At 34.5% G+C, this 144,179-nt stretch overlaps 1 protein-coding gene across 2 annotated transcripts; it reads right to left on the bottom strand.

The window, feature by feature from the left end:
* Positions 1-30,199: 30,199 nt before the first annotated feature.
* On the bottom strand, positions 30,200-141,917 carry NDUFS4 (NADH:ubiquinone oxidoreductase subunit S4). 2 transcript variants are annotated; one of them, XM_069492430.1, is made up of 5 exons: positions 141,796-141,917; positions 92,443-92,521; positions 59,012-59,184; positions 49,505-49,578; positions 30,200-30,421 (listed from the first exon to the last, which is right to left on the bottom strand). In XM_069492430.1, exons 1-5 carry the CDS (start codon positions 141,891-141,893, stop codon positions 30,318-30,320), a joined length of 528 nt encoding a protein of 175 aa, XP_069348531.1. In that variant the 5' UTR covers positions 141,894-141,917; the 3' UTR covers positions 30,200-30,317. The 2 variants fall into 2 exon arrangements, with proteins under 2 accessions (XP_069348531.1, XP_069348532.1); XM_069492431.1 differs by lacking the exon at positions 49,505-49,578.
* Between the last annotated feature and the right edge of the window lie 2,262 nt (positions 141,918-144,179).

Genomic DNA, 144,179 nt, shown 5'->3' with positions numbered 1-144,179 from the left:
AACCAAATAACCTGAAGGATTTTATTTGTGCATCTCCAACTTCCTTGCTTCTGGAAAATGATCTCTGAATTACTTTGGTTCATTGTGTTCACCTGAAATTTTGCTTTTGCAGTAGCTTTTATTATGGTTTAGCTACATTACCTGTTAGTGACTGGAAGTGATGTTCTTATTGGGACAGATATAGTTATGGCATCCAGCTTGTCTTCATACACTTCTCCCTAGAGAAGAGGAAGGAGTGGGAACCCTACATGGTATTCACAGACTTGGGGATACTGGAATTTCCTCACAGAAGGAGAAGCACCACAAGCAACTAATAACTGTAGCCCATTTTATTTTGCTTCCTCGATGATTCTTTAGCACTTAGCAAGGCCAATCAATGGATTTGGGATTGGAAATACATTTCTTATCTAATCTTCGGGTTTTCTTTTAGTAAGAACATAACTTTTATCTGATAGTTTCCCCCATTTTGCTCCTTGCAAATGTAATGTTCAGGTCAATCCTTGAAAGTAAACCTAGTTGATTGAGTTTTCATGGCTCCTAATAGAAGTAAACCTTCAGAATGTATCGGGAATTTCCTTTTTTCACAGATAAAAACAAGACCATTAATTGTATATAAAATTTCTGTATGATTTTTAAAATGTTTAATTTTGGAATAATTTTAGAGTTATACAAACGTTGCAAAGTGGGTACAGAGAGCTTCTGTATACCCTTCACCCAGTTTCTCCTAATGTTAACATCTTACATGATCGTGGTACCCTTTCCAAAACTGAAAAATTAACATTGGTGTATTTCTATTAACCAGACAACAGACTTTATTCAGATACAAACAGTTTTTCATTAATGCTCATTTTTAGTTTCAGGAGGCAAAATACCACAGTGCATTTAGCTCAGATAATTTTAAAAACCTATTTTATCTGCCTGTCTCCCTTTTCATTTCTGATAATCTTTATTTATACTTTTTTGATCAACATTGCCTGAGGTTTGCCTGTTTAATCTTAAGGAAAAGAATTTCTGATTTTGTTGACTTCTGTTATTTTTACTTTTCATTTCATTAACTTCTCCTATCTTTATTTCATTCCTTCTGCTACCTTTGATTTTCTCCTATGATTCTTTATGTATTTTCTCAAGTGCAACACTTAGCAATTTTTACTTTTTTTCTAAAATAGATATTTAAGGCTATACATTTTTTCTCTAAGTACTGCTTTGGCTGCATGTCAAAGGTTTTGGTAGCTTTTACTGCTATTCAGTTTGGAGATTCCATCATGATTTCTTCTTTGTTGCTTCAATTATTTAGAGATATACTTAAAAGTTTCCAAATATTATTTTGGAAAAGCTTTTATTTTTTTGCAACTGATTTCTAAATGTATTGCATTATGGGCAGAAGATATTAAAAATATATATGTATATGTGTATATATGTGGATGTATATACTCTTTGGTATTTATTGGTATAAGTTGAATATCCTTTATCCAAAATGCTTGGGACCAGAAGAGTTTTAGATTTTGGATATTTTTTGGATTTCAGAACATTTGCATTATATTTATTGGTTTAGCATTCCTAATCCAAAAATCTGAAATTCAAAATTCTCCAGTGAGCATTTCCTTTGAACATCATGTTGTTACTCAAAAAGTTCCAGATTTTGTAGTATTTCTGATTTTGGATTTTCAGATCAGGGATGCTCAACTTGTATTAACTTTGTGACCTAGTATGTACTCAAGTTTCGTAAAAAATCTCATGTGTTGCCTAGTTCTATATGTATCCATTTGGGTTCGGTTCAGGTTCTCTTTCTCTCTCCCTCCATTTCCCTCTCCCTCTCCATATATATATGTATACACACACACACATACACACACACACACAAATATATACATACATATATATTCATATATAATCATATATATGATTAAACTCCTTATTGTGTAATTCAAATATTTTGGAGCTTTATTAATTTTCGATCACTTGATTTATATACATACATACATATATAAATAGATACCTATATTCATATATAATCATATGTGATTAAGCTCCTTATTGTATAATCCAAATATTTCAGAACTTTATTAATTTTCTGATAACTTGATTTATATATACATATACATATTCATATATAATCATATATATGATTAAACTCCTTATTGTATAATTCAAATATTTCAGAGCAATTTATTAATGTTTTGATCACTTGATTTATCTGTTTCTGAGAAAGGGGTTAAATTTTTCACCATGATTGCATATTTGTTAGCTCCTCCTTAAATTTTATTTATTTTGCTTTATATTTTTTGAAGGGGACATATGAGTTCAATTTCTGGTGCATTGTCTTTTACATTATATAATGGCTGTTTTCATCTTGTATTGGTTAAGAGAATAGACACTTGAGCCAGATTATCTGAGTTTAAATTTCAGTTTTACCATTAGTAGCTTTCCCAAAACTTTGGTTCCTCATCTGAGAAATTGGGATAATAATGTACCTAAGTAATAAAGTTGTTGCATGCATTCAATAAGTAAAGCACTTAGAACAAAATGTGTCATATAGTAAATACTAGCTATTAACACTATTAATAAGCATTTTGTCCCTGATCATCACCTAAATACAAATCTGGAAACGACACCAATTGGACATCAGACTGAGGTGGGGGGTGGGGGAGGGGATGGGGGTATGCCTACACAATGAGTGCATTGCGCACCGTTTGGGGAATGGTAACACTTGAAGGTGCTGACTCGGGAAAGGGGGGGTGGGGAAAAAACAAATGAAACTATTGTTTTTAACTTGCACTGTTCACTTAATAATTTATCATGAATATTTCCCATATTATTTCATATCATTGTACAAGAAATAATGTATACATTATGAGGATATACTGTATCTAACAAGATATACTGTTAGACTCTTTGATTCTGTAAAATTAAATTGAAAAAAAAAAAAGCATTTTGCCTTAAATATAGATCATCTGATATTAAAACTGCTGCTGAGTTTTCGTCCCAAACTGTACATTTGATTAACACATCTTTTTCCATCTATTTCTATCTGCCAATATCACTAACTTTTAGATGTACCTCTTGGCTATAGCATGCAGGTGGACTTTACTTTTTTTATTCAGTGTGACAATCTCTGGCTTTAAGATGGAAAACTTATTCTGTATAGTTATTTTCAAATTAATTTTAATTGACAAATAAAAATTATGTTTATGGTGTACAACATGATGTTTTACAATATGTATACATTGTGGAATGGCTAAATCAAGCTATTTAACACAAGCATTACCTCATATACTTATCAATTTTTGTGATGAGAATATGTAAGATCTCCCTTAGTGGATTTTTAAGAATACATTGTTATTAATTTTTATTAATAAGACCATAATCACCATGTTGTATAGATCTTTTGAACTTATTTCTCCTAACTGAAATTTCGTCTCCTTTGACCAAACACCCCCAACACCCTCCCACCCCACCACTTCACCTTTGGTCCCTCTTCCCTCTACCTCTATGAGTTCAACTTTCATAGATTCCACACATAAATGAGATCATGTGCTATTTGTCTTTTTGTACCTGGCTTATTTCACTTAATATCCAAGTTTATCCACGTTGCCACAAATGATAGGATTTGCTTCTTTTTTAAAGGATCAATAGTGTTTCATTTTCTTTATTCATTCATCTGTTGATGGAGAATTCAGTTAATTCCATATCTTAGCTGTGGTGAATAATGCTGCAATAAACATGGAAGTGCAAATATCTCTTTGACATACTGATTTCATGTTCTTTGGATGTATTCCCAATAGTGGGATTGCTGGATCATATAATGGTTTTATTTTTAATTTACTGAGGACTCACTATACTGTTTTCCATAATGGCTGTACTAATTTACATTCCCACCAACAGAGTATAAGGGTTCCCTTTTCTCCATAGCCTCATCAACGTTGTTATCTTTTGTCTTTTTGATCATAGCAATTCTAAAAGGTACAAGGTGATATTTCTTTGTTATTTTGCTTTCTATTTTCCTGATGATTAGTAATGTGGAGCATCTTTTTACATACCTATTGGCCATTACTGTTTTCTTTTGAGAAATCTCTATTCAGGTGTCTTGCCAATTTTTTTAATCAGGTTTTTCTTGCTATTGAATTGAGTTCCTTACATATTTTGAATATTAACCTCTTATCAGATATATGGTTTGAAAATATTCTCTCCTCTTCTGTAGGTTGTATATTCATTTTTTTGATTGTTTCCTTGGCTGTGCAAAAGCTTTTGGGTTGATGTAGTCCATTTGCCTGTTTTCACTTTTGTTTCCTGTGCTATTGAGGTCATATCTACAAAATCATTGCCCAAACCAATGTCATGGAGTTTTTTCCTGTGTTTTTTTTTTTTCCTAGTAGTTTTACAGTTTCAGGTCTTACACTTAAGTATTTAATCCATTTTAAGTTGATTTTTGTATATGGTATGAGATGAGGGTTTACTTTCATTCTTCCGCATGTACATACCAGTTTCCATAGCACCATTTTTTGAAAAACCTGTCCTTTCCCCAGTGTATGTTCCTGTCACCTTTGTTGAAAATCAATTGACCACAAGTGCATTGATTTATTTCTGGGCTATCTATTCTGTTACATTTGTCTATGTGTCTGTTTTTATGCTAGTACCATGCTGTTTTGATTACTATAGCTTTGCAATGTATTTTGAATACAGGTAGTGTTATGCCTCTGGCTTTGTTCTTTTTGGTCAAGATTGCTTTGGCTGTCTGAGGCCTTTTGTGGTTCCATGTGAATTTTAGGATTTTTTTTTTCATTTCTGTGAAAAATGTCATTGGAATTTAAATAGGGATTGCATTGAATCTGTAAATCACTTTGGGTTTTATTGACATTTTAATAATATCAATTCTCTCAATCTATGAACACAGGATATCTTTCCATTTATTTGTGTCATCTTCAATTTCTTGTATCAATGTTTTATAGTTTTCAGTGTTTAGGTCTTTCACCTCTTTGGTTAAATTTATTCCTTGGTGTTTTATACAATAATATTTTGTGGGATTGTTTTCTTGATTTCTTTTTTGGATATGTTGTTAGTGTATAGAAATGCTACTGATTTTTGTGTATTGACTCATATCCTGTAACTTTCCTGAATTCATATATTAGTTCTACCAGTTTTATGGTGGAGTCTTTAGGATTTTCTGTATATAGGATCATATCATCTGCAAGCAAGAATAATTTAACTTCTTCCTTTCTGATGTGGGTGCTTTTAAAATCTTTCCTTTACATAATTGCTTTGGCTAGGACTTCCAGTGCTATGTTGAAAAGAACCAGCAAGAGCAGAGACCTCTAGTCTTAGATGAAATGCTTTCACCTTTTCACTATTGAGTATGATGTTAGCTGTGGGTTTGTCATAATGGCATTTATTGTGTTGAGGTACATTTTTCCTATACCTAATCTGTTGAGTTTTTTAATCATGAAGGGATACTGAATTTTGTTAAATTATTTTTCTGCATCTATTGAGATGATCATATGGTTTTTGTCCTTCATTCTTTTAATGTGGTGTATCACATTTATAGATTTGCATATGTTGAACTTGCATTCCAGGGATAAATCTCACTTGCTCATGGTTTATGATCTTTTAATGTGCTTTGAATTCAGTTTGGTAGTATTTTTTTGAGGATTTTTGCATCTGTGTTCATCAGGGATATTGGCCTGTAATTTTCTTTTCTTATAGTGTCTTTGTCTGGATTTGATATCAGGGTTTTGGAAGAGTTTGAGAAGGATTGGTATTAGTTCTTCCTTAAATGTTTTGTACAAATCAGCAGTGAAGACATCTGGTTCTGGGCTTTTCTTTGATGGGAGATTTTTTTATTACTGATTCAATCATCTTGTTATTTATCATATTTTTTATTTCTTTGAGATCAGTATATGTCTAGGAATTTATCCATTTCTTCTAGGTTATCCAATTTGTTGGTGTATAATTATTTATAGTAATCTCTTATGAGCCTTTGTATCTCTATGATATCAGTTGCAGTATCTTCTGTTTCATTTATGATTTTGTCTTCTCTTGTTTTTTCTTAGTCTAAGAGTTTGTCAGTGTCCTCTTTTCAGAAAAACAACTCTTACTTTCATTGATTTTTTTTGGGTTTTTTAGTCTCTATTTCATTTCTGTTCTGATCTTTGTTATTTCCTTTCTTCTACTTTGAGCTTAATTTGTTCTTTGTCTAGTTCCTTGAGGGTGTAACATTAGGTTGTTTATTTGGCATTGTTCTTTTTTGAGGTAGATATTTATTGCTGTAACCTTCCCTCTTGGAAGCAATTTTGGTGAATCCTGTAAGTTTTATGTTGTATGTATATTTTCATTTATCTAAAGATATTTTTTATTTCCCTTTTAATTTCTTCTTTGACTCATTTGTTTAGGAGCATGTTGCTCAATTTCTACATATTTGTGAATTTTCCAAAATTCCTGCCGTCATTGATTTCTAGTTTCATACCATTATGATTGAAAAAGATACTTGGTATAACTTCAATCTTTGTAAATTTGTTAAGACTTGTTCTAAAGTGTAACATATGATCTGTCCTAGAGAATGTTTCATGTGTGCTTGAGAAGAATATGTATTCTGCTTTGGTTGAATGGAATGTTCCAGATGTCTATTAGGTCCATTTGGTCTAATGTATAATTTATGTCTGTTTCCTTATTGATTTTTCTGCCTGAATGATCAGTCTGTTGCTGAAAATGGGGTGTTGATGTCCCCTACAATTATTGTAATACAGTCTATCTCTGCCTTCAGATCTATTAATATTTGCTTTATATAATTAGGTGCTCTGATGTTGGGTGTATTCATATTTGCAGTTGTATATCCTCTTATGAATTGACCTCTTTACCATTATATAATGACCTTCCTTATATCATTTTACAGTTTTTTGCTTAAAGTCTATTTTATCTGATATAAGTATAGCTAACCCTGGTTTCTTTTTGTTTCTGTTTGCGTGGAATATCTTTTTTGATTTCTTCACTTTTAGTCTATGTGTGGCAATAAAGGTGAAGTTAAGTGTTTTGTAGGCAGCACGTAGTTGGGACTTTTTAAAAAAATTCATTTAGCTACTCTGTCTTTTGGAGAATTTAATTCATTTATATTCAAGGTAATTATTGGCATATAAAGACATACTACTGCCGTTTTGGTGTTTCCTGGTTGTTTTTGCAGATCCTTTGTTCCTTTCTTCCTCTCTTGCTGTCTTCCTTTGTGATTAGGTGATTTTACTCCAATGGTACGGTTTGATTCCTTTTTATTTATTTATTTATTTTTGAGACAGAGTCCTGCTCTGTCACCTTGGCTAGAGTGCAGTGGTGTTGTCATAGCTCACTGCAACCTCAAACTCCTGGGCTGAAGTGTGATCCTCCAGCCTCAGCCTCCTGAGTAGCTGTGACTACAGGTGCACACCACTGCACCTAGCTAATTTTTCTATTTTGTGTAGAGACAGGGAATCACTCTTGCTCAGTCTGGCCTATGTTTTATCTTTTGTGTATCTACCAAAGGTTTTTGCTTTGTAGTTATCATGAGATTTTTAACTAAGCTTTCAGCCCTTTGTCTTTCTCAAACTCCTATAATTTGAAACTTTGCTCTTTTGATGCTGTCCCATAAATTCTACGATCTTTCTTTATTTTTCTTTCTTTTTGTTTCTCTGATTGGGTAATTTCAGATGTCCTGTCTTTGAGCTCACTGATTCTTTCTTTCTTCTGCTTGATTGAATCTGTTGCTGGAACACGCTATGGAATTTTTCAGGTCAGTTATTGTGTTTTTTAACTCCAGAATTTCTGTTTGATCTTTTATGGCTTCTATCTCTTTGTTTAACTTGAAATTTTGTTCATATGTGGTTTTCTTGATTTTTGTTAGTTGTTTATCTGTATTCTCTTGTAGCTCACTGAACTTCTTAAAGATGATTATTTTGAATTCTTTATCAAGCAGTTCATAAATCTCTATTTCTTTAGAGTCAATTTCTTGATGCTTTATTTTGTTCCTTTGGTATTGTTATGTTTCCCTGATCTTGATTCTTCTGATTATACATTGGTGTCTGCACATTTGAAAAAGTAGGGACTTATTTCTAGTCTTTGCAGAATGAGTTTGTCTGGGAAAACCCTTCATCAGTTGGTCCATCCAGAGATTCTAGACAGGCCTTCTAACATGGTTTGCAAGTGGATTTGCTGCTAGAGTCCTCAGGCAACTTGGCCTAGGTGCCTGGATCACCAAGTAGGTAGGTCTGGTGCCTTGGTTTGTGGGGTGGGCCTAGAGTCTAGTCCACTGGGGTGGATATGTTGAGTCCACAGAGGTAGGCCTGGAGCCTGTGTGTGTGAGAATGGTCATGGAACCTGTATCCATGGGGGCCAGCCTGAAGCCTGGTTCTGCAGGTGCCAACCTGAAGCCTGGGACTGTGGGGGCCTGCTCAGTGCTGAGGGTGGTTTGTAGCCTAGGGCTACTAGAGCTGGCCTGGCCCTGCGGTGGTTGGAGCCTGAGTTTGTAGGGGCTAGCCTGATGCTAGAGTGGGCCTGGGGTGGGGCTGCTGATGTGGGCCCAGGAATGTTGGGGCTGGCCGATTGCTGGGGCCAGTCTGGAGCCTGGGGGCCACTGGGGTTGGCCTAGCAGTGGGGCAGGCCTAGAGGTTCAGTCTTTGGGTACTAGCCTAGGGGTCTGGGGCTTTAAGGGCCTGTTTGGTGTTGGATTTTACTGAGGTAGGCTCAGTGTTGGGGCCTGAGGCAAAGTCCAGTGCTTGCTTCCCTTTCCTTCCCCTAAGCAGAGGGTATCTCTCTTCATACTGTGCTACCTGGGGTTAGAGGAGGGATTATGTAGGTAATGTATAACTGTCTTACCCTTTTCAATGCATCTTTTCTTATTTCTGTGCTAGACCCAGGTGTTATAATCTGCTTTTCTTAGCTCTTGTGCATTTGTAAAGGTATTTTTATGCATTGATATGCATTCAAATTGATGGTTCTGTGAGAGGGGGGATGAGTGCTGGAAAGTCCTATTTTGCCACCTTGCTCTGATGTAGTACATCAGAGAAGAATGAACTTTTCTCATTTTTGCTGGCCCTCCCTGGCTGATGCCCTAACCCCAGACTGGGTAGGCTTAGTGGGCATTCATGAAGGGAGGTGTGTCTGCTGATGTACGGGGCGTGGTGTAGACTACACACGGGCAGTGCGCTGCACGGCTCCGGGGGGTCCCAGTCACAAACAGGCTATGATAGGAATGGCTGCCCTGGGAGGCCTGCAACTTGGAGGCCCTGGGATTCAGGCTCTGACTAAGAATGACGATGCTGAACCAAGTGTGGTCAGAGGACTCTGCCCTGGAGTCAGTAGAGTGCTTGTTACAATGCAGACTCCTACAGCATTAGACTGGGTGGGAGGATAGGAGGGCTGGAATTTCAGTTTTAAAATACAGTTCCTGAGCACACTGGCAACACACGCTAACTACCTTGTTAGGTGGAGTTGCTACCTACTGCTCACCTTTGCCCCTAATTTCCGAAAACTACAAATCAGGGAGGCCTGAACTTTTGCTGTGGGGGCCAGTTGTGGCATGGCCTGCCCTAGCATCTGCTCAGCCCACTGTAGCCCTTCCAAATTCTGCCCTAAGTCAAGGATGCATAGATCCCATGCCAAACAGCTATATCAGGAGCTCTGGATGCCAGGGTTTCAAGATCTGGGCCTCAATTCCAGTTTTGCCACTAACTAGCTATGTGGTACTAATTAAATTTGTAGAATTTCTCTGGATGTTTTCTCGTGTGTGTGACTAGAGTATAAATCAGAATCCATCTTCCAGATCTTCATCTAAACCATCTCTTTTTAAGTTATGAGGGTGAAAAAAGTACCTCCAATGGATCCACAATTCAGAAACTCCTGGGGCCAAATGTGTTTTGAAACTCAGAATTTGGTTTTTTGAAATGTAACATAATGCACATATCATATATTACATAGTACCTTTAGGGTCTGACCAGAATCTGTGACTAAATAAATGTGATAATTATTTTCATAGCAAAAGTGTGAATATTTGCACTATTGTGATAAATAAAACTATTAATAGTCTTAAGTCAGGTTTGCTGCCAAATGAGATGTCTCTAAAACTCTAAAAATATTACAGATTTCAGAACTTTTTGAATTTTGGCATTTTAGGATAAAGGATTGTAGACTGGTACTAATGCCAATTCTTGTATCTTTGCCTAAACCTCATACTTTGGTACAGCACACAATTGTGAGGTTAGAGGAGAGAGCATTGAAGAGGAATACAGGTGCCAAGCAGGCCACAGGTACTGCAGCTTAAGTTCGCAAGCCCCGCCCTGCTGCTAATGCACTCTGATCTTGAGCAAATTAATCAACCTCTTTGTGTCTCACTTTTCTCATCTGTAAGTCATAGAATTGTTGGGAGGATGAAATAATTTATTACATTTTAGGCACTTAGAATACTGCCTGGCACATAGTACTCAACCGGTGTCAATTTTCATTATCCTAGGAATCGTGCTAACTAACTTGTTTTATTTGCTTGTTTGTATGTGGGGGTGGGGCTGGTGCGATGAGGCATAGAAATGGACAGGTGGTTATTTGGCAGAGGGCACTGTTGTCATTCCAGCCACGCGTCCTCCAGTCCTGCTGCAGGTGTAGCATTTGGTAACTCCCCTTCCCACCCGTCTCTGTGCTTGACTGACTTCCCATCTGTAAAAGTGGAATGTCATCCTACTTACTGATAAGATCATGTTACCAAAAAAAAAAAAAAAAAAAAAAAAAGCAGACTGAATTTTTCAGAAAGGGAATTACTATTTTCCTGAAAGATAAACTGTATTTCTGCCACTAATTTTAGCCTATACGGGTCACTAGGAAAAGTTAAGCGTAGCAGGGGCTTGGAGGACTTGTCTTGTTTTTAAACCATGTCTACCAAGTGAATCCAGATTAAACAATACCAAAATGAAATGGAGTCACCTTCCCCACAGCCCAGGAAACTCTGTGCATGATTTTTAAAGATTGCAGGCCAGAGGTTTGCCCTCCTCCTGATCCTAGGAGTTGTATCTGGACATGACTCATGTAGCCACTGAAGCAAATCACTGATTCTAGAATCGAAACTCAGCAAGAGCAAAATAGTTCAGCTGCCAACCAGAGCTCTGGGAAGCTACAAGCTAAACTGAGTGGCATGTAAGCGTTGGACATAGTTTCAGTCTCATGGAGAAGGTGTTTCTTCTCAATCTGATATTTGTGTAATGAAAGTCTTTTTCCTTCCAAAAATGCAGTTCTTGAGTTGAGTAATTGGTAAACACCATAGTAGCAGATGTTTCAATTTACACATGCACCACAATCTAAAGATATACTTTTGCCACCTAGATCCCAGTCATTTGCTGGAGTCTTTCAAATTTATCAAAAAAAAAAAAAAAAAAAAAGCCCTGAAAAGTGCTATCACCACTGAATAGTTATTCTGGTTATTCTACCTGGGGAATAAGGGTGGTATAGGAAGAGACTGAAAGGAGGATTTTCTTTTCTTTTTAGTACATTCCAAAGAATTTACTCACCTTCTCACCACTGCCAGACATGACACGACTTTTGAAATGGAAAAAATTCTTTCTGTGGTTTCAGATCAGCCATTTTTAACCCCCTTCACTGACTAGCTTAATTAGATTTTTCTTAAAAAGTGTTGCTCTGGGCTAAACATTTGTGTGCCAGGTATCATCCTTGAGCATTATTATCTGCACTGTGAACTTATTAACCTCTGAGAAACCTAATAGAATCTTAACTATACTAATGCCACTGGGAACTGCTAGAGTAGTCTTTGGTCCCCTTTTCTGTTTGTCACTTCCTTAGTTTTGATTTACATTTATTTTAACCAAGGTCATTAATTCAGAAACTTATGAACACCCACCTGCAAGAAATCATAGTTACAAGATAGGTGGAGAATCTATCATTTGATGATTCTAAAATGCTCTATAAATAAATAAATTCTTAATTGCCTACGGGATTTCCTCAGTTTATCCATCACTGAAAGATATTTCCTAATGAAGTAGAAAAAAAAATCACCATTTTTTAGGGGTACTTGGGAAGGCTAATGATGGAAGAAAACAGTAACTCTGATTTTGAAAAACATTTGCTTTTTTAAAGGACTACAGCTAAGTAAATCTGCTAACGAAATTCCTCTGAACAATTGCATGTCGCTGGGTAAACCAATCAGCTTGGATCTCTGTCATGAAGGTCTCTTCCAGTTCTGTGAGGCAACCACGTAGCTAAGGTGTTCTTTTATATATTTCCAACTCTAGGATTGTGTTGTACAGATTTTGAAGAAGAAAAAGCAAAGATGTATAAACCTACTTATAATTAGAACTGCCACTAAAGCCTTCAAGAAAGATGGGCCTTTACCTTGTTTTATAAAAGTTTTTATGGCAGTACCATCTTGATGTATTCTTGCCAGAAATGTTGAATCTGAGTCTTACCAAACCTTAAGATTGAACTTTCAGTTGATATAAAATATGGGGAACCAAGAAAGGAGATAAATAACACCATTTGGAAGCAATTAGACACATCTAGAATGTGGGACAGTCTATTTGAAAACTGACCTGGTCTCTTTAATAATTCATAATAGATAAATCAATGTACAAACCTTGATTTTTGGATTCAAATCCAAAAAAAAAAATTCAAATTAACTGTCAAAAGACATTTGGTAGTGGTGGCAGGGAACCATTGGGGAAATCTGAATATGGACTAGATTTAGAGTATAATACCAGTAAAATGCTATGATGTCTGGAATTTCCTTTAAACTATTTGAGTGATATACTAGCAAATATGGCAAAATATTAATACCAGTTTAATCTAAATAGGGCATATGGTGAGTCACAATATTAGTCTTATGTTTGAAAATTTTCATAATAAAAACAAAAAACACAAGAAAGATACAAAAGAAGAAAATTCTACAACTTTCAGAGACATGCTTTAATTCCTTTCTACTACTAATAGACAGGATGTGCTTGTATAGATAACATAATTTTTGTGCTCATTTCCTTTTATTCTGCTCTTCATGAAGATACAGAACAAGTAGGATTATAGCTTGTGTTTTTGAAACAAGTGGTCCATGGACCCCTGAGTTTCCCTGAGATCCTTTCAGGAAATGTATGAGGCCAAAACTCTTTTGATAATTAGAGCAAATGTTATTTGCGTTTTTACTGTGTTGACATTTGCACTGATGGTACAAAAACGACCGGTAGGGAGACAGTCTAAGATCATGCAAATATCCTACTCATCAAAACTTCCTCCTAGATCTAATATCCATTGATGATGAATCTTGCCTGATCCAATGGCTCACACAAGATTATAATGGCTTTCTTGAGGTATAATCTACATGCCATAGAATTTGCTTTTTTTACATGCTGAATTCAGTTAATTTTATACACTTAGAGTTGTGCAACCATCATCATAATCTAATTCTAGAACATTTTCATCACCCCAAAAAGAAATCTTGAGCCCATTTGCACACTAATATTTTTCACATTTTTCTGATTTTTTAAAAAGGTAAAAAGTTAGGATATTGATTTGCAATGTTTCTTCTTTGTAATACTTACAGCTATAAATTTCCCTCTAAACACTATGTTAGCTATATCCCACAAATTTGGGATGTTGTGTTTGTTTTAATTCAGATCAAAATATTTTCCAACTTCCCTGTTATTTCTTTTTGATCCGTGGTTTATTTAGACATGTGCTTTTAAATTTCTACATATTTTTGGATTCCCCACATTTCCTTGTGTTGTTTATTTGTAATTTAATCCCATTGTGGTCAGCGAACATTCTTTCTAAGGTTTTAGTCCTTTTAAACTGAGGCTTGTTTTTATGGCTTAGCATATGGTCTATTCTGAAAAATGTTCCATGTACACTTGAGAAGTTATGGGTAGAACGTTCTACAAAGTCATTTAGGTCTAGTTGGTTGATAGTGTTGTTTAAGTCTTTTATATACTTGCTGATTTTATGTCTAGTTGTTCTACCCATTATCAAGAATGTGATATTGAAATTTGCAGCTATTACTGTTGAATTGTCTATTTCTCCATTCAACTCTGTCAGTTTTTACTTCATGTACTTTGGAGCTCTGTTGTCAGGAAAACATATGTTTACTGTAATATCTTCCTGATGAATTGGCTCTTTTATAGGGTGCCCCTATTTGTCTCTAGTAACAGTTTTGTCTTAATGCCTATTTAGTCTGATATTAACATGGCCATTCCCATTCACTTCTGCCTGCTGTTTGCTTGGTATATCTTTTTACAGTCCTTTGCTTTCAGCCTACATGTTTATTTTTTTATCTGAAGTGTGCTGCTTTTTTAAAATTTTAGTTTTATATTTTTTAACTGACATTTGATTTGGATTTCCCTGATGGCTAGTGATGTTGAGAACCTTTTCATATAGCTCGTGGTGTGTCTTTTAAGAAAATGTCTATTCAGGTCCTTTGCCCATTTTAAAATCAGGTTACTTAGGGGTTTTTGTTTGGTTGGTTTTCTTTGCTATTGAGTTGTAGAAGTTTCTTATATATTTTGGATAAGAACCCTTTATCAGATATATGGTTTTCAAATATTTTCTCCTATTCCATAGGTTGCCTTTTTATTTTGTTGATTTTTTTTTTTTGCTATGTATAAGCTTTTTAAAGTATCAAACTAGTTTATTTTTGCTTTTACTGGCTGTGCTTTTAGTGTGTTTTATATATATATATCTATATCTCATATGTATCCATATTTATCTCTCTCTATATCTCATAGGTATCTATCTATATAGATACATATATGAAATATGGATATATATATGAGATGTGTCGAAACTGTGTGTGTGTATATAAGTTCTTCGTTTCTTTTCTCTTCAATGTGGATATGGTATTGATTTAAAATACATGTAGGATCATTTGTTTCAGTTTGCTTTATGTTTTAGGACTTCTTTTTCTTTTCATCCTTATTTTTTAAACACATAGAACATTAGCATGCTTCCAAGAATCAAAACTATATTAAAAGGTATACTTAGGTATCACTCACTTCCATATTCCTTCTGCCTGGTTCTCTTCCATCCTTCGTAAGTAAAGAATTTCATTATTTTCTGGTTTTGTCTTCTTTGTTATACAAAAGGTAGCATATTTATATATTTGTATATATGTGTGTATGTGTATAATTATGTCTATATATATGTATATACTATTTTCCACTTATTTTTTCAGTGAATAACATCTCCTAGAAATTACTCCATATCAGTTCAAATGAAAGTTTTCCTTACGCTTTTAAAAAAAATATCTATAGAATACCCAGTTGTATGGATGTTCCATAGTTTATTCATCCAACTTCTTATCATTTTGCTTAGATGTTCAGGTAGTTTCTAATATTTTTCAAATACTTTTAATATCATAATCAGTGTGTGTGTATGTATGTATTTTTATATTTGTCGGGAGTTGTACCTTCAAGATGAATTCCTGATTATTGGGTCTAAGAGTAAATACATATGTAGTTTCTTAAATATTGTTAGGGGTTGTATCATTTAACATTCCCACCAGCAATGTACAAGAATGCCTGTTTCTTTGTAGCCTTAACAACAAAGTATTGTCAAGCTTTTTAATTTTTGCCTATCAAATGGGTGAAAAATGGAATCTCAGAAAACTTTTAAATAGCATTTTCATTTATTATGATTGAAATTACATCTTTACATATGTTTAAGGGCCATTTTTATGTCTCTTCTTGTGAATTATCTGTTCATGACTTTTACCCATTTTTCTATAGGATCTTTTGTTCTTTCTCCCATCAATTCTTACAAACATTAGAAATTAGTTGTTTAACTGTGATATATGTTGCAAATATCTTCCAGTTTATTTGCTTTTTAACTTTGTTTATGGTTTGTTATCATCCCCAGTATTTGTATTTTATGTAGTCAAATTTATCATTTCTATTATTACGTTTGAATTTTGAGTCATAGTTAAAAGTTTCAAATTATAGCTAAAAACCCTATCCTTAGTGAGGCTATAGAGAAAGTCGCCCATGTTTTCTTCTAGAATTTATATAATTCTTCCCTCCCTCCCTCTCTCTTTCCTCCCTTTCTCTATCCCCCCATCCTCCCCCCTCCCTTCCCCCCTTCCTTCCTGTTTAGATCTCTGACTGAATTGGAGTTTATTCTTGTGTAATCAATGGATCAAATTTTATATTTTTCAATTGTCACACACCATTTATTAAAAAGATCATCTTTGCTGCAAGTACTATGAGATGTTACCTTTATCATGTATTAATTTCTATATGCAGTTGGTCCATTTCTGAATTTTCTATTCTTTCTTATTGGCCCATCTATTCATGTTTTAGTACCAAACTGTTATAAAGGCTTTGTAGTATATTTAAATATCCTTTCTCAGAGTTTTGAGTTTTTTCAGTGTTATTTAAAGCTATTCTTATGTGTGTGTATTTACATATACACTTTAGGATCAAATTATCTAGATTCATTAAAAAGCTTATTGGAATTTTTGCTGGAATCACATTAAATTTATAAATAAATTAGGGGAAAAGTGGCATCTTTATGATGTCAAGACAGCCTATCAAAAAACAAAGAGCTCATTTATTCAAATCTATTTCTATGACTTTCAAAAATGTTTTATAATTTTCTTCATAGAGGTTTTGGATATTTCTTATTAAATTTATTCCTAAGTATTTTATCTTTCATCTTATTTATTGCTATTGTAAATGGGGTTTCCTTATCTATTGTGTCTTCTAACTGGTTATCATTGGTGTATATAGATGCTATCAATATTTCATTGTGGGAAGCACATGACACAAATTTACCATTCCATTAATTTTTAAGTACGTTGTTAAATAGCTCTCAAGAACTTTTTAATGTTGCAAACATCATTCCTGGTCTTTATCCTGAGAGCCTTATCAGGTTCTTGGAGGTAAATGCAAGGAAGAATCATGGCCCCACTGAAACTGTGGCCTTGAGGTTCTCATTCTCGAGCTAGTCCACACTCAATCTCCAGTGATCTGTCAAAATTACCATTGAAGTATTCCCACCAGTTTGGCTCCAGCAGCTTTTTTAGGTAAGCTGGTCTTGGCATGACTCTCTGGGTTTGCATATCTCTTCAGATTTCAGGGTGTTGGTTTGTGTTGTGATCTCAGTTCTCTGACAGATCCAAAAAAGTTGTTGATTTTTAATTTGTCTAGTTTTCCCTTGTAAGGATGGAGTGATAACTTTAAGCTCTTTACATGTTGGAGCTAAAACAAGAAACCCCTCATAATTTTTAAAGCGTGAAGTGATCCTGATACCAAATGTTTGAGATCCAATGCTTTATGTTATTATTAAATTCTCCTTTTATAGACTCTTAATTTTTCAAATATATGATCTACCTTTTAGCATTTGGCTTAGCATTTGCTGTTTTTCTTCTGGAATTCCATCATTCTCACCATATATCTCCTTGAGAGCTCTAACCTAAAGCGAAGTGCAATATGGACTCAATCCTTCAGAAACTTAAGCAATTTTTGACTTGCTCCAAGTTATACTTTGTTTAACATGTGGTGACTCTGCATTATGTACTTGTCAGGGTCTTTCCATACTATTACATATTTACTTAATTCATGCTTGTCTTATGGTCCTCCATGACCCTTCATCTCCTTGTTTTAGAAACTTTCTTTCTTCTTGTGTAAAGTTCAGTCATTCCCTGTCTTACGTTTGTATAGTTTATATTTCCAAAGTGCTCTGCCCTGTGTGCCCTTAGGTGAGATGCCATTTGTAAGCAAGACTAAAGCAAGCCGTTAATTATGTCATATATATTATTTGTGACTCGCATGGAAATCCCCAAGAATCATTTGATAGTTTTGCTTTTTCAAAATATCTTCCTCTATTTAAGGATTGTAAACTGGTATCAAGAATGATTTTTTTGAGTTTTCATATTTGTAGGCTTTACTTGAAATGGTATTAACACTTTTGGATTGGTTGGCTCATGTTTTTTTAATTGCTGTCATAATTACAAGAAAATAATCTATTTAGGAAGGTATGATACAAACCCATGACTTTTCAATTAATGAGGGACTAAAATGCAACCATTCATGAATTCTTTCACTGTTAAGAAGACTAAAAAATGATGTTCATCCTGCAGAGGAATCTGTTTTAATTATAAAGATAAACCAAACTTTACTTTGTGATTATCTTCTTTGATTTTAAACAAAGTATAATTTCCTTCATTCATACATTATCATTCATACATTATCATTTATAAAAATCTTCAAATTCAAACTCTTAAACTTTCAGGGCTGATAGTTATATATTGATACTGAAAAATGTCTGTAGATATTACATTGTAACCTCCTATTGGTGATTTTCTCTAGATATAAAGATTTCACTTAAGAATAAATTTGAGCTAGATACTATTAACACAATTAACTATACCATATCACTCCATATCCCTACATTATTTCCAAGTTATTTCTTACCTGTAAAATAATAATTAATTCAAGAATTTACAACAGGTCAGTTAAGTCTTCTTTATTCTCAATTATAAACACAACTTTAAATGTTAAACTGTACTTCATTTTACCTAAATTCTAATATCTGTAGGTATCCTGCTTTATCTTTCTCATATTATGATTAAGGTTAAAAAAATTACTAAAATAGAAATCCTAGCAGGTACACATGAATTTAGCCTAATGCCTAGCCATGTGATAGATAATCAAATAATATTTAATGAATGATGTGAATTTTCATGAAATAGAAAGTGCCCAACGTTGATTAAACACCTACTAATATTTACTCAGTATCATTTAATAGGGACACTAAGTCTCAGAGTAGTCAAGTACAAGTGGAACACCTGAGATTTGATCTAATGGTTGCCGTGCTTTAGAATGCCATGCTTTTGGCTCTCGCCAAAGGGGAAATAAAAGCTGATAAATTTATTTATTTACTTATTTCTTTTATACTTTTCTTGGTTCAAGCCGGCCTCACTTTGTCCTGATGTCAAAATGGACACATGAACAGTCTAGAGAACTATTGAAAAGGACAGAGAATATGAAGCCTCATTTTGATGCAAAGATTTGTTTTGTGAAGTTGCAAAAGTTACTCTGTTTTATAACTTTAAATTAGATCTATTAAGTTACCTTTCAAAGTCCTTCTCAAAAGTAATGATTCATATAAATGCGGACAGGTATGATACTACCAAACAAACTTGACAGATTGGCAGCTTAAAGAATGATGTGGTTCTGGAACATCTTTCATGGTTTTATTTCCCCACATTTTTGATTATCTGAATGGGTCCTAAATATATCATAAGTCTCCTTATAAGAGAGAGGCAGTGTGAAATTTGACCTGAGGAGAGAAAGGTAATGGGGAGACTGAATCAAGATGCTACTGGCTTTGGAAATGAAGGCAGGGGCCACAAGCCAAGGAATGCAGCTCTAGGAGACAAGGAAATGGATTCTCTCCTAGGGCCTCTGGAAGGAGCGAAGCTCTGTTGACACCTTGATTTTGGCCAGTGAATGATTTTGGACTTCAAACCTCTAAAACCTAGAATTAATGTTGTTTTAAGCCATTAAGTTTGTAGTAATTTGTTATAGCAGCCAAAAGAAACTAATACAAAAACTAAAACCTTATACTTACTAGCAGAACTATGTTGCACTTTTATGAAGTTGCATCTCATTTTACTCAGTTTCCATTTCTGATAGTCTAGTAATCTGTAATCCTAAGCACTGGAGGGACAAAAAGATAATGTCTTTTCCTAACCCATTACAGGGGTCAAGGCTGATGCCCCACCACAAAAAACATACTAACAGGAGAAATACATAACAGCCTTATTTTAAAAAGTTTTACAGAACACAGGGGACTTCTGAAGACCCAAATACCCACGGAAAACTGTATTTTTATGTTAAGTCCGATGAAGGAAGTGGATAGTTGTGAAGAAATGTGATTGAACAAAAAGGGTATGAAGTAGTGGTACCAGTTCTAGATCTAATGGTTCTGGAGGGAACTTAGTAAGGCCTGTTTGTTCAGATTCTTCTTGGCCTCTCTGTGCAGCATTCCTTTCCTGTATGTATGAGGCAGGACACCTAGCACAAAAAGGGTCTTACGACTGACTTTCCGGGCAGGTAGATCATAGAGTGACCTTTCTAGGTTTCATGGTTTCATGGTTTCATGGCTTGCTTTGGGGGAAAGGAATTCTAGTTTCTATGACCCACCTCAGGGAAAAGGAATTCTGGTTTCTGTGACTTGCTTTGGGGGAGAAAAGATGATGGGAGAAGGTCAAAGACACCTTGTTTCTGAGGTCCTTCCAATTTCCTTTGGTTCAAAGCACTCAGCATGCCAACGTACCGTAATTTGGGGTAGCATTCTCTAAGTCCTGGCAACACCTAGCAATCGTAAAGGGGTGTGTAGCCTTTGAGCTTAAACATGCTCTTTTCACTTAAAAAATCCTTTATTGGCTGTCTCTATTCCTTATTTATCACTTCTTTTTCTTCATTTGCCAGAAGTATTTTCCCCCAGGGACTGCCCTTGGCCTCCCTTCTCTCTTCCTCATAATCTTGCCCTTATTATCATATTCACTGCCATAGCTTTAATTATTACCATACAGCCAATGCTCTTGGCCAGTTTGTTAAGCTCCAGACTCACATTTCCTATTGCCTGCTATGCATCTTCAGTCGGATGGCTCACTAGTATCTTGCATTCAGTATAACTAGAAATGAATTCATCTTCCCATGCATTGATTTATAAATGGAAAACCAAATCACACCAGTAAACAAATACTTCATCAAATAAGGTATGTTAGGAATTTGTTTTGTTTTACACAATAATGGAAAACTAAAAAGTATCTTATTCTTTGGTTTTTGCAGATGTCAATTTGAGTAATATTTCTTCCAATATTTCTTCACTTTGCCTTGCTCCACATGGGTCATCCTAGTCATGATGCAAATGACTGCAAGAATGGAAAATCTGACTTTTAGACTACTCTGTATATGAATTCTAACAATATGATCTTCTCAATTGAGTAACCAATTAATTCAAGTAACTTGGGATACAGTACTGACTGACTTTATCTCCTCTATAAATTTTTTTTCTGAAGACAAAAAGAACTATGAAAAAATCCTTAACTGTACCTGTAATTTGTTGCTGGTGGTATATCATAGCAGTAATTTTAAAACTATTTTGTGTATATTGTGGGATAGAACAAATGAATAAATACACTGATGGTAGAAAATAGGATTCTCATTGTGGGAGAAGGGTGATAAAATATGAGATAGAGGAGGCGCGTGGGGGAGAGGAAGAACGCCGAGCCACTGGGGTAGAATTAATTTGAGGTTATCATGATACAAAACGTATGTGTGGACATGGGTCTATAAGTATAGCAATGAGAACACATATAGAACCCTAATCTTGATTTCTAAATATTACTTCCCACTAGAAGGGAATACAGCCTTGAGAAATGACTGAGTCGAGATCTGAGGAGGGGAATGTATAAGGTAAAGCTAAAAGATACTATTTCAGAAATCAAAGAAGTATTCAAAAATGGATGAAGAAATGTCAAAGGACTTAAGAGCCAGTTTGAAGGAGCTCCCAATGGTCAAATCTGGTACATTAAACATAATGATAATAATGAATATTGAACAAAAAAGAATTCATGAGTCAATAGTAATGAACAAGAATAATGATAACAAAAAAACATTTACCAGCTAGTAAATGTAGAAGAAATGATATAACTAGAAAATCACCATTTTACACCCTTCAGTTTATACCTAATTCAGGCAAGAATAATCAAAGGATGTTAAAACAATTTGGTGCAATTTTGTGGGAAACAGGATTCATGCAATCTCAAAGCATCAACTCTTAGATTTACATACTTTATGATAAAGAAATCTGGCATATACCACCTTACCTGAGTGATCAAACTTAACATTAGCAATAATTGCACAGTGATTTTGTGTGTCCACAGAAGTGACTCTCTGAGGACATAATATTCCATATATAGCATTTTTACCAAAATGTTAACCTGAATCTAATCATAATCATGAGGAAACAACCAGAGAAATCTAAATTGGAAAACATTCTATAAAATGACTAACCTTGGATTCTTAAAAAATGTCATTAAAGGAAACAAAAAAAGCAGGTGAACTGTTCAAGATTAAAGGAGACTAAGGTTCAATGTATGGTTACTGATTGGATCCTGGAAAAATCAGTATAAAAAACAATATTGTGGCAAACTGGGGAAATCTGTCCTTTTTGTATCGTAACAATGCTATTGGTAGTGCCTAAAGAATGTTTTTTTTTTCCTGAAAATATAAATCGCAGAGTATTTAGAGATGAAATCATGAGGTCTGTATCTTACTGGTAAATGAGAAAAGGAGAACATGAACACGTGTGTGAGAGAGTGAGCTCGAGGGCACACAGGGAGAAGGAACGAGTGGACGGAAAAGTAGGTAAATGTGACAAAATAACTATTAAATTTAAGTGAAGTTTATTTCACTTAAATGAGTATTCATTTTCAATCTTTCTAGTATTTTTATGGTAAAAATTTGGGGAAAATTCCAGTGGGGGAAGAAACCTTAAAATGTAATCAGTAACTTTTAGATAAGGAGAAAATCTATTGTTATAACACATTATTATTACCAAGTGCCATTGTTGGCACACTTCATTGACAAAAATCAGCATTACATGCTTCCTACAACAACGAAATCCCCTGGATTCATTTTGTTAAATGCCTTGACAATTGGAGACATCAAAGTTTCTCATCAGCTTCCCAGAGTTGCCATATATCCCTGCGTTCAGTTTCCTCAGCCTAGATCCACCTCCAAGTGGAGTTGAAAGAACAGATGTAATCATTTCTATATTTATGGATGATCAATTAAATCACAGAATCTAATTTTTTTTTCAATTTTGCGATTAAATCTTTTTGTGATTTAAACCCATTTAGGTTTGAGATTCATCTTCAAAGAAACTTACTCTATAATAATGGGACAATTAACTTTTTTTCAGTTTGAGAATTTGAAAGATTATTTTTAAATTTAAGATGAAGCACATGATTATTTTTAATGAGTCCTAAATTTTTAAAAAACTAAAAATAGCTTGAGTGCTTAATTTTTAGGTGAGTCTAAACAGCATTAACTCAAGGAGTTATTGAGTAGAGTTCCAGTAAACATACACAAATAGTTTCAAAGACATATCAGCAGAAAACTAGAAGAGAATGGGACGTAAGAGCATTGGTTTTTATTAGAGTCATCTAAGTATTCAAGCTAAACATTGTTTATTGAGCTTTCCTGTGAGTGAACCTTTGTGGAAGACACTGAGAAAGAAAATGCAATCCTCACTCTTCATTTACAGTCTGGCTGAAGAGGTAACAGCTATATTTACTAAAATAGAAAAGCAAAAAACTGGAAATAATCTAAATATTGAAAATGGGACGATTAAACTGACCATTAAATACCATGTTGTAGAACAATGTCATGGGAAAATTTAAAAACATAATTAACAGTACAAAGCAGTATACACTAAGTATCACACAAATTGTCCTGTTAGTTTCATAAGACTAACTTCATGGGGCTGGAGAATGTCTTCCTGAGGAGATCATTATCTTCACCTACACCATTTCAGAGATGAGGAAACTGAGACTCAGAGAAATTTAATTAACTTTATAAGGATCCCCAAGCTGGCAAATGGTTGGACCGGAATTCAAACACAAGTATTCTAACTCAATTTTTGCTCAGACTAAATAACTAGCAATTTCTGGCAGAATATAAGGTCCCCCTACAGTTTTATAAGTTACACAAAAGCAGGGTCCTTATCAGATCTTATTCCACTGTGCCCTAGGGTGTAACATAGTACATAGCATACAGTAATCACCAAATAAAAATGTATTCCATTAATAAATATATCACTTTTTTGTCACTGTGGTTTATAACCAAAAATCAGATTACTTAAATCTGGGGCTCAGATTCAGTCAATAAAGACAATAGCTGATCAAAGTATTGGTACTAAAATTTTTTTAATTAAAAAATATTTTTTGGTAGAAATGGGATCTTGCTATGTTGCCCAGGCTAGTCTTGAACTCCCAGCCTCAAACAATCCTCATACCTCAGCTTCACAAAAGCTGTGTATGTTATTCTATTTCTTTTTGGATCTGTCATACTTATTTATCCCCAAATATCCAGAAGGCAAAAATCTATTAAATAACAAATGTTGTCTATTAAATAACAATTATGTTCATCTTACAGAAATAAATTATAAATTATACCAAAGTTGAACATAAAAGTCACTGCATCGGCAGCACCTGTAGTAGTGATAATAGCACTCTATAGTAGTAAGAGAGAGAAACAACCCGGAAACAGTTGGGGATTGATTTATTATATAAAAAAGGACCAGATGTGCAAAAGAAAAGAACAATTCTGAATTTTTCAGCCAATGACTGAGGTTGCCTTGAAAGTTACTTCTACTAGAGTAACAACAGAAATAAGTGAGTGCTACATTTTACGTTAAAAACTAAAGTGAAGATAGAATGCTAAATTATTTTGTGAAGACAATTTACTTGTATTACTTGCCTTATTGTATGCTGATGTAAGTAGGTTGCTTTACCAAAATTTAAACTCATTCTCTTTGAAATATCTGTCAACTACTTTTTTTTCCTTTTCTCACTTAACACAAATTTATTTCTCACAGACCTAACAGCTGCAAAGTCCAAGATCATGGCGCTGGCTGATTCAGGTGCTAATGAGGCTTTCCTCCTGGATGATCATTTTAATTGATGCAGAAAAGCATTGGACAAAGTCCAGCATTCTTTCTTGATAAAAACTCTTCAATGGTTTAGATATAGAAGGAAGGTTCCTCAACTAATAAAGGGGTGACTCCCTTCTCTTTCTCCTTTGTGTTTTAGTTCCACCAGTGAGTTTTATAGTTTCATGTGTTTTCATGATGGTGGTTATTGTCTTTTCATTTCCAAATGTAAGACTCCATTGAGTGTTTCTTGTAAGGTTTGTCTAATGGTGATAAATTCCCTTAGTTTTTGCTTGTCTGTGAGAGATTTTATTATTTCTGAAGGACAGATTTTTAGGTATAATATTCTTGGCTAGCACTTTTTTTCTTTTAGTACTTGGAAATATGTCATTCCATTCTCTCCTGGCCTGTGAGGTTTCTGCTTGGGAAATCTGTTGAATAAGTATGTCCTTATATGTCACTTGACACTTTTTTTTTTTTTTTTTTTTGCTGCTCTTAAAATTTTCTCTTTGACTTTTGGCATTTTCATTATAATGTGCTTTGTAGAGAACTTCTTTGTGTTGAATCTATTTGGAGACTTTTGAACTTCCTGGAACTGGATATCCAGTCCTCCTTCTTCTCTCTGAAGACTTGGGAACTTTTCAGCAATTATTTCATTAAACTTTCTTTCCTTTTGTCTCATCATCTCCTGGAACTTCCATAATACAAGTATTTATTTGCCTAATAATAATATGGTATACATCTTGTAGGCTGTCTCCACTCGTTTTCATTCTTCTGACTGAGTTATTTCAAAAGAGCTGTCTTTTCCCTGGTGGGTCTAGTGGTTAAGATTTGGTGCTCTCAAAAGACCTGTCTTCAAGTTCACAGATTCTTTCTTTTGCTTGACCTAATCTGTTGCTGAAGTCCTCAATTGCTGTTTTTAATTTCATTGATTGAATTCTTCAGCTCCAAGATTTCTATTTGGTTCTCTTTTACAATATTTATCTCTTTCTTGAATTTCTCATTCAGATCATGAATTATTTTGCAGATTTCTTTTAACTGTTTAGATGTACTCCCTTGTATCTTGCCGAGTTTCCTTAAGATTGATCATTATTTTCAATTCCTTTTCAGGCAATTGTAAAATTCTTCTGATCCATGAGCATAGCATATCTTTCCATTTATTTATTATCTTCAGTTTCTTGAACTCCTGACCTTGAGCGATCCTCCCGTCTCGGCCTCCCAGAGTGCTAGGATTACAGGCGTGAGCCACCGCGCCTGGCCTCTTCAGTTTCTTTTATCAGTATTTTCTAGTTTTCATTGTACAGATCTTTCATCTCCTTGGTTAAATTTATTCCTTAGTATTTCAGGCAATGATGGACCACATATACAACAGTGGTCCTATAAGATTATAATTTTGCTGATAAATTCCTATTGCTTAGCCACAGAACTGTCATACAATACATTATTCACATATTTGTGGTGATGCTGGTGTTAATGAACCTACTATGCTGCTAGTTGTATAAAAGTAGAGCACATACAATTATGTATAGTACCTAAGACTTGATAATATGCTAGTATTATACTGGTTTATATATTTACTTGTTAAGAGTATACTCCTTCTACATATTATTTATATATATGTGTATGTGCATATTTAAAAATATGTGTGTATATAGATATACACACACAAATATATATATATTTATATATTTTAAAGTTAACTGTAAAACAGCCTTAGGCAGGTCCTTCAGGAGGTATTTCAGAAAAAGGCACCATTATCATATGACAGTTCCATGTGTGTCATTGCCCCTGAAGACCTTCCAGTGGGGTAAGATGTGGAGGTGAAAGACAGTAATATTGATGATCCTGTATAAACCTAGGCTAACACAAACCTGTGTTTGTGTCTTCAATTTTAACAAAAAACTTTAAAAAGAAAAAATTTTACAAATAAAAAAGCTTATGAAATAATGATACAAAGAAAATATTTTTGTACACTTGTACAATCTGTGTTTTAAGCTAAGTGTTATTGTAAAAGAGTCAAAAGTTTTAAAAAAAAGTTTATAAAGTAAAAAAGTTAGGGTTCATTATTGAAGAAAGAAAAATCTTTTTATAAGTTTAGTGTAGTGTAGTCTAAGTGTACAGTGTTTTATAAAGTCTATAAAGTGTAAGTAGTCTAAGTATACAGTGTTTATAAAGCCTACAAAGTACAAGTAATGTCCTAGGCCTTCCCATTCACTCACCACTCACTCACTGACTTACCCAGAAAAACTTCCAGTTGTGCAAGCTCCATTCATGGTCAAGTACTCTATACAGGTATGCCATTTTTTATCTTTTACACAATTTTTTACTCTACCTTTTCTACATGTAGATATGTTTAAATATATAAATACTTACCATTGTTGCAATTGCCGACAGTATTCAGTACAGCAACATGCTGTATAGGGTTGTAGCCTAGAAGAAACAGGCTATAACTTAAGGGCTATCCCAGTGATTTGCTAGTATTTTGTGCCACATGTGTGTGTGTGTGCGCGCGCGCATATATATATATATATATAGTGCATATATAATTTATATATACACACACATATATATTATTCTGCAAATGGATAATTTAACATCCTTTCCAATTTGGATGCCTTTTAATTCTTTCTCTTGTCTAACTGGTCTGGTTAGACCTTCCAATACTATGTGAACAGAAGTAGTGAGAATTGGCACCCTTGTCTTGTTCCTGATCAGAGTAAAGATTTCATCTTTTCCCCACTGAGTATGATGTTAGCTGTGGGCTTGTCATATAGAGCCTTTATTATGTTGAGGTACATTTCTTCTACATCTAATTTGTTGAGAGTTTTTATCTTGAACAGATGTTAAATTTTGTCAAATCTTTTTTCTGCATCTATGGAGTTGATCACATGGTTTTGGTACTTCGTTTTCCAGTGTGTAAGCTATATATAAATGTGATGTATCACATTTATAGATTTGCATATGTTGAACTACCCTTGCACCACAGGGATAAATCTTACTTGATCATAGTTGATAATTTTTTTTAAGGTGCTTTTGAATTCAGTTTGCTAGGATTTTGTTGAGGATTTTCATCTATGTTCATTAGGGGTATTGGCCTATTAATTTTCTTAAATAGTCTTTGGTCTGGCTTTGGTATCAGGGTAATGCTGGCTTTGTCGTGAGTTGGGAAGTATTCCCTCTTTCAAATTTTTGGAAGAGTATGAGAAGAATTTGTATTAGTTCTTTAAATGTTTGGTAGAACTCAGCAGTGAAGCCATCAGGTACTAGGATTTTCTTTGATAGGAGACTTTTTTACTGATTTAATTTCCTTATTCTATTGTAATTTGTTCAGATTTACTGTTTCTTCATGATTCAATCTTGGTGAGTTATATGTGTCTAGGAATTTATTTCTTTTACGTTATCCAATTTGTTGTGTAATTATTCATAGTCTCTCATGATCCTTTGTATTTATGTGATATCAATTACAATGTCTTCCCTTTCAGTTATATTTATTAGAGTCATCTTTTTTTCTTAGTCTAGCTAAGGGTTTGTCAATTCTATCTTTTCAAAATCCAACTCTTAGTTTCACTAATCTTTTCTATTGTTTTTATGATCTCTATTTCATTTATTCCTTTTCTGGTCTTTATTATTTCCTTTTTTCTACTGACTTTGGGCTTAGTTATTTTTGTAGTCTCTGAAATGTCTTACATTTCTTTGAGATTTTTCTTCTTTTTTGATGTAGGCATTTATTGCGATAACATTCCCTCTTAGAACTGCTTTTGCTACAGCCCATAAGTTTGGTATGTTATATGTCCATTTTCATTTGTTTAAAGATATTTTTTGATTTTCCTTTTAATTTCTTTTTTGAGCGATTGGTTGTTCAGGAGCATGTTGCTTAACTTCCATGAATTTGTGAATTTTCCAAAACTGGGGATTCTTAACATGTATATTTTATCATTCCTCAAAGTTTACCTTTCATCTCAAATTCTAAAATACTAGTTGCTAAAATGTATATTTTTTTCAAGTAAAGCTAAAATGGCCAACATATAAAATGTAGTGGGCCTTCTGCGTGCGTGTGTGTGTGTGTATATATAAATTATAAAAATAATACATCTGTATAATATATTCAGTGTGTTAGAAGTTAAAATAAATGTGAAAAACCTCCCCCTTTCTCACAACCAATCCAATGGTATCTATTAAAAATCACCATTAAGAATTTCTTACATATCTTTTCTAAAATATTCTAGGTACATATATGTAAGTATCAGCCACCTCATCTCACCTCCACATGTAGTATCTACTATTCTTGTTTTTTTTCACTTAGTAATACATTTTGAACATCATTCCAAAAAGCTAATACAGATATTTCTTGTTGTTTTTAACAACTGTTCCCCTTTTAGTAGACATTTAGATTGTTTCAACTTTATTAGCTATTAGAAACAATTCTACAATAAATATCTTTGTACACTTACCTTTATATATATCCATGGGTTATTTGCCTAGAAATGGATTTTTCAAATTAAATGTAATATGCAATAATATGTTGAAAAAACATTGCCAATATGCTCTCCAAAATGAGAGTGTACAAATTTATACTATGATGTGTTTTGTTGTTGTGCTAGGTCAATGTGCTATTAGTGGTTTTATGAAATGCAGTTCTAAGAAAATGTATTTAGTAAATCAAACAACATATTAACAATCCTAAGAAATCACCTGTCATTAATCAATTCTATTTCTTTATAACTAAAAGTAATTAAGAGTATGGGCTTTGAAGATAGACATTAGTTCAAGTCCCAGCTCTGGCATTTAGGACCTGTGTGATCTTGAGCAAATTATTTAATCCTTTTAAGCCTTGATTTATGTCTTTTCTTTGCAAAATGGGGAAAACTATAGTGCCTACTAATAGTTATTGTGAGGGTTAGTATACAAAGTGTTTATTGAATCGTCTAATAAGACAGCATGTGTTTGTTAATCATTTAGGTCTTACAGTACAAGTTATCAAACAACAAAAGCTTATATCTACTTATATTTCCAAAAACCGACAGTGAACACTAAAAATCCCCATCAATGAACTTTATTTTATTTTCTCTGACTCTTTCAATTCCTAAGAATATAAAATCTTTACCTGAACCCCTTAAAATTGTAAAGTATTGATTTCCGGGCAGAGATTAGTATGAAATACAATTCATTCAGGCTCAAAGAAGCTTTGTGAATATAAAGTTCTAGTTAAAGAGAACTTCAATAATGAGATTTGGGTTTAGGTTTATAAGATTTCAATGTGATCATGTACTTTACCTATGATAAAACATAAAAATTTCTAAGACAGTGTTTTTATAATGATGGCTGGTAGTTTATAACCACTATTAACTTGGGAAATGGCTATAAAAAGTGAACATAAAACACCACTGTTGCAGACAATTTCAAGAATTCCTTTTAATAGATTCTAAGTATTAAGATTTCCTAGAGGTATGACCACCTCAAATCTCCTCTCTATATAGAAAATTTTAACATGTTCAATTTGAGACATCAAAAAACATTTAAAATAGACACCACAAAATGTATTTGTAATTTAAAGGTCAAATTTATTAGGAGATTAAGAAATGTATTATACATAGACTATAAATACTGCACAGCTGACTTTATTCACAGTCAAGAACAGAGATACAGTCGTCAGTGCCAACCTATTTTGTGGATACTCTTGTTCTTTTGTTCCAAGAAAAGTTTGCACCGTAAGACTTGGACTTGGGTTTTGGAACCTTCCTCTCTTCAATGTCATAGCTCCACCCTAGGGGAAGAAGAACAAAAACAAACCCATAGGAACAGAATTAAAGAGGATACCTGAAGAAGACAACAAGCCAGAGGTTAAATTTTATAATTTAATGTTTATCATCAAGAGTATGTGTCAACGCATCTGAAATATACTTAGTAATTTGTTCCCTTATAATCCTGTGTGAGAAGAGAGCCCAAAAGATTGCCTGAAGATGATTTGCTATATGTCAAATACAGGCATAACCCATAATTCAATTTCTCCTTGCTCATTATTCCTTGCTCACCAATTTCTATATATTACATAAAAATTTCCATTCCTGTATGTGGTTAAACATGTGACTTTTTTAGAAACTCTACAATGAGGAGCACTGAACAATATGACCCATATCACTGTTCTTCTAAAAGATGGTGGCGTTACAACCGTTTGGAAGTCATCTGAAGGGATACAGAAAATCGTGTATATATAAATATTACATAGTTGGAGTGGATCATTAGAGATAATCTGAGTTTAATCAGTAGGCCTGTCAAAATCCAGGGGGCTAAATCAAACAGTTTGTCAACTTTGTTTCAAGGGCTATCTGCATTAGTTAGAATAACACAGAAGTACTTGATAACGATGCAAATTCTTAAGCCTGATCAAAGGCCCAATGGATCAGACTCTCTGGTGCAAGTAGGGGAAGCTGCACATTAACTGTCAATTCCAGGAGATTTTTATGCATAGAAAATTGAGGACTGGTCGAAACTTTCTTCTGAGTGTTTGTATCTTCTCTCCAAAGCTTTTTCAGTGTTTTATAATTTTTAAAACTGGGTTTACTTATGCCTACATCTTCTACTTTAAGTTCTCTGTTCTTTAGTTCCCCTAAGATATGGGAAACAAGCAAGTCAACACCCTTCTATTCCTTTTTAACCCCCATAACTCTCACTTTTCTTCATTAAGATCAATTTTCCCATCAGGTATGGTTTGGATATTTGTCCCCTCCAAATCTCATGTTGAAATTTGATCTCCAGTGTTGGAGGTGGGGCCAAGTGGGAGGTGTTTGGGACACGGCAGACAGATCCCTCATGAAATGGCTTCATGCCCTTCCTGCAGTAATGAGTGAGTTCTCCTCATTTTATTAGTTTATGCAAGACCTGGTTGTTGAAAGAGAGGGGGTAGCCCCTCCTCTCCCTCTTACTCTGTCTCTCAGCATTTGACACGTCTGCTCCCCTTCTTGTACAGCCTGTAGAACCATGAGCCAGATAAACCTCTTTTCTTTATAAATTACCCAGTCTCATGTATTCCTTTATAGCAATGCAAAACTAAGACATCATCCCTATACCTTATCATTTCTCTCTCTAAAGACTTTAAGTAAACTCATCTTGAAACATCTGATTCACAGCTGCATCATGCAATTATGTATAAATGTCCATATTGAATATTATATAGTCTAATTAAGTAAACTTCTTGATATATTGGTCAGTATAATATTTGCTGCCACAAAACTTACATCTCAATAGTCTTAGAATTCAGTTTTTGCCACAAAAATGAAGCCTTTGAAACTCAAGTCATCAAAGTATACTGCTGCTCTTGTCTAAAAGGGAAAATCATAACATTTAACAGAGTACTTCAAATTAACTTAAACGACTTTATCCATAATAGAAAACTACACTCCCACTGTTAGAACTCCATTCACCTTCAAAGAAAAGTCCAATAACTATAAGGAAATGAGAAGCAGGAAAGCAAATGAAACATCAGAATCCAAGAGACAAAATGCTAATGCAATTTCTTTGCTCAACACAACCATACTTTCACAGAACAGAGAAAATGTTTTGAGTACTTTCTTACCCACTAAAAAAAGTTACAAAGCTGTATCTCACTTTAAGAGAATCTGAACTTACAAAATAAGTACATTAACAATGTACATTTCTATTTCAAAAAATTTCCTAAAGGGCATAAGAATAGTGTCTACTTCATATGGTTGTTATGAGGATTAAACAAGTTAATTCATCTAAAATGCTTAGCAAGCAGCTTATTAGTAAGCACTCAATAAATGTCAAGCTATTATTTCTTCAAATTTGATTCATAACCACCTAGCAACACATCATCTATATTAAGTGAAATATGGATATAAATAAATTTTCATCATATTGGAGCTCATTCAATTTGAATTTGTGATGTTTTGGGTTGGCTATAATTTAACTTAGTTACTAACCATAGAAAGGTTTTTGGTAAACAAATTAATACTGTGATGTGAGCATGGTAACTTTAACATAAAAATCTTAAGCACTTTTCATATTCATCAGCAAATGATGCTGATAATTATAAAAATATTCAATAAAGCAGATATAACAATAATATTTTACCAAGTATTTGCTATTCATTTAATAAATATTTTTGATTGCCTACTTTATGTTGAGGACTGCTTTTAGACACTGGAGGTAAACCAATGAATAAACCAGAAAAATTTCTCAAACTTCTTGACATTAGTAGGGGAAAAGAAATTAATAAGTAAATATATAGTATATTAGGTGCTAATACAATAATATCTAAATTAAAAGTACATATCATATGCTAATGAGTACTAAGCAGAAAACATTTTAGATGGAGTAGATGGGGGAGCCCTCCCTCCCTGAGAGGGTAATGTTTGAGTAAAGACCTTAAGGAGGTCTGGGAGTAAGTCATGTAAATGTCTCGAAAAAGAGCTTCTAGGCAAAGAACAGCAATGGCAAAGGTCTTGAGGCAAGAGCATGCTTGGTGTTCTATGTTCTAGGCTGTGCTAAGTGCTTTAAACATATTTTTATTGAGATTTTTATTGCGTTTATAGCTTGCCTGCCTTAAGAAGCAGGCATTATATATACCTTAATTTCACATTAACTTATAAGGAAAAATAAAGCATAGAGAAAATAAGCAGCCTGGAGTCACAGGGCTGAGTGGCAAAGCCAGGGCTTTAACCCAAGTTGACTTTAAAGCTACGCATCTACCTACCTCATAAATAGAACTGCATTTCTTTAAAAATATCCTGTAATTGCAATTTTTATCTTTTTCGCACATTTCCTTTCATTCTGTGTGATCTCGTAACTTTTTCCCTTTTATTTAAAAACAATATGTTGCAAAGACTTTTAAGAATCCTTGGAAAATAAGTCTGTCTCCCAAATGCTTACCGCCAATTTTAAGGAAGGAAATGGTGTCTAGTGTAGATTCTGTTTGGTTACAATGACCATTGGCAAGTTACCCAAAACCTCCATGACCTTTTGTTGCCAGATGATGGGTGAGACAACCTATGTTCCCAACACATACTCTTCAACTCAATAAAGACACTATGAATGAAACTGTAGAAAAAATGAGAAAGCACTTGGAAATATGTAGGAACTAGTGCTATACACAAACACATACCTGATTCATACCTCCTTTATTCACTCAGTTTTTCAACAGGGAGAAAAAGAATTCTTTTTACTACATCAGAACTCAGACATAGATCTATTATCCATTCTGGCTATGGAGTTTCAAAATGCTGTCAGGGTCACTGCAATGTGAGAAGACTGAAGTTTTATACACAGAAAAGAACAACTGGTTTGGGTTTTCTCCTGGTAACTAAGGAGTGAGCTAGCTCTTGGGAATTGTGAGCCAGATTATAGTTGCTGTTGATGGTGATAACAACAATAAATAGAAGTATCATGACAGGGATTGGAATGTAGATGGGCAAAGCACCCTGTTAAAAACAAACAAAAATACACATGGAAGAAACCTGCGTTTGCTAATGGGATCCATCTCTATGTAATTACTCTACCACAACCACTCAACCACTCATGACTGTTAGGTTGTAAAGGGGAAAAATTTTCTTTCCCTTCCTTTTTGTGGAAAACAACTTTGTTCCCAAAGTTGCACAAGCAACTGTGCTTCTAAAATTAAGTAAAAACAAGGGTATGAGGAAGTCTGATGATAATTTACTAAGAGACTGAAACTAAAGTCAGAATCTACATAAATTTCCCTTTGGATTTTCTATCCATCATCCAGAAAACTTTTCTACTATGTAGGGCTGTCACTATAATAAAAATTTGTTCTTTTTTGGAATACTTTTAAGAATCTGATCACATTTCCAAGTATCGTCCTCCAAAGTGTTTACCTTACGGTACCTGGAAGAACAAATTTACTGGTCCCACTATACTTGAATATAAAGGTTACTTGAGCAAGCAGTGAGCTTTAGCTAAAAAGACAAAATAACTTAAAAAATACCAACACTTGAAAGGACATTAAAAGTGTACTTAACAATTTAGATGAATTATATTCATTTTTCTACTTCTATTTGAAACTTGTTCCTGAAAAGAATGCAATGTATCTTACAAGAAACAGAATGTAGAAATTTAAGAATAGAATCTTACAAGTGAAATGTTTAAATTTCCATAAGAATTTTTTTTCAACCCTAAAAAAATTTTTTTTTTTTGGTAAAACAAAGAAGCCAAACTTGTCTTTTTGAATAGGATCATGGAAGTGAAAACATTTGCACTCTGAAGAATGCTTATATAAAATGAAGGTATAGTCTACAATGACAGTGGTCCCATATGTTGTCCTATTAGAACACTGAAAACCATCCCTTGCTCTTCCCAGCTGTGTAACAGAAGATGATCAAAGCAACTGAGTCCAAGGCAGCTGCCCTAGAGATGGGGTAAAGCTCCCAGGGCTGCCTTCACTTCCCAGAGGACAGCAGCCATATGGCATGGATTAGCCACATATCCAACTACCAGCACCTAAATGGTAAGAAGATGACTCCCTTTGCTATATCACACACTGGAATGCTTTCACAAAAATATTTTGAATTTTAAGCCCTACTATCACAGAAGTACCTTTGGCAAATGCTCTGATAAACTTAAAATGTTATCTTTAATATCCTATGCCTAATTTCTTTTTTTTGAGAATATACCAGTTTATTTTGTAGTTCTCCATAATGGTTAGGAGATTCTATTTCCTATGATATGAATATTTAGTGTAATCTTCTCAAATGCCAAAAAAAAAGGCTCTGAATAAAACCAGACCACAACAATTAACTTATGAATTCCATGTATGAGACAGAAAAAGATGAATTCCATTTTTATTTACAGAACAATTTCATTTATGGTTCAGTAATGCAAAAATACAGAGAAACACTCACAAGTTCTTTATTTGCTTGTGAAATGTTTTACCTCTAGTAACCTTCATTAATGCCTTTCTCTTCTAATACCCTAATCTCAAACCCTGACATTAATTTGGAAGTGAACAGTTTAATGATTTTTCCTAGCCTTCCTCTGTGCACAGAACGAGAACCACCACATCATTTGGCAAAAACATAACTGACCGTCACTGCTGAGGCCTGGGATCAGAATAGCAAAGCTTTGGGAGGCCAAAGTGATTCCTCAGCAGGCTATGTACCCACATTATACCTGGCTGAAAGTAAAACATAAATTTAACATAAGGGGTGGGGGTGGGAGAAAAATAGCTTTTCAGGAATTTCACTTTAAAAGTCCCTCTATTTTGAAAGTCCTGAGTACATATTTAATATGGGGGCAGGGTATGGTGGAGGTAGGTGGGAAGGTTCAGAATAATTTAAAAGTATCCTAGACCTTCTTTTAGAAAATACTATGGAGGAGAAATAGTAGGGTTTTGGATATACTGGCAAAGCAATTCTCTCCATGAAAATTATATAAAATGATTAAACAAGTAAGGTGAAAACATGAGGCACCTGAAATATTCATTAGATTAGATACCCTACACCTGCTGCAGTTGCTCCATCTCTCAAGAGAAAAAAACCCCACTTGGTGACAGTCAATGACCCCCTTAAATTTTATCTTATCAAATAATATACTTGCTATATAGTATTCCAAAGTAGTAATTGGAACCACAGTATTCAGAATTTGCCATAAAACAAACCAGGGTATTAATCAATTACTCCAGCTTTTGTGTTCCAAAAGTACATTTGAAAATCAGTCATTAGAAATTTAGAACACATTTTTCTGGAGAAAGAGACTATACACAAATAGGCAAAAATCACTCCCAGAGATTTTGATGTAACTGTTCTGGGATGTAGGCTACTCATAGGAATTCCTAGAATCCTATTTAACCTGCAATGTTCTAGGAACCTCACTAAGCCATAATGTATAACACTACCGCTATGAGAAAAATTATAATTATCCTGCCCTAGGAGCCTTAGCAGTCAAGTTGAACATTTTCCTAGCCACAAGACAGCGCTAGGACCTGGGATTGGAAATTGGGAGGAAAGAACTATGTAAGAAAAAAAAAAAAAAAAAACAACTTTGTAAGTTGTAGGTACAAATAATTGTCATTATTTGCAGATTCTGTATTTGTGAATGTGCCTACTCACTAAAATTTATTTATAACCACAAAATCAATACTTACGGTGCTTCTGTGGTCATTTGTGGCATGTGCAGAATGGCAAAAAATTTGAGTCACCAAACACTCATGTTCTCAACCAAGGTCAAGCAAAGCAATGCTTTGCCTTCTTGTTTCAGTTTTCGTACTGTACGCAAGTATACTTTTTGTGGTCTATTTAGTGCCACATTTTTTGCATTTTTGTGCTTCTTGGTGATTTCATTTTTTAAAATGGCCCCCAAGAGTAGCAAAGTGCTATCCAATGTCCCTAAGCGCAAGAAGGCTGTGATGTGACAGTGTGTGTGTTAGATAGGCTTTGTTCAGGCATGAGATACAGTGCTGTTGGCCTGAGTTCAGTGTTGATGAATCAACAGTATATATTAAATAAAATGTCTTTAAACAGAAATACACATAAAACAAAGTTATGTATTAGCTAACACAATGATGCCACCAGAGGCTTGCAGTAAACCTAACCATGTATATCCCCTCCTAGGAGCAATAGTTCAGTATTCGCTAAGTTAGCGTTCAGGTGACTTTAAAGAACATAACTACCATGAATAAAGAGAATTGACTGTAACTGACAGATATATAAATTCTGGCCTGTCTTGCAGTGTTTTAATTGACTCCCCCAACCCAGTCCCAGAAAAACCAGTTTTGTCTCCATTTGCAACTCATCTCAACATTTCTTTACCCCATACAAATCTGTGCTGTTTTGACTTGTCCTTTGAACATCTGCCTGGCTCCCATATATTATATGAGTCAAATAAATTCTTCAATACATGTTTATTGTATGTCTGTGTTAGAGTCACTGTATCTTTTTCTGGAAATTTTCTTTTAACAACTGAGACATCCAAAGCAGGCAAACTTCTTCACCAAAGAAATGGTGCACTTTATGCTTAAGCTCATATGCTGGTTTTCATGGCTCCAAGTGGTGAATCCAAAGCAGCAAGAGAACTTTGCTGACTGTTTTTCTAATTAATTTTGCTCTCTACTAATTTTGGGAATTGGTTTTGGAAGCTGACCATTTGATGATCCCCATAAACAGATTAATGGTTTATAGAGGTCTATTCTTTGTTGGGTGAGAAAAGACAGAGGTCTAGTTTGTTAATCTTTTCTATTTTGAGCTCAAATCAATTGAGAATTTAACTGAGAACAACTCTTTCATATAGAACCAAAAATTCCATAATTTTGTTCTTATTATTAACCCATGGCTAAAGTTAGAATTGAAGTTATTACCTCTCTATTTGACTGTATGTCTATCAACATATTTGTATTCAGAAAAGCTTTTCATTGTGTGTATAGGTAATGTTTTTCTACCTCCAGATGGCATTAATGAATTACAAAGTCTCTTTAAGGAACTCTGTTCTGATTAGCTTATAGAGAAAAGTAAGGGATTATATAAACTGCACAACCCTAAAATTCTCAGAAAATCAAAAAATTGAACTTCTAATACTTTCAATGAGCTAAATTTAAAAAGTATTCTCAGGGGAACAAACTGAAACATTTTCAGAAGCTTATATAATATAGGTAAATCTTTGACAAAGAAGATTAATAATTTTGGTTTTTAATAAAAACACCTGTGTTTTCTGATTTATCAGTGTTAAATATAATACAAGGATAGATTTTTATTCCATTATACTTTTTGTGTTTAACCAAATTGATTCATTATTCTGACAATTTTATTTCAATAGTAATTAGGTTTTATAGTATGTTATCTTACCCAAAAGAAAGGAATGTCACAGAGGGACACAGAAGAATCAGAACAGGCCTAAGTTCCCTCCAGTTTATTAATTAGATCATAGCCCCTTTGTCCAATCATAATTCTGCATAACTATACTTTTTCATCAAATTTAGCATAAAATACACAGGTTTTCCTGTTTCTTTGGGTCTTCATCTCTGAAGGCTCCGTGTCACATAAACTTATATTAAATAAAACTGTGTGCTTTTCTATTTTTAACTGTCTTTTATTATAGTAGTCTTAGCCATGAACCTAGCAATGGGTAAGAAATCTTTTCTCTCCTATAATTACTAAGTAAAATTTTAAGTTTCTATAGCCTTCTTATTTTTATATGCTACAGAGAAGTTATCTTTGAATTTGTTACTGAACATGTTTGTCACTTGGAGAGGCTGGAGTACAAGGAATGCATATGGTTGTAGAAAGTTGTGTTATATGTACTTATGAGCTCTGCTAGTCTACTAAAATGCTGGTGTAACAGTTTTCAATTATCCATTTCCCAGTTTCTCTGTGAAATCAAAGTAACTTTGGTTAAAAGATATAATATACATGAATGAAACTCTACTAGGAGCAATAGTGGTAGAAAGGTATAACTCTGTATGTAAGGTAATAAAATAACTTTGTATATAAGGTAACACTGTGTTTTTGTTTATTAAGGGAAAAAGGGGCCAGGCGAGGTGGCTCACGCCTGTAATCCTAGCACTCTGGGAGGCCGAGGTGGGCGGATCGTTTGAGCTCAGGAGTTCGAGACCAGCCTGAGCAAGAGCGAGACCCCATCTCTACTAAAAATAGAAAGAAATTATATGGACAGCTAAAAATATATATAGAAAAAATTAGCCGGGCATGGTGGTGCATGCCTGCAGTCCCAGCTACTCGGGAGGCTGACAGGAGGATCCCTTGAGCTCAGGAGTTTGAGGTTGCTGTGAGCTAGGCTGACGCCACGGCACTCACTCTAGCCTGGGCAACAAAGCGAGACTCTGTCTCAAAAAAAAAAAAAAAGGGAAAAAGGGTTGTATCCTAAAGTAAAATGACTGTGCCAGAATGAGAAAGAATGGTAAAAGGCAAAACATGAATGGATATAGAAAGTTTTATTAATATAATATTTGCAGAAAGGAAATTTTATTTGCTTTTTTTTTTTTTTTTTTTTTTTTTGAGACAGAGTCTCACTCTGTTGCCCAGGCTAGAGTGAGTGCCGTGGCGTCAGCCTAGCTCACAGCAACCTCAAACTCCTGAGCTCAAGCGATCCTCCTGTCTCAGCCTCCCGAGTAGCTGGGACTACAGGCATGCGCCACCATGCCCAGCTAATTTTTTCTATATATATTTTTAGCTGTCCATATAATTTCTTTCTATTTTTAGTAGAGATGGGGTCTCGCTCTTGCTCAGGCTGGACTCGAACTCCTGAGCTCAAACGATCCGCCCACCTCGGCCTCCCACAGTGCTAGGATTACAGGCGTGAGCCACCGCGCCCGGCCTGCTTTGGATTACTGTATGTGCAAAAAATAAATCTGAAAAGCTATGAAATGTGCTAAAATCTTAGTAATGTTTGCTCAATTTTGTTTACCATCTTTGCCTATAATATGAAGGATGATTCTTTTGTATGTCTCACCTGCCTTAAATGCAAAGGTTCTATGGCTAATCAGAATAATCTTAAAAGTGTTTTAAGTCCTTGATCACTTATGTAAGAACTAAGGTTCTTTATAGTCATATAACCTTCTATGTTCATTTTTGTAAGTTTTATTGTGACTTTGAAATGAGCAGCCAAAGATGATTTCTCAGGCAGTTGTGATCCAATACCTACCCTAAGTGCTCACATCTCCTGAGAGCTTTTGATTTTTGCCTTCCCAAAGTTGAATCCTAAATGTAAAATAAAACTTTCAGGACATCTTTGCACCTAGAATTATCTTTGAGATTCCCCAGAGGGCTTCTGGAAAATTACAAAGACATATTCTTTCACTTTGTAAAAAGAGAGGTGCTAGACATAATTAGGTTTGTTTGATATGCTATTATTAATGAGCTACTTGAAAAGAGTTGTCAAGTATGGGAAGAATTATCAAGTGAGAGAAAATGCTTAGCCATCCTGAGGTTAAATTTAATGGGTAAAATGCTATTATTATAAGTAATTCCAAAATCGTGTGCTATATAAGTTCCTAGAGATTTATCAATGCCCTCATTGTCCATGATATGTTCTATTTATCAGAGCCCTTGTACTGCTTTGCCTGATTATAGACTATATAACAGTATGGTTTACCAGTCATCATTTCAGTTCTTTTTAAAAATATTAACTTGGTCATATCTTTGCTTCTGTAGCTTAAATCTTGCATCTTCTAGGCCAGTAAATGTCAATTTGGAATGCATGTCACTTATCTGAGTTTTATTAACACACAGATATTTAGGACATACTCCAGACTTACTGAATCTTTTTACTTGATATTCTTACTATATGCTTGGCTTATTCATGGTATATTATATCTCAGGATTATTATGTCATCTCAAGATTTTTTCCTCTGTAAAGACTGTGTTCATCTATTTTTATAAATTAGATGAATGTTCACTGTCAAAATAAGCTTAAATGATTATATTTACAGATATTTTGTCCACAACTTTTTGAATTGACTTTCAGTTGTATTCTTGTTATAAACTCATATATTTCACTTTTGACAATTATCAGTAATGTCACCTATAGTCATTTATATCATCTACAAATAGTTTTATTTTTTTGTTTTACTCTGATGCTTCCCTTCAAGCTCTTGCAATCAACTACAGGGCAGAGTGCTTCATCTTCAACAAAGAAGGGCTATCTCAGAGTCCCGTGGAAAAGAACTATGCCAGGTACTTTGAGGTACAGGTTTTTGATGCTATCACTTAAACAATTTTAAGACCATACCAGTGGATGGAGTCAGTATTTCCGGAACTCCAGTAGAGAAACACATACATTTGTGATTCAGTGGGACAAGAATCAATTATATATAGGAATGAATGAACTGATGAGGAATGATGATAATTGTATGTTTGGAATATGGTTGATATCATTTTACTGTTCTATTTTTTGGACATATAAGGAAGCCTTTTTTCTTTTCTTGTAAGGTTTCTATAACTCATTACAATTTAGTAGTGTCTCCTTTGCAAACTGAAATGAAATATTTGTGAATGATATCTCATTTTCCCTGTGTGACACCTCCAGAATTTGGAAACTCTACTGAATATTCTTATTTTCATCACAATATAGCTATTTGCTTATGTCCATGATTCTGAGTACTAGGACATAATTGAAAACATTGGTTATACAATCTAGGCCTTACCTGGAAGGACACATTTTAGAGTGATGCTCATTTAATCTGATATGAACAGACAATTTTAAGGCACTTAAGGTTGACTTTATAGAGCCAATGTTTACAAAGTCTTTCTAGAAAAGTGGCCTGCCATCTGGCTTATAGGGTTCCCAGCCTTACAGGGGAACCTGTAGGATATTTTTGGAATTTTAAGGGAGGAATTTGCCCAAATTAGTAGGTACTGCAGAAGAAATATGGTGGCAAGTTTATGGCTTGGCATCCTAGACTCAAGAGACTTTTAAAAGTCCAATCTGAGATTCTATACAGAGATTCTGTATAAAAACTTTCAGCAATGTGAACAAGGAAGCTTATATGGCAAATTAACACTTTTGCTATACCTATGTAAATAATCAGGCCAATTTTAATTTTTGATCATGAATAATCTCTTTGAGATTATTTCCTTATCAAAAAAAGGACAGGAGTAGAAAAAAATTGTGTTTCAATGGAAAACTGTGCATTGTCTCTAGCACACCCTTCCCCTTCCAGGTTATCAGATTTTAGCTCAGTTCCTTGTCTTTCACATGTTTGGCAACTCTTTTTAAATTGTACATAACTGATGTGTGTGTGTATATATCCCATCCTGTATCCTACTTAATTGACCCCTCCCCAAACCCCCCACTTTTGTCCCCATTTGCACTTCATCACATTCCTTTATTCCACATATATATTTGTGCTGTTTTGACTTTTACTTTGAACTGGCTATAACATCTGCCTAAAGGGGTAGGGAACCTGTGGCTCTGGTTTGTAAAACCCTGCGGCTCCACATGTGGCCTTCCAGGTCCTTAAATGCAGCCTTTTGACTGAATCCAAATTTTACAGAACAAATCCTTTTATTAAAAGGGGTACAGCAGAGAAAGATGAAGCTTTTCTTGCCTCCTTTGGTGCTTAAAAAGGAATCTTGAAATCAGAAGGCCAGAGGTTCCCCACCCCATAACAGATATATGGATGGAGGTTAAGTTAGGTGGAAGTCTAGACCTTACTGATGGTGTCCACTTCTTGGATACTTCTAAGTGCTGAGCTACATCTCCAATTATCTTTTTAAAATTTTCCTGGATACAGGGCCAGACCTGTTACCTTCCTTTCCTGCTTCTACTTATTACTTCAGAGGGGGGGTCTTCCACACCAACAGACCCCCTGTGGACAGGAGCTGTAGTTTCACAGCTCCTCACTGCCTTTCTAATTCCTGGAAAAAACCCTCCTTTATTTTGCGAATTTCAAAGAGTTTTTACAGCTAACAACAATGAGAAAAACACAACGGGGGGGAGGGGGCGTGTAAAATGACATACCAGAGATAAGTCGCAAAGTTTCAAATCAGATCAAACGGGGAGCCACTTCTGTTTTTTGCTAGCATGTAAATGATAGTAGATCCTACTCTTCCACTATCTAAATTTTCTACAGCTGTGTTCCACCCTCCTTCTCCAAGAGGCAGTTTCACCATCCTCCCCATCCTTCAACCCCATCACATAACACAAGGGAAGACAAAAGCAACTTGGGTGAGAAAGGTGGGTCTTTTCAGTACAAAAAGAACTGAAGAAAGGTTCATCTACATTTCAGAGGAAACCCCAGATATTCTTTTTTCCCCTTTACAAAGAAAGGTTATCTTTAAAGAGTTCCTCTGGAATAGATGCTGAGCTTAAAGGGAGAAGTTTAAGATGAGGCCCAGGGGTTAAGGCCAAAAGACACAGGGGTGTTTATATTTTCTTTGTTTTGTGTGTGATACGTTGGGAGATTGGAATCAGGGAGAAAAGGGAATCATAGGGAGCATCCAAGTCTTTTCTTCCTTCACACTCCCTAATTTCAGAGAACCAGCCTTCCATAGGAAGTGAGGTATGGTGAGAAGAGAGAGCTATGCAAAAAAGATAAAAGTTGAGGGGATAATTGTAAAAATTATCAACAGCAGGAGGAAGAGAAATTCTTTTAGTTTCAGGGATGAGGGTGTTCTTATTTAAAAAGATAAGCCTGTACAAATGAAAACAGGTGATTAACGGGATTTATCATTAATTATTCTTGATTCATATTGGGTAGGAGTTTCTGAAGAACAGAGTTGTATTTCTTAAGAAGTATAAAATGTGACATTTTCCAAGTTGGATAAGAGTATATCCTATTTCTCATATTCACTATAGAATATATAATAAAATATATAAAATATGCATATAATATATATCCTATTATTGCTAAATACTCTAACACAGTACTGTCCAATAGAAATATGTGAACTACATATATAATTTAGAAGTTTCTAGTAGCCACATTATAGAAATAAACAAGTAAAATTAGTTTTAATCATACATTTTACTTAGACCAATATAACCAGAATATCGTCATTTCAACATGTAATAAAACTTATTAAATACAGTTACAACACATCTCAATTCCAACTAAATGCATTGTAAGAGCTAAAGTCACATAGCTAGTGGCTATAATATTGGACAGTATAGATCTAGATGATTCATTTTTAAGATCTACTAGCATAATAATATCACACACACACACACACACACACACACAAAAACCAACATTGGACTTGGAATCTAGAAACTTGGCCCCTATCAGGAGTTGTGATTGCTCTAGGACGTTTTGTCAGTACTGTTGTATAAGCTCTCAGTACCCTTGTCAAAGGGAGAGTTTAGAACAAATAACATACAGTTTGGAAATAACTCTAACATTATAAAATGATCATCTTAAGTACATTGCAATACTCTTCAGGGTGCTAATCCCCTTAAACTCAGGATAAACTCCAAATTAATTAGATATATAAAACACTTATTAGTTGAGAGTATTTTACACACTAAAATGTAAGAAACTGCTAATTAGTCTTTGGATATCTAATTACAAGGAATTAACAGTTCTTCTAAAAAGATAGAATAAGTAGCTAAATTTTAGTGATTTAAAGTTTAAAACAATCTATAGAATAATTTAGAACATTATTAAATTTATTCAAATTTGCCAATATTTATTAAGCGCATTAAAAGAAGAATGAGACTTGGTGTTCTCCATAGTAAGTTCTTATAATTCAGTATGCAGGATAAAATATAATTTGAGAATGAAGACTATGCATTATGTAACTCTTTATCCCCAGAACCTAGTCGCACAGCACGAGCATACAACAGGGTGCTCCACATATTTCTGACTGAAGGCAGTACAAAAAAGGTAAAATATAAAACCATACTACAAGAGCTGTGAAAAAGGAACAAATTATTGTGGAAGTTAAAAAAGGAGAGCTCATCCAGTTGAGGAAAGGAGGTGGGAGATGAAGGGGAATAAAAAAAGGCAAAGGAGATGGCATATAAAACAGATTTTGAAAACTAGGTTGGAGCTTCATAGGCAGTATGAGTAAGGTCGTAGATGGAGGAAAGTATATAGCAGGTTTGGGGCACAAGGGCCTAAAGGAGATTTGGGGCATATGATAAAGCTAGATTAATGCTCTGGTGATAAGTCAGTGCTTATATTGTGAAGAACTTTTATCAGTTGAGGAGTTTGTCTATTAAGCATAGACCCTTGAAGATGTTTGAATAAAAGGTATTTTTTGATTTATAAAGATGTCAGAGTATTGTGGTAGTATATAGAATGGTTTAGGGCAGAGGTCAGCTAACATATTCTGTGAAGAGTCAAGTAGTAAAAATTTTTAGGCTTTGGGGGACATATGGTCTCTATTATAACTACTTTCTACCATTGTAGCTAAAAAGCAGTCATAGACGATACATAAATGAATAAACATGACTGTGTTCAAATAAAATTTGCTCCCCCACTTATAGGTATATGTGACCTTGTTACTTAATATTACTTAATGTCCAATAAAATGGGGACAACTGTTCCCACTTCATAGAGTCACAATGAGGATTAAATAAGAATGAATGAAAAGCTACTAGTACAGTACTCTAGCTCATGATTTAGTGTTAAATGAATTTAGCTTTTGTGATACTTATTACCTGAGTCGCAAAATATAATTAGAAGACATTAAATATACTTTACAGAAAGCAATGGAATCTGAAAATATTATTCTTCATTGTATTGATTCTCTAAAATGCAATCTTTGATGTCAAGGGAAAAATGATGGTTATAACTTCTTTCTTTTTAATATTTAAAAGGGAAATGAGAAAACTAAGAAGGAGATGAAAGGCAAGTTGTTAATTTTCAGAATAGTCCTTGAGTATACAAGTTATCTTTTTTTGTTTGTGTGTGGCAGTTTTTACCCTAATCTCTTATTTATAGATACTATTGAAAGATAAGCATTTAATGCTCATAAATGCATAAACTATGCCAGATTTTACTATCAACATAGAATCACCTCTTATCATCAAAAACGATTTATCCCTCCAGAACAGCAGTCCCCAACCTTTTTGACACCAACGACAGGTTTCCTGGAAGACAATTTTTCCAAGGACATGGGGGGTAGGGCAGAAGTTGCTGCCTAGGTTCCACCTCAGAGCATCAGGCGTTGGATTCTCATTGGGAGCGCACAACCTAGATCCCCTGCATGCACAGTTTGCAATTGGGTTCGTGCTCCTATGAGGGTCTGATGCTGATCTGATGGGTGCGGCGGCTCTGGAGGTTATGCAAGCAATGGGTAGCGACTGTGCGTGCAGGTGGGGCTTTGCTTGCCTACTGTTGTGCAGCCGTTTCCAGGCGGGCCACGGATGGGTGCTGGAGGTTGAGGACCACAGCTCTAGAGTATATAATGAGTAGGGCAGTGGGCTAGCAAAGAAAGACATGTATAAACTTGTCCAGGGGCTTTAACATCCTTACATCTACAGTTTTTGAATATCACTCAATCCAACTTCTCATTCAAAAGATGAAGAAACATGTTTATCAAAGGCTAAGTATAGTGAAGCATGGCTTGTTCAAGCTCTCCTTTGAGGTAGACAACTATAGAACTAGAATGCTAATTAGCAGCCTCTTAATCCAGTAGTCTTACATAGTAGTGCTTCTGAACCATTTTTTTTTAATGCATTAACTTACCAGAACATTGGTTTATCCAACCTTCAACAACACCAGCTCACAACAAAATGATGTTAGCTGTGAAGGGAAGGGGAATCCATTTGTATGTTCCTCACCACTATTTACCTAACCCAAGAGGGACAAATCAGAATGGAGGGGATGCTGTAGAATTTGGAAAAGATCCCCCACTCCACCATTCTGTAAACACTTCAGTGGAAGTATTTATTTAGATATCACTTCCACTATAGCCGAAGAAACGGGACTTACCTATTTAATGATACATAATGCTAAATGTTAAATAAATGAGGCAGATCGTAAGTACTATAGTGAATTCAAAGGTGGAATAATGATTGAAGACTTTCCTAAGAGATGAGAGTGGCTTCATATTATTGAGTAGGGAAATATATTTTAGAAAGTCATTACTTTCACCAGATAGTGAGTGTCCATTATATATCAGGTTTTGTGCTAGGTGCTGGGGAAAAAGCTGTGACCAAGATAGACATATCCTTTAGGTTCAAATTCCTGATTCATTGTTAGCCTACAGTTTTGTAAGTCACTATGCACTAAGCTTTTTCAAGTTATACTTTCTATTGACACTGATAGTGTTCTTCAATTTTCTTTCCTGGGGAGGTAGAAATAAGATTGGAAAGGTATTTGATTTCAATAGCAGCAGTGGCTACTTCACACCTACAATTCACATGGCAACTGTAGTCATGCAGTCCTTGTGACCGCTTAGAGACTAACCAGGGATTAAACAGTTTAATTAGATTTCCTGTTATTAAACTCATGTTACAGACCTCAAATGAATAATTTTCAAGGTGTCAGACATGAAATATGGTAGGCTGAAAAGATGAAAAACATTAATAGAACTCTTTTCGATAACATTACAGTTTAATTAGAAAGAGAGCAATGTTATTTTAAGTCAAAATAATATTTTAAAAGGCGACTTTGAGAACAATTATGTAAAGAAATTAGGAACTGGCCAAGAAAGTGTTAATAAGGAATTATACGTAAAAACTTTCTAAGAAAGGTTTCCTAAAAGTCTATTACTAATAACATAATAAGATATTATTATATACTTACTATGTGTTAGACCCTATTCTAAGCACTTTGCTTTTATTAACTCATTTAATCTTCACAGCAATTCCCGTTGCACATATAAGGAAATAGAAGTACAAAGTCATATAGATAGTAAGTGACCCAACAAGGATTCAAACCCAGGTAGTTTGGCTTCAGACTTTTAACCATAAACTATATAATACTAAGCTGGGAAGAAAAGCAAATATGTCAGATAATAATAACCTTTATAGTGCTTTCACGTTTATACGTCAAATATGTTATATAACACTAACAATCTTTTACATTTATATACTGCCTTATAGTTAACAATGCACTAAAGCAGACATTATCTCATTTGAATTGAAGCTAAATTAGATCCAAATTCAATTTGACCAAGTAGAACGAGAGAGTGCATTAAGTACAAATGTACAGTGGTGAATTTAAATCTAAGGGAGACAGAAGGCCGGGCGCGGTGGCTCATGCCTGTAATCCTAGCACTCTGGGAGGCCGAGGCAGGCAGATCGTTTGAGCTCAGGAGTTTGAGACCAGCCTGAGCAAGAGGGAGACCCTGTCTATACTAAAACAATAGAAAGAAATTAGCTGGACAACTAAAAATATATAGAGAAAAAATTAGCCGGGCATGGTGGCGCATGCCTGTAGTCCCAGCTACTCGGGAAACTGAGGCAGTAGGATTGCCTGAGCCTAGGAGTTTGAGGTTTCTGTGAGCTAGGCTGACGCCACGGCACTCTAGCCCAGGCAACAGAGTGAGACTCTGTCTCAAACAAAAAGATAAAAAAAAAAAATCTAAGGGAGACAAACAGCACAAATGCCAGCTGGCAAGAGGCGAGGTTCAGAACTAATAGTTACCAATTATCTGTTATGTATCAGGTATCACCCACTTCATGAGGTTTCCTCCTTATTTCAACTATGGAGGAAACCTTAAGTCCATTATGAAATTAATCCAAAATCATATAGCTTCAAAATGGCATAATAAGGATTAGAATCCTGATTGGTCTGACTACAAAGCTTCCTTTCACTACACTGTGTTGGCTTAACAGCAAAAGCTGAGCGAAAAAAAGACATTTTGCATTTTTGTTGATAGCAAGATCAACATAAACCAGTGGTGTTAGTTGTTTGTACAGTTGAGATTGTGCTTGGTATTAGGCCCACCATATCTAGAACAGTGGCAAATATACACATTTGGCTTAAAGGAAATTTTAGAAGGAATATGATAATGATAGCTATTTTCAAGTAACTGAACAATTATTAGATGGAATAATAGGCATTATATTTTGGCTCAATGTAAGAAAGAACTTAATAAGAAACAGAAATGTCTAAACTGGAATAGGCTGCCTTATATTTAATATGTTCAACTGAAGTTTAAATAACCAAATTTTAGCGATTTTTCCAGAGAAATTCATAAACAAGGTAGGTGTTAGCCAAGTAGTTTTATTCTATGCCCCTAATTCAAATTAGAGCACAGTTTGTCTTTTTACATGTTACATGGGCATTCCCTTTTCCAGTTTTTTTTTTTTTTGGATGGAGTGTTCTGATGTAGTAAAAAGTCTAAAAACCACTTGATTATATACATTAAAGACTTATTTCAACTCAAATTCTATACTCTGAATGGTTTTAAGGTTAAGAACATAAAATCCTATCTTGACTTTATTTGTAAAAATAAAAACAGACCAAACATACCATTTTTTTCTGCAAAGGAAACTGCATCTTCTTTAGTACTGAAGGTTAGAACCATGTTGGACAAGGGATCAGCCCTGTAAGAAACAATTTTTTCCCAGGATTTAAATTAAGCTTTGGCTAGAAAAAGACAAAAATCAATATTTAAATTAAAATAAAATGTTTAGAAAACAAATAAGTTCACTATTAGTGGAATGTTAATCTCTTTAAAACCATTAATAATTTGAATATATTTCTGTGTTAAATTTGAGAGATTTAATATATCAAATAATAAAATTTATAATTGCAAAGACATTCAGCTAATCTTTAATAAAATCATTTTACTCAATTCTAAAAAAAAACTAGAGTTGAATTAAAAAACCTAAGAGGATTCTCAAACTGACCTTAAAATTCAGTATCAAGAAGATTACTGATGAGTACAATTGTCAGTACTATTTTTACCCCCCCAAAAAACATGGCAACAACATCCACTCTTCTTAATGAACCTTTCATTAATAATATTCTTGTAAAGCATAAAAAAATAAAGCTACAAGATCTGACACCCAATTGAGTTCTTCATTTTAGGATAGTGTTAATATTTAGAAATCTACATAGGCTGTTTACAAAATACCATTTCAGGAATGTCACTTTTATTTTTATGTTTATAAAAAGGTAGAACACTGTTGTAAATGTTTATTGTACATCTCTCAGAGGTAAATATAGCATTCTGTGAATCATCACTTAGAAATGTATTATAGAAGTAGAAAATATAGAAAGGAAAATTCTGGAAGTAATGTGAATAGTAGAAAGATAGGAGATATACACAGAAGAGAATATGTAGGAAGGAGCTCTCATTGACGTGAAGACTCACAAATTGCTGCTGCTGAAGTTCTGGTCATAAACCATAGTTGCTATTCTAGGATTCCTATGAGATCCCTATAATCATACGTATCATACCTGCTTCCCTGCAAGCAAGAGAGCTTCACATGGCTGGCTATATTAGAACCAATAACAAATGATTATTTTACATTGGTTCCTCCTTTTCAAAACACATGATTTCTCAATTGATAAGTTAAATAAGCTATACTGAGAACAGAAGTGTCAACATAAATATGATCTCGTAATTTGAGTGTTGACAGGCACATTGGCTTAGTTAAGAATAAAAAACAATACAGAAAAAATTATAGGAAACACTCAGGAGCCAGGAGACCAGAGCTCTATTTCTTGCAAAAGTGGTAAAGTCTTTATGAAGAAATACGTAAGTTAAATAGCAATAACTGGCATCAAAAAGCCACCATTCTTCTAGCCACTTGGTTTCTACCCTTCTCATTCTTCTTCATCTCCTATATTTTGTAGTTCCTTCCTAGGTGTGTTACAAATACCAGTTTATACCCTTTTGAATTCTCTGAACTACCATAACATCTTCCTAACTAATCTTTCTGCCTCCTTTCTTGACCAATCCACCTTTCACCATGTTGCCAGATTAATCTTTCTAATGTTCCTCTCCCAAACATATTGCCCAGCTCAAAAACTTCAAACAGTTTCCACTGTCTACCACATTAACTTCAATCTCCTGACCTGGCATTTAAGCACTTCTATAATATACTATAGACAAAACTACTTTCTATCCTTCTTCATAATTATTCCCCTGAGAAGTAACTAGCTAGTCAAATCAGATTGCCAACTGTTTTTATTATAAATGCAGCCTGTACTTTCTCATCAGTTCAATTTGTTCCTTCTACTTGGAAGACTCGCCCAACTATCTCTGTGTATAGAAGTCCATCCCAACCATCCCTCATGGTTCACCTTGAGTACCAACCTTTTTCATGAAGTCTTTCATACCCTATGCTCTTCCAACAGTATATAATTTTCTTTCAATCTCCACTAATATAATTTGTGCTTTTATTTTTAGATTTTATTTGCTCAATTACTGAAGTTCCAATTTAGATAATGGCAGAGTAGTATATCAGATTTACCTAACAACTATAAACTCTAGACAAAACAGAAGAAATTTTTTTGAAGAGATCAGAGAGTGACCAAAAGCAGGAAAGAAACTGGAGAGAATTCAGTCTTTGAAAAAGAGGAACCACACTGGATTCCACCCAAGTTTATAGCATTTCCTTTAAAGGTATTCTCCAGTCCAGATGGCTAGGATCTAGGAGAACTCAAAGAGAAAGCTATAGTCTTATTAGCACAAGGAGTCTGGAGATGGAGTTTAGGATTGCCAAGCAACTGGAAAAGTTAGGGGGAAAATAGTGAAAAGGAGGAATCCACAGAGGAGGAAGCTTTTGAATTGCACATGAATGAGCAGGCTCTAAACCAACAGTTGGGAAGGCTGAAAGAACTGAGCAGAGACTTCAGCAGTTGTCTGCTACAGAGGAGACTAAGTCTCAAGTGAGAACTTGGTAAACAAAAGGCCATGACTTTTTATTTCTTAACACTATGTTCTAGGACTAAGACTAAGGGTAAAATTGAAACAGAACCATGCTAACAATGCATAAAATTAATCCTCCACAGGTTCAAGGTGATCTATCAGCAATTTAACTGTCTGCTAGAACAAAATTCATCACATTGCTATTGTCATTAACTTGAGAAGCACAAGGAATCAGAGAATTAATATCAGAGATTGCTGATATTTCTTAAAATAAATTTTTTTGATTATTAACTGACTAAAGTTCAGGGGCTAATTAGCATATTAGAAAGTAACACATTCACTACAAGATATGTACAATATTCTTCATTTTAGTACTGTATTATACATAATATCCCTAACTGAAAACTACACAAATGCCCATCAGTAAATAATGTGGAATGGATGAATCTCACAAACATAAAATTAAGCAAACAAGCCAGTCACAGGATAACACATAAAGAATGATCTCTTTAAGTAAAAAAATAGGCAAAACTAATCTATGTTGTTAGAAGTCAGGATAGTGTTTACCACCTTTGGAAAGGAACAAAGGATGAGATGGGTAAGGTACTGGAAATGCTCTGTTTTTCAATCTGGGTGCTATCATGTGGGTATGTTCAAGTTGCAAAAATTCACAGAACTGTGTATTTTCTGAATGTATGTAAAATTTCAATAAAAAGTTTTTCTTAAAAAGCAGTATTAACTCTGGCAAAATAATGTGTTTGTTCAGAGTTCTAAGGTTGATTTTTCTTCTTCCAATGATACCATTTTAAAGTACTTTACTAGACACTAATAAACACCACTAAACCAATAAAATGAATACAGAAAATTATTTCATCACTAATTATAATATCTAACATTGATTAGCATATTGCCTTTTGTTCTATATAACATGAAACAGATTTTTATGATTTTCTGCTTATGAACAGAGCCTACTTATCAACTGACTCTTGACTTTACCTAATAAAACTATGACTGCATGAAAGATATTTATGAAACATTCTGGCACTGAGAATTTTTACTATTAATAGATGCCTTCTGAAAGAAAGAAAATGGAAAGTGAATGAGTTTCTATTTGGGAGGCTTAGCTTATTTTGTTCAGTTTCAGTAGCACTAGCTGTTGTATTAATAAATGGCCCTAAATGTTACTTTGATTAGCACCATTTAGAAATGTCAGGAGGTCATTTTTTTGCAAATAGAATTGAATAAGAGACATATAATGAAGACTATAGAAAAGAAAAGTATGTCTAAACAACATTTATTAAAATATTGATTTGTTATTTTAAAATATTTCTGAGGTAAAAAAAAATGTCAAAGATTTGGGCAATGCCAAAAAACTATGTTCTGCTTTAGGATAGTGTGTGCCTGCATGCACCACCCACCACAGACCAATTCCATTGGTTGATTAAATGCAAAAATGTTAAATACATATTAAGCAATATACTTAAAAATAGTAAATCAATGTCCAATTAAAAAATATCTAATTGGATTAGAAATATATAATTGAAATTTACTACAACTCAACAAATTAAAGGAGAAAATGCTCTTCAATAGATGTTGAAAAAGTATTTAATAAAATTCAATACCCATTCCTGACTTTTAAAAAAAATTATTGCTAAGTCAAGATTAGGAAAGAACTGTCCATTTTATTACATCAGAAACATTTCTCGGCCGGGCGCGGTGGCTCACGCCTGTAATCCTAGCACTCTGGGAGGCCGAGGCGGGTGGATCGCTCAAGGTCAGGAGTTCAAGACCAGCCTGAGCAAGAGTGAGACTCCGTCTCTACTAAAAATAAAGAAATTATCTGGCCAACTAAAAAATATATATTAAAAAAAAATTAGCCAGGCATGGTGGTGCATGCCTGTAGTCCCAGCTACTTGGGAGGCTGAGGCAGAAGGATTGCTTAAGCCCAGGAGTTTGAGGTTACTGTGAGCTAGGCTGACGCCACGGCACTCACTCTAGCCCGGGCAACAAAGCAAGACTCTGTCTCAAAAAAAAAAAAAAGAAAGAAACATTTCTGCTACAGAAGGGAAGAAGAAATAAGGATGCTGGATATCACCACTAATATTCAACATTATTTGCAAATTCTAGCCAATGCAACAAAGCAAGAAAAAGAAGTTATCCATAAATATAAGAGAAAACAAACTGCCATTATTTTTAGATTATATGACTAACTAATCAAAGTGAATCCCCTGAAAAGCTATGAGAACTAGAGACAGTACATAAGGTGGCTATATGCAAAATCAACTTTAAAAAAAACCTCATCCAAAATAGCAATAAAAAGTAAAATATCTAGGAGTAATTTTAATGAGAAATGTAAAAAACTTGTATTAAGAAAATCATCAAATCTTACCAAAGGACATAGAAAGTTACATATAAACAAAAATGCACTGAAAAAATTCTGGAAGGTGTATAGCAAATTGTTATCAGGGTTTACTTCTATGGAGGGAGTGGGTACATGGGCAGTAAAAGGGAAGGGAGAGGTGTAACTTTCATGGCTTACTCTACATGTATCTATATTGTTTAATCTACAACACAAACATACTCATTTACTTGTTCAATAAAGTCAGTAATGAGAAGAAAGGTAGACAATCTGTTTCAAAATTTTTAAAAAACCGAATCACCATCTGATTAAAGCAAATAAAAAATTGCCTTTGCAATGTGGAGAGCACTGTAAGGGGGAAAGATGGTACAGACAATACTTTCATTTGTTACTTACTTATACGCAAAAGGACTTCCTGCAAGCCTCAGTATGACGTCCACTTTGATGACTTACTAAGGCTTAAGATCAAGTATACTAAGAGTTAGGTGATGAGAGAATTTGCAACATCTAAATTAGTATACATCTCTGCTTAAATTAGTTGACCTTCTATGTCCAGGATGACATGGAACAAATCCTTATTTCCAGAAGCTGAATGACAAATTCATAACTCTCTAATGAAAAATTAAACATAGAAGTCATATTTTTAGAATATGATGAAATTAACACAAAAAAGTATTGAGTCCAATGGCCATTGAGTTTCAATGGCCAATGTACATTAATATAACTAAGAAAAAAATAAATGTCTTGTTTTTAGGTTTTATCAAAATTTAAGTCCTGCTTACAGAAATAATGACAAGAATTTACTAACCTAACAGATAAAAGACTGTTAAGAAATATATGAAATTAATAACCAATATCATCTTTGGCAACTAGCTATAATATTAAAACAAGGATGAGTCATCTTCTCCTTCCCCCAGCTGGATCACAGAGATTTAAACAGTAAAAAACCTTGGGTCAAACCCAAGGGATGACTTTGCATCTTAACATATTTTTCATGTTTATACAAAGATAAATCTTCTACCTTTGAGTTCTAACATTTAAAGATTTGGGTAATTGAAAGAGCATAAGAAAAGCTCCACTTTGGATGAGAAAAGAAATGTAAATATAGTATTTAAAAATACAAATTAAATGTGCTTGATCTTTGTTTTTAGATTTTTTATCTTAAAATCCTACATGTGAACAAAAGTGGCCTTTCAAAATAAAAAAAAAATACTGTAGGCAAACAGGTAACAATTAAATTTACTCAGTACATTTTAAAAAATAAAACCATATTCATAGTCATGAAGCCCACGATGACAACCCCCTCTCTTAACTCCCACTAAAAAACTTACGGGAAAACATTTAAGATTTCAAATTTCTGTCACAAAATTATCAGAGTAACTTTGTAAAATTATCTTCTCCATAAGCACTGCCTCTATTGCTCAATGAAATAAGTATCCCTTTCTATCTATTTAATTGCAAATCTGTGAAAAAAACCTCCAAAGATGTACAAAGATTATCTCTGTTATATTTGTCATATTTCTTACGATGCACACTTCTAACCCTCTGTAATACACTTAGATTATCATGGTTAGGTGTCTTAAATCCTCCAAGCCATTCCATCTATATGGTAATTCTAGCCAAAGGTAATCTATCAGAAGAAATGAATATAGTTAAGCCCCATATCCCCTATATTGGGAAAGTTTGTAGCTTTGGAAAAAATGTATTTTAGGTATAGGATGGACAGTCATTTCTCTTTTAGCATGTCTCAAAATCATGACCAACAGTAAAATTCACATTCTCTTTTTCTCATTAAATACATTTCTCCCAATTTAAAAAAAATACGAATCCACATATATCTAGCCAGGTTTTAAATATTTTTCCTACACTATCCATATTAATATTAGATACATAATCATAAAATGAAATATAAGCAGACTGAGAACCAGACTATGGCCAAGCCATTAATTTATCTTTGACACAGGTTTATTTCTTAGTTAAATGTTAAACTTTTCTAAGATGATCATGAGAAACCTTCAGGTTACAATTCCAACAAGTTTATAAAAGGTTTAAAATATTTCACAAAAGGAGAAAAAATAAAATATAACCCTGATTCTAGTATCAGCAAACATGGCAAATAGAGTCCCTGTCCTAATCAGATAAAATAATCAAATTTTTAAAGTTACGATATTTTTCTTATTGTATTTTTTTATGCGAGTGGATGTTTCTTAATATCAGAACAAAGAGAAATTTTTTTTTTAAGATCCAAAACCATGTCTCAAACCAACTGCAGAGAGTCTACCATTTCAAAACAACTTTTTACTTTAGAAAAACTAGATTTTCAAAAGATCTTTACTTCCCAAACATGTAGCATATCTCATTTTCAATCAGTATATAATAAAAGCATTTCCATATTCATGCACAATAGTAGGTTATAGTTTGCTTTTAAAGCAGCAGCGTATTAAATAATCACTAAGTATTTCAAAAATTGTTTATGCTATTTCTAGACTAAGCAGAGCTATGATGACTGTGTGAACCTCTGTCAAGCATAGAAAAGGAAAACTTTTTAATCTAAACAATGAGGTTTAGGACATGGTACCCCAAAATATGGCACCTGGGCATTTCAGAAAACAGCAGAAGCAGGAAGGTCTCTTTGTCCTCCTCCTGAAGCAGGACATAACAGAATTCTCTTTCTTATGAGGTAGGTCCTAACTAAACCTTCATTCCAGAGGTACCCACCCTATTCCCAGAAGAAAGGAATGTCCTTATGTCTAAAGACACTGGGACACAAACAAGAATCTGAACAAATAGGCCTAGCTAATCAAACATAAGCATAAAAATGCACAGGTTTCCCTGTTTGGGTCTTCATTCTGACAGGTAAAACTTAACAAGTGAATTTGTATATTATTCTCTTGTTAATCTATCTTTTATTATAGGTGCCTCAGCCACAAGTCTTGTGATGGATTGAGAAAAAGATATGACTTTTTCTCCTCTTATACCACTCAAATTTATATTCCTATATAAAGTGTTTTACCCAGAAACAATTTAGAATATACAAGGCACAAATAAAAAATGATTTATTACTGAATGTTCCTGGGAATGTATTATTACAGTGAGTCTGGGGTACAGATAAACATGTTAAAATTTCATGTGACTCTAAAGAATAAGAATAATATTTCAATCATAGGATATGGATAAAGTTTTTCCTTATAAATTCGTTTAGTCTCTAGAAGCATGTGATTTATAAAATATTCCATATATTACATGAAACATAAAATCTAAAGGACATCAAAATACCTAAAAAACTGTATTATTTGCCTAATAAAGTATAATTCTATTTAAATTGTAACATAGTAGATCTTTTTAACAAAAACTCTCCCAGGTAATTGCCAGGAAAGTAAAATATTATACTTTTTTTTTTTTTTTTTTTACAAACAGACAGATGATTTAAACTGATAACTACCTTAAATTGGAGACTGGACACATATAATGTCCCAGGAGTCTCAATAAGAATGACAATTTTCTACCTTATCTGGCTAATGTTTTCTCTAGTGGCAGCTTTATTTATTTATTTATACTTTTTTTGGACAGAGTCTCACTTTGTTGCCCAGGCTAGAATGCCATGGTGTCAGCCTAGCTCACAGCATGGGCTCAAGCAATCCTACTGCCTCGGCCTCCTGAGTAGCTGGGACTACAGGCATGCACCACCATGCCCGGCTAATTTTTCTATATATATTTTTAGATGTCCATATAATTTCTTTCTATTTTTAGTAGAGACAGGGTCTCGCTCTTGCTCAGGCTGGTCTTGAACTCCTGAGCTCAAATGATCCACCCGCCTCGGCCTCCCAGAGTGCTAGGATTACAGGCATGAGCCACCACGCCCGGCCCCGCTTCTTTTATTTAACTAGAGGCAGCCCTGCTATTTAACATTTGGGACTTATTCCATCATGGAGATTTAGGTCACTGACTTCCCTGGTGCTGTAAGTATTTAATACAATGCACTGTAAAAAGTAATTTATTAATCACAAGATCTCAGAAACCTGTAAGTTTCCCTCAAATCAGCTAATTTCTAAACTCACCTAGTTATCACCCTCCCTTACAATCAATATATATAAATTATAAAGTTTTATTTCAATTTAAAAACAAAGGGTAATTAAATTCTTAACACCATTTACACAGTATCTTAGACTAACAGAGTAGTTCCCCTTATCTACGGGGGTAAGTTCCAAGACCTGCAGTGGATGTCTAAAACCACAAATAGTACCCAACTCTATATATACTATTTTTTTTCCTATACATATATGCCCATGATAAAGTTTAATTTATAAATTAGGCACAGTAAGAGATTAACAATAACTAATAAATAATAAAATAGAATTATAACAACATACTATAATAAAAGTTATGTGAATGTGGTCTCTCTGTCTCTCAAAATATCTTGCACTGTACCTGGGATAATTGAAACTGCAGAAAGTGAAACCACGGATAAAGAGGGAGCCACTGTATACACAGCCTGGGTATGCTATGTATGCTAACAGTGCTAACAATGCCACTCATTTTTTATCCAATAAATAGCACTTTGAAAAAGATTGTTTCTATGGTTTACTGCTGTGAGTCACACTTATATGTACATAAAGATTTATGTAAATGTAATATGTAGAATCTATGTCTTTGAGCACAGTGATAACTAACACTCTCAAAAAGTACTGTCATAACCATATTGTACAGGAAAGAGTTTGAAAATCAATATATTTAAAAGAAAAATCTACATAGAAAAAGAGAGCTGAAAACAATATTCATGATAAACCAAAGTACTCACGTTGATGCCCAACCCATCAAAGGATTTTCCCATCTCTCCCTGGTATCAAATTCCATCTTCCATTTCTTTGTGTTGTTTACTCCAGACTGCATGTTATTGCGAGCAGGAACAAAGATCCTGACTTTTCTAGTTTTGATATGTTCTTCTGGAACACCAGTTAAAGTAGTGATATCCTACAGAAAAAGAAACAAACATGTTTCAAACAGCCTACATACTCACTAATGTACTTTTGTTGTTCCCTATATTTATGCAACCCTGTTCAGATTTGTTTATAAATTGAAATAAGTTTTCTGGCTTATTTCACTACTCCTCTGATATTTTACCACATAAACTACTATTAGATATCTGTAAATGGTATATCTGGGAACTGGTGTTAGGGGACAGTGGCACAGGAGTCATAAAAAAGTTTTAGGCCCCTCTGTCCAACAAAGCATTGGTAATTTCTGAAGGTTTTTTTTTGCTGGTAGAAGAGCATGTAGTTAATACATTTTTATTTTGTGAGCAGATGTAACTAGTCAGAGGAGAAAAAAATGTAAGGGGAATAATAAAAGGGATATAAAAAGAAACTAAATTTAAGTAGAAAAAATCTATTACCAGTGGTTTCTGTGTCAAACTGCTTACCACAAGGCATTCCCTTCAGAAGGAGGCCTGAAACTTTTAATAAACAACTAAAATCAATTAAGAACTTCAACTGGCATTTTGATTTATCTCCTTTTGGTGAAACCTACTGAAGAGAGAATGATGTAATCAAATCTATTCTGCAAAGGTAAGCCATTAAAGTTGCATAATTTTTGCAGAAATGTCAGATTAAAACAATAAACTTCCTTAACTCTCTTTTACTATGCTTTTATCCAGTAACAGATGCACAATTGGCAAATGCATAGAATTCTGATGTCCCAGATTAGATATATTTACCAAAACATAGTGGCAGTCAGGACACAAAATAAGTAATTTAGAGTTTAAGTCTGCATTTAGTAATGGCAAAATACTTTATCCCATCAAAGTAAAATATTAGGGTCAGCCATATCATTCTTATTAAGGAAGCATTTTAAAATCATAGTTCACTAAAGAAAAAGTTGAATAACTGGTTAAAAACAACAAAGAATTAACACAAAAATGATTATAGCAAACTTGTGAAAACTAGAAAATTTAACCCATTTTTTGCATTTTCACTTAATTATAACATATCCCCCTAGTGAAGGCTAATGTTTATTTGTAGTCTATCAATGCTACAAACCAAAAAATTAGTATAACTACTTAGTACTGCAATATGTACTGGGAAAAACACTATTTTTGATTCAACTTGTCCCTCTACCCACAAGATAAAAAAAACAATTCTTTAAAGTTATTTTAGTTGGCAACCAATCCTCTTTTTAACACAATGCCTTTCCACCTGCACCAATAATTAGGTGTGGCTACTCTGTTACAGTCTGCTTAAAGAAACTATCAAAATCGTCCATATAAATATTTACACAAATATGCACTTCTAATATGTGCCTACATTTATTTTTTTTTAAGTTTTTTTACCTCTAGGTTAAAGTAAAAACAAAGTGAGTGCAATTGGCACATAATTTTAAAGGTGTGAATTTAAGTTTTAATGACTTTCTAAAGCATATGCCTCTACTTAAGAACTTGAAGTGACTCGGCTCAGAATGAATTTTAGGATGGAAACTTCCTTAAAATAAGTAGCTACAAAATGTTGCTAAGCTCGTTATATTTTGAACTAGTAACTACCAATCTTCCATGACTTTTCAAATTATGGCAATTATGTTTTGCTATCTTCCCTCAACTTAAAGTTCTGAATTTGGAATACTAAGTTGTCTTGACACAGAATCACTGTTTTTGCCTGCAGAAGACACATAAGGTACTGTGCCCAGTTGAGCTGCTGTCTAAGACAGAATAGAGAGGCTTGGCACCTCTCACATACTTGACACCTAAAGGGCACAGAAGCTCTAAAATTCCTAGTCCCCGTAGGCACACTCTCACAGTCTAGACAACCTGATTTCTCACACTTTTAAAATGCATCACGACACTCTATTGTTATCATTTCATCCACACAGCTTCAGCTAGTGACAGAAGAACCTGTTCTTTAAGCCACATTTCAATGGGCTAAAGCTCCCACTCTAAGATTCCATTAAAACAAGTAACACTTGAAAAGAGCTATGAGGCACTATGTTGAACTCTACTTGTATCTTCAATGCTTTGCTTTTCCTCTAAGTTCTCACCGAGCTACCTAACTCAACTTTCACAAAAAAATAAAAACATTTGCAAACCATTTATACTGAACTAATGATATTCTCCATAAATTTCCACTTCTGTATTGCAATATGCATCACCTATGACTTTTTAAACCTACTTATAAAAGATAGAAATGCTTTGAGGATGTCAATATTACTTTTTACAGATTTCTCATTTTATTGGTAAAAGAGATAAATAATTTATAAGTAATGATTCATAAATTTTTTATGACTACAAAAAAGTAAAATCATGTAAGTTATGAAAAGCCTTCCAGTTGGCACCTGAAGAACCTCAACACTCACCAATTAATAACTATCTATAAATTCTAATAAAATAAGTTACCCTATAAGTAAATACACACAGATTTACTGAATTTTAAAACTTTTAATTTTTAAACAGCTGGGTAAAGCATGAAACCTATATTCTTATTAGGAATAATGTCACTATCCCAATAGTTTCAAAAAGACAACTTCACGTACAAATGCTATTTTAAGAAATGGTAATTTAAAAATCATAATTCACAGATTAAGGCCATTCAAATCAAAATTTGTACTGAAAAGATACATGTCATAACTCTTAAGTTCACTCTTTCAACACCATCTCTTTCACAATTTTATATTTTGGAGGAGATGATAGCAGACCCTCCATTTCACAAGTCTAGTTAAATGAAGAATTTTAAAAATCATTATGAAGGTATATGCCTATATATGTATATGCACTTTATTCTTTCAAATTTCAATTTCCATTATAAAATATTAGTTTTCCATATAAAAACTGTATGATTCGGTTATCAACTGTCCCCATTTATCTTTTGTGAATTCAACTTTTTTTTTTTAAACAAAGGAAGCAGGGAACAAGCAATGGGAAGTTAGTGTCAAAATGCAGAAAAACCTCCCAGCAAGCTTCTTGCAACCACCCAGGATTTAGAGTCTTGCTGGCCGCTCTCTTTTCAATACCAGAATTTCACACATTTCAATGACTATTATGACTTCAAAGAATCAAATTTTCATCATTGTCCGTCATCTGCCGGTTGATTTGTATAAAGGAGTTCTTCTGCATGCACTCCAAACAAAAGCCTCCTTACTTTTGTGGCTATATATCAAGTTTAAAAGTTTTGTTTGTGACAGTTGTGTCTTTGGTAAATTAGGGTAACAGTGAAGGAGTGCAGCTGCTCTGCAGGAACCTCCTTTTTGGCACCATTTCACTTAAATAAAAACTGAATAATTAGCTTCTGCCTTTATTAAACCACAAAAATGCCACTGGCCTTAGTAATTACTTCCGGTTGCCCCACCCACTTAACCGTAACAGTTTACACTTGTCATAAAGAGAATTAAATGAAAAGTTTTTCCACTTTTGGATGAATTTTTGCTAGACCTCTCAGTGTATGCAGAAAAGCCAAAAATTTTTACAGGTTTTCTGGTAGTAACTTCACTAAATTGCTTGTTTTTTATGGATCAATGTTGAAAAGCTTTAATAGAGCACATATTAGAACATTAAGTAAAAATACTGCTTATAGAAACTTGTTCTATTTTAGGCTGTTACCAGTCAATCATGTGTTTAAATATATTTTAGAGCTAAAACTGATCTAAATTTGATGATTGTGTTTATAGTCTACTTCAACCATGAAAGATATTAAAAGTCTTAAATCTGTTAATAAAAACTTCCTTTCAGGTAACCCACAGATTCTTAAAACAAGAAACTCATTAAAGGTCTCATAAATAATTAAGGATATTTTACGAAATAAATTTTACAGGTTTAAAAAATACACAATTGGCAAATAGCACAATCATATCCCTTCACTATCCATGGAAGAACTTTAAAGACTTCTAAAAAGTTAGTGGCCATAGGGATTTGGATATAACAAAAAATGTAAAAATATGAGTTTTGCCAGTAGAGACAATTTTTGTTTGTTAACAAACAGTAAAGCAATGAATTGATGTAGGAGTACAACCAAGTAATGAATCAAGTGTTGGAATGTAACATATGTTATTATACATTTTGCATACTGGGCAAAAGTATCATGGAACCAAAGTATAGTTTAATTTTTTTATTTTTATTTTTTTTTGAGACAGGGTCTCACATTGTCACCTGGGCTAGAGTGCAGCGGCATGATCATACCTCACTGCAACTGCAAACCCCTGGGTTCAACCCTTCAGGCTCAGCCTCCCTAGTAGCTGGAACTACAGGTGTGCACCACCATGCCGGGCTACAAAGTACAGTTTTAAATGAAATGCCCTGGGCAACATGATAGGAATAGATCATGCAAATGATGCTGCTAATCATATAAAAAGTAAAAAACTAAGAACTAGAGACATATTTTTCAATCTCAAACTATTTTTATTACTCCTAGATCCTGGATTGAGTAGAGCAGTGACTGAAAGCACAGGGGTGAGTCAAAACTGGGTTGGAATCCCAACTCTCAATTTTGGGCAAATTAATAGACTTCTGTTTTATCATCTATAAAATCAGTTTACTATGGTAAAATGAGGACTAAATAATGTATGTAAAATTCTGACCTTGGGCAACAAAAAGAATGTTTCTCATTTATTCAACATATTTTTTTAGCACCTACTATGTATTAGACACTGCATACAATGTTCAACAATGCAGACATGATCCCTTTTCTCATGAAAATTACTATTGAACATTTTTTAAAAGGATTGAGTGAAAAACTAATGGGAAGTTAGTGTCAGGATGCAGAAAAATATCCTATTAATATCTTCTTTGAAAAATATGTGTTAATAATTAAAATATTCTACAAGGAAAGAGTTTTATAACTAGAGTCAATAAGTTGCTTTAAGTATGGAGGAGAGAAAAACGTAACTTTTCTTTTAATAAGGGCTGAATACTCCATTTCTTGTATATGTCAAAAACACTTGAGTACAATATATGTTAAATAACTTTATGTAGCCACATACCAAAACACCTATGACATTCGTGAAAGTAAAGAAATACGATATCATTTACTTTTGTTTTAATTCAAGTAGAAAGATTCTACTATGCCAAATTAACTATCCTAGGGCTGGCAAAGGATATAAGGATAAGATTTTATTCCTTAATTTAAGAAATCTATAATCTGTGTATCCATGGGGTAGGAAGGGGTGGATATAACGAAATAATTATACTGTCAAATACAACATTGGTTAAGTTATCAGAAAATACCTGACCAAGGAGGCAGAAAATGATTCCTTCAGGATACTTAAAATTTTAAAATGACACTGTTAAAACATTACGGTAATATTAAAAGGAAATTTAAAAACATATATCCATATGCTTAACACCATAGCAACCATTTTTTAATTTGCATTACCTACCAAAAACTATTCATAAACATATCCATTTTACACAAGTTATTTTGTATTATTTTTATGTAACATAATATCCCTTTTTTCTATGTAGTTACCAAGTCTTCATATTTGTTTTAATGAGCCTCATTAATAATCTATTAAGTTAATGTGCCATAATTTCTTAGCTTGCTCCTTTATGTTGAAAAATTAAATTGTTTTATTATTTTTGCTTTTTAAGTATAGATTACTATAATGACATTCTCAGTAATTGTTTTTTTTTTTTTTTTTTTTTTTGAGACAGGGTCTCACTCTGTTGCCCAAGCTAGGATGCAGTGGCATCATTATAGCTCACTGCAACCTCCAACTCCTGGGCTCAAGAGATCCTCCTCCTTTAATCTCTTGAGTAGCTGGGACTGCAGGTGTGCACCACCACGCCCAGCTCATTTTAAAATTTTTTTGCAAAGATGAGGTCTCGCTATTGCCCAGTCTGGTGTCCAACTTCTGGGTTTGATGATCCTGCCACCTTAGCCTCCCAAAGTGCTAGGATTATAGGCATGAGCCACTGTACTCAGCCCTCAGTAACCTAATTCTTTTAAAGTTCATCACTTAGACTAGAATTAAGTGAGTCAAAGGTTGAAGGAATTTCCACAGTCTCTGCAATGTTATCTAATTATTTTCCAAAAGAGAGGTAAAATTTTACATTGCTACCAACAATGTGTTAATACTATAAGTAGGCCAATTTCCCTTTATACTCTCAAGGCACAGAGAAACAGGTATATATTAATTGGCTTGACTTTATTTAGTGTGTGTTATTCCATACAAAACTAGAAAGGAGAGGATGAATTTGATTTTTGACATGTAAAAACAAAAAAATTATCAAAATTTTCTCAAAATTGATCCAACTGGTACACTGCTTTGTAAGAGCTCCTACTACCAGAAGAAACAGGCATGCAAAGGAAACACTCACCTAAAATCTAATGAACTGCTCAATCTCAATTGCACAGATGTGCAATTTCTTTGTAATTGTATAGGAATGGCAAATATTTTCAGATTTTTACTTAATGAAGTTATAGTTTGTAGGATTGGGGCTCAAAATATGGCACCTTGGAAGTCACTCTCTGACCTTTTCCTGCCTCTCTCCCATGGAGCATGATCATAAAAAATTTCTATGATCTACCTCACCAAAAAGGTAGGCATAAGACGCTCATTCCAGAGGGGTCCCGCTCTATACCTAGACACCAAGAAGAATCCGAACAAATAGGTTTGCTAAGTTTCCCCCAGTTTACTACCATTAGATCATACCCCCTTTTTGTCTAGTCACATTTCTACAGGACTGTCCATTCTTCATCAAACCCAAGCATAAAAATACACAGTTTTCCTTGGGTCTTTGGGTCTTTATTTCTGAAGGCTCTCATGTAACATAAAACTTTGGTTAAAAAAAATATTGTCATGTTTTTCTCACGTTAATCTGTCTTCTGTTATATGGGTGTCAGCCATGAACTTTGTAATTTTTAGGTAAGGAAGAGATATTACTTATTTTCCCCTGTAGTAGCGCCTGATTTGACATATGCTGTACCCAAATCAAGTATAACAAGAAGCTACTTTATGACGAATGCAATTTTAGAAAAATGATATAAAAATAAACTCCCCCCAAAATCAGGAAAATCTACTGGAATACTTTTTTCATTTTTATAAAGAAACACTTAAAACAATCTTTGTTTTCTATTAACTTTTTAACAACTGAAAGTGAAGTTGTTAAAAAACATTATACTTAACAAACAAATGAAAGATCAATACTGCCTCAACAAAAACCAGTATGCTTAACTGAGGTATTTTGAACATTAAAGTAATACATTTTTAATACTTACAAAAATATAACATTTAATAACTTATTAAAAATAACTTTTTTAATAGCTAAAATGGGTTATTTCTTTGCTTTTTAACCCAGGATTTTTTTGATTTTTAAATCATTAAGTCATGTGGCTATCTCAGGACACCTGGTAGATTTTCAGAAGCTGTAATAAAAGTGGGGAAAAAAGTTTGGCCACAAGTTATTTGGAACTTATATAACATTACATTTTCGAAAGAACCAATCTGTTATTTCTTAATCAAATATTACTCTTCATCACCTGGTAATAAATAAAAATGCTGACAAACACAACATATATTAAGAGTTATGAAAATGAAAGGCTTGGCAGCAGGGAACTAAATATGAAATAATTGTTGAATAAACATTAGGCCAAAGGAACAGAACATAAACTTCTTAAAATCAAGTGATAGTTTAAGTAATAAATGAAATTAATTACATCTGAAAAGGCAACTGAAAAAATAAAAGCTGAATGCTTCTGATCTAATCAAGAAATATGAGACAATGGTATACAAGTAAAACTAGACTGCAAGAAGACATTTAAAAAGTATAAGTTAATTCCGTGTTAATTTAGCACAGGAATAAAAAAATACACAAAAGAAGTTTTCTGTCATTAGGAGCTGGCAGCAGGTCAGTTACTTGAATATATTTGGGAAAAAAGGGAAACACTAAGTAATAAAAACATGCATGTGTGCACATATAAACACATCTTAAATATTATAATGCAAAAAAGTATAATATGCATTCTTTCAATAATCTTCTATGTAAGGCAATGCCTTTTCTTTGAGTATAGTTTCAGTGATTAGGATCTTAAGTGTTGTTTCTTTTATAAGCTAGCAAGAAATACACCATCTACAAATTATGGTTTCAGCTTTTTTTTTTTTTTTTTTTTTGGAGACAAGGTCTTTCTCTGTTGCCTGAGCAAGAAGGCAGTGGCATCATCATAGCTCACTGCATGCAACCTCAGACTCCTGCGCTTGAGCAATCCTCCTGCCTCAGCCTCACAAACAGCTGGGACTACAGGCATGCGCCATCCCACCTGGCTAATTTTTCTATTTTTTGTAGAGATGGCGGTCTCACTCTTGCTCAGGCTGGTCTCGAACTCCTGGCCTCAAGCAATCCTCCTGCCTCAACCTCCCAAAGTGCTAGGATTATAGGCATGAGCCACCATGCCTAGCCTATAGTTTCAGTTTTATAAATGTGAAGTGAGAATATAAAAATGTTTGTAAAATAATCTGAGTCCAAAGTATGTCTAGGATTTTATGATTTCCTTTAATATCACAATCTTTTATAAGGGCTTCTACCTACTTTAACAGAAATTATTAGTATAGGGAGAGAAAAAATTAGCTTTTCCTCTACCCATCTCAGGTTCATGGCTGAGGCCCCTATAATAAAAGAGAGAGAAACATGAGAAAAGCATACAAATTTATTTAATATAAGTTTTATGTGACATAAGAGCCTTCATAAAGAAATGAAGACCCAAAGAAACATTTAAACTGGTGGAGAAATAAAATAGGGCAAAAAGGGTATGATTTAATGGTAATAAACTGGGGAAATTTAACAAGGCCTGCTTGTTCAGATTCTTCTCTGTGACCCTTCCACCTTTGAAGATAAGGATATTCCTCTCCTGCAGACACAGGGAGGGCACCTTTCACATAAAGATATTATGACCTGCTTCAGGCAAAAGTCAAAAATCCTTCTTAGGTTTTATAACCTACTTCATGAGAGACAGACAGAGGGAAGATCAGAGTGACTTTCTTGCTTTTGCTTTTTTCATAAAATATTTAGTACGCCATAGTGCCATACTCTGGGGTTGTGTCTTGAACCCCATCATTAGAAATTCACCTTTATCATCTTCTCAAAGTATTCAACAGAACTGTTACAGAAGAACTCTTTTGTCCTCATATAGCATCAGATTATAATATTCAATTAATTCAATTGATTCAATTATGTAATTATAATGTCAAGCATAATGGCAGAGACAGGTATGGAAATAAGCACACCAAGTCTTGGTAAAACATAACTCAATAACTAAGAGCTAAAGTTTGGCAGTACACTAAAATGAAGCCTTAAGTAAGTCATATATGTAGTATGTAAAGGATGTTTGTAAATATGTTTTATAAAGAGAATTGAGAGCATCAATAACTGAGCAAGTTGTTAAAGGTTGGTTAAAAAAGTAAAGATTCATTAAGGAAGCCATTTTTACAAAATAATTTTACAAAAGAATTGTCACAATGTAGTATTGTGATCCCTGAAAGGAAAACTCAAGATGTACTCCTATAATTGTCTCAGCTTTATGCCTGGAGATACATCTCAGACTATGGTGTAGAGAGGTGAAGCCCAAGCAGAACACAACAGCTGAACAGAAAAGGTAGGGACTGCAGTTCAGATATTTGTGAGGCAGAGTTTTGAAGAGAAGGTGTTAGGCAAAAAATGAGCTTCAGAAATCTGCATGGTCATTGTGTAAAATGAGACTCTGAGAAGTAGGACAGGTAATGGTAAGTTCTAACAAGCCACAGTGGAGAGACTTGGCTAAACACTCCAAGCATTCAACTGAGACACAAGAACTGGTCATATCTTAGAAGCAGAGCAATTGTACAATCACACATACCATATGTAATAATAATCACTAAAAGGATCAAGTTAATCAGGCAATAACTGCTGAAACAACACTAAATGTTCTATAAAGAAAGACAACAAAATCTAGACTCCTAATAACAAAGCAATCAGAGTATCAATTATACAATCATCACTAAATGCATACATACACAGGAAAATCTGAACTCAACACAACTACAATAACTATTTCAATAGAAATAAACCCTGAAACAATAATGATGTGGAAATTAGTGAAGGTTTTAAATAGCTACTATAAATATGTTTAAAGATTTAAAGAAAAAAGATGGACAAAATGAACAGATGGGGAATTTCAGCAGAAAAATGAAAACTATAGAAAAGAACCAAATAGAAATGTTAGAACTGAGAAATATATTGACAGTCTTCATAAAAGGCAAAATATATATAATATCTAAAATGATGAACAGCATATGGGATTAATAGAAAATTGAACACTACAGAAGATTATTAAACTTGAGGACAGAGCAATAGAAAATAACCAAATTGAACCATACAGAAGAAAAAGACTGGAAATAAAATAAATTTGGCCTCAGTGACTGGTTGGGCAATAATAAACAGTACAATATAAGTGTTAGAGTTCCAGAAGGAGAAGAGAGATTAAAGCAGATTAAAAAAAACAAACAAACAAACAAACAAAAAAAAACTAAAAAATTTCCAAAATTGATGAAAAATACCAACCCAAAAAACCCCCCCAAATCTTACTGAAACAAGAATCTTAATGAATCAACCAAGATAAATGTAAAGCAAACCACATAGGAACACAGAATAATTGAGTTTCTAAAATTTAAAGATAAAATTAAAATTTTAAAAGCAGTCTTAAGAAAAGACACATTACGTACACACATAATGATGATAAAAGAAAATGGAAAAGACTGAAAGCTTTTCCTCTAAGGAACAAGACAATGATGTCTACTTTTGCTACTTCTATTTAATGCAGTATTGGAAATTCTAGCCAGAGCAATCTGGCAAGAAAAATAATAAAAGGCATACAAAATAAGAAGTAGTAGTACAATTATCTCTGTTTCCAGATGACATGATCTATATGTAGAAAACCCTAAAGAATCTACAAAAAAAAACCTGTTAGAACAAATAAACAAATTTAGAAAAATGGCAGGATATAAAAATCAATACACAAAAATCAGTTGGCTTTGATATAAGAACAATCAATAATCTACAGAGGAAATTACGAAAATAATTTCATTTACAATAGCATAGAAAAGAATAAAATACTTAGGAATAAACTTAACAAAAAGGAGAAAAATTTGTATGTGGAAAACTACAAAACACTGTTGAAAGAAATTAGAGATAAATAAATGGGAAGACATCCTGAATTCATAAACTAGAAGTCTTAATATTATTGACATGATCACATTACTCAAAACAATCTACAGATTCAGTGTAATCCCTATCAAAATCCCAATGACATGTTTAGCAGAAATAAAAAAACCATCCTAAAATTCATATGAAATTTTTGTTTCAAAGCAATCTTGAAAAATAACAAAAGTAGGAGGACTTGCACATCCTGATATCAAAACTTACTACAAAATAATTAAAATAGCATGGTACTGTCATAGAATAACAGACAAACCAATAGAATAGAATAGAGAACCCAGAAATAAACTCTCACCTACACAGTCCATAGGTTTTTAATAAAAGTGCCAAGAACATTCAATGGGAAAAGCATGAACAAATGGTGCTGGGAAAACTGGATATCCAAATGTCAAAGATATGGAGTTGAATCCTTACCACAAACCATATATGATAGTTAACTCAAAATAGATCAAAGACCTAAATGTAACAGCTAAAACTATAAAACTTTTAGAAAAAAACATAAGGGGAAATTTTTCTGACATTGAATTTGGTGAAGATTTCTTGGCTCCTCACCAAGAAATAACAAAAGCATATGCAACAAAATTAAACTACAGATAAAGTAGACTTCATCAAAATTAAAAATTTTGTGCATCAAAGGACATCTATCTGATAGAGGATTAATATATAGGAAATATACAGGAAACTCTTACAACACAACAAAAAAACCAAACAACCCAATTAAACTGGGCAAAGAACTTGAAGAGACATTTCTCCAAAGAAGATATACAAATGGCCAACAAGCACATGAAAAGATGTCCAACATCACTAGTCATTAACAACATGAAAATAAAAAACACACTGATACTGTTTTATACCAATTAGGATGGCCATTATTTAAACAATGGAAAATAAGAAATGTTGGTGAGAAAGTGGAACTCTTGCACATTGCTGTGGGAATATAAAATAGTACAGCCAGTATGGAAAACAGTATGTCTGTTCTTCAAAAGGTTAAACACAGAATAACCACATGATCCAACAATTCTACTTTTTTAATCCAAAAAATTAGAAGCAGGGACTTGAACAGACATTTGGACATCATGTACATAGCAGCATTATTTACAATAGCCAAAAGGCAGAAGCAACCCAAATTTCCATCCAGATAGATGAATGGATAAACAAAAACAATGGAGTATTATATATAGCCTTCAAAATAAAAATTAAATTCTGACACAGGCTATAACATGGATGAATCTTTAAAACATTATGCCAAATGATATTGTAACAGAAGAAAAGGCTTGAAAAAAAAACAGCAAAAATATTTCATGTCTCTTTAAAACATCCCGGCTCCTTTTGGAGAACTAGGACCTTCATCCCTGTCTCAGGCCAGTGGTTGGGAGGGGCAGCGGAATGTCTTTTGTTCTTGGAACCACAGGAGATGGCTCAAGGTAATTGTCTGGGCAGGAGTCACAAGACTGTCCTAGCCAAAGATGGGATTGATCAGAACTTTTAAAGCTCTACTTCTGCTCAGAAGGAGGACACTAGTACTTGGAGACAGGAGTCTGCCAGCCTCCTTGTTTGCCAGCAAATTAATAAACTCCTCTTTCCTTCTCAAACCACTTGTCCTCGTTCTTCTGATGTGACCTTGGGGACAAGTGCCGAACTTTCACTAACAATACAAGCCAGTCACAAATGGACAAATATTATACAATTCTGCTTATATGAGGTACCTTGAGTAGGCAAATTCATAGAGACAGAAAGTATACTAGAGGTTAAGAGGGAATGGGGAAGAGCATAATGGAGAGTTATTTTTTAATGGGTAGACTGTCTCTTTGGGATGATGAAGAAGTTCTGGAAGTGGATAGTGGTGATGATTGCACAAAATTATGACTGTGGCTAATGCCACTGAATTTTACACTTAAAAATGGTTAAGATGATAAATTTTATGTTATGTACATTGAAGGAAGTTAGAAATATTTTACCCCAAAATACATTTATTTGACATATTTTGAGATGGTTGCCATGAGTCTCACAGATAGAAGTAACACTACAAAGCTATCATGGGGTAGGGGGCGGGGGATTACATCTGTAGATAACCTGCGTTAATACAGCCAGGTCTATCCTTACCAAATCTAGGGAAAATTTACTGAGAGTCTGACACCTTTAGAGGTCTGAAAAAAAACATTTACCATCTAGTCTCTCTGAGGGCAGCTACCTGTAATGTTTACATTTACATATTAAGACCATCTTTTCTAGCCAATAAAGCCGTTTCCCCTCTCCCTCCCAAAACCTGTTTTTCTGTTTTCAAGCCCCCATCCTTTAAAAACCTCTGTACCTCACTGAGCAGTTGAATCTTCATTGTGAGGGTTTCCTTGTATACATGTTAAATAAATCTGTACCTTTTTCCTTCTATTAATCAATATGCCTTATGTGTGTGATTTTTCAGCGAACGTTTATGGGCACAGGGGCCTGTGTTCCATACAGTTTGGTGAACCTTTGGAGGGCCAGGGGCCTTTGATGCCCACAATATTTTACCACAATTCTTAAAAAATCAAACTGGAACGACATCTTTAAAATGCTAAAATAAAAACCTTCAACCTAGAATTGTATATCCAACGAAAAGGTCTGTTATAGACTGAATGTTTGTGTCCTTCCCAAATTCATATGTTGAATCCCTAATCCCCAATGTGATGGTATTCGAAAATAGTGCCTTTGGGAGGCAATTAGGATTAGATGAGATAAGGGCAAGGCCCTCATGATGGGATTAGTGTCCTTACAAGAGACACCAGAAAGCAGTTATATAGAATCATCAAAGTAGACCTCAGAATAAGGAATAGCACCAGGAAAAAGAGGGACACCACATAAGGATAAAGCATCAACTCATCAAGAACACACAATTTTCAATATTTATGCACCTAACAATAGAGCTTCAAAATGAGTGAAGCGAAAAGTGATCCAACTAACAGGAGACAAATTATAGTTTGAGATGTTAACACTTCTCTCTCAGAAACTGACAGAAAATGTAGACAAAAGTATCAGTAAGAATATAGAACATTTGAATAACACTATTAATCAACTTCCGAAACTGGAGAATGCAAATTTTTTTCCAAATGTACATAAAAGCATTAAGACAGACCATATTCTAGGTCTAGGGCAACACAGCCAGACCATGACTCACTCACTCGATAGACAGATAGATAGATAGGTTGGGCACAGTGGCTCATGCCTATAATCCCAGTACTTTGAAAGGCCAAGGTTGGAGGATCACTTGAGCCCAGGAGATCGAGACCAGCCTGGGTAACATGGCGAGACTCTGTCTCTACAAAAAACTTAAAAATTAGCTGTGTGTGGTGGCATATGCCTATAATCGCAGCTACTTGGGAGGCTGAGGTGGAAGGATCACTTGAGCCCTGGAGTTGGAGCTTGCAGTGAGCTACGATCATGCCACTGTACCCTAGGCTGGGAGACAGAGTGAGACCCTGTCTCAAAAGAAAAGGGAAAAAAAAAAAAAAAAAAAGGGAGAAAGTTTCAGAACTTCCTCAGATACATTCTTTATACCACAAACTATGTTATAATATATAACAACAGTAATAGTAGCAGTAGTGGTATAGGAGCAGTAGCTGTAGTTATTAATACTTATATAGCACTAATTGCTATGCACTGGCCTAATATTTTACATATATTTATGATAGAAATCTCATCAACCAGCATATCCATAAATTTATAGTACAATGATAGGTAAGTTCATAATGTTGATTCTTGGGATGTACTAAGCTTTGGAGTACTTTCTAATTCAATGCTGCATCATTTATGTATTATGTGTTTTTATTGTTTTCTAAATCTTAGACATATGGTATTCAACAATTAGGTAGAATTTGCTACACTCCATGTGTCAGTCTGAAAAGCATCCACAGAACTGGACCATATATATTAAAACTAAAGCATAGGCTATGAAGAACCATATCTATAAAATTACATAGAATCAATTGGTTAAAATTTCTCTAGAAGTATTCTGTATCAATTACTTCTAGGTATAAAAAAATAACTTAAAATGTTGAAACTAAGCCTTTGGATTTAGCAATCTTACTTCAAAGAATCAATCCTAAAATAAAGATGTTATCAAAGATTAGACTTAGTTATAAAGATGTTCATTCCAGCATTATGTATAATTTTGAAAAATTATAAACAACCTGTAGTATAACAACTGCATGTTGGTTGATATTTTACGGTATGGCCATATAATGGGAGATTATATATTCATTTACAATTATGTCTTTGAATAATTTTAAAGACAGAAAGATATTCACGATATAATGCACACAAATGAAAAACAGGATATAAAATTATAAAACACGATTTGTGTTATACATAAATATGTTGGATATTAGTGTGTTTAAATATTCCAAAAAGAAATAAATTCACCAAAACTGTAAGGTTATTTTAATTTTCTTCATTATACTTTATCCATTTCTACAATGTGCATGTATTACTTTTTTAAATATATGTCTTTATTTTTTTGTTGGCCAGTAAAATTATATGTATTTATGATATACAATGTAATTTTTAATGTGTATTCATTACTATAAAAATCAATAAAATTTTTAAAAAATTACATAGATTTTAATGACCAAATATAATAATATGAATACAGTCTTTAGGAACTTCCTTGGAGTAATACAGTTTTAAATTTCCACCAGTAAAAATAGATTATAAATGGCTAAAGAAATTTCTTATTGAAGGAATAATTATACATCAAAACATCAATTAAAGAATTATACAATTGATTGTCAGAAACTATGCAATGAGATAGTAATATTATAGATGATACTAGGTGATATTAATGCTATAGACTGTTAGAAAAGGCAAGTTACATGACAAAAATCATTACCAACTACATATACACATACATATACAAATGAACATATAAGACCCCCTGTAATTGAGGACATTTTGCTCCAGGATCCCCTACAACTCAGTATCTGCATAGCTGACTCAGAAAAATAGTCTTCACAATTTATTCAGAATCAATTAAGAATAATAATTCCAGGTTGCTTCTCTCTCCAGACTGATAACTCCAACTCCAAAGAGCAAAAAAAAAAAAAAGAGTAAAAGAACTTTAATCGAATGATGAATATAAATAATTGTGTTCTCCCGTTGCTTAATGTAGGTATTTGCAATTACCTTTCGAAACAAATTTTAAAAAGTATTATTTTCATTTTATAAGATGAGGACACTCACAGAGGTTAAATAACTTGTTTGAGGTCGTACAGTTAAAAAAGAGGATTAAAGAGCTAAGGCTGTATCTATAATACGTGCATGATCTTTCCACTATCCATGTATCTCTCTAAGGTGAAAATTTCAAATGATGTGCAAATCACAGTATTTCTTTTTGCAGTTAATAAATGTCTCCAAAATTCTCATATATTTATAAAGGGGGAAATAAGACAATAAAAGGAAAAAGCACAGAGAGTGGGGCCTTATCTGTCTCTCCCCTCCAGTTCTGATGTAGCTCCCTACTCATTCTGGGAAAGTGAAAGTAAGAAAGAAGAAAAAGGACAAAAGGAACAGAAGTGTGGAAGAAAGGAGAGAAGTGAAAGAACAAGGGAAGTAGAAGAGATATGGAAGTGGAAAAAAGAAAAGAATGATGATAGCCAAAGAATGAGACAGAGAACCAAAACTAGACAGAGACAGAGAAGGCAGGCAGAAAAACAGAAAGAAATTAGAGAATGGCGGAGTGGGAGGGGTGAGGAAGGGGGAAACTCACAAAGCCATAAAGGGAGAGAGAGATGACCTTCAGCTACATAGTCAGCAAAAGAGGAAGAGTCACAAAGACAGAGGGAAAGAGCTACACCAACAATATGAAGAGAGACAAATTCCAAGAAACAGACAGAAAGAGGGAGAAAGGAGAGACAGAGAAGTAGAGTCAAAGTTAAGATGTACACAGACAACTATCACTACCCAGTCCATGCCACTGGCTAAAGCCAGGTGTAGTGCTTAAACGTATTTGGGGCTTGTCAGCACCTACCTAGCGGACAGCAGCTCAGCCAATCTCTCCTTATCTTCCTTTACCATTATGATAAATCTCCATTAATTTTTTTTCCTTTGTAGGGGGAGAGTGCAGGAGGAAGGGCCATAGGAGTGGAGAATTAGAAAATGGAAATGAGTTCATTACTCTAGGTCCCAATATGACCTTTATCAAAAAGCAATTTCAAATTAAAAAGATTATTTAATAAAAAAATCACTGCATTGTTAGACCATATATAAAATCTAAAATGCAAAGATAAAAATTGGGTTCCTTTAAAAAAAAGTTGTTAAGAATTCAATCACTTGTATCATTATGTAGAAAACATAACTTTATGAAAACTATAAAAGTTATTTCACGAACATCAAAAAGGGCATTTGAATAAAATGGCAACGAACTCATCCTTTGCTTTGAGCTGCTTGGAAGTGACCCTTAACCGTAATAGCTAAGTAATTCTGCAGCTTTTTTGATCAGTAAATCAGATCAGACCACTTAAAACTCTATAAATGCTTCCTATTATAATTAAAATTCAAACTTCTTCTCATGGGCCTAAAGGGCTTTCTTACCTGAACCAGCACCTGCCTATGTGTACTCTGACCTCATTTTATATAATTCTCCCCTTTTCTTATTACATCATAGCTTTCCTTCTGTTCTTTGACTATTACCAGCTAGTTTATACTTTTGGTCATTAGCTTTTTCCTCTACCTGAAATGCTCTTGGCTTGGATCGTCACATAGCTGATTCTTTTCACCATTAATATCTTAGTTCATATATCGCACCATCTAAAAGTGGATTTCCTTGATGGCCTTATTTAAATAACCCCTATTCCACCCAACTCCCAGCTATTCTCTATCCCATCACCTAATGTTATTTTTTTCTATAACATTCATTATCTATGCAAAGTATCTTAACTATTTTTAAATAAAGTTAGCATATGCTTACACATGAGAATAAAAGCTCTAAGGACAAGAATGTTGTCCTTGTTCACAACTATATCCTTAGGGCCTAGAGTATGGTATACAGTAGGTGCCCAAAATAACTGAAAGAATGGATGAAAAAGTACAGTAATCTTTTATTGTAAATAAGAGACAAGTGAAAAATCTCTTGAAGCCGGGCATGTTGGCTTATACCTATAATCCCAGCTACTCAGAGTCCAGGAATTAGAGACCACTGCAGGCAACATAGCGAGAGTCTGTCTCCTATCTCAAAAAAACTCCAAAAACAAAAAACTTCATGAATGCTCTCCAAACAACTACAGATTGTCCTAGTTGAAAACTACTAGCTCTATAGGAGTGTTAATCTCTGAACATTCGAGGCACAGAACATACCATCCATATTTGAACGTTTGATGTATTATAATGCATACTAAACCAGGAACCTTAATTCTCTGTATGTCAAATCTTAAACTACCCAATTAGGTTTAAAAGTCCTTTTAGTTGATAGATTTGAATTATAACAATATATACGCAGTAATCATTGTAATACATGCAAATTGGTACACTAATCAGATCCTCAGTTCTTCAATTTAAATTAGCATTCTCTGTCCAATATTTTGGTATATCTCTGTGTTCTACATGTTGCTTAGAAAAAGCCAGTATTATTTTTCAGGTCTATTTTATTAGAAGCATTAAAATTTTTAAAACCCTCAACAACTAACACGCAATATGCTGAAGGCTGTTAGAAGCAAAGTATTAAACATGAAACAGCAACTGAACAAAAAGCCTATTCACGCATTTCTAGAAGAGTATGCCTAATAAAGAAGTAGTTGTATGGAGACATACTACACTGCATACAGTAAAGCTTCCATATCACTGCCCTGTTTTTTAAACTTCCCCATCTTGTAAAACATGAATATTTGTAAGCTTGCAGGTGGCATTTTGAAGAGTAGAATCCAAGTAGAGACTAGGTCATGTAAAATTAGAAAGTCTGAACACAGAAAAAGAATCAAAGTTGGCTAGTTTCAAATTTTGAGGTCTGCATTCACCTTTCCTTTGCTCTAGTTCTAGTCCCTGAGATACATGATATAAAGAGAAAAAATAATTATCACCAAATGATGTTACTCTATTTCTTTACATCCTCTTACCCAAGCCTTCATTGAGAACTTACTGTAAAATGATGGACATGAGGCTTTAACAAGTTTATGGTGGGTATTTGGATGAATTCTTGAGTTCTACAATTATCTGGCAAGTTGGCCAGATAAAAAAAGCTGTAACTCTAACAATAAAATACTCTCTATTACCAAAAAGCCCAAAACAAAACAAACTCAAAACCTAAATTCAAACGCAATATAAAATAAAGCAACAGGTATTTACACACTCTAATATAAATCTGGTGATTAGTTTATATCCAGTTAAGTAAAAAAATTTGATAAGCAATTTTCAGGGAAATAATATACAGTTTATGTACTTTGAATTCATTAAAGAGTAACAGATTGATAATATATTTTCACATATAGAGTAATCTCTAAAATATGACAAAAAAACCTTAACATAAAATCTAAACAAAATATTAACTCTACTTTATTGAGCCAAAGCTCCTACATAATAACATGCAAGAATTTTAAATTCTTGAAAGCAAGTGTCAAGTACTATACACAATTTCCATACACAGCAGGTAGTAAAGCAAGAAAAGAACTGACACAGTTACTCTCCTTAAAAGAGACATACAATGGAGAACTGTTATACAGCTCTAGCATACTACAGGTCTATGCATTAAAGATGTTGTGGCTATTAACAGTTTAAACCTTTACTGTATTTTGCTAATTGGTACATAGAACTTTAAAGCTTTTGAAAGATAAAACATTCCAGTCAGTTCAATTCTCCAGCATTGTTCAAGTATTCCAAGTAGGAACAAAGAGGAAAATAAATCTGCTTTAATTGCTGAAGAATCACAGATAATAGAGATGGCTGAATACTGTAGAGGAAAGATCTTTTGTTCCTTAAACAATTTAAATATAGAAAGATCATTCTCTTTTTTAAGTTTTAATGGTTCCTGTCTGCATATAAAACTATTATTTTTAGCATTCACTTCCTTTGTGGTATGCAATAAGTTTTATATATTAATAGCTTGATAATATGTAAAAATAACTTACTTTAATGGGCATATATTTCAAAAAACAAAAAAATTCTGTACTTATCTAGACAAATTTAGCAATAATTATATATGATAAATAATTTGACTTGTTTTAATGATCATCATTGTTAAATACATGAAAGAGTTAACTGGAAGTTGCTTTAAAACTTAGGTCATTATTAAGAGTAGAAATGTTTCTGCTTTAAATGATTAAGTAACTTCTATTTACATAAATTTTCAGTAATTTAAGAGCATGTTTTACCCATAAACATAAAAACAAACAATTTTAATATTAGTTCATGTTTACTTATATGTATAATGTATTAAGAATATGAAATGCAATGTAATAATCTAAACACATCAGCAATCATTTATTGCATGATTAATGTTATTGGTACATAACAAATTTACTGATTAACCTACACAAAAAGTGCAGAAAGAAGAACCTTTTCTTCTAGCTTTACTAAGTATTAACATCTTTCATTACTTGAGTCTGGTATTTTTAAAAATCAATCTCTCTCACACACACATACACACACGATAGTACTAAAAAAGACCAATTAAAGAATGGCCATGTCACCATAAAATTTACACTTCCAAAATCATTAGTCATTACTTCTTCCTTGGAATTTTAAGCAACAGTATTGCTACAAACTTAAAGGCTATTCATCCATTTTTTTTCAATAGCTTGAGGGTAGTGTAAAAACCGACACAGGGAAGTACATTGTAAAAAAACTACAGTTGCTTTTAAAACATAAAATATATTGCAAATTAACATTTATGTTTAGTCAATGCTTTTTCTCTTTTTATGTTAAACGTCTCATCTAAGTAAAAGACTATAAATAAGCATTTGTAGGCTAAAAAACTTGAAGAAACATTATCCATATTTAGTGAAAGTCTTAAAAAAAAAAAAAAACCCCACATGCTAAACTGCCACCATGGTAGGTTCTCAAAGGCTACTATTCTTTGATGTAAAATGAAATACTACTTAGTGAATAAAACATAAAAAACTCCTGTCTACCCTTCAAAGAGACATATCCTTTGACCCAGTGCTCCAGACTAAAGCCTTGAAATTTTTGCACAAGAATGCTGCGTGAGTAAAGTCCAGACAAAACAGACACTTGAGATGCTAGAAGGCTGTATAACTCCAATCGCAGACACTATTCCTTCCAATAATCTAACAGAGATAGCGCTGCTATACACCAAAAGAAAGTAATCTCACCAAAAGAAAACTGACCCCTTTAGAAAAAAAAAAAGCAAACAGTCAAAGCAAATGTAAGTCTTTAACTTAGGTTTATCTTTTTGTGCAGGTCACCTTTTAATGACCAATTTTTAATTCAAATTTGCAGACTTACAAAAAGCTTTTATCTATAAACTTTTAGTACCATAGGAAGAAAAACATAAAATAAATACTTATATAGCAAATATAATTGTTCTATTTTTGAAGGTTTGAAAAAATTATTCAATTTTATAAATTTCTTAGAACAAGTTCAAGTAATGAAAAAATTTTAAAAACTATTACAGTGACAAAAACTTTTCTATTAAATAACCATTCCTGCTGTAGGGACATTCTAAAACAGCAATATTAAAACCACATCGGCTGACCTGTTACCAGTACTATGTGCTTATTAATCAAGGAGTAATTACTTATTGCAAGTATCAGCAAGTACAGAGGCTTTAACTGCTGTTTTATTGCTATGTGGAAGAAACTGTCAAGTAGTGAAATACAACAAACTGGCAACATTCAGATTCTATTTGTTTTACATGCACACCTAATTTTTAAATGAAGATATTAATAGAGAATACTAAAAATGTCTAACATATTAGGATTTTACATTAACAGCAGTGTACTAAGAAGTAATTTTTTCAAACAAGCTTTGTAATAATAGCTATTCTTCCGACTCCACAACACCCCAAAAGACTTAAGTTTTACAGACTGCTAAATAAAAAGTTTCCATTCTCACATACATTTAAATTGAGGATGCCTATGTAACTAACCATAATACCTTTGTAAAAGTTAAAACAGGTGGTACTTAATAGTTTTTAAACAAAATAACTGAAAACATAAATGAAAACAAACAATTTAAAGTGTCAATATAAACACTTAAGCATAGTGCCTGGCATATGTATTGCTCAGTAAGTACTTATGGAGTAAAATAAAGAATGAAGGAAAGATGGTGCCAACATAATTTATATAAAAGTAATATACTAATCTCCAAACTATTAAAGCTTACTTTGTATTATTTTTATTAATAAATTGAAATTATTCTTACATTTCCTGAGAGTATTTTTCTATTTTTTGTATTAATATCTTAACTGTAGTAGTAAATAGTTAACATAAGGCAATTGTGACAAGGAATCAGTATGTAAAAAACAGGTAATAAAAATGATTAAAAAGCAAATCAAAAGCATACCTATGTAGGTCTAATTTATGCTTTGGTTGTTTTGTAGGGGAATACATACTCAAAATCTTTAAAGAGCACTGCAAATTTAACTTCTCTCCTTTGTATAGTCTAAGAGTACATAAAAAAGACAACATGTTCATTAAACTTGGGTATTCATCAAATGTACTGAAAGGAGATTGTGGTGGGGGGGGAGGCATAAAGGAAAAAAGTTGCCCTCTTAATAAAGCACAAAGGCAAAGACATTCTTCACCCAACCTCCATGGCACAGCTCCTCCTGCAACAAAAACCAAGGGCCAAGCAAACAACCATTTGTAAGTTTTCCTTGTTATCTGCAGGAAGTATCACACATTTGGAAATAATGATAGTGCAACCCACAAAAAGTTTTTTTTAAACATTAAATATAAGTTTACACGATTGTTTTAACATGCTATCATCTGCCTTTTCAATATTTAAACTCTTATTAGTTCCAAGAGTAAACAAGATTAGTTAGCAGTTCGTGCGTAACAAAGAGAAGACATTCTTAACATTGACTAGTTAGAAAATTACCACGTACTCTAATGTTAAATTCTAAATTAACAATAAAGGAATTATCACAACTTTATTTTCTGAATATTCATTGCCTAACAATGTCAACATTGTATACAGCTCCAAAATGAGAGAATGGGATTCTCTGCACTAGAAAATATTAGACAGACTGTCCTCCTCTACATTGTATGGCTAAAAAAAGATAGCATACATGCTGTCAATATACAATTGATGTCCAGAAAAAACTAATTTTTTCTTTGAACTTACATTGGTACTGACATCCACAAAGTACTATAAAAATTCCTTTACTTTATCCTGTCTATTAAATTCTGCCTATCACACATAATAGTAAAAAAAAAAAAAAAATTAAGCTTTACTTGGTAAGATGTTCTTTGAGTGAATCAGAGAGTAAGTTAAAGATAATAAATAAAGATAATATACTCAAGATGGATGAAAAGAAACATGACTTGATAACAGTACAAATAAAAAAGAATCTGAGGTTTTAGCTCTCCATGAAATCCACATAAGAAGCATGAGATTTAAAGTTTAAAGTTGCCTTACTAGAACTGCTGTGATTAAAAGGAATAAAGGCAATAATCCCCATCACAACCTGCACCACATCTGTAGTATGAAAAACTGTAGCAACAACATTTTAAAAGAGATTCAGTCAAACTGGAGAGTAATTAAGATAATTAATTATCTGGAACTCAGTAAAATAAATAAAAGCCCTGGGGATATTAAACCCAGAAAAGAGAAGACTTAGGAGAATGACTCAAACTTTTTGGTTTCAGGACTCTTTTATACTTTTAAAAATTACTAGAACGCCAATGAGAGTTTGTTTATATGATATATGCATACCCCATTTTATCATGCCTTGCTTTATTGTACTTCACAGATAATTATGATTTTTACAGATTAAAGGTATGTGGCAACTCTTTGTTCAGCAAGTCTATCAGTGCCATTTTTCCAAAAGCATGTGCTCACTTTGTTAGTCTGTGTCACATATTGGTAATTCTCTCGATATTTCAAACTTTTTCATTATTATCGTATCTGTTATGGTGATCAGTGCTCATTGATGTTACTATTGTAATTGTTTTAGGGCACCACAAACCACATCCATAAGGGACTGCAAACTTAATCCATAAATGCATGTGTTCTGACTGCGCTTCTGACCAGTCATTTCCTGTCCCTCTCCCACTTCCTACCCTCAGGCCTTCCTATTCCCTGAGACACAACAATATTGAAATTAGGCCAACTAATAACCCTACAATGATCTCTAAGGGTTCCAGTGAAAGGAAGAGTCCCATGTCTCTCACTTTAAATCTAAAGCTAGACATGATCAAGCTTAGTGAGGAAGGCTCGCTGAAAGCCAAAACAGGCCTCTTTCACCAGTTAGCCAAGCTGTGAATGCAAAGGAAAAGTTCTTGAAGGACATTAAAAGTGCTATTCCCATGAAGACATGAATGACAAGAAAGCTGAACAGCCCTATTGCTAATATAGAGAAAGTCTGAGTGGTCTAGATAGAATCTCAAACCAGCCACAACATTCCCTTAAGCCAAAGCCTAATCTAGAGCAAGGCCCTAATTCTCTTCAATTCTATGAAGGCTGAGACAAGGGAGGAAGCTGTAGAAGAAAAATTGGAAGCTGGCAGAGGTTGGTTCGTAAGGAAAGAAGCTGTCTCTATAACAGAAAGATGTAAGGTAAAGCAGCAAGTACTGATGTATTTAATAGAAGCTGCAACAAGTTATCCAGAAGACCTAGCTAAGATAACTGATAAAGGTGGCTACACCAAACAACAGATTTTTAGTGTGAATGAAACAGCCTTATCTTGGAAGATGATGCCATCTAGGACTGCGGTCCTCAACCCTTGGGCTGTGACCTGGTACTGGTCTGTGGTCTGTTAGGAAACGGGCGCACACCACTGCCCCCCACCCCCAGTCTGTGGAAAAAGTGTCTTCCGTGAAACTGGTCCCTGGTGCCAAAAAGGTTGGGAACTGCTGATCTAGGAATTTCACAGCTAGAGAAAAGATAATACCTAGCTCCAAAGCTTCAAAGGACAGGCTGACTCTTCTCTTGTTAGGGACTAACAGTTGGTGACTTGAAGTGGAAGCCAATGCTCATTGACCATTCTGAAAATCCTAGAGCCCTTAAGAACTATGCTAAAGCTACTCTGCCTCTGTTCTATAAATAGAGAACAAAACCAAGATGACAACACATCTGTTTACAACATGGTTTACTATAATTATGAATATATACTTTAAGCCCATTGTTGAGACCTAATGCCCCCACCCCACCCCCCAAAAAAGATTCCTTTCAAAATACTACTGCTCACTGACAATGCACCTCGGCACCCAAGAGCTCTGATAGAGATGTGCAAGGAGATAAAGTTATTTTCATGCCTACAAACGTGACATCCATTCTGTAGCCCATGCATCAAGTAATTCTGACTTTCAAGCCTTCTCATTTAAGAGATACATTTTGTAAGGCTATCTAGCTGCCATAGATAGTGATTCTTCTGATGGATCTGGGCAAAGTAAAATGAAAACCTTCTGGAAAGGATTCACCATTCCAGATGGCAATGAGAACATTCACTGATTCATGGAGGAGGTAAAAATAGCAACCTTAACAGGAGTTTGGAAGAAGTGATTCCAATCCTCATGGTGACTTTGAGAGGTTCAAGACTTAGCAGAGGAAGTAATTTCCCATGTGGCAGAAATAGCAAGAGAACTAGAAGTGGAGCCTGAAGATGTGACTTAATGGCTCCAATCTCATGATAAAACTGGAACAAATGAGAAGCTGCTTCTCATGGATAAGCAAATACGTGGTTTCTTAAGATAGGAATGACTCCTGGTGAAGATGCTATGAATACTGTTGAAATGACAACAAAGGATTTAGAATATTCCATAAACTTAGTTGATACAGCAGTGGCAGAGACTATTGACTCCAATTTTGAAAAAAGTTCTACTGAGGGTGTAATGTTATCAAACAGCACTGCATGTGACAGAGAAATCTTTCACGAAAGGAAGAGTCAATCGATGTGGTAAAACTCATTGTTGTGTTATTCTAAGAAATTGCCACAGCCACACCAACCTTCAGCAACCACCACCCTCATCAGTCACCAGCCATCAACATAGAGGTAAGGGGACCCTCCACCACCAAAAAGATTATGACTCATTGAAGGCTCAGCTGATCGTTAGCAATTTTTAGCAATATTTTTAAATTAAGGTATATATATATATATATATATATATATAGTTTTAGACATAATGCTATTGTACACTTAATAGACTACAGTATAGTGGAAACATAACTTTTATATGCACTGGGAAACTCCCAAAATTTGTGTGACTTGCTTTATTGTAATATTCACTTTACTGCAGTAGTCTGAAAATGAACCTGCCACATCTCTGAGGTATGCCTGTATATCTATAGATATTTACCAAATAATAAATCAAAATGGAGAAAAAATTTAAATATGAGCTTAATTTAAAATAATAAACCAGTTATATAATAAAAACGTTTTAATTAAAAAACTGTATTTTCAAAAACTAAAAGTGAGAAGAGTGGCACTTTTGTATTTTATAAAATCCTTTAATGTGTAGCTTAATAGAAGACAGCTGAATTCATCTGTTCTTGCATTCACACTGCTGTGATAGGCTGTTGTTATGGCAATATATGAAGAAATTCATTGTCATACAGATATGTAGTTAGAAAAAGGAGCAACATTTTAATCGTCTTCATAATTTCATACTTGATTACATTAAAATCCTTGATTACATTAAAATTCTATCTTGCACTTTACATGAAACTTTTACTCATGCATGATTTTATAATATCATGCTTTGGTCATATGGAAAATACTGGTTTACAGAGATATGCAGAGCTTCCAAATGTTAACATATTTTGTTACAGAAAAATCAAAAGAGTCGTATTTGTTAAATTCATTACCAATGCCATTAGAATAGTCTTTAAGTACCAGAAAGATGTCAAGCTCAACCAGCTCAGTGGCAAAATCAAGTTCTATAACTATTCTAACTTTCTTTTGAAAGCAGAAGTTTATCATGGGCAATACTTCCTTGAAGTAACAAGTTCATTTTCAAGAAAATGTCTGCCATGTACCAAAAACTAAACAACCATAGTTTGTCATCTGTTATTTATTGTCTTTTCAATTAAAAGCTGTACCATGAAAAAAGTGGTTAATTTTCACTTTGCAACAGCAACTCAACCATACAAGCACTTTTCCTTAAAACAACCATTATACTTTGGTATGCAGAAGTGTTTTATGCATACTTCCATTCTACTACATGAAACATAAAAAGGTGTGTACACAGGGTTGAGATTTTTTAAAATTAAAAATTTTCCCTGCTTCATTAAGGACATTAAGTAAAACTAATTTTTCTTTTTTAATTCTTGACCGCAAGTAAGTGAAAGCTACATTGACTGGTAGCACAGTTTGGGCCCACTGTTTTGATTTGTGCTTAGTGCCAACAGCTTTACCACAATTGTTTTGTACTATCAGTGTAAATGTCAACACAATGAGAAAGGTAAATAAAGATTTAGTGTAATTATAAAAATAGTTTGACTTTGTGGACCTCCTAAAAAGGTCTTGGGCACCACTGCAGACCACCCTTTGAGAATCACTGATTCAAGAGACCAAAGGGTGGTTTCAAATACACAGAAGGCTATCATGCAGAAAACGGCACGGCCTATATATTACTAGGGCAGACTTTGAACCAACAGAGAAATTACAAAGATGTAGATTAACATCAAATTAAGAAATAACCTTTTTTCCGCATGAAAAATTGACATATAATTTATAAACAGTAAAATTTGTCCCTTTTAGTATAGAGTTCTATGGTTTTTCTTTCACAGATGAACACAAACAAATATGGGTTTTGACAAAAGAATCATCCACCAAAATTTCCTCATATGCCTTTATAATTAACCCATCCTCCTCCATCCAGCCCTGACAACTACTAAACAATTTCCTATCTCTAGAATTTTGCCTGTTCTAGAATGTAAAATAAATGGAATCAAACAGCTTGTAGCCTTTTGAGCCTGGTTTCTTTATAAGTGTTGTTTACATTTTTCGGATACAATTCCTTTATCAGATATGTGTTTTGCACGTATTTTCTCCCACTCTGTGGCTTGTCTTTTCATTTTCCTAACAATGTCCTTCAAAGAGAAGTTTTTAATTGTGAGGAAGTCCAATTTTATAATTTTTTAAAAAATGGGCCGGGTGCAGTGGCTCATGCCTATAATCATGGCACTCTGGGAGGCCAAGGCAGGAGGGTCATTTGAGCCCAGAAGTTCAGAGACCACCCTGTCTCTACCAAAAACAGGAAAAATTTGCCACGTGTAGTGGTATGCACCTGTAATCCCAGCTACTCAGGAGGCTGAGGCATGAGGATCATTTAAGCCCAGGAGTTTGACGTTGCAATGAGCTACGATGAAGCCACTGCATTCTACCCTGGGTAACAAAGTGAGACTCTGTCTCCAAAAACAAAACAAAACAAAACAAAACAAAACAAAACAAAACAAAAGGATCATGCTTTTGGTGTTGTGTCTAAAAAATATTTGTCTAACCCAAAGTTACAAAAATTTTCTCCTGCATGTTCTTCCAGAAATTTTATTAATATAGTTTTTGGTTTTAAATTTAGAACCATGAGTTTATGTTTAGAACTTGGGAGCTAACTTTCGTGTATGAGGTATAGATAGATGAAAGTTTGTGGGGTTTTTTGCATACAAATATACAATTGTTCCATCATCATTTCTTGAAAAGACTATTCTTTCTCTCTAAGAAACAACTTTCTAATAATTATAGCTCATCAGTAATATAAAGAGCAGCCTCACAAAGAAATGAGTTAACTGAAAATTATTAAAACAGAAGTTGGACAATCAGCTGTACAGTCTAGTAAAAAAGAGCAGAAGATTAAACTGTCTTCCCAAATCTCACTCCACGAAGTACCTGCAGAAGGCTCCTCTGGGAAAGCTTACAAGTCTTCCCTCATGTCCTGCCCCCAACCTTCACCCTCCAGTAATTTAGCTTTTATTTATTTTGCTACTTATTGGATCCCCATATAAGATTTCTCTTAAACAAAAGTCAGGCAATTTTTAAAATGAAAAATAAATGAATTCAGTAATATCACTAGGTAACATCTAATGTTATCCTCTGGTTTTAGATCTCCAGGATCCATTTTAAAAAACTAGAAATAACCACTAAAATAGATCCCCAACTAAATATAGTCTATGTGCTTAAGCCCTAGGTTTTAAAAGGTATCATCTATGCTAATTTACAAATGTAACACTTATCTAGTGTTCGGTAGTTAAAAAAAATGGTATACTAATCTAATAAACTATTTTACATTATAATAATAGTGACATTAAAATGCTGTCTCTACATCTTTTAAAATACATGGATTTATTTCACATTTTGAAACATCTTTATCATTAATGTTGATATATGTATTTTAAAATCATTTTTGTTCAAAATGCAAATATAAGCAACTCCAATTACTCAGTATTTCTAGAAGTGCCCTTTTGAGCCCCTGGTCTTGTCATTATGCTATTTATCGAACCCACTGTTAGAGAGTGTGTAGAAACAAGAAGATATGAAACCCTATCAGCATTATGTCACCTACTGGATTATTTTAATACTTTAATTTGAATATAGACCTAAATGAATTGCTGTAACTCAGGCATGAGAATTACGTATGGGTTTCAGTTATCCATATTAAATATTACTTCAATAGCTATGAAAAAATGTAAATAAGGCATCAATTGATTTCAGCTGGAATACAATACTGATTTTTTTTTTTTTTTTTAAGGCAAGCATGAAAATGAGATTTATTGAGGAGAGAAAGATAGGATTTTAGGGCAAGAGTAAGATACAGGTTTACAGAGCATGGTACATACGCCACAGATGACAACTGGACACATTGTCACAGTAAAGGTAAAGCGCAAAAGGAAGGGTGCAAAAAAGGGGTTGTTTATGGTCTGCATCTTGTTTTATAGCGTCGGAACCTCCCTAGTGACTCAGCCGTCACCAGGGAACCACTTTGGACAGTTGGGAGCTGCATTACTATACATGAGGGCTGTTCTAGGTCAATTTCCGGACTCTGTGGTACCTATGCTGCTTAGCCTGTGGGCTAACAAGTCCTCTTTATTCTTTTGCAACTAGCGCACTAAGTTATGACTGGCCAATTCATGGGGTATTCCCTCCTCCCCCAGGTATGGCAGTCGCTCGGGAGAGGGTTAGGGTGGAACAGGATCAAGACAGGGACCACAGCACCCATTTTTGTCCCTAGGAGACCCAGAATCCCTCGCTATCTACCTAACAAAACCAGGACATCTGATGATGGAAACTTCTGATATCTGGACAACAGCTGTTTTAAATTATGCAATGACATAGCTTGGAGAAAAGGGTATGAAATAATAATAATAATGAAAACTAGCATATTGATAACTTACTATTTTCCAAGTTGTTTTGTTTTTGCATTTTATTTTCATCATAATCTATTAAAAAAGATTTTATATTATGATTTCACTTCATAACACAAAATCCTGAGACTTAGGGAACTAATGTACTGAAATATACATTAAGAGGTATTGAGAGAGATATGATCGAAACACAGGCCTCTAGAACCTCTTCTTGTTTTATCCCTCAGACTATTCTGAGGTAACATGATAAAGAGACTGTGGATTGAGAAAGACCTGTATTTTAATTTTGGCTGTGAATATGTCAGGTTTTAGTCTGAAATGTAGGTTCTTAGTGCACTCATGGCTGAAGAATGACCAGACACTCCAAAGTAAGGCAAACATGAAAATGAGGTTTACTGAGGAGAGAAAGATAAGATTACAGGGCAAGAGCAAGATACAGGTTTACAGAGCATGATATATATGTCACAGATGACAACTGGACCCACTGTCTTAGCAAAGGGAGAGCAAAAGGAAGGGCGCAAAAAGGGCCATACTGACATTTTGACTGACTGACAGTCCTCTGTATCTGTGGGTTCTGCAACCATGGACTCAACCAACTGCAGATCAAAAATATTTGGGGAAAAAAAATGCATGTCTAGGTCTGTGCTAAACATGTATAGATTTTTTTTTCCTTGTCATTATTCCCTGAACAATACAGTATATCACTTTATGTTGTATTAGATAAGTAATCTAGAGATGATTTAAAGTATATGAGAGTATATGCATACGTTATATGCAAATACTACCCTATTTTATACAAGGGTCTTGAACGTCTGTGGATTCTGATATCCAAGGGGAGTCCTGGAACCAATTCCCCTACGGATATTGAGGGATGACTATACTTCAAGAAAGATATAACACAGCTGGGGAAAATCTATACAGGGCAACAAAATTCACCAAAGGTATACAACTGATTTTATGACATGTAATTAAAAACATCAAACTAGTCTGTATACCTCTCTGGTATGCTTCATAGCACTTTGTTTAGAGCAACATATTATGGGCTGACTCATTCATTTGTCAAACTAGAAAGAAGAGAACTTAGAAGAGTTGTTTTATAGAGAATAAACCATAATACTGGAACAAGAACCTCTGAGGCTTAAAAGAGATGGTCCTAAGAAAAATTAGAATAATAGTACCCTCAGTAATTAACAAACACAAGAAATGTGAAAATCCTCCTCCTCACATACACACATAACTGCCTCATTTCTTTTATAATTGACTATGCAAGTGGTATTTGATTAAAATTTGAGGAATAAGTAGATATTGACTAGATAAAGACCCAAGGGTTGGTAAAAAGCATCCAGTTAGAACAAACAGAAACGCTGAATGCCCTGAAGCAGAAAAAAGACAGCAACTTCAGGCTTGGTGTGGCTGGAGCACAGAATATAAAACACAGTGGTACAAGATAATCTTAGAGAGGAAGGCAGGAGGTAAATCATGCAAGACCTCAAAGACCATGTATGGATTTTAATGTTTACTCTAAGGGCAACAAGAAACACCAAAGGATTTTATACAAGAGTGTGACAAAACTAGAATTTTTAAAGACTATTCTGGATATCTTGTGGAAAATGAATCAGAGCAAAATTAAAGAATCTGGAAAGATAATTAAGAGACTACTACAGCAATCTAAGTGAAAGATAATGTATCCTAGACCGGGATGACAGCAATGTCAGTAGGCAGACCTAAAATAATTTTAAGATAAGACAAGTCCACCTAAGCCATAAGATGTAAGTTTTCCAAATTGTCTGTTTCCTTATCTGTTTATTTGTCTGTATCTTTAATGGAAATATATCTTTAAATAGAAATTTAAGTGTGACCTATTATTTAGATTATGCTTAGAGGCTCACAGTTGAGTGATAAAATACTATATGATACAGGAGTGTTAAAAAACACCCATATATTTGATACTAGAAAACCAGATATAAAATGAAAAGCATGCTTACATCATTACACATTTCTATCATACGTCTTGGAAATATTACCAAAGGTATGTTATAGTACAACATAAGCATAAATATCAAGTTGTACCTAAACTGACAGACCACACATTGAAAAATTTTGTAAAGTGATAGCTACCAAAATTCTATCTACTACTGATTAACAAAAGATTATTATTTACTTGTTGCTAGTTGCAATCTAACTTTCATGCATATGCAGAAATGGGACATGTGTATATATGAGTTTTTATATACACATACATACAGTAAAAATAATGTTGCAGGGTTCCAGGAAAACCCAATATATTTAATTTTAGATAGTACTAGTTAGTATTTCACAACTTAATTAAATAGGAGTGTAACTAAGAAAATAAAAAATACATTCATTACAAAAGTATTCCAATTGCTACTTATAAACACCACAAAAATGGAAGTTTTTCATAATTTTGATTTCTTAATATCTGTATGACTTAATATTTGTGTGTAATGCTTAACACAATCTTTATCTTTTTGTGAATATTTCTTCCTAAAATGCATGTATAACCTAGAAATTCAAATTCAAATCACTTTTCTAGAAACACTCTCAATATCTATTGTACAAAAATAACCCCAAAGGCAGAATCATAGCAGGGTGTACTAGAAAATCCTTACCAATTTTTCATCAACTGTTATGAGTTGCGTGTCTTGAGTTTGGTCCTGTGCCAGCCTCCATGTGGAAGTGCTCAACGACCTGCAGTGCAAGACTTTAAGTTAAAAAATGATCCATGCAAGGGGAAAAGAGAGGCAGACAAATCTTACATAAACAAACTACTTTAACAATATCTGTCTTATTTAAAAACAAAAAAAGGAAAGGGAAGAAAGAGAAGAGGGCACAAAAGTCCTTTTTCTCCCCAATTAGTTCTGTCTGCTGAGTTTTTGGCAGACTCTCAGTTGACAGTTCACAACAGGCTGCACTTTATGTCGGTCTACAGGCTCTCTGTCACAGAAATGCCATCAGTGACAAGTACTGTACTACTCTCCATGAGTACACAGTGGCTGGTTTGTCATGACCAGGCAGAAACATGCAAAGCTATATCAACTGTTCTGGAATGCTGATTTCTAAATGGATGGCATCAGAAAGGGGGAAAAAAAAAAATCTCAGTAAGTTCTTCACTCTAATTTCAAACCAAAAGTAGTTTAAATAGGAATGATTTATATGATTATTTTAACTAATGTTAGCAGTTTAGTCCTCATCCCATTCACAAAACTAGAGAAAGTACGAATGGCTAAAATAGAAATATTAAATTGGAAGTAAAATGGGCACAGAATCTAGCTCCTTTGTACTAACATTTTTCCCCTCACCCCAAAGAAATTATTTAAAACTAACAGCCTTTTTATTTCATGTACACATTGTCATTCACACTATTAAAAACAAGTGTCATACCTATGCCTGACTATGACATTTTAGCATTTTCAAGTTTTTCAAACTATTAAGGCATCTTAAGTAGATTTCTCTTTTGAAAATAAGTTAGTATATATAATTATGGCTGGCTCAAATTTCCAAACTAAATATATAGCCTTTGGTCCTTTCTTTTTTTAATACAATATAATCAATAAACATACAATAAACATAATTTTCTCTCTTTTTTTAAAAATTTTATAGGAGTAGAAACACTGTCATAATTTTGAGGCAGAATAATTAATCATCAATAATTGACAAACTGTTAAAAGTTCAACTTTCAGTAACATGTACATAGATTTACAGAAAACCTACATATTAATCAGATAATTTAAAGATAGCAATACAAAAGGCTTTACTGCTTTATGAATATATTTTTTAAAAAATCTGTCAATTATTTTCCAAACTCAAGATATCATGTAATTCTTTATCATTGTAAATGTCCCACACTACACAAAATATATCTACATGGAAATTATTTTAAATTATTTACATGAACAGTTAAAATATATGTTCCAGTTGTTAGAATATTAAAGAAGTATAATTATGCACTTTTTATAATTTATTTTATTCTGAAAATCATTAAGATCAATAATATGACAATAAAAAAATTAGGGGCCAGACACGGTGGCTCATGCCTGTAATCCTAGCACTCTAGGCGGGAGGACTGTTTGAGGCCAGGAGCTTGAGTCCAGCCTGGGAAACATAGCAAGATCGCTTCACTACAAAAAATTAAAAGATTAGTTAGGCATGGTGGTGCATGCCTATAGTCCCAGTTACCCAGGAGGCTGAGGCAGGAGGACTGCTTGAGCCCAGGAGACTGAGGTTGCAGTGAGCTATGATGACACTACTGCATTCTAGCCTGGGTAACAAAGTGAGATCCTGTCTCAAAAAAAAAAAAAAAAGAGTACTTTTAACTAAATACACATATGGCAAGAAAAACATTAGCCAATGATAAGAGAACTCCTGAGAACTTGAAATATTAGAAAATGTAGTTACATTTTCTAAATACAGGTGTTCCCCCCGTATCCTTGGGGAATACATTCCAAGATTCCCAGTGGATGCCTAAAACCGTGGATAGTACCAAACACTATACATGCTATGTTTTTTCCTATACATGTATACCTATGATAAAGTTTAATTTATAAATTAGGCACAGTAAGAGAGTAACAATAATAATAAAATAGAACAATTAAGTAAAATAAGGGTTACATGAACACAAGCACTGCAATACCGCAACAGTCTATCTGATCCTCAAGATGCCTCCTAAAGTGACTAAGGGCAGCCTACACAGCCTGGATGCACTGAACAAAGGGATAATTCACATTCTGGGCGGGACAGGGCTGGGTGGCCTGAGATTTCATCACGCTCCTCAAAACAGTGCAGAATTTGAAACTTATGAATTGTTTATTTCTGGAATTTTCCATTTAATATTTTTGGACCATGGCTTACCATGGGTAACTGAAACCGAGAAAAGTAAAACCATAGATAAAGGGGACTATGGTAGTTTCCCTAATGAAGAGACTTGTTAGGTAAAAATAGTGCAGATTATTAAATAGATTTAAAATTGAACACCCATTGGGCTGTGCAATTTTGGCCTACATAGTGGATTTAATTTAAACAATTGTCTCTTAATTGTTTAATAAAATCTTAGTGTACATTAGTTATAATCCAAAGGAAATTTCTTAATTTAAAAAACCATACATAATTTACTTTAAGGATATATTTTAATAATTTTAGATTAATCTCCAACTAACTATAATAAAGCTATATCTTTTGTAAACGTATGTGAACTATTTATTATAAATAAATACACAGATGAAAAATTATCTTATATTTTAGTCAAGCTGTATGTAAAAAACACAGTAAAAAAAGATATTGAGTAAAATAATCCTACCAGAAAGCTAAAAATCACAATTAAAATTTTTTATAAAAAAAAAAAAACCCTTCAAGATACACTAAATTTCAAAGAGATCAAAAATAGGGATTTTAATTTTTATTTAAAACAATATATTCACATAATTTATTTCAGAAAAATTTGCCTAGGTTAAAAAGCATAATGTGTTTGTGTAGGTTATATTAGGTTATGTGATAAGTCACTACACCCTAAACAGAAAGCAATTATTAAAGGTATCAATGTGAGAAAAAATTTCCCCCAATTCTAGATAAGGTAGCCACAAAGGTTCAGAGTCAATTATGAATACAGTAATTAATAAAGGATACATACAAAATATAATCTATAGGTAAATTTTAGACTAAACATGAATTATACAGCAAATATCTTTTTGCTGACTAGCCTGTAAGGAATGTCACATCAGTGAAATGGTAGAAGAAAATATTTTTAATAATATTAGAGTATAAAAACGTTGTTAAACAAACAAACAAAAAAAAAAACCAAGAAAACAAAAAATGACAGAAACTACTACATAAAACCAAAAATTTCTAAACCAAATATATTGTAAATGATATATAAGACAGATAACAAACAAGGAGAAAATGTTTACAACATAGAACAGTAAGCGATCGATACCCAAAATAGGAAGAAGAGCTCTTACAAATTAGTAAGGGGTAATTTGTTAAGTTTTAAAAGATGGACTCTAAACAACAAAAAAACAAACAACCCAATTAAAAATGGAATAAAAAGACCTGAATAGACATTTGTCCAAAAAATATATAGAAATGGCCAACAATCATATGGAAAGATGCCCAATATCACTAAGAATCAGAAAAATGCAAATCACAACACAATGAGATACATTTCACACCTATTACGGCAACTAGCTACCAAGAAAACAGAAAATAAGTATTGACAGGGATGTAGAGAAATTTGATCCCGTGTGGGAATGTAAAATGGTGCATCCACTACAGAAAATAGTGTGATGGTTTCTCAAAACATTAAATATAGAATTACCATATGACCCAGCAATTCTATTACTAGGTATAAACTCAAAAGAACTGAAAGTGGAGACTCAAACGGATGTTTGTGCTGCAGTATTCACAGTAGCAGTATTCAGAACAGCCAAAAGCAAAAATAGCCAAAATATTAATAACCATATTTTACTGAGCAATGTATCATGACACTAGAAAGTATACATGTAGAAACAATGACTGTGTCATTAGAAAATAAATGGTAATTTTATTTATTCTGCTATTTGGTACCCATTTTTGAGAAACTTATAAAAGTTCTGTTTGCCTCATGAGTTTGCCTTTATTTCTGTCTATTTGTTTTGTTAATTGGTCTGTTCCCATTTCCAGGGTTCTAAAATGTCAACCTAGATTCTAAGCCCAAAGGATAAACTCTGAGGGCTGTGACTGTTATTATCAATTACCATTATTAATAATGGTATTAAAAGTGTACAATCCATTTGTTATATTTAGTCTTTCTATATAAGTTTCCTGTAAGAAAAATATCCTGGAAATGAATAACAAGGACCTTATTTCCAACCCTGGTTTTACAACTTAACTAGCTGTCTATGAGCAAATCCTTTACTTCTATGTCTCTAGGCTTCATTCTTTGAAAATTTATAAAATTAGGAACTTGTTGCTCTAAAGTTTCTTCTAGTAATGACAATTTATGATTCTAATAAGTGGAACTGAATATAGTTCTAGCTTGTTTCAATGTTATGGAGCAACCACTGAACTCATATAATAATCTATTTTTCTTTAAAAATCTATGCAGTTACAACTTTCAAAACGTAAATATACACATTTTCTTTATCCCTTTATTCACTGATGGGCGTTTGGTTATTATTGCTAAAAACATTGATGTGTAGGTTTTTGTGTGGTCATAAGTTTGCAACTCATTCGGGTAAACACCTAGGAGCACAACTGCTGATCATATGTTAAGACTATGTTTTAGCTTTGTAAGAAACTGCCAGACTGTCTACCAAAGGGCTGTACCATTTTGCATTTTCACTAGCAATGAATGAGACTTCTTGTTCTCTTCATCCATGCCAGCATTTGGTGTGGTGAGTGTTTTGAATTTTAGCCATTCTAATAAGTGTGTAACGTTCATTGTTGTTTTAATTTTTAATTCCCTAATGACACATGATGTCAAGTACCTTTTCATATGCTTATTTGTCACCTGTATATCTTCTATAGTGAGGTGTCTGTTCAGACCTTTACCTACTTTTTAATTGTTGAATTTTAAGAGTTCTTTGTATATTATCCTGTGGGAGTGAGGGGAAACTTCCCCTTCACACGGAAGTTTGCTGAAAGATGAATACACAATAAGGCAGATTAATAAGAGAAAGAGATGTATTAATACCATGTGCACAAGGAGAATTAAGAGTGAACAAAGTGATTACCCAATATCCCAATGAGGTCCAGAAATTTATATACCCTCATTTTAGAGGGGAGAAGGAGATGAGGAATATAGGTAATTCTGTTTAGGGTCAATAAATGGTTACTAGGGAGGATAAATGGATGGGGGGAAAATAGACTGACTTGTAAATGATTCTCTTCAGAAATTAAATTAACCGGAGAGATGGTATTATATTTAAAATGATTTGGGCCAGGTCTGGTTGCATTCTTGATCTTCTTTCCTGTAATATATTGAGACAACAGGGCGGGGATGGGAAGTTGATTGTTCTTTTTGATGGGTCTGGTTTTTTTTTAATGAAGAAAGAGGGAAAGCCCCTACCAATGTCTTTAATTCAAAATACTCTTTATACCAAGGAGTTATATTTTGGGGTGAAATTTCCTGAGCTCCTTCATTCTCCCTATCTGGAACTTCCCCATAAGTTTCATATATTAAAAGCTGAGTTCATGGCTGTGGAGAGAGAGTTCAGGTTAGTAGTTGAGTAACAAGAGATCTGAAAAGGAAGATAAGAACATAGTTTAGAATCAGAAGCAGAAAAGAACAGATCTAAGTACATTTCCACACGCCCCCTTAAACCAGTCTCTCATTCCTGGGAATAGATCAGACCAATATAATGGTTTTGTTTCATTAACCTGATGGAGAGTACTTATCTTGTCTTTTTAGAAGTGTGGATCAGTCTCTACTTGCCCTGAGTGGTTTATGTAGAAAAGCATTTTTCACCAATAATCACACAAGCTCCTCCCTACTAGGCTCTCAGGGCATCCAGAACACAGCAGTTTTGAAATACAACAGAAGCTAGGCTGTTGACTTCTGACTGAAGTGCTTCCAGTGCTTATATAGGGATATTGAACTCTTTCTTATCCTGTTATCATGGAGAGATTCAACATTGCCTTTTCAATTTCATAAGTTCCAAATGCCGGGAAAAGAATCCTGAGCACCAAAAAGAACTTAGAATTGTGATATACACATGGATTTTTAATATCGTGTCTAGTACATCTGTGTGGTACCACTTTATGAATGAAAGAGCCCATGTTTCTAATTTGGCTGGCATTTAAAGTGGAGAACCTGCTTCAGAGGTGTCACGTAACCAAGTCTACAGCGTCTTGACCATCTAGGTGGGAACCACTTGTACACTTTATCGCCACACAAGATAAAAAGACCAGTGTTATTTACAGATGGGGTCAGGTTGGAACCTGTGACCTCCCAGTCTGGAGTTTGCTATGCCTTTTCTTCCTCATTGGTACTTCCACATCTCCAGTTTCCACGTGTTCCTGCCAGTCTGTGGGAACAGAACAAGTTGCGAAGTATTTGATATAAAAGGCCTTTGGTCCGATTCTGGCAGTTATAGGGCTTTATTCTGTCACTTAACCAAGTCAATCCAGACTTTTGGTTTATCCATATGTAATCTTTAGTGTCTGGCATCTTAACGGGAGCAAGTGAGCTACCCCAAGTTGCACAGGCCTGGCTTATGAGTCATCCATAACATCTGGTGATTTAACAAGCATTGACATCATGAGGGTTGGTGTCAGCTCCATCTCTGATCTTTGTAAGAAGTGCAAGAATGCCAACTGTGGAATTAAATCATAGAGTCTAATCACAATATTGCCCTAGTATGTCACCCAGGAAAGATCCAGCATCATCCCTCTCTCTTCAATGCAAAGGGAAAATTTTCTTTCTAGTGATTTTACCTGAGCAAAAGACAGTTCTTGAGCTTCCACAGAGGTTTTACTATGTCCAGTTGACTCCCCAACAAGAGAAGCAGCATGTTGTTTATTTTTTTCTCATTGTGGATGCCCCATCTTGTCATATATCCACCTTCTGGACTGGTTCCACCAGCCACTCACATTGGCAGAAACAAAAATGAATTCAGGTTCCTCTGCATGATCTAGATGTTGGCATAACCAGCAATTAGACGGACCAATTAATGTGGACAGGGTTTGAAAGACTGGTGCAAAGGGATGCCAGGTTTGTGCCTGACATGCTGGGAAAAAAGGTTAGTAAGAGAAAGGCATAGTTTGAAAGAAAAATCATAGTGGAAGATTAAAAGGGAGAATGGGATATGATGAGGCAATCTCCACTCAGCTTCCAATGTGCAGTCCTGGAAGGGTGAGGCTTAAAAGAGGAAACGTTTAAAAAGGACCTTTTCTGGGGGGGAAAGGGGTTTTAAAAAAAAAAGGAGGTTTTAGATGAAAAATGGGGTTTCTTGATCCATGACCTTCGGAAAAAGCTATCTACTTCGTGAAGACATCTGCTTTAGGGGCCTGGGAACTGGCCCTGGAAATCTTTACTTTCAGGTCACCTGAAGGATGGCCCCCCAATTGTCTTGGTGTAGTTTGGTGTGGCTCATATGAATCCAGGAAGATTTTTCTTTTATTTTTATGGTGGTGTAGGTGGTTAACAGTACTTAATAATGTCCCAGAGAGGTGACAGTGCATGTCTTCTTCTAAAAACTTTGATGTAAACACATAATTTCCTGGTCAAAAAGGTTGGGAAGACTTGTCAGTTGGCAGAGGTCATGCTCCTTTCACTTGTTGATGATATGCTCCAAGCATATTAGTTAGCACCTGCGTGTAGCTAGTCATAGTATTGAATTGTTCACTTAAATCCCCATAGTGTTCAGCCAGCCCAAGAATAGAAGGTTTAGAGGGGCCAGTAGGCATGGGGTGACTGAACACTACTTCAAAAGGGGTTTTAATGTCTCCTATTTGGAGTATTCCAGATTTTTATAAGGGCCAAAGGTAATGCTTCTGGTCATTTAAGTCCACTGTCTTGACAGACTTTTCCCAAAGCCCTTTTTATGTCTAGATTTTTACATTCTACTTGTCCTGAGGATTGGGGATGATACTGGCTATGAAATTTTATGAGTGCCCCAGAGCCTTTGCAAGCAAGTGGTTTATTTCTACTGTAAAATGAGTCCGTTTATCTAACTCAATCCATAAAGGAATACCAAAATGAGAAATAACCTCAGTTACTAATTTCTTTACCACTATTACAGCATCAGTAAGCCTAGTTCAGTAGCATTCAGTCCATCCACTAAACATGCAAACAATAATCAAATAGTGAGAAAAGCCTAAAGCTGGAGGTAAATCTATAAAATCAATTTGGAGTGCCACCAGGGGCAATGTGGGCCTTTGGGGACTTTCTGGAGAATGTTAGTCTCCTCTAGAGATTTGGTGTCAGAGATTTTGTAGATCCCAGGGCAGTATTGCCTATTTTTTAGTTCCTTAATTATCCCCCATCTGTACTTATGTCTGTCAAGCCACAACGTTAAAAGAAAAGGGGTCACAGGGAGTCTGTTCAGCCTAATATACAATCCACCTGATAATTGTTTAGCACCATTTTGTACCCACCTATCCTTGGATTGTGGAGCATCAGCCCGATGATCAACAATACCAGACAGGGACAAAAGCAGAGTAATAAATTGAGTGGGGAAAACATAGGGAGGGCCATTTGGGGCTGCATATTTAACAGTCCTGTATGCCCTATCATTTCCTAGGGATACAGTACCCATTTCCTTAGTGTGGGCTGGGCAATGAACAATAGCAATCTTAAAAGGAAGGTGAATAGCTTGTAATAGGGCAGCAATTATAGGCCCACTGGCAATAGGAGTGCCAGAAGAAGTTAAGAAACCACAACATTTCCAAATTGTGCTAACTGCATGGCAGACTCCAAAGGCATATTTGGATTCTGTGTAAATAGCGGCAGATTTTCCTTTTGCCAATGTGTAAGCTCTAGTGAGGGCTATAGGTTTAGCAGCTTATGCTAACTTTATGGTAGTCAGAGAATATGCCTCAAGAGTTTCACATGGGGTAACTATAGCAAAACCAGTTATTATACTTCCTTTGAAATCTCGTTTATAAGAGCCATCACAAAAGAGGAGTAAGTCTGGGCTGTCTAAAAGAATGTCTGAGAGATCCTCTCACGGCTTTGAAACCATATCAACAGCTGTAAGGCAATTATGTGAGATGGAGTGTGGGTCTCCATCACTAGGGAGAGGAATGAGGGTAGCTGGATTTAAAGTATTACAACAATGTAAAATAATGAAGGGATTGCTTAATACAGCTTGCTCACAGGTGGTCTGTCGTATAGAGGTGCTGTGTTTTATGGACTTGTAAGAGAGCAGACACAGCATGGGAAACATATAGGTGAACAGGGGAACCTAATGTAAGGGTGCTGGCTTTGTCAATCAGGATGGCAGCTGCTGCTACTGCATGCAGGCATGGGGGCATGCCTGCTGCCACAGGGTCCAACTGGCATGAAAACTATGCTATAGGATGGATATGAGAGGAAAAGGGCTGTCCTAAAATACCAGCAGCAATCCCATTATTTTCATGGAAATATAGCTGGAAAGGTTTATCAAAATTAGGTAAGCCCAGGGCAGGAGGTGTGGATAATACTAATTTTAGGGCTTTACCAGAGTCTAATGCCTCTGAGGGCCAGAAAATAGGCTCCTGAATACTATCTGGGAGAGGGAATATAACGATTTAACTAGAGCAGCAAAATTAGGAATCCATTGGCAGCAATAGCCAGGTACTCCTAAGAAATTTACTTAGCTGTTTCTTAGTTTTGGGAAGAGGGATGGACAAAATTGACTCAAGGTGTTTTGGGGTGAGCTTTTGAGTACCCTGAGATATTTCATGTCCTAACTAAATAACAGTTATCTGTACCCACTGGAGGTTAGACTTGGAGGCTTTATGGCCTCTTTCAGCTAGAGCCTTTAAAAGAATAAGAGGGTTGCTTAGTCTTGCTACAGAGTAAAAGGATTATTAACGTAATGAACAAGAGTAAATTCCTGGGTAAAGGTTACAGAGTCTAAATTAGAGGATTTGAGAGAATATTGAAGGAGCCTCACAGTATTTCTGAGGTATTTGGGTCCATGTTAATTGTCTCCCTCTAAAAGTAAATGCAAGAGAAATTGTGATTCAGGGTGCAATTGAAAAGAAAGCTGAGCAGAGGTCAATTACTGGAAACCAGGCTGCATCAGCAGGAACTGAGGTAAAGATAGTAGCAGGATTACGCACAATAGGGTGTTGAGGGATTACAAAGGAGTTTATGGCTCTCAGATCTTGTACAAATCAACAGATTTGATTCCCATCTGAATCACATTTCCTTTTTTTTTTTACTGGTAAAATTGGGGTGTTACAGGGTAAGGTGATGAAGACAAGTATCCCGTTGGAAAAGGGAGTCTATTGTAGGTTCAATTCCCATTCTACATCTTGTGAGAGGGGGTACTGAACTACTGAAGGGAAGGGTTTACTTCTTTTCCAGGAAATGCATGTGGGTTAGGCACACTGTGGCAGTCTGACCTCATTTGCGTGTTTTGCCCAGAGGCTATCTGGGACTTCTAGTAAGACTGTTTGTTTAGAGGAATTTAAATCAGACTGGGTCTCCATTAAGGAGAGTAGGAAGTTTGGAGTTTAGGTCTGAGCGCAGAGAAATAAAAAACTTTTCCATTACGTTGTATGGGCATTAAATTGACGTTAACAGGTCTCTACCTAAAAGATTTGCAGGTGAGGAGTCAGATATTAGAAAGGGATGGTTGGGTGTTAAGGGGACCTAGAGATATCAGGGTGACCTGACAGATAGGTAATGAAATAGGTTGACCAGAGACTCCAATAGCTGGAATAGAATTAGAGATGAGAGGGACACATAATTCCTCTGATCAAATGGTAGAGAATGTCACACCATTATCAAGTAGAAAATCCCATTCCCGATTCCAGTCCTCTATCTTAAGTTTAATGGTGGGGTCTAGGGTGTGAGTGAGGATAGGCTGACCCTGTCAATCAACGGGGTATTGTCCCACAGGATAAGAAAAATGAACCTGCTGGGTTTGGGGGAGGGCTTTTTTTTTTTAGTTTTCCTTTCTTTTTAATGGCCAGACAAGCATTTTTTTTTAATGTCTGGGTTTTCTGAAGTATCTATAGGCATCTGGAGGAATATTCTGTGACTGATCAGAAAAATGAGAGGATTTTAATTCATTTTCAGAGGACTGTTTTTGTTTCTGCAGTGATTCAACCTGAAAAGTAAGAACTACAAATTTCAAATTTTTCTTTTTTTTGTTCTCCTGCAAGCCATTTTCAAAAACCATGTAGTTGTTTCCATTGTAACTCTTAGAGACTGACCAGCCCAGACAACTATACTGTTTTGAATTTGTGTTTTTATATCTGGAAGTAGATTTCCAACTGGGGCAGAAATTAAAAGATTTCTGTGTCAATACTCAATATATTCCATAGTTTAAAAAAAAAAAGATTTCTGTGCTCTGGTGCTTCAGGATTTAATGTCGTATGGCTCTGAAAAACTTGTATAAATCTCTCAATAAAAGCTTTAAGGTGTTCTCCCTTCTTCTGAGTACATAATTCAACTTTAGACAAATTAACTTTAAGAGGGAAAGCCTCCAATATCAACCCTATCAGGCCCTGAATATCAGCATTTCACTGAGCTACTTCCAGGTCATCTATAAGGAGTCTAGGGAGAGGATCTGGCCACCTGTTCCCTCCATGGATGGGGTTTTCTCCTGGAGGCCTTCTGGTCTATCTAATGACTGCAGTATAATCATGGGTGGGAAGTACACTCCTTAGCAGCCAGTCAAGGTCCCTGTGAGTGTGATTATGAATCGTTACTAGCCTCTCCAATTCTCCTCTAAATTTGGTAGGATCTTCTGAAAATGGGGGCAAAAGGGTTTTGTAATTCAGATCTGCTGTAGTCCAGGGGACATGAATTCTTTGTGGTGGGGGTCCTGGATACATTCTCAGCCGGCACTACATAGGGAGGTCTGGAGCTGACAGAGTTGGATCACACAGCCCCGGAAAGTAAGAGGCATCATATGGCACAGAAAACCAAGTTTTACCTTGACTCTGTGATAAGCCTATCTCTTGCTTTTCAGCTTTTATTCAATCTGTATGTCTTGGGACTTTAAATCAGCCCTGAGTGACTTCTGTAAATCTTGGAGGGACACGGAAGTTAAAGTAGGCAGTTGGTTATCTAAAGGGTTTTCTGAAGAAACTGGGAGTGAGATAGTTTTAGGGGTTACTAAGGAAGATTGCTATGGAATTAAAGGTGGATTTTAAGGGTGGTTTTGACCAAGGACCCAAAAATCCAAAAGATCATCTAGGGGGTCAGAACAGATAGTTGAGGATAAAGGGGAGTACAAGTTGGAGGGGGGTTTAAGGTGGGGCAAATTGTAATTTTTGTTCTAGGTCAGATTTTCGCTCTTTAGTTTTTTTAAGAGAGTTTTTAAGGCTAGCCACAACACAGTTAAGTGTCTTTTTTTCAATTTGATCTTCCCATAAATACAGATAAGGCAATCACTTAGGATGAGAGGCTCTCTAAAACTTTCTTTAAATTAAGGAATCTTTCTAGTTCAAAGGATGCATCTTCTGGCCACCAATAATTAGAATTATCAATGGTATATTTATTCCAAAACCAACTCAATCCAATAAGCCTCTTCAGAGAAACCCCATGTGGTAATTTTCCAGGTTTAGAGTAAGTTTTTACCATATAAGCAAGAGGTGTTCCTGCAGAGGGCGTAAGAGAGGCAGTTCCCATGATTACCAAAAATTCACTCTCAGAAATAGACTTAAGATAGACAAAGAGGATAAGACCTTATAAGACAAACACTCCTCAAGAGCTTGACATGCTTGGTACAAAGAGTATGCTGCTTATGTGTGTGGTGTCTCATGTTTCGGGCTCCCAATTTTTTCAGACTGGCTGCCTGGCGTAATTCCAAAAGTACACAGCCCCTGGAGGGCAGAGACTGAGGAGAAAATTCCCACTCTGTCACAAGACAAGCTCAGGGATATATTACAGGATGAGAGAGAAACTTCATACTTTTTTTTTCTTTTTAGGGACTTGTAGCAAAGTTTGTCTTTAATAGAGGCTGGTCTAGTCAGAACCGTAAAATTGGCTAGCCTGCAGGGCTGGCTCGAATACTGGGCTTACAGAGGTTCTAGGCCCCTCTTTATGACAGAACACCACAAAAAGAAGACAAAGGAAAGCAACAACAAAAATGGCTATTACTGAGAGGAGAGGGATCAGACAATATGAATATTCATACCACAAAGTATGGGGAAAAAAAAATACCAGAGTTGCTACACCAAGACTAGTTACTTACAAAAAACTTTTCTTTCATTAATCTTAAATTTGGAAAGGCAAAAGAGACAATGATCTTTACCATCTGCTCAACCGGAGTCCACAGAGAGACAGAGGAAAACCGGGAGTCTGACTGGTAAGGTATCGTACCATGTTGCCACTTGGTCAGACTGCCGATTCTCCTCACTGTGGCTTTCAGAAGAGCAGAGCAGCTTTGAAGATCTAGCTAGCTACACCGAACTGGGGAGCAGGGTGGGGTGAGGGGAAACTTCCCCTTTGTCCCTGAAGGTTTGCTGAAAGATCAACTCACAATAAGGCAGATTAATAAGAGAAAGAGATTTATTTACCATGTGCATAGGCAGAATCACAGAGTGATTACCTAATATCCCAATGGGGTACAGAAATTTATATATACTCATTTTAGAGGGGAGGAGGAGAGATGAGGAATATAGGTAACTGTCTAGCGGCAATAAATGGTTACTAGGGAGAATGAATAGATACTTGGGAAAATGAATGAATGGGGAGGAAACAGATTGACTTGTAAGCGATTTTCTTGGGAAATTAAATTAACCTGAGAGACAGGTATTATATTTAAAATGATTTGGGCCAGGTCTGGTTGCATTCTTGATCTCCTTTCCTGTAATATATTGAGACAACAGGGAGGGGAAGGGAAGTTGATTATTCTTTTTGATGGGTCTGGTTTTTTTTATGAAGAAAAAGGGGAAAGCCCCTATCAATGCCTGTGGATCTCTAAGGGCCTTTAATTCAAAATACTCTCTATACCAAGGAGTCATATTTTGGGGTGAAATTTCCTGAGCTCCTTCAATGGATATAGTGCTTTATCAGATATGTGTTTTGCAAATATTATCTCTTTGTGATTTGTCTTTTCATTCTCTTAACAGTATTCTTCACAGAGCAGAAGCTTTTAATTTTAATGAAACCCAACTGATCCATTTTTTTTTTTCATTCATGGAAAATGCTCTTGCCATCTTCCTATCCATGTATCCATTAGGATCTTCTTTGATTTTCTTCAGAGTTTTCTAGTTTTCTTCATAAAAATCTTGTAAATACTGTTTTTAATACTTCAAAATATACTTTGCAAAAAGTCTTAAGAGGCAAAAAGATTAAAAACAAACCATTTGCACTAAAAAATAGTATCTAAATAACACAACTTACCCAAAGTATTAACACTATTTCCCCTTTGAAATAAATTAACTTTATCAACTAAGAATTGATTTAGTAAAATTCCCATATCCCCTATCGTGGCTTGAAAAAGTGGCTCCAAATTTCTTTGACATTCTTCCTTCCCATTAAGAGATGGAAATCTAGATGCTCTTCTCCTAGAATCTGAGCTCTGTGCCTGCTTGATCAATATAAGACAGAAGTGTGGCTATTTGAGTTTCCAGTGTCAGGCCTTAAACTAGCAGTTTCCACTTTCTGTTTCTTAGAACATTGTTTGTTAGGATGTTTCACTCTTGCTACCCAGACACCATGTTGTAAGTTAGATCGAGCAGTCCCACAGAGAAGTCCATGTGGAGAGGAACTGAGAGCCAAACACCACTTTGCCGGCTATTTGAATGAGCTAAGTTGGACATGAAACCTCTGCCTATGTTAAGCCATCCCAGCAGACACCACATGGAGCAGATAAGCTTCCCTCCCAAAATCTGCCCAAACGGCAGATTTGTGAGCAAATGAGAAGACTATTGTTGTTTTAAGCAATTGAGTATTAGGGTGGTTGGTTTGTGTCCAGCTATAGATATAAAAAAAAAATCCCTCTAAATAATTGAATATGGTTTTATTACTGTAAACATTAAAATTGAACAGTAATTTCAAGGCACCAGAAATTTACTTTTTAAAGGAAAATTACTAATCCTTCAAGAATCATTAAGGAATTAATTAATGCTTAGCCTTTTGATTAGAATTATGTTTGTTTTCAATTTATTACAAATTAAAGTAATCCAAATTCACATTAAATGAGAAACTATTTAGTTCCACGCTAAACCACAGGAAATATTACTGAGGAGTTCTAACTGAAATGATAATATATATTCTCCATGGCACAATAATTACTTCAGACCTGAAATATGTTGATATTTGGGTCAGTCATTTTCAAGTTAATGATCTTGAAGCTTTTCAATATCTTGACTCAATAAAGAAAATTTCAATTGTCTTCAGCATATTGTATTTATTAGATAGAAGCAGGAAAGAACAAAATGTTAATGGGAAAATTAAAGATAAGGGGTCAAGGGACTATTTTTGTGGGAATATGTACAGAGTAAAAGGAAAGAAAAAGTTCCTACAAATGCTTTTTAAGTTAGAGGAAATAATAGTGAAGATAATTTCTTTACAAGACCATAAATTCTTTTTTTCTAATTCAGATTTATTGCAATAATTTCTAATCTTTATCTACAGTATTTAATATTATCTTAAAATGTTAAGCTGGTCGAATCAGTAAAAAGGAAGGCGATCCTGCTCATAGATGTCCTCTTCCCCATTCTTCTTAGCCCGCAGAACTTGTGGTAGAAACTAATAGCAGTTATGCCTGTGGACACAACTCAAGCCAAAAACTGAAACTAATCCTTTGAGAGTCATCCAACAGACAAAGCAAAGATTTGTGTAGGAGTGATAAGGGTAATTATGCTCACATATCAGACTTTGAAATGGAATTGAGGAGTAATAAGGAGAGCAGTGTGGGCAAACTGTTGAAGGATGGTAACAAAGAAATTAGAGGGCATGATGGCAAATGTAAAGGAGAAAGAAATACATCCAAATTTATGGCAACCAGTTACAAAAATAAATATATCTGAGGTAAAAATAAGGGGAATAAGAAATAAAGATGTTAAGGTGATGATAATTATATTATAAAGCACAAAAAATATATGAAAAATTCACATTTAAGAAGGTCAAATCATTGAATTATACTGGCCAAAAAGAAAAAGTCTACTAGTTTGGAATGCCTTAAATGATGAAATTATGTAGCTGTACTTTGACATATCTTATAAATTGGAAGCAAATTTGCCACAAAGGTGCCAATTATGAATTCATAAATTAAGCACAATAGTAATAAAAATCCTAAAAGAATTTTTATTAAATTAGTTGATTGTCATCAGGAAGAAAAAAATTCACAAAAATAACCAAGTTTAAAAAAACCACAATAAAGTAGGATTGCCTTGCCAGATAATATGCTACGGTAATTAAAATATTATGGTATTAGCACAGGCACAGACATACATCAAATAATACAGATCAGAGTACAAAAACAGATTATGTAGATCTGTAGATTTATTATATAATAAAGGTACAATTTCAAATCAGTGGTGAAAGGCTGGACTATTCAATAAATAATATTGAGACAACTAGCTATACTTTCATGGAAGAAAAATGTTTGAATCCCCTTCTAAAATAGTTACATCACATACTAAGGAATTCCAGATGGATTTTACAATATATTTATACACACACCATACATATATACGTACAATGTGTATGTGTGTATGTAAAATACTGGAATAAAATATAAAAGATTTTTAAAATAAGTTTTGAGTGGATAAAGTCCTCCAAATCAAGGCAAAATCCCCACAAACCATCAAAGAAAAATGACTTTTGAAAAAAGGCATACAAACTAAATTAAAATAAAGAAAAAATCAGAGATAAGTAAAACATATAGCAGCTAAAAGACTAATATCTAGAATATATAAAGAACCCTTACAAACCAAAACAAAAATCACCCAAAAAAAGGAAGGGGAAAGCAGATGATATGAGAACAGTAGATATGAAATATCAACTATAATGATAATTACTTTTTTGTTTTTTTAAGAAATGAGATCTCGCTATGTTACTAGGCGCTATTCACAAGCACAATAACAGTGTACTACAGCCTTGAATTCCTAGGCTAAAGGGACCCTCCTACCTTAGCCTCCTGAGTAGATGGGACTATAGGTATGTGACACTACACCAGGCTTCAATAATCACTTTAAATGTGAATGGTCTAAATATACTAATTAAAAGAGAGTGTTGGAGTGGATTAAAGGAATGGAAAAAGACATACCACGCTAACACTAATCAAATTTTGCTTTAGCTATATTAATCTCAGAGAAAGCAAACTTCAGAAGAAGAAAAATTATCAGGAATAAAGAGGGCATTACATAATGATAAAGGGGTCAGTTCTCCAACAAGGTATAACAATCCTTGATGTTTATGCACCTAACAAGAAGTCAAAATATGCCAACAAAAACCTCATAGAACTGCAAGGAGAAATCCATTATTACAGTTGGAGAATTCAACATCCTTTTAACAGTAATTGACAGAGCCAGAAGGCAGAAAATCAGTAAGGATACAGTTCAACTGTACAGCACCATCAATTATCTGGATATATTTAATAATTGGCATTTATCAATTACTTCATCCAACAATGGCAGAAGACACATACTTCTCAAACTCAAGTGAAACATTCACCAAGATAGGCTACACTGTGGGACATAAAACACACTTGAGCAAATTTTAACACATTGACTGCCACACTAAAAAAAATTTTTTTTTCCTTGGGGCCACAGTGTTTTATTATGAAAACAGAATAAAAACTTCTAAAATAGAACGATCCTTTCTAATTTAATGAAAAATTTGTTATTTTTTATTGTTTTCTGTGCATGAGTTATATGCAACTTGAAAAATAGTTCTCATGGCTCCCAAGGTGAAGAGATGTGTGAGTTACATAGGCTTCGTGAGACCCTGGGCTCAAAATTAGTGAGAGTTAAATACAACTTACATGGCAGTTAATGTGTTAAAGAATAGAAATCACATAATGTATGCTCTTAATCAACAATGGAATTAAACTAGAAATCAGTAATAGAAAACTAGAAAATCCTCCAATTATTTGGAGATCAAACAACACACTTCTAAATAACTCATGGGTCAAAGAAGTCATAAGAGAAATTTTAAAATATTTTTAACTAAACGAAAATGAAAACACAACTCTCAAAATTTGGAAGCTTACCAAAAGCAGTGCTTAGAGGAAAATTTATAGCATCGAATGCACATATTAGAAAACAAGAAAGGTCTAAATTCAATAATCTAAACCTCCACCATAGGAAACTAGAGAAAAAAGGTGTAATATAAATCTAAAAAGAAGGAGAAAAAATTATAGTAGGCACCAGTGAAATTGTAAATAGGTAATTGGTAAAGAAAAATAAACAAAATCAAAAGCTATTCTTTGAAAACATCACTAAAACTGATAAACCTCTAGCCAGGCTATACCCCATTCCACCCCCCCCAAAAAAAAGAGAGAAAGAGAGACAGAGACAGAGAAGACACAAATCCCCAATATAAAAAATGAAATAGGTGTCATCACTGCTGATTCAATGGACATTAAAGAGATAATAAAGAAATATTATTAACAATATGCCCACAAATTTGGTAACTTAGATGAAATGGACTAATTATTTGAAAAACAATAAATACTAAAACTCACACAAGAATAAAAATTTGAATAGGCCTATATTTATTAAAGGTTTTGAATCAATAATTAACTTCCAAAAAGACAGCCAAAGGCCCAATGGTTTCCCTGGTGAGTTCTACCAAACATTTAAGGAAGAAATGACACTAAATTTCTATGATCTCTTCCAGAAAATAGAGGCATGTCCTAATTCATTCTATGAGACCAACATTACCTATGGGACCACCATTACCTTAATTTCAAAATTAGATAAAGACATTATAAGAAAGGAAAAATACAAAGCAATTCTCTTCTATAGATACAAAAAGCTTCAACACATACTAGGACATTGAATCTAACAATATATAAAAAGATTTACACATCGTGACCAAGTGGGATTTATTCCAGGTATGAATCTAAAATTCATGGAAAAACAAAAAAACTCAAAATAGCCTACACAATACTGAAGAAGAATAACAAAGCCAGAGGACGGATACTATCTGTATTTAAGGCTCAATACACAGCTATAGTAATCAAGACAGTATTAGCTAAAGAATAAACAAATAAAGGAATGGAAAAGAATTGATAGCCCAGAAATAGACTACTCAAATATAATCATTTGATCTTTGAGAATGGAGCAGCCAATCCAACGGTGAAAGGATAGTCTTTTCAATAAATGGTGCTGAAACAGTTGGTCATCTGAATGCAAAACAATGGACCCACACAGTGATCTTACACCTTTCACAAAAATTAACTCAAAATGGATAATAGACCTAAATGTAAGAAGCAAAACTATAAAACTTCAAAAGACAACATAAAAAATCTAGGTGACCTTAGGTTTGGTGCTGAGTTTTTAGATACAATGCCAAAAGAATGATCCATGGGGGGAAAAAAAAAAGGCTGGACTTCATTAAAATTAAAAGATTCTGTTGTGTAAAAGGCAGTATTAAGAGAACGAAAAGACAAGCCACAGACTAGGAGAAAATATCTGCAAATATATACCTAAAAAAGAACATGTACCCACAATAAACAAAGAACTCTTAGAATTCAACAAGAAAAGAAACATTCCAATTAAAAAGTGAGCAAAAGATCTGAACAGGTACCTCACCCAAGAAGATATACAAATGACAAGCATATGAAAAGTACTCAACACATCATATGTCATTAGAGAATTACAAATTAAAACAATAATGAGATAGCATTACACACCTATTAGAATGGCTAAAATCCAAAATACTGACCACACCAAATACTGTCAAGGATGAAGAGAACAAGAAAACTCATTTACTGCTAGTGGAAATGCAAAATTGTATGGCCAATTTAGAAGACAGTCTGACAATTTCTTACAAAGCTAAAACACGGTCTTAACATATGATCAGCAATTGTGCTACTAGGCATTTACCCAAATGAGCTGATATTGTATGTCCACACAAAAACATGCACAAAAATGGTAGGGACATAAAAAAGAAAACCATCAGATACCACTTCACATCCATTAAGATGGCTACTATCATTCAAAAAAAAAAAAAAAACAAAAAACCCCAAACAAAACAAAACAAAAAAACCCAGAGTGTAGCAAGTGTTGGCAAGGATGTGGAGAAATCGGAACCTTCCTTTTCTGCTGGTGGAAATGCTAAATGATATAGCCACTATGAAAACAGTACTGCAATTCCTCAAAATATTTAAAATAAAATTACGGTATAATTTAGCAACTTCACTTTGCAATATATATCCAAACAACTGAAAGCCAGTACTTGAACAGATATTTGTACACTCATAATTATAGCAGCAATATTTCCAGTAGCCAAAAGGTGGAAGCAAGGCTATTGTCCATTGACAGATGAAAGGATACACAAAATATGGTATATACATACATTAGAATATCTAGCCTTAAAAAGAAAGGAGATTATGATATATGCTACACTATAGATGAACCTTGAAAACATTATGGTAAGTGAAATAAGACAATCACGAAAGTACAGTGTATGATTCCATTTCTATGAGATATCTAGAATAGTCAAACTCATAGAAACAGAAAGTAGAATGGTGGTTGCCAGGAGTTTGGGAGAGAAAAGAATGGAGAGTTATTGTTTAATGGGTACAGAGTTTCGGTGTTAGAAGATGAAAAAGTTCTAGAGATGTATGGTAGTAATGGTTGCACAACAATGTGAATGTACTTAATGCCAATGAATTATCCTTAGAAATGATTAAAATGGTAAATTTAGAATATGTACATTTCGCTACAGTATAAAAAAAGAGTATGCCTTGTAAAGAAACTGTTGAACCCCAGTTTACACCACCAATAAAGAGAAACACACACACAAAAACTTGTCAAAGCTGAAGATTTATAACTTTGTCTAGAGAAAACTTCTTCACATAAGAACATAAAAGTAGTAAGTCTGTATATATTAATCACTCATCTCCTTAGGAAATTTTATAAGTCCAGACTAAAGCTATTGAACTTCAATATGATTATTCATTTGTACTGTCTCATGTAGCTAATTTTCCAAAATAATATACTTTTAAAAACTTCTAGTGCATGTCTAATGTCTATGTAATACAAAATAAGTGATACTTTTTGTTACCAAATACCCTACCAATTACTACTCTTGTGATTTTTCAGACCTTGCACTGGAACCATTATTTTTACATGTTTTTACATAAAAATGGTTGATGATTTTGATCTTTCTTTACTGATAGACTTAGTTATAAGCTAGCACAAAAGAGCAAATCTTCTTTAATATACTTATGAAAATATACAGACAAAACACAGGAAACCGAGGCTCAAATGAACCAGCTGATTTTTCTACTGGATATTTTCAATTAATAACCTAGTTCACCTTTCAGCATCAAGAGCCTTGATTCAATCAAAATAAGATCACTCCATGGCTACTTAGCACCTTCAAAAAAAAAAAAAAAAAAGACTCTACTAATCAACCATACATAATTCTATATATTCCTTATGAGGCTTGTGTGTCACGTCATTAGGGATGTGCACCAAAATTCCAGTTCTCCTTCTGAACATATTGTAGAATTATACTTCGTTACCACCTCCGAAGTTAGGTATAAGCATGTGACTTATTTTAACCAATGAAATAGGAAGGGAAGTGACACTATCTAGCAGAAGCTTTAAAAAGTCCACCTATAATTGCCTATCTCTCTTCCTCTATCGTACTAACCAACAGTGGTTAATCCGAATCCCCAAGTGAGGACAAACATAGTAGAGTTCCTGATTGTCCCACAAGGGACATGTAGTTATAAACAAGAAATAAATCTTTGTTATTTTAAGCCACAGATATTTGAGAGTTTAGTATCGGGCCTGATACAGCTTGATAAGCAATTCTGCAATTCTTTATTCATATACATCTCTAGAGAATAATGGGAATTTAAATTGTATGGCCTCTGTTTTACATTGACTCTTTCAAACAGTTGGGAGTGTTATAGCTTGACAGTTTACTATTTTTAAATGAATGAAGATGTCACTTTTAAAAAGCTACATTTTTTATCATTAAGGGCAGCATTATTTATTGTCTAAGACATTGGAAGCTCCAAAGGGATCAAAAAGCCATTAGATCATTTGCTTCACAACAGCTCTAATGCAACTGTTTCATCTTGGACAGCTCACCTAATTTTTTTTTTTTTTTTTTTAAAGAAGGCTATGCATTTTATCTTCACTTTGAAATATTCCAACTTGTTTTCTTGCTTCAAATCTTTGGTTTAAAATTCTGGATCAACCCTGAAATCACTGGGATTATGACTATAAAATAAATATATTTAAAATAAAATAAAAAGCAAATGAAACAGAAAATATGTTGTAATTATAAGATATGATATTTCATCATCTAGCAACACTACATCAAAGGGAAAGCTAGTTGGTAGAAGTTGCTTATTCTTTAATTCAAGGATAAAGTGTCCATCCATCAGCAAATCAGACACTCTTAAGGCGGAAGGATCACACGATGCCCAATAACGACAAACACACATAGAAGAAAACAATCACTAACATTCATATGCTTTTTTACCTCATGAAACAACTTGTAAAACAGTCAGACTTTGGAGTTAATCACAACCATGTTAAAATTAATTTATTATAAATGGTATTATCAGCCTTAATAAAGTTGCTTTCTTTTTTGAGACACTAGGTAAACTTTAACACATTCAGTAATGGGATGAGCTGGATTATGTGGGATAATTCTAAGAAATCATGGGTCAGCAGAAAGCTTCTCTACACTTAACATAATATTTTATATTAAACTTCCAGTTCATCAAATAGTATCAAAAATTATATTCATATAAAAGAATGCCTTGTAATACTGTTAGGGCACAAAGTATTCAAAGAAACAGAATAGGCCTCTTACACCAAAAGAGCAATATGATCTTGGACAAATTACTTTACAGCTCTGCACTTCAATTTCCTCATTTGCAAAAATAAAGATAATACCTCACACAGTTATGGTAGAATTGAATAACATGTTAAGGAATTGTCAAGGAGTGCCCAGTGTAGAGACAAACAAATGTTCATTTCTTTCCTTCTAGTAAAACGTAGGACCAATTCATTTAGTGACCAGAGGAAAGAGAATCCTACAAAAGATGAACACATATTCTCAAGACTTTCTCTAAACAAATGGTTCTTTTAAGGTTTTTTGGATTGGCCGGCGCCAGAGAAAGATGAGCAGAGTTGAAAGGGATAAGTAAAGAGGCTTTATTGGGGCGCTCCTGGGTGAGGGTAACGAGTCCCAAGAGAGGGACCCGGGAGAGATTTTCGGGTTCCGGGAGAGAGAGAGAGACCCAAAAAGTCGCATCGCACAGAAGTCTGAGTGGGTTTATATATGTTTTTAGGGCTGGGGGTGGGGGTTTCTTTGGCAGGAAGATTTATGGTGGGGAGAGCAAGGAATTGTCCCTTGCAGTTTTAGGGTGGGTATTGAGAATAGGAGGGGCCGGTGGTATGTGTGAACTCTAGAAACTGAGACTCTTATCAGGGTAACCTTTGTGGTCGTCCTTTAACTTAGCTGGGCCTTGCAGGCATTGTCCTTGGCAGGTCTTGTGGGCTTCTTCTTTTTCCATTAGGGAGGGGAGGGGTGCCTGCCACCAGCCTTATAGTTCTACTTCTTCATTCTCTCTCACATGGACTAATACAAACGTGCCTCATTTTACTGTGCTTTGCTTCACTGCATTGCTTTATTTCACTTCGCAAATAATGCAGTTATTTTCTTGTTTGGGGGGTTTTTTCTTTCTTTCTTTATTTTTTTTTTTTACAAACTGAAGGTTTGTGGCAAACCTATGTGGAAGGAGTCTACTGGTGTCATTTTTACAAGAGCATGTGCTCACTTTGTTAATCTCTGTCACATTTTAGTAATTCTCCCAGTATTTCAAACTTTTCCATTATTATTGTATCTGTTATGGTGGTACGTGATCATTGATCATTGATGTTACTATTGTAATTGTTTTAGGGCACCACAAACCACATCCATAAGGGACTGCAAACTTAATCCATAAATGCATGTGTTCTGACTGCTCCTCTGATCAGTCATTTCCTGTCCCTCTCCCACTCCCACTCCCTACCCTCAGGCCTCCCTATTCCCTGAGACATAACAATATTGAAATTAGGCCAAAAAATAACCCTACAATGACTTCTAAGGGTTACAGTAAAAGGAAGAGTCCCATGTCTCTTACTTTAAATCAAAAGCTAGACATGATCAAGCTTAGTGAGGAAGGCTCGCTGAAAGCCAAAACAGGCCTAAACCTAGGCCTCTTGCACCAAACAGTTAGCCAAGTTGTGAATGCAAAGGAAAAGTTCTTGAAGGACATTAAAAGTGCTATTCCCCTGAAGACATGAATGACAATAAAGCTAAACAGCCCTACTACTGATACAGAGAAAGTTTGAGTGGTCTGGATAGAATCTCAAACCAGCCACAACATTCCCTTAAGCCAAAACCTAATCTAGAGCAAGGCCCTAATTCTCTTTAATTCCATGAAGGCTGAGAGAGGGGAAGAAGCTGCAGAAGAAAATTTGGAAGCTGGCAAAGGTTGGTTCACAAGATTTAAGGAAAGCAGCTGTCTCTATAAAAGAAAGATGTAAGGTGAAGTACCAAGTGCTAATGTATTCAATAGAACCTGCAACAAATTTATCCAGACGATCTAGCTAAGATAATTGACGAAGTTGGCTACACTAAACAACAGATTTTCAGTGTAGATGAAACAGCCTTATATTGGAAGATGAAGCCATTTAGAAATTTCATAGCTAGAGAAGTCCACACGTGGCTCCAAAGCTTCAAAGGACAGGCTGACTCTTCTCTTGTTAAGGACTAATGCAGCTGGTGACTTGAAGTGGAAGTCAATGCAATTGACCATTCTGAAAATCCTAGGGCCCTTAAGAACTATGCTAAAGCTACTCTGCCTCTGATCTATAAATAGAGAACAAAACCAAGATGACAACACATCTGTTTACAACATGGTTTACTATAATAATGAATATATACTTTAAGCCCATTGTTGAGACCTAGTGCCCCCACCCCACCCCCCAAAAAAAGATTCCTTTCAAAATATTACCGCTCACTGACAATGCACCTGGGCACCCAAGAGCTCTGATGGAGATGTGCAAGGAGATAAAGTTATTTTCATGCCTATAAACAAGACATCAATTCTGCAGCCCATGCATCAAGTAATTCCGACTTAAGTCTTCCCATTTAAAAAATACATTTTGTAATGCTATATAGCTGCCATAGATAGAGATTCCTCCGATGGATCTGGGCAAATTGAAAACCTTCTGGAGAGGACTCATCATTCAAAATGGCAATGAGAACATTCATGATTCATGGGAGGAGGTCAAAATAGCAGCATTAACAGGAGTTTGGAAGAAGTGATTCCAATCCTCATGGATGACTTTGAGGGGTTCAGGACATGGAGGAAGTAATTGCCCACATGGTAGAAATAGCAAGAGAACTAGAATTATAAGTGGAGCCTGAAGATGTGACTGAATCGCTTCAACCTCATGATAAAACTGGAACAAATGAGAAGTTGCTTCTCATGGATGAGCAAAGAGGTTTCTTAAGATGAGAATGACTCCTGGTGAAGGTGCTGTGAATATTGCTGAAATGACAACAAAGGATTTAGAATATTCCATAAACTTAGTTGATACAGCAGTAGCAGGGTTTGAGAGTACTGACTCCAATTTTCAAAAAAGTTCTACTGTGAGTAAAATGCTATCAAACAGCATTGCATGCAACAGAGAAATCTTTCATGAAAGGAAGAGTTAATCGATGCAGCAAAATTCACTGTTGTCTTATTCTAAGAAATTGCCACAGCCACAACAACCTTCAGCAACCACCACCCTCTTCAGCCACCAGCCATTAACATGGAGGTAAGACCCTACACCAGCAAAAAGATTATGACTTATTGAAGGTTCAGATGATCATTAGCAATTTTTAGCAATATTTTTAAATTAAGGTTAGGTATATATTTTTAGACATAATGCTATTGTACACTTAATAGACTACAGTATAGTGTAAATATAACTTTCATATGCACTGGGAAACCCCCAAAATTTGTGACTTGCTTTATTGAAGTAGTAAGAAACTGAACCTGCAATATCTCTTGAGGTATTATCTATAGATATTTACCATATAATAAATTAAAATGGAGAAAAATTTAAATATAAACAATTTAAAGTAAGCCAATTATATAATATAAACGTTTTAATTTCAAAAAGGTATATTTTCAAAAACTAAAAAGTGAGAAGAGTGACACTCTTGCATTTTATAAAATCCTTTAATGTGTAGCTTAATAGAAGACAGCTGAATTCATCTGTGCTTGCATTCAAGAACAGGTATGCATACACAACAATCACATAATTGGCCTGTCTGCCTCTAGTCTTTTCTTCCGGAAAGGCATCTTCTACCTAATCAAATAATTACCCCCAATCAAGCCACTCCTTTGCTTAAAATGCTTCACTGACTGGGTAGTAATTTACTTTAAAAAATAGAAGTATTTGGGATGAAGTACAATGATATTTCTACTTTACTTTCAAATGGCTTAGGTAAAAATGGATATATGTGTAGTATATGCATTTTGTTCATCTATACATGTGTATGCCTATATACTCATATATATATGCATTTTGCTTATTTTATATACATATCTATGCAAAATAAGCCAAAAATAGAGCAAAATATTAATAATGTTAACTCTAGGTGATGGGTTTATAGATTGATTGTACTCTATTCAACTTTTTTACAAGTGTGAAAATTTTAACAAAAAGTTGTAAAATTGAAAGCAAAATGAAAATTCTGATTAGTATGCCTTTGTTGAAAAGTGGGGAATAAGAAGAATGTATTTTCTTGAATACATATAAACAAACTTCAAGCATAAGAAACTTAACAATGATGGGGGGGTGAGCAATGGTAAATGAAAGATGAGGGACAGAGATGAGAGGGAGACCCTTACATAGAATTTATTTAACATATATAGAACTCTGTGACTATATTACGTATTCAAAATATTACATTGAAAAGTAATGTTGACCATATTTTTACTTATGACACATGGTTATGGTGAGGGTTAAATCAAGCAATATATATAAAACCTTATTAAGTGCTTAGCACTTAATAATATTAACTAGTTTAGCTGAAGTAAAAAAAAATCCTTCAGTATTAGTACCATGTAATGTGTACAACTTAATTTTAATCTATACCCTAGGGTTGGTTAGTTACACTCCCTACAAATGGCTATTTATGGACATGAACTTCAAATATCACTACCAAAATTCATATCAAAGGGTTTTTTTGATGGGCATATTTTTCTTTGATGAAATGAGTGGTACTTGAAATATATAGCTGGCTGGAAAAACTGCATGGGCACCACTGACAAGGTTTCACAATTTAGCATGCTCAGCAGCCCAAACTTTTAGAGTAACAATGTTTAGACCTCTGCTTGGGCCTTGGATTTCCCACTTTGTGAAAGATTGCTTGACCTGACCAGTCCTGCCATAAAACTACTGTTGTTATTTAGCTTTAGTGAACAGAGATTCTCATAACAGGGCCTGTGAACCACCTCTTCATGGAGGACACCATAGCCTGACTTGATTAGACAGGTCATTCCTGTCATCAGAGCATGTTACTGTCTACTCTTCCTCTAGTGAATCAAGGTATTATCTCTTAGAGCTACTGAGAAAATTAAATGAGATATAAATGTTAAACACTTACCACAGTTCCTGACATATCCAAGCAAAATTATAGCAAAATTCACTATTTTTGAGAAGCTAGTTGCTAGATTAATGATTAAATTCCAGTCAAAATATTTAAGTAATTTTTAGCTTAAACTCTAAAATTTATGCCAACTCTAAGACATGGATTCAACTAAAAAAAGTTCAAATTAAATATAACTAGATAATTCATTTTCCTGAACAGCTACAGTAGATGTTTGCTACCTATGCTATGGCTCTTCTAGAGTGATCTTTTTTTTTTTTTTTTGAAATCAGACAAATCAGGGAAAGATTTAGCAATAAATTACTGTAACTAGAGGTGAGTTGTTGTTAATAAAAGAAAAACTGAAAATACTTGGTACTAGTCAGCAGAGCTGTGCCACTTTGAAATACAGTGTATTTTTTAAAAAAAAATAATGCATGTCTGTAAACTTAACTGACCTAGTAATTTGCTAAAATTAAAAGAAAATTCTAATAGAATTAAAAGAAAAGTATAAAATACAATCTAGACTTTATTACCTCAGAAATGTAATATAGCAAACTAAGCAGAAAAGGTCACATAAAAATAAATTATAACGTGCGCATACACATACAACTTCATAGTGGTTATTAGCTTGATGAAGAAAATAGCCTACTTGTTATTCAATTTATAATTCTGCAGGCCTTCAGAACATTTAAGTAAAACTCAACAATCATTACAATATTTATTCAAATCCAGTCAATAAAACTGCAGAACACTAGACCTGAACAGAGTAATTAAAACTCCCACTCTTGGGGTGGGTAACCTGCGGCCTTGGGGCCACATGTGGCCTTCTGGATCCTTGAGGGTGGCCTTTTGACTGAAGTTTGGATTCAGTCAAGTGGCCACACTTGGGGATACAGGGGCCACATGTGGCCTTGGGGCCACAGGTTCCCCACACCCCTAAGTCAATGACTTTTTAATAAGAAGCACTACCAGAATTATACATGCAATTTGATTTTAACCACAAGACCAATCTAATCAACAAGGAAAATGAGACATGAAACCAGTACTTCTTCCATTCCCTTTTCATAATATTCCACCATTTAAATATATTCACCTAAAGAATTTTTTTCTTTCTTGGAGACAGGGTCTCAGTTGCCCAGGCTAGAATACAATGGCCTCATCATAGCTCACTGCAACCTCAAACTACTCAGCTCATGCGATCCTCTTGCCTCAGCCTCCCAAGTAGCTGGGACTACAGGTGCGCCTCACCATGCCCAGCTAATTTTTCTATTTTTTGTAAAGGCAGGGTCTCACTCTTGCTCAGGCTGGTCTCAAACTCCTGGCCTCAAGCAATCTTCCCGTCTCTGCCTCCCAAAGTGCTAGGATTACAGGCGTGAACAACCGCACCCAGCTAAGGAAGATTTTTTTTAACTTTAAATATTTTTAATTATGTTGGCAAATATATAGGCAATAAAATACTCCGGAAAGAAGCTTGAAAGACCTGACAAAAGTTAATACTTATCAACTACAAAATAGCGTATCTATGTTTAAAAAACCTAGTTGAACTCTGTCAACCATATATATTTAAGAATATATACCAAGATTCTAATTCCTATTCTCAATTCACCAAACATCTATTGAAACATCTACTATATACAATGCTAGACCCAATTACTGACTTTCAGTTTATTGGGAGAAGGAAGAAATATAAACAATAATTTCAATGCAAAATAGTCTGGCTGTTATTGGCAATTTCTATGATGAAGGTATAAATGAACTGCTTTTCTATGCATGGGGGAACAACTGTGTATTGGGAAATGGGTGGTATGGTGGGATGCAGGACTGTCAGGAAAAAATTCCTTAAGAATGTTGCTTGTACCCTCCAGTTATTTTTGTTTTCACGGAGCATCCAATGCCCCAGGATAGAGAAGAGAATTAAAAAATATTTGACATATTACTTTAATTCATTCACACATTTAGGGCCTATTATGTGTGGTACAGTCTGGGCAACCACATTCATAATTTATTTTTAAATATAGGTATAGTACCACATAAGCAGTAGTTTACATTTTGGTTGAAATGCCATGATTTCTTCATCTTCCCAAATATATTCTACCAATGCTTCTTATTTTGCCACCCCTCAACTACTTTCCAGTAATTTAAATGAAATGGTAAAATGTAACAATAGCTACAATATTCAAAAATGCTTTAAACCCTAGTAGATGCAATTTTTGAGTTGTTTTTATTTCTAAAATAAATAGAAATGAACAAATTTAACTAAATAAAATCATGTGGTTTGTTTAATGTGAACTACAACAGAATGTGTAATTTTTAATCTCAAAAGTCAGTTTATTCTGTATGTCAAGCATTCTGCCATTCCAAAATCTATAGCATAATAGCTGTACAGCCATTTATTACAGAAAACAATAATACTTTACTGCAGGCAATTATTTAGATTTAATACATTTCCATTCTTTTATGAAAAACTTTGGAGTTCTAATAAAAACCCAAATCACACAAAAAGCTGCCTTTCAGACAGAATTCTACTTATACATTTTAGTATTAATAAATATTGCCTTAAGATAAAATCTACAATATTATTATTCAATAGTATGAAAGAAGTAACATGCATCGTAAAACTGCAAAAGTCATTTTTGAGTAATCTGTGATATTGTCCATGAAGGTTACATTTAAAACCCAAATAGCTATTTCATAAGGAAAAAAAACCCAAAACCCTAAAATGCTATACTACTTATGGAGATGCTGCTGTGCAATATTTTTTAATTTCTATATTATTCCATAATCAAATGAGTCCATAGCACTGTGTTATGCTGTGAAAACACATAAGTGAAGAAAAAGTTCCTCATCTCAAAAAACTTAAGTCTAGAGGGAAACACAGTCAAGTAAATAGCCCATCACGATGAAGCATAGCAAGTATAGCAGATCCTTGAATAATGTCAGTTCATTCAACGTTGTTTCATTATAACATTGATGAGAAAAAAATAATCTATTCTGGGTTGGGGCCACTGTCTGTGTGGCCTTTGCACATTCTCCCCACGGCTGCATGGGTTTTCTCCGTGTACTCCAGTTTCTTCACACATCCAAAAGATATACACATTAGGTGAACTGGTGTGCCTAAGTGGTCCCAGTCTGAGTGTGTGTGTGTGTGTGTGTTTGTGTACCCTGTAATAGGATGGCAACCTGTCAAGGTCAGTTAATGCCTTGAGCCCTCAGCTGCTGGGACAGGCTCCAGCCACCCTTGACCATGAACTGGAATAAGTGGGTAAATAATTATCTTACTTGTTTTTATTAATCTTTCTTCAATGTATGTATAGCTTACATTTATTTCAATGTTTAATATTAGAAGCGTTTTAGTCTTTATTTAGCAATGTGGTGATGTTTTTGTGGCCAGAAATATACTATAGGAACTTAACTCTTATTTATATCAATTAGCCTAGGGCAAAACTGGTTTTGTTACACATCATTTTGCTCAAAGTCACAGTTTCCAAGAACCTATGGATGACATTAAGTGAGGACTTACTGTACTGGTAAGAGGTAAGAACAGGGAGCTCTGGCCGGGCGTGGTGGCTCATGCCTGTAATCCTAGCACTCTGGGAGGCTAAGGTGGGAGGATCGCTTGCGGTCAGGAGTTCAAGACCAGCCTCAGCAAGAACAAAACCCCGTCTCTACTAAAAAAATAGAAACAAATTAGCCAGGCAACTAAAAATAGAAAAAATTAGCTGGGCTTGGTGGCACATGCCTGTAGCCCCAGCTACTTGGGAGGCTGAGACAGGAGGATTGCTTGAGCCCAGGAATTTGAGGTTGCTGTGAGCTAGGCTGACACCACAACACTCTAGCCCAGGTAACAGAGTGAGACTCTGTCTCAAAAAAGAAAAAAAAAAAAAAAAAAAAAAGAACAGGGAGCTCTAAGACCTTAATCTAAATTTGCGAATTCAAATAATGCTCATCAAAGAAAGTGATGTTTAACCTGCCACCTAAAGGATAAATAGGACTTAAATATTTGTCAAAGAGTGCTGGGGGTAGGGCGGGGGCAGAGAAGACACAGAGGGGAAAACAGAAGAAACAGTGTAGGCAGACAGAACATTAATTATAAAAGAGAGAAAACAAGCATTTAGGGATTGCAAATAGTTCAGCAACACTAAAACATAGAGTATATATATTGCTGGAGATTGGGCCAAGAGGGGACTAATGAAAATATAAATGCCAAAGAATGAAGTGAGCAGGGAACAGGAAGGACTCTGTGGCACGCTAAAAAGTTTAAACTTTATGCTGTATGCAAAACAGAAAACTAATTAAGACTGATGACCCAGAGACCAATTAGGAGGCAGGATGATAGTAGCTACTGTTGCAGCAATGATAGAAATTGAATGGGAGTTAGGAAAATGAATACTAGGAATTAATGATATGAGGCCTATGAGAGGGAGGAGACAAGAATAATACACAGGTTTCAGACTTAGATAACTGACAATAACTAAGAGGAAAATGAGTGGGTTGGGTGTTGGGTGTTGGTGACAATAACTAAGAGGAAAATGAGTGGAGCAGTATAGGAAGTGATCATCTTAAAATTGTATGCTGAGTTTGAGAGGCCTACGGAAAATCCAAAGTAGAAGTGTCCTGGTTAGATCTAAATATCTAGAATTCAGGAAAAAGATATAGAATTGTATCTTTTTACAAAGAGAGGTCGTAAAATCAGTGTTAGGCACTAACTAAAGTCAGTTAGGCAAAAATCAGAAATATTAAAAATTATCCTTGGAAATTCTTTAGGAAAGCTCCCTCAATGGAGACTCACATACCATCTCTTAATAAGCCAGTCCTCTAGTCCTAGAATTACTGTTTCTTGAGTACTAAATGATTACTAAGCAGAATAAGGAGAATATTAACTTGCATTTGGGGTTAAAGGCAACCCTTTTCTAGTTACCATGTGTATGTGTTGAATTTCTTGAATGAAAAGTGCATGTGATATAAATGAACTGCATACATTTAGGCTGTAAATAGACGGTAAATGAAGTCAGGGTAGATAAGACACAGCAGAATATATTAGTTTCCTACAGCTGCGGTAACAAATTACCACAAAGTTGGTGGATTTAAACAACATAATTTATTCTCTTACAATTCTGGAAGTCAGAAGTTGAAAATGAGTCTCACAGGGATAATATCAATACGTCAGCAGGGCCGATTCCTTCTGGAGGCTCCAGGGGAGAATCTGTTCCTTGTTTCTTCTAGCTTTTAGAGACTGCTGGAATTCCTTGGCATTTGGTCACATCATTTCAATCTCTGCTTCAAACTCGACCATGCCTCTCTGACTCCTCCTGTGTCCTTCTTATAAGCACCATTGTGATTACATCAGGCCTACCAGGATAATTTCCCAATCTCAAGACCCACAATTTAACCACTTCCACTTCTGCAAAGTGCCTTTTGCCATATAAAGTAATATTAATAAATTCTGGGGATTAGGACATGAACATATTTGGGGGGACCTTTATACAGCCTATCACAGAGAATATACAAAGAATAAAGGTACTGGTAATTCTCTAGTTCTTAAACTGAATGGTAGGTTCACAATAATTCATTTTATTATGCTTAACAGATATACGGTATATTCGTGTGTATATAAAATATTTAATATTATATAATTTAAAACATTTTTAAAAGAGTAAAGAGCTATAAATCAAACTCCAAGAAACACTGACAGTTCGATGAACGGGCAAAAGATGATGAGTATTCAAATGGAACTGAGAAAGAGGAAAGCCAAAGCAGAAGTCAAAGGAAGACTCTTTCAAGAATGAGAAAGTCATCTTTTTGGATTGCAAAGGTCATGTAAGATAAGGACTGAGAAGAATCTATTCAACTTAGCAACAGGGTCACTGTTGACCTTGCTGAAAGCTATTTCAGTGGAATGGTGGATGCCAAAGATAGATTGCTTTGGGTTGAGGAGTGCACGGGAGGTCACAAACTGGAAAAAGCCAGGTGCAGAAAATTCTTTTATATATTCATGAATAAATACTGTAAATAAATCCACGATGTTCTGATAATCCAGGACAAGGATTGGGATCTAGACAAAACTTACAAAAGAAAAAAAAGGTAGGCAAGGGAGATAGAAAACAAAAAGGAAAAGAAAAAAGCTACAAAAGAAAGAATAATAATGATGATATTAGCTGTGATCATGCCACTGCATTCCACTCTGGGCAACAGAGTAAGACCCTATCTCATGGGAAAAAAAAATTATATTGATGATGGGGGGCAGAGGGGACATTGTTGTTACAATTTATTAGGCACTTAGCATAAGCCAGGCACTGCACTATGCACTTTATATACTTTATGAAACAGGGATTAATATGTCCATTTTATAGAACAGGAAAATAGGAACAAGGAAAACACAAAGCTAGGAACTGTCAGAGCTGGGACTCAAACGTATGTAGAGTGGATTCCAAAACTTGTGCTCCTAACTACTCTGCTAGGCCAATATGATGGATCCAAAAAGTAGCTCAAGGATAAGCAGGCTAAAAATATAGCCTAACAGCATGGTTAATATGATCAGCTAATAGAAAAATCTCTGGAAAGTAGTGTTTCCCAAAGCTAGAGTAAAGAGATTATTAAGGGTGTTAGTCACATCCCCAGTTTGAACTCTAAGCCAAAAGATCAAATTTGAGACCAAAATAAAAACCTGAACCCTAATTAGGGGCCTCTTACAAGCAATAAATAAGATGGACATAAACCATGGACTTCATCAGCAACAGAATAACAATATTTCAAGTCACAACTAAGGAAAAAGGAATCTGAAATTTGTGAAATAACTTCAGATGCATGTTGTATCCATTCCAGTGCTAACTATGCACTAAAATGTTACACTGAGACATTAATAAGATGGAAAACAAGACTACCACCATAGTAATTAGAGATGAAAGTGGAACAGGAGCAAGAGCCTAAATTGCAGTTGTTGAAGTCTCTTAACTATCTTTAAATGTTTTAGGCAATATTGGAGAAAACATACGCTCACCCAGGGAATTAGATCATCCCTGCAGTCCCCAACCCCTGGCCACGTATCACCTCCTGAGCTCTGTACTACCTCCTCCCAACCCATGACAGCCCCCCGACCCGTGGTCCATGGAAAAATTGTCTTCCATGAAACCAGTCCCTGATGCCGAAAAGGCTGGGGACTGCTGACCTAGGATACTGAATTCAAAGAAAACTCTGTAGGTTGATCTTTGTTTGCTGAGATGTTATACACAGTCCCTGGTTGACTATCCTGGCACATAATATAGGAATATTCTGTTGTCATGAGTTCTTTAAATGTGAAATTTTATAGAAGAAATCATCTCTTCCCACAAGAACTTCTATTATTATTAATAGTTAAGTGAGTCGTAAGACCTCAATTTCCAGATTCTTTGTCATGTCCTTCAGAACAGGTGAATAAAAGCAAATTCCAATAAGGGTGAGTTATTTTACAACCCTGAGAATATATCAAACTATAATACAATTGCCAACACATCATCTAAAATGAGATTGTTTACTTTATGAGATTAAATAATATACCTAAAGCAATTACCACAGTGCCTAAGTGCTCGAGAGACAACAGCTATTAGACCGGGCCCAATGGCTCACACCTGTAATCCTAGCACTCTTGGGAGGCTGAGGCAGGGAGGATCACTTGAAGCAAAGAGTTCAAGACCAGCCTGGGCAATAGCAAGTCCTCATCCCTACAAAAAAATTTTTTAAAAATAAGCCAGGCATGGTGGTATGTACCCAGCTGCTTGGGAGACTGAGGCAGAAGGATCACTAGAGCCCAGGAGTTTGAGGCTGCAGTGAGCTATGATGATGCCACTGTACTTCAGCCTGGGCAGCAGAGCAAAATCCTGTTTCAAAAAAAAAAAAAAAAAAAAAAAAAAGCTATTAGACCCCTTATTATTAGCACCAAAAATAAAAAAGTTTTGGAAAAAAAGGAGATTACAGAGACTCTTGAGCTATAAGGAAGCCTCTAACAGGTACCTTTGGTGCCCATGTAACACTCTTTTGGCCCACTTGTCACTTCAGCCACAGTTCAGACTCCCATCAACCTCCAGCATCCCACCACAAGTGAACTCATGCCTCAGGGTCTTCAGAAGCATAAATACAGAAGAGTTGACACCTTTAACCAAAGGGGAATTAGAGCTTATGAATGAATGTTCAAAGCCTTCCATCTTTCAAATGGGCAATACTGAGAATCATTGTCAGGGGGTTCCTTTACTGCTTACAGCAACAATCACAATATCATACTTTTTGTTTCCTTTCTTACTCCCAGGCTTCTCACTCCTACTTCCTAGATCAACTCTCAAATAAACCACCTACACCCATGTCCCTGTCTCAGACTCTACTTTAGGAGAAGCCAAACAAGACCCTGAAAAATGACAATCTAGCCTTCGCTTGAACACTGTTAACTCTCAACGTAGATGTTCTAAGAGCATACATCCTAGCAAAGTCTGTAGAAATGCAACCTTTTGAAACTAGAAAAGAACCACAAATATTTCACTATATAAAATATTCCTGTCCTTAATTTTTGAACAGAGAAGGAAAAGCTTTCATTACATCTGATTTCCTAGGTTCTCATAATCTATATGCACATAACACAGCAGTATAAGTAGAATTATAAACATTGAGTATATTATGGTAAATCCTTAGTCTGTTTAATCTGACTCAAATCAAGTATTTCACCAGGATTTTTAAACTTAGTATCAGAGAAAGTGATTTTCAGTCCCTCCCTGGTGATAAAGCCATGAGATATAAACCTGAAAAAATTTCCATCAGTTATGATAATTTGCCACATAGGAAAAACAACCTGAAATAGTAGCTGCCACTAAGAAAAAGACATAGACAAACTGGAAAAAGAGAGCCTGTTGGCTTTCTAGCTCCAGTCCCTGAAACCATCTAACTGCATCCTTGCCTTTTCCATTGCTTGGTAATATAAACCAATTCTCTCTTCATGTCTAACCCAGTCATCTGAATTTCTAGGTTTCTGTGACTTTCAAGTGAGAAAGGTCTAACATAAGAACTAGTATAAACAAAACATCATATAGACCTAATACTACCTAAGGAAGGGTTACAAAGCCTGGCATCTATGAATCCTCTAGAAAGGTAAATCTGATTTTATTTAAATGAGAACACACATTTCTAGAGAGATGTCACCAAAACTCCCATCAGTTATTCAAAGTAGATCTCTGACCTCCACATCTCTCAAAGTTAAGATATATTGTTTAATGGTCAATGACTCAATGTATTTTTCTGCCTCATCACTTACATGGGAAACAAACTTCCATCTTTTATTAAATGCCATGATTTTCAACCAAGAAACCCTTTCTCTGCCCCATTTCCAAGATTCCAGTATGTGAATTCCTCCCTTTCTCCCACCACAGCTGAGAATCAACTGGTTAAGAATCTAATCATATGAAACATTTTCTGAGTCATTTTAGGTCCTTTAAATCCATTCAGATGTGCCAAAATGCAAGAAATACTAGAATTTAGCTTTTCAAACAATCCATCCTAGGATGGCTGGTCCCAGGTAAGATATAGTAAGCACACTTCACCCTGTCTCTTCCACTGAATGCAACCATAAAATCTGGACAGTATGCAGGAAGCAACTATTTGAAGGGTCTGAGAAGGAAACAGCAGGCAGATCAGGGAATTACAAGTACCCATGAACCAGCAGTGATTTGGCTATACTTTTTCCCTCTAATGTCCCCAGCTTCAACCTAATGCAGCCAGAAACCCAAAGGGAGCACTTATCCAGAAGCACTCTACCCTAAGGAGCAAGAAAGAAAAATAATGTTCAAAGAAATTGTGGAAACTGCCCAGTTTTTCCTCTTTTCTCTATTCTCTCATATACCATGAATCAGCCATATGCAATCCAGTGATCACATGCAGTGGTAATAACGGAAATCTGCAAGAGCCAAAAATCTGAAGACGGTTCTTCCTCTCCATTCATTGGAACTGTGGTTCTAAGGTGGGACCAACACCTTTTTTTTCCCTCTCTCTCTCTCTCTGTCCTCCAGTCCGTTAGCCCCTGATTCAGGTGCAACTGTGGATCTGCACTACAGAGCAAGGTAATGAAAGCTACAAGTTTCTGGGCAAACATTGAAAAGGGAAACCCGAGGGAACTAGATTCTCAGAACATAACGGAATTAAACTAGAAATCACTAACAAAAAGATAAGAGAAAAATCTCTAAATACGTGGAAATTAAACCACTTCTAAATAATTCATGGATCAAAAAGGAAGTCTCACAGGAAATAAATATTTTGAACCAAATGAAAATAAAATATATCAAAACTTGTAGGATGAAACTAAAGCAATCAAAAAAAAAACCATGATATGAGAAGAAACTTCCTAGCTTATTTTATGAGTCCAGCATTATCCTGACAGCAAATCTAAACAAAGATAGTACAAAAAAGAAAACTACAAACCAATATCCTTCATAAATATAGATGTAAAAATGCTCAACAAGGTATCAGCAAATCAAATACTACAATAAAGAATTAAACAACACAACTTAGTGGGGTTTATTCTGAGACTGCATGGCTGGTTCAATATTTGAAAGTCAATTATAATCTACCATATTAACAGTAAAGAAGAAAAATCACTAGAATATGCCAACTGATACATAAAAGGCATTAAACAAAATATAACATCCATTCATGATAAAAACTATTAGCAAACTAGAAGAAGGGGCTTCTTCAATCTAAAAAAGGGTATTTCTACCAAAAAAAAAAAACCTTTATTTAACATTATATTTAATGGTATAATGGAAAAATGGAAAAACCAAATGATTTTCCTTAAGATTGATAAATAACCTGTCACCGCTCTTATTTAACATCCTCCTGGAAATCAAAAAGAAATAAAAGGCCTAGTGATTGGAAAGGAAGAAATAAATTGTTCCTATCCACAGACTGCATGACTATCTACTTAGAAAATCCCAAAGAATCTACAAAAAACTTATAGAACTAAGAAGTGAATTTGGCAAGGTTACCAGTTATAAAGTCAACCACAAAAATCAATCACATTTCTATACGAATAGAAAATAAAATTTTTAAAAAAATGCTACTCACTATAGCTCCCCAAAATTGAGATACTTAGGCATAAATCTAACAAAACATACATAGGATCTGCACATTCAAAATTATAAAACACTGATGAAAGAAATAAATAACTAAATTAAGAGACATAACATGTTTATGGAAGACTCAATGCAGTAAAAATATCAACTCTTCCCAATTTAATCTATAGATTTAATGCAATACCAAAATCCCAGAAGGATTTTTCATGGATATAATGAAGCAAATTCTAACGTTCAGATGGAAAAGAACTAGAAGAGCTAAAACAATTTTGAAAAAGAAGAATGAAGTTGGAAGAATCACAACTACTCAATTACAATACACATTTGCTATAAAGCTACAGTTATAAAGACTGTGTGGTATTGGCAGAGGAATTTAGATCAATGGAACAGAATAGAGAATAGGAAAACAGACCCAAATATGGCTAACTGTTGACAAAGGTACAAAAACAATTAAATTAAAAAAGGATAATCTTTACAATAGTGTTGAAACAATGTACAAATATATGCAAAAAAAAATCTTGACTTAAGCTTCACACTTTATACAAAAGTTCATTCAAAATGAATCACAGATTTAAATATAAAACATAAAAATTCAAAACTCTAAGTAAATACAGAAAAAAGTCTTCATGGCCTGGAGTTAGGCAAAGAGCTCTTAGATATAACAACAAAAGTATAATCCATGAAAGAAAGAAACTGGTAAGCTAACTTTATCAAAATTAAGAACTTTTATAATACTTTGTGAAGCATAGTGTTAAGAGAATGAAAAAGAAAAGCTACACACTGGAAGAAAATATTTGCAAACCAAATATCTGACTGGTGGAGTTCAAGACACACTACCCCAAAATATGTCACACTGGATTACTGAAAACTAGCAGAAGCAGGAAAGTCTCTTTGACCTTCCCCCAGCCCTTCTTCCCTGAAACAGATCACTTGTTAATCTGGCTTTTGTTACAGGGGCCTCAGTCATGAATCTAGGATAGACAGAGAAAAAGATATTTTTTCTTACCTACCTGACCAAGAATTTGTGTCCAGAATATTTTAAGAACTATAAAAGCTGAACAGTAAGAAAATAACACAATGTAAAAATGGGCAAAAGACATGAATAGATACTTTACCAAAGTTCAACATCATCAGACATTAGGAAAATGCATATTAAAACCATAATGAGAGGCTAGGCGTGGTGGCTCACACATGTAATCCTAGCACTTTGGGGCAGCTGAGGTGTAAAGATTGAGATGAGGAGTTCAAGACCAGCCTGAGCATCATGCAAGACTCCATCTCTACAAAAAATAGAAAAATTGGCCAGGTGTGGTAGCATGCGCCTATAGTACCAGCTCCTCAGGAGGCTGAAGCAGGAGGATTGCTTGAACCCAGGAGTATGAGGTTGCAGTGAGCTATGATGACACCACTGTACTCTAGCCTGGGCAACAGAGTGAGACTCCGTCTCCAAAAAAACAAAAAATCCAACCGTAATGAGTTAGCCATCAAGGAAATGCAAATCAAAACCATAATCAGATACCACTTTATACTCACTAGGATGGCCATTTAATAAAAAAAAAAAAAGATTCAGATATTAATAAGAACAATATTGGAAAGGATGTGAAGACACTGGAACCTTCATTCATTGCTAGTGGGAATGATGCAACCACTTTAGAAAACACTCTGGCAGTTACTCAAAAGGCTAATATACAGTTATTACATTATCCTGCAATCCTGCTCTATGTATTTACCCAAAAGAATGTAAACATACGTCCACACAAAAACTTGTACACAAATATTCATAAACCATTGTTAATAATAGCCAAAAAGTAGAAACAACTCAAATATCCAACAAAAATAAAATGTGGTTTGTCCACACAATAGAATACTATTCTTCAATAAAAAGGAATAAAGTACTGATATATGCTACAACTTGGATGAACCTCGAAAACATTATGCTAAGTGAAAGAAGCCTGTCACAAAAGACCATATGTTATATGATTTCATTTGTATGAAATGGCTGTAACAGGCAAATCTACAATGACAAAAAGTAGATTAGTCTATTACCTAGGGCTGGAGGGAAGGGAGAAATGGGGAGTGACTGCTAATGGGTAAGGGGTTTCTTTTTGGAGTGATAAAAACGTTCCAAGTTAACTGTAGTTACAGTTGCACAACTCTGTGAACATACTAAAAACCATCAAATTGTACACTTTATATGAGTAAATTTTATACTATATGAATTAAAGTTCAATACAGTTGTTCTAAAGTAAAAACCCACAATGAAATACCATTATACACATTAAAATGGCTAAAATAAAAAATACTGACAATACCAATGTTAACGATAATGCAAAACAACTAAAACTTTCAGACACTGCTGGTGGAAAGCAAAATAGTATAATCACTCTAGAAAACAGCTTGACAGTCACTTACAAAGTTAAACACATACTTACCTATGACCCAGGAATCTCTTTCCCAGGTATCTATTCTAGAAAAACAAAATCACATTCACATAAAATCCTATACACAAATGTTTACAGCAGCTCTATTTGTAATTGCCAAAAACTAGAAATAATCTAGATGTCCTTGAATAGATGAATGGGTAAAGAAACTATGGTACATCCACACAATGGAATACTACATAACAGTAAAAAGAACTGAACTATTGCTACAATTACTTATATGAATCTCAAAGGCATTATGCTGAATAAAAGAAGCCAATCTGAAAAGGCTGTGTACTGTATGATTCCATTTATATTACAGTCTCAAAATCACAAAACTATAGAGATGAAGAAAAGATAACTGTGGCCTGGGATTATAGGGGTCAGGGAGGGACAACATGATGGAGTCTTCAGGATGATGAAATCTTTTGTTATTCTGTATCCTGATACAACACAGTGTAACAACAAACCATTACATTGTATTCTGTACCCTGATTATGGTGGTGGTTATACAAATCTATCAGTATATTAAAACTCTTAAGAATTATATGTCAAAAGAAAAAATGAATTTTTCTCTGATAATTTTAAAAATAAAATTTTTAAAACTCCAACCTAGAGTCAACTTTTTTCCTTAGTCCAATCTCAGCTCACTAAACCAAAACCTCTGATAATCTCATTTAATTACAAGTACAATATACAGTTCAAAGAAAGACGCTAGCAAAATGGAAAATATTGTAGGGAATACCAAGAGGTAGTAAAGCATCAGGAAATCTGGTCATCCATGAAGAGTAAACAAACTGAAGATGCTAATGCCTGGAGCACAGACTTGCAGTGAGAATGAGTGATGACAAATGTCTTCAATTACATGGAAGGGCTGAAAGTGCATGGGGGTTAGACTTGTTCTATATTCTTTCAAAGAAAAACATCATTTACCAAGAAGTCTAAAAGTATAGAATGTTTTCTAGGGCTACCAGAATTTCACCATACTTCCTCAACAGCTAGATAATCAAGAAGCAGAAAGTTCTAGAGATTCTTGCATTAAATAAAGGGTTAGACTTAATGATTCTAGAGTTTGCTTCCAACTCAAACATTATATGAATCTATGAACTATAATTTCTAGAGTTAATCTACAAAAGTAGAAGGCACTGAACATCTAAAAAGATATCCCTTCCTGCCAAAATATCACTTTTCATTGCACAAAAGTAAATATTAAAACACACTTTAAGTTTCATATTTTTAAAAAGGCTAAATACAAAATCTTAACAAAAGTCATATTATAAGATATATTTTATTTCCCCAAATCTCATTTGTATCAAGATTAAAATTAAATTCAAATTACTAATGTCTAATTAAGTCTAATTTCAGACTTAAAAGACAAAAGTTATAAATTTCATGTGAATTTCTACAAGTATATTTAAGAAATCTCTTGAAAAAGTAGTATTCTTTCCATACAAAGAGTGGTAGTCCTCAAAAGAGCCAAAACATCTGTATTCACTTTAAAGCTCATCAAGACAGACTGACATTTTTAGGAGAAGCATATGGCTTGCTGAACAGTCATCTAGAACAGGATCTTTTGTCTAGTAAGCCCTATTCAAGGACCATTTACTTATGTATGAAGTGGCTGAATAAAGGAAAGAACATATTTTTGAGTCCTAGAAAACACAAAGAAATAATTCTTTTTCTAGCTTTGTTTAAAGACAGAGCAAAACATATTGCAAAAGCAGTCAGTTCTTTACTCTCAGAGACAGTGCTCTCAACATTTGAAACAATTCTAAGAAATCACTGAAACAAAAGAACTCTAGAGAAGCATGAAACTTTTCTTAGAGAACTATATCCAGCCAAAGACCACCTCCCTAAAAAAGTCATTTCCATTTTAAAGGATAAAACACTTTCTTCTTAAAACTCCGAAGGGCAGAGTTCAACAGCTGTGCTATATTAAACCTGAGCCCTTCCAAAAGGAAGAACAAGAGTCTCCAGAGAGGGAGTAACATGGCCTGCTTTCTCCAAAATTATCAAAATGCCTTCTTTGCCTCTAAGAAAGTTTCTCCAAGAAAATGCCTCTATGTAGTGCATGGGTGAAAAGCATAAAACTTAATTTAGATTAGAAAAACATGCAAAAATGGAAGCATTTTTGTTTGTTTCTGGAAATTTCCCCAACTCCTCTCCCAAGGAAAAATGTATTTTTGAAGTCTTTCAAGATATAGAATGGAAACTATTAAAAAAAGAAATCAGTAGTTTTCAGCCCTAGCTGCCCATTTGAATCACTATACAGCTAAGCATTAACCTAAACTAACTGAACCACTATAGATTAGGGCCAAGACATCTGAATTTTTTAAGCACACAACAGGTGATTTTGATGCACAGTAAGGGTTTAAAAACTATGGAATTGGAGAATGATCCCATAAAGGAAAAATTAAGTGCAGTGAGTTCAGACAAGAAGAAATGTGAACATATGAGCAACTAACTAGTTCTAAAGAATCTAAGGTTGTATTTACCCATTAAAATACTTAATAGCAGATTATAGAATAGACTTGAAACAGAAATTCTGAATTGCTCTCATGTCATTACTTAAAAGAGAAAAGACTTAGAATAGTTTATTAAAATACTCAAATATTTAGATGAAAGTTTTTATGAAGAATGTAGTTGCTATGTAATTCAGGTACAATACGGTTCCATCAGGATCTCTGGACTCTGTAAACTAAGAAAGAAAAGTTGGAAGAGCTCATGTATTAAATGTAATTATCTGTTAACCTTAAAAAAGCTCAAGGCTTTAATCACAACAAAGTAAACTTCTGTCATCATCAGTGCTTCATTAAGCCTACTTGATTTTACACAAAATTTTAATAGCTTTAGTTTCTTGATAGTCAAGCCCATGATAAATGAAAAATTGGTGGTGTAACCGCTACAGGGAAGCAGATCAGTCAAAGGACACAAAACACTATTAAAAAGCAGACACGAGAACTCAGAAAGCATAGCAGACACTTAATAGTTTTTAAAGGCAACAGAATACAGTAACTATTTTTCCTAATGATCACTGGAGTAAGAAAAAAGAAAAAATATATCCAGTGTATCTCATTTAATACATACATTTTATATCTTTTAAGAGGGTAAAAAAAGAATAATCAAGTCACCAATACAAAGTCTTTCACCAAAAATTGTAACAAGATTTAGGGGAAAAAAGTTAGCTAAAAAAAACTTAAACAGAAAACTAATTCCTTATTTGGAGACTCTCACTATACAAAAAGAACAGTGGAATAAAAGTAAAGATAAGAGCATCAGATAGTTTCTCAAATAAAGACCACACCTTACAGAGAAGACACTGAGGTGTTCATTATTATTATTAAACATAATATTCCTCACTGCTAAAGTCAACATACTCATTTAGACTGCTAAATCGAACTACAGTAAACCCTCCATGGGTTCCACATCACGGATTTAACCAACTGCAGATCAAAAATATTTCAGGGGTGGGGGAAGCTGGATTTGCACTGAACATGAACAGACTTTTTTCTTGTTATTATTCCCTAAACAATATAGTATAACAACTATTTACAAAGCTATTTACATTGTATTAGGCATAAGTAATCTAGAAATGATATAAAGTATACTGGAGGATATGCAAAGTTATACACAAATACTACACCATTTTATAACAGAGACTTGAGCATCTGTGAATTTTGGTATCCAAGGGAGTCCTGGAACCAATCCCCTAGGGATTCCGAGGGACAACTGTATTTCCTAGCAATGGAAACTTAAGCCATTTCACTTCTGAGGATAAGAATACCTGAGTTCATTGGATTACTGTGGGAAACACACGAGATAACATAGGTGAAATGCTTGGCACAGTGGCTGATGCACAGTAAGCTAAAGATAAATGTTAGCCGCTGTTATTAATTTGTGCTCAGAATACCACAAAAATGATTCCCAACTTCTACCAAGGAATATATTTTAGAAGCTTTTTCCATATTCATCTTACCCATAAACAGACCTCTTTTAGCAGGCATTATACAGGAACCAAGTTGTTCTATCTTGCTCCATTAAGCCCCATGTACTATTAACTTCTAAAAATTTCAGGTAAAATTAGTTATTATCATTACAAAAAAGTTCTCATGTTCCAATAAGTACCCTTTCCAAAATAAATTCATCTCTGCCTTTTGCTTTTTTAAATTTGAATACCAAAGAGGTATCAGGACATTTGTTAAAAATGTATGAGTTTCCATTCCAAAACAATTTCAGTCCAGAAGTTAACAAAGTTCTTGGTGAATATACTAAACTCAGATCACTGCAAATAATTAGAATATAGGTTGTAGAAATTTTATATGCACATTTATATAGGTTAGTGCCTATTTGGTTTTCACTGATGAGGCTATTAATACAAGTATTGCCTATGGTTTCTTGCTTTTCCTCACAATCACTCATCTCTAAATATGTATTTACTCACCTGATAAGCATTTACCTACTATGTTCAAACCATTACACTAGGTGCCATGAATTATACAAAAACAAAAATTTGTCCTTGCCCTCAAAAAGCTTGTGACCTCACTACTATCAGTGCATGTGCTAAAATTTGCTCATTTGCAAATGTGTGTGTGTATGAAACAGAGTTAAGCGTAGGTTGTTATGCTGAGGTAACTAACAATCTGAACATTTTTGTGGCTTACAACAAACGTTTATTTGTCACTCAATTTGTATTTAAAATAGCCTATAAGAATCAGTTTCTGCTTTGCACCATGTTGTCTTCATTCCAGGATTTGGGCTAAAAAAGCAGACCCCACCTGGGTTATGTCCATCTCATACCAGAGAGAAAAGGAACATGGCAAAATATGGGACAGCCCTTAAAACTTCTATTTGAAATGGTATATCATTTCCACTAACATATCACTGGCTAAAGCAAGTTACTTGGCCAATGGTTAGGGATACCTAATCCTGTAACAGGGAATGGTAGTGAATACTTTAAACAATAATACAATCTATCATACTACTTATCACCAGGAGTAAAGAAAAGTATTCAGGCTATTCAAACTAATAGTAAACTTAGTATTTATCTAGAGAAGGTTTACAACGCGCTAGACATGATTCTCATATTTATAAGAATTAAAATATTTAATTTTCCTAACAAGAATTCAACAAAGATGTCTGCTACTAATAAAAACTGACCAACTAAGTATGGGTATTTGGAAATGAAGAAAATAAGAAAAACAAAGAAACCTATTAGAAGACACTTTAGAAACACTGCAAGCTCTCAAAACTTGGCTTTGATGTATTACATAGATAGCAAAAGCAGCAGCTCCTCAGACAGGAATTTGTTTATCCAATTTATTTGAAATAGAAGCCAACCTATTGGTCTTAAATGTCCAAAATGTTTCTCAAATTTGGGTTGAGCCTCTTCCCAGCCAGGTGTAATATACACAGAACTCTTGTCAACCTCAAGAACTGCTAACTTATTAAAGATCTCTGCAAACTCAATTTCATACTGGCTTATCTAATGCTGAAAAAGGAAACAGAGAAAGTGAATAAAGCCAGAGATTGAAGCACAAAATAGGCCTCACAAAGAGGTCTCATACACTCAGTCCCCACCACAGTCATTAATTAACACCCTCCAGGGATTTACCACCCTAAAGACCTATGTTTGAGGTAAACACAAGACCTAGTGAAAATTAAGAAAAGATGATACAGGGCTAGGTGAGTTAAGTATACATGAATACATTTAAATAAATAAATAACACCACTACATCTAATATCCTGAGTCCTAAGTAATGCTATTTTGAAATACAGTGCCATTTTATGTGGCTCATAGATTAATAAACTAAATAGTTAAATTTACCCAGGAAAATCCCTTAGGAAAGACAGGGAAAGTAAGGATAAATGCAGACAATTTAACCTGTTTTCTCCTCCCTCATGTTCAGTCCAGGGAAATGAGAAGAAGCACATGGAAACTGAGTATCACTCTAGAGCACAAGCACAAGTGATTAACTAGATCAGCTGAATCACCTGCAATATTTAAGTTTCTTTTCTCTTTCGTGTGTATATGTGGTTGGGTTTTTGTTTTGCTTTTTTGTTTTTTACTGATATACTATAATTGAATTCATATGAGTTAATGTAGCAGCTCCCTACAGCCTTCCATTGATAGTTCTTTTCTTCTGTTCTCCACTCCCCTCCTTACCACATGCCTTACTGTTTCCACTTCCCATATTTTACTCATGATAAAGTGATCTGAAATGTCATATCAATTGCAAATGTTTTTCTAAGCATTACAATAAGATAAATTTTAGATGTAGATTTCCTCATTAATTGATTGTCTTTCCACTCAAACTTTTCAAATCCTAGTCCTCTCAAATCATAATGGAAAAAGAATGCTTAAGGATGAAAAGCAAATAATATATGTAAGGGGGAGGGCCCATAAATTTCCCTCAAATTGAAATGAACATTATAAGCTGTTCAGATTTAAAAAAAAAAAAAGTATAGAAAGCAAATAAATGTGTTAATTTGTATTTAAAAATCGTTTTCCTTGTTTTGAGATGTGAAAAAAAGATCATCTCATATGATTTAAAATTTTATTTTCAAATCTCTCACAACACACTTACAAGCAGAAACTCTAAAATTTGGAAATGTAGTAATAACTATCATTAGTTTCCTAAATCTAGTATTATCTTAACTTCAACTACCATAATTGCTGACAAAATGGCTATGACTTAAACTTAGATATACAGCCATGTTTTGATTAGCCATGCACCAGTGGTCCCTTTAAACTCGTTTTCAGTTCCGGGGCTTCGGTGAGTACATTATAATTTGGGAACGCAAAACTAATCCCTATAATGTCTAGGGGGGAAAGAACTAGTCTGGGTCACAGTTGTACTAGCCCTAAATTAACCACTGGAGTATTTTACCTTAGAGAAATACTTTCCAACCCTCTAGTTCCCCATATGTAGAACATGTAATTACAAACTTATCATTTACCTTTCCCCAATCTTAGCATCCTTATTTTTGAGTGACTCTATACTATGTATATATTGCTCTACTATTGCATTTAAGCCTTTTCACAAGCCACTGACACTACCCAGGACACCCTCTACATTCCCACCCGATACCCACTATTAAAACCTTAATAAAACTCATCTTTAAAATTTTTTTCTAATTAACTCATCTCAACTCTCTGCATTTCCTTTCTATTTATCTAATACTAAATTAATTAGCATTCTATCAGACACTCATCCATTTTTAACCACCCACATTCCTCCTGCCCCCTTCACATCTCTCCATCCAATCTTTCCATCTTTGTTCCAGTATGTGTGTGAATGTATAGTGTCAGTACTATAAAAAATTCAGGAAAATTCGGAAAAACATGGAAATGAAGGATTTAGTAATACAGTCGAAAAAACTCATCACAAAAATGCTTCAAGGCAAAACAATAGCAACAATCCCTGAATTACTGTAAGGCTTTAATAACAGTGTGGATGGAAAGCCTCCCAGCATTAACCTCAGTCTTTTAAAAATTATCTTCCAGTACTACTAGCAGTGATATTATTACTAATACTGAATTCCAAACATGTTTTCTTCCAATCAGACTGATGAATAAAACAATCTTTTTGTTCAGATACCCACACAAAACCTCTGAAAGCCAAGGAATAAAGATAGGGACTTAACTCTTCAGTAAAGACTGGAGTGGTAGGCAAACAGGTGACAAATGGAAGGATGCGGAAACTGGAGACAGAAATCAGTAAGACTCCTCCCCTTCCCTGGGGGTAAGGTTCAGCTCACAGCTCCACAGGCAACCCCTCCCCACATACCCTCTCCCTCCGCCACACGACAAAAGTTTCCAAGAAACCAGAGGTCCTCCTCCCCCTCCACGAATTCACACCCCCACTCGCCTGGCCAGCGCCCCTTCATCGCAGCTAGTCCCAGGCCTGCCCGCCCTCTCCTGAGGAAAGGGTCAGCAGAGGACGCTTTCCCCGAAACCTCATCAGGGACTCAGCCAGCAAAGACTCTGCAAAAGTGGAGGGACCTGAGAAGCTTGAAGCAGCAGCCTGACAATTCTGTTACCTGGTCGGGACCCTGGAAACGGAAATAGCAGCTGTAGCTACTGCCCTTCTCCACCACAGCGCCTGCTTCAGCGCCCCTGACATTGAGACCGCCGCCATCTTGCTGCAGGCAAACACCAGGATGGGAAGACGGGTCGCCGCAAGGGACTAACTTCCTTCGTTTTCAAGCCGGTGCAACCGCAGTCTATCAGAGTCCTGTGGGGGGTTGTTTTCTTTTAAATACTGGGGTGTAGGAAAGAGGTGAAAGATTTGGTTGAAAGAAGTAAGAAGGAAAATGGATGGGAAAAAAATGCAAAAGTGCATTAGGTGTAAATATTACCCCTATAAATTATAATCCTTGTTGTTTGTTAGGACCTGGTTATTTACAATGATAATGAAAAGGCCAAAAGAAAATACTTGCAAATTTAAACACCTGCAAGTCATAATTTTTCAAAGAACTCAGAATACTTGAGGATGAGCCTACTGGAAGAGCCAGAGGGCTCTTTGGGTCCTTGAGAACCTAAAATAGTACTTTTCCAAAGTGTTGTGAGATTCAGTTTGCGAGCCCGCAGGACAGGGCTGTATTCAGTTTGCTGTTCTTTAGTTGTAATGATCATATTTTCCAAACGAAAAATGTGGAGATATGGCCTGGCAAAGGATTATTTTTTGACGTGTGGATCTCTATGAAAAATCAGGGGAACATAATATTTTATATCACCATTTTTCTAGTAAATCCTGAATGTGTGCTTATAATCCATAGACACAAAGAATATTGTTAATGCTCCTGCATATAAAACAAAAATTATTTTCCAAGATAAGCGTTGGATACATAGTGTGGGCTACTGACCTTAAAAAACAATGATTAACTATGGGTTACATAAAATAAAAAACAGGTTAATTTGTGGGTTTTGTTTTTAAAGAAATTTAAAGAGTTAGAACGTTCCTGCTTTTAAAAGTAAGCACCTGAAAACATAATCTTAATTAAGTGAATAGGATTAACAGGAGGATGGGGAATGACTGAGTTCTGCATTATGGCCAATTAAAGGAAAACTCGATACATACGGGAAAGGGGGAAAGAAAAAGAGATAAAAGTCATGTCCAGAGAAAGAGGAAATGCACAGGGTGAAGGCAGACAACTGAGAGATGCCTCAGAGAAAATTTTCTTTTAAACTTTTTATTTTGAAGTGATTATAGATTCACAGGAAGTTGCAAAGATAGTACAGAGAGGTCTTGTCTACCTGTCACCCCGTTTCTGCCCCTATAAGCCTGTTGAAATATCAAAGCCAAGAAACTGACATTGATATAAAGTATTTGTATAGTTTTATGTCATTCTACCATGTATGTCATTTCATGTAACCACCACCATAATCAAAATACAGAACTATTCCAGCACTGCAAAGATCTCCCTGGTGCTACCACTCTATAGTAACACCTACCCTCCTAACACCTGGAGATTTCTACTTTGTTTCCTTTTTATAATTTTGACATTTTGAGAATGTTATATAGATAGACTTGCACAGTATGTGACCTTCTGCAATCAACTCCTTTTCACTTAGCATAATGCTCTTGAGATCCATCCCAGTTGTTGCATGTATCAATAGTTCATTCCTTTTTGTTGCTGAGTATTATTCCATGGTATGGATGTCCCAAAATTTGTTTAACCATTCACCTGTTGCAGAACATTTTGTTTCCTATTTTTGGCTATTACAAATAAAACTGGTATGAATAATCATATACAGGTTTTTTTAACATAAATTTTCATTTCTATGAGATAAATGCCCAAAAGTACAATTGCTATCTTGTGATAACATGTATATTTAGTTTTTTAAGAAACTGATGAAATATTTTCCAGAGTAACTGTACCATTTTACATTCCCACTGGTAATGTACGAGAGATCCAGTTTCTTAATATCCTCACCAGCATTTGGTATTATTAGTATTTATTTTAGCTGAGCTAAAGAAAATAACGTGTAAGTGATATCTCATCATGGTCTTAATTTGCATTCCCATAATGGCTAATGATGTTGAATATTTTTTCATGTGCTTATTTGCCATCTGTATATTCTAGTCTGTCAAATGTCTCCTGTCCTTTGCCTATTTTCTAATTGGCATTATTTGGGTTTTTTTTTTCCTGTTACACTTTGAGAGTTCTTTATATATTCCAGAAATAAGTCTTTTGTCAAATAACGTGATTCATAAATACTTTCTTCCATGTGTAACTTATCTTTTCATTCTCTTAACAGGACCTGTCACAGGACAAATGTTTTTACTTTTGATGAAGCCCAGTTTATTCATTTTTTAAATTTATGGATTGTGCTTCTTATGTCATATCTAAGAACTGTTCACCAACCCTAGGTCCTACAGATTTTTTCTTTTAAAGGTTTTGTAGTTTTACCTTTTACATTT

This window comes from Eulemur rufifrons, chromosome 17 (assembly GCF_041146395.1).
Source record: "Eulemur rufifrons isolate Redbay chromosome 17, OSU_ERuf_1, whole genome shotgun sequence".
NCBI classification, from domain to species: domain Eukaryota; kingdom Metazoa; phylum Chordata; class Mammalia; order Primates; family Lemuridae; genus Eulemur; species Eulemur rufifrons.
The sequence above is the reverse complement of the archived record's forward strand: the minus strand, read 5'-3'. Positions and strand labels throughout refer to the sequence as shown.

What these genes read in the sequence shown, in the direction of transcription:
- NDUFS4 (XM_069492430.1), bottom strand. Translation starts at nt 141,893, where the DNA reads ATGGCGGCGGTCTCAATGTCAGGGGCGCTGAAGCAGGCGCTGTGGTGG. An exon ending in TAACAGTTGATGAAAAATTG is followed by an intron (nt 59,185 to 92,442) that starts GTAAGGATTTTC and finishes CTTTTTCTGTAG; the next exon opens with GATATCACTACTTTAACTGG. An exon ending in TTGATGGGTTGGGCATCAAC is followed by an intron (nt 49,579 to 59,011) that starts GTGAGTACTTTG and finishes TGTTTCTTACAG; the next exon opens with GGCTGATCCCTTGTCCAACA.